This window comes from Heteronotia binoei, chromosome 16, assembly GCF_032191835.1.
Source record: "Heteronotia binoei isolate CCM8104 ecotype False Entrance Well chromosome 16, APGP_CSIRO_Hbin_v1, whole genome shotgun sequence".
NCBI classification, from domain to species: domain Eukaryota; kingdom Metazoa; phylum Chordata; class Lepidosauria; order Squamata; family Gekkonidae; genus Heteronotia; species Heteronotia binoei.
The window spans coordinates 4,911,998-5,056,176 of record NC_083238.1 but is presented as its reverse complement, the minus strand read 5'-3'; the positions used below and the strand labels follow the sequence as shown (position 1 = coordinate 5,056,176).

At 42.4% G+C, this 144,179-nt stretch overlaps 2 protein-coding genes across 2 annotated transcripts in view; both read left to right on the top strand.

The window, feature by feature from the left end:
- LOC132585328 (transcription factor 15-like) overlaps positions 1 to 1,765 on the top strand; it is a 1,905-nt gene extending 140 nt beyond the window's left edge. The window contains exons 1-2 of the mRNA XM_060257142.1: positions 1 to 496; positions 1,384 to 1,765. The exon at positions 1 to 496 is cut by the window's left edge and continues 140 nt beyond it. Of these exons, the coding sequence (XP_060113125.1) occupies positions 29 to 496; positions 1,384 to 1,416 (501 nt within the window). The 5' untranslated portion in view covers positions 1 to 28 and the 3' untranslated portion in view covers positions 1,417 to 1,765. The remainder of the gene's footprint in view (positions 497 to 1,383) is intronic.
- Positions 1,766 to 76,119: 74,354 nt separating this feature from the next.
- On the top strand, positions 76,120 to 139,931 carry NXPH2 (neurexophilin 2). The gene is made up of 2 exons (XM_060257107.1): positions 76,120 to 76,204; positions 139,097 to 139,931. The coding sequence occupies exons 1-2, from the start codon at positions 76,148 to 76,150 to the stop codon at positions 139,838 to 139,840; spliced, it is 801 nt and encodes a 266-aa protein (XP_060113090.1). The 5' UTR covers positions 76,120 to 76,147; the 3' UTR covers positions 139,841 to 139,931.
- The last annotated feature ends 4,248 nt before the right edge of the window (positions 139,932 to 144,179 follow it).

Sequence of the window (144,179 nt, the reverse complement as noted above, 5' to 3'; positions counted from 1 at the left end):
ATGGGGCTGAGGGGCTGCAGGGCTCACCATGAAGTCCCGGGGAGGTGATGCATCCGACCTGGAGGAGCTGGAGAGTGGCAGCAGCGATAGCAGCTCTGGCAAGTCTGTGCCTTCCAGCAGGGCCCAAGGCAAGCGCAAGCGGAAGAGCCCTCATCGGAGTGGCCTGAGCAAGCAGAGGCAAGCTGCCAATGCCCGGGAGAGGGACCGGACCCATAGTGTCAATACAGCCTTCAACACCCTCCGCACACTCATCCCCACGGAGCCTGCTGACCGCAAGCTGTCCAAGATAGAGACCTTGCGCCTGGCTTCAAGCTACATCTCTCACCTAGCCAACATGTTGCTCTTACAGCAACAGCAGCAGTGTGAGGACTTGGGAGCAGAACCGGGGCCAGTGAGGCAACCCTGCTTGCAATACCAGCCTCTCCTGCAGGGCAGAGGCAATGCAGCAGTGCCAAGACCAATCTGCACCTTCTGTCTGAGCAACCAGAGGAAGCAGGTAAGACTGACCCCGTAACCTGCACGAAGGCTTGCAGAGAACAGGACTATCTTCAGCACGGCTCTGGGCAAATCTTCCCTCCTCTCCAGTCTTAGATTTTAAACCCGGTAACTGTATTGCAAACTCAGTGTCTAGCTTAGCTTACTTTGTAAATACAAAAAAAATACCCCTTCAGAAGAGCTGGCATCAATGGGAAATGGAGACGTCTGGGGAAGAAGCAGATCAGCTGTAGTGTTAGCCGTGTGCCTAATACTAACCAATGCGCATACAATAAAGACAGTCCTTTTCAGATAGTTGTAGAGCATCCAGATTTTTAAAAAAAGATCTGAGTACAACTTTTGAAGCATATTGCGCATTATTTAGGCTCACTAACTTCATGTGAGAACTTCTCATATGTATATGATCAGATATACAAAAACAGTGGTTTGCTTTGTTTTGGAGCTGGGAAAAATACATTTCTCCCTGACTTCTAGGATTCACACCGTTAACATCTGCCAAGTGTAATGTACTGTTTTCATTTTCTGTTCCGTATGTAATTTCTTTCTCAAGTGAAAAGGGAGAGGTATTCAAATTTTTTCTTTGAGCTTCACTGGATCTGGTCTATCTCATAGTTTACAGTGAGATGAAAAAGGTGAAAGCTTTGTGTTGGGAAGCTGAACCTGTAAACATCAGACACGTAACATATTATGCTTTCAGGTTTTAAGAACTTTCAGGTAAAACCTCACCAACCCCATAACCTCTGGGTGAAATGTGCATTTGGTTTGGCAGGCAGATTTTGTATGAAATTCTTGTGAAATGGCCATCCACAGCTGAAGTGGAAATAAAGATGAATTTCCATTTTATGTGTGCCCCACTTTTTCTAATGGCTGTCTTTATCCTCTTTGCAGCACAGAGAAAGGGAGAAACACTTATCTCTTTAACAGTTTTATGGACACTGATTCAGATGAGAAGCTTGCAAAAGTGTTGGACTGGTTATTGAACAGTTGTGGGTAATGTATCTGCACTCATGGACTAATGTTTACATTTGAATTGTGCAATTGTAAAACAAGAAAAGGGAAAGGAACCCTTGATTTGCACTTTGTTGTCCATTGCAAGGGGTTTATTCGAGGGGCTTTTTGCAGATGAAACTGAACACGGTGGGGAAAGTTGCACCTGGTGTGGCAGCTATTTTTGTGCGAGAAATGCTAAACCTAAGCAGCCAAGCCCTGATACTGATGCCTCTTAAACCTATGTCACATGATGAAACCTGAGCTTTCAAACACCCAGTGTCTCCTTTTAATGGTGAGCCTCATCATGCGCCAGACCCAGAGCTTTGAGCCACTCATTCGGGTGTGCATTGTCATGCTTCTGCCATTTCCAGCCAAATACTCATCAGCCTCTACTTGCATATTTAAGGGTGAAGGTATGAAGGGTGTATTGAGGATCTCTGCCAAACTTGGAGACATGGAGATGTTACAACCAGTTTAGCTACATGGTGAATAATGTATTATCTACATACTTTTCATGGTACAGAAAAATGCTTGTCCTAATACATGCCTGCTCTTTCATTTCTAGGCAGCCAATATGTTGGAAAGTACAGGGATTTCCTCTTTTTAGTCACTTATTTTTCAGACTCTCCAAAATTATTATTTTTTCTTGGCAAGTGCCAATCCAAACCAATTTGTGCTGTTTGAAAAACTTTTTTCATATGTTAATTTCATATGATCAAAAATACAGCCTGGAGCTGCTCAGCATGGAATTCATCTTCATATATTAAGATAACCATGTGGTAAACAAAAGAATGGTGGGCAATTGTGACTAATCATTATATACAGGTGCCAGTCTTATCTTCATCTATCAGCTGAAGCTAGGCCTACTTACTGTATTTGTCATGGCCCCTCTGTGGCTTATTTCTCATGCTACTACACTCTCTTCCCTACACTGCCATGCTTCTGTTAATTATTTGGAGAGAAAATTAATATGCTGCTTCTCCAGAGACCTGCGGAAGCATATCACAAAGTGAAGCACAAATAATAAAATTGACAATAAAAATATCAACACCTAAACAAATCATTAAAAAAACAAGAGAGCAGCATAGAAATAGCACAAGACAACATTAAAACTAGCCTAAATTATATTAATAAAATGGTCCTCAGATTAAATGCTGACCATAAAAACAGCCAAGAAAGATGCTCAGTTAAAGAAATGCTTTCACCTGATATCTAAACAAGAGTAAGTATTATATACCCTGTGAGCTGCAAGGCAAAGAGCTTTCAAATTATGACTTTCATAATTCTTCTTTCCTCCATTTTATCCTCACAACAACCCTCTAAGGTACGTTAGGTTATGTATGTGTAACTGGCTAAAGGTCACTCAGTGAGCATCCATGGCAGAGTAGAGATTTGAATCCGGTTCTCCCAGATCCTAGTCGGACACGAACCACAACACTATTCTGGCTCTCAAAAAGGGTTAGATGCCATTATCAGAAAAAAAAACAACCACCCTGCCTTTGATTGCCACTTCTCTCACTTTTTAAACCAGGTGCACCCAGAAGGGGACTTGGGAAGAGGATTATAACTTGTGGATTGGATAGTATAGGAAAAGGTGGTTATTCAAGCAGTTCAGGCTATTTGGCTATTCCACAGCAAATTTCTCTGTTTCATATGCAAACACTGACCCAGAAGATCTACGAGATATGTGACTGTTTCACCTATTTCAATAAGGGATAGATGCTCAAGATTCAGAGTGTATCTTCTGCCTCAAAATATGTAAACATGGCTACAAACATCTACAAAACTGGAAAATGCTGTGGGGAAGCAATCATGCAATATGTACCCACTTATAGGAAAAGAAGTGAAGTGCCCCAGTGACAGTTCCAGAACAAATCCATCTTTGGCTATATGAATGAATGCACCCAACCAAAGACATGTACCACAGCTCTCTGTCAATCCAGATCAACCAAATGGCTCTTAGTGAGATGCACCCAACCGAGAGGAGGTTCCTGGCTTAGGCTAGAAACTTGAGATGGGCTGTGTAGTGAGTCAGGCCAACTCTTGAAACAGCGTGGGGTCTTTCTAAATTTGTTCTTTGTTGTTGCAGTATGGAGCAGGAACATTTTCCCAGTGGTCCTCTAAAATTATCTGCCCTGCTTAAGGACTCCAAAGTTGTTTCTGTGTGTTGCAGTGCCATCATATTGCTGCTTGTCAAAGGGCAGGCAGTCTGGGTTTTGAAAAATGCTGTGAAAACATAAAATGCTGTGTCACATCTTCAGCTATGAGCAGAATGACAAAAGGTTAGTTTACAGTAGAAGAGGTCTAAACTTTTCAGATGAGATTTTCATTGAGACTATGCATACATACAGGGTGGGGTGGTTATATAGGTTTATACTGTAAATGGTAACTCTTCGTCTCAGGCCTTGGATTCAGCAGGAGCTCACAGAGCACAGCTCCTGAACCTTTCTGAGAGCTCCACCTCCTCCTTCCCACCTTGTCCATTGAACAGTAGGTGCAGCTGCATAACAATCCCTGGATGAGCTCCACCACCTGTTTTTCTACAAAACGACCTCTGCTTAGTCTTATGTATCATATCCGAAAGCAATTGATAAAGTCAATCAGAAGGAAAAGGGTGAAAGTATAACAAGATTAGGAATCTCCCAGTTCTGGTTTCTCAGCATTCCTTAACTTTAAACTATTTTATGCATATATTGTGCTAATACACACTATAGTGATGTTCTGTGGCAGGTTTCAAATAGTAATTGGATGATTCATTCTTCTGGCTATCAATATTCTTCTCCTACCACTATCCTTCATTTATAGGCTAAGTGGTAGAAGGAACGAACACTTCCATCCTGAACACAGTTATATCCTTCTAAGTCTGTTGACTTCAGTTGATGTAGAAGGGTGCAATTCTGTTCAGGAGTACACTTTTAATATTTTTTCTTCTCTCACTGAAGCAACTTCTACTCCTCTTCTCCAACATACTAATTTCCATAACTGTTCCTGACAGTATGTGGGAAAATAGTTACCAGATCTGCAGATAATCATGTCACATTTTATTTTTAAAAAGCTGGTGTCTGTGCAAATAAAGCAGGATTCTATACAAAGCTCCTTCCACTTAGCCTCAGAGTTTGAGGGTTGGTGCTGCTTTGTGATTCTGCTTCTGATAAACAAATTAGATGATGACCCATCAACCACAATTAACATTGGCTGGCATGAGGGGATCCGCTCTGTGCCCCGATTCATACAACTGCATCTTAAGCATATTATCATTTTCTGTTATGCTATCCTTTATAAAAGGATACATACAAATTTTATAATTCTTAGGTAATTTGGCTTGAATGAAAGTCATCACATTTTAAGAGTCAGGGATTCTATCCCTTTTCAAACTCTCAACATGACAGATGCTTTTGCAAATATTGGCTGGAACCCAGAGTACCATGGGCAGAGCTCTGCTCATGGAATACAACATTCTCCCCACTCTCCACCCCCACTAGGCATGCTGGAGTCTGCTGGAAGAGAGGAAATCAGCAAAATCACAGTCTTCTATTCTGCATTCAGAATTTCTCCTCTGCTGGTGGAAAATGAGTTTTTTGTCCAATTGGTGTTTTTTTTCCAATCACAGTGAGACATAAAGTTGATTATATGGGGTGGAGGGGGGAGTATTTGCACAGACTTGGGCCCATGCCTTGTGTCTGCTTGCTCCCTCTTCATCCATGGCAGAAATGGTCTTCTACTGCAGTGTGTGCTTCTCTGGCACTAGGCACTTTCTGGCTCATTGAAAGGCATTGGCCTTGCAGTTACCAGAAGCACCCAGCCACAGAGGAATGCGCTCTGCACTGGAAGACTGTCTCTGCAAAAGAAAAGGGCACTGCAGAAGCTAAAACAGATCTTAGGATCCAGGTCTTAGTTTTTAACAATAAATATATATTGGACTCAGTTTTTGGTGATGGAGAGTGCTACCAAAGTTACAGCTGACTAGAGACTGGAAAGGGTTTTCCAAGCAAGAGATGAACAAATGGGGTTTGCTACTGCCCACCTCCACACAGCAACTTCCTCAGTGGCTCCCATCCAATTACTGACGTGTGCTGACTCTGCTTCTGAGATCTGGTGTGACCGTGCAAGCCTGGGCCATCCAGATCAGGGCAATTTGGTTTCTACTTGAGAAAATTCATCATCCTTTCAGAAACAGGCCAATGAAATCTACTCCTTAAATAATCCATTCAGAATATAGTTTAGTCATCCAAATTGGAATTCCCATATGCATGCTTATTTTCAGTTGACAAAAGTGTTTAACCTCTAATGCCATGGGAATCACAACAACATGTGAGTTGCACGGAGCCCTTTTCTATTTCCCATGATAAGACCCCTGGAATTATTAACCTAATTCACAAACAGTTGTGCCAATGCAAGCTCAAGCTGCTGAGTCCTAAGCATACTTGGACTCAAAAGCCCTTTCCATAGAATGAGTACAGGGAAGAAAATGCACCCACTGGACCCACTGCCCAGGAGTTCAACCTACCTTCTTTATTTAACAATGTGTATATAGATGATATGTGTGTAGGCACATTTCAAAATTTATGCTGAAAGTACATATTGACTGGATTCAAGGGCACCTCCTGTAAGCGTTCAATGTATTAGTGTATTTGTTAGCACACAATCTGTTAGCACATTTGCTGGTGTGTCCTCTTTCTGTGTTTGTTTTTTTGAAGCGTTTAAAAATTTGTTTGGGTAATAACTGTGATACCATACATTAAAACAAGGTTGCACTTATCTGTAACTGTTGTTCATCAAGTGGTCTTCTGTGCAGGCACACATTTGGGACTGCATAGAAGCCACAAAGATGAACAGTTACTTACAGCAGATATTACAAGTGTTTCCTTGTACAAATCAAGGAAACTCTGTGTGCACATTCTGTAGCTACCTTCATATTTCTTAATTTGCACTTAAGTATGTCACATACCATACTCTACAAAGGTTGCCTTCCTATTGGTACATAAACATCATGTCATAATATAATGTTAATTCATGTAAAGAAAAAAGAGGACCATGGCATTTATCTGCTCCAAGCTAGTTCTCTGTTGTAGAAATGGAGGCTCTGATGCATAGATGGAGCTCCCCACTGCTGAAGGCTTCCCTATTCATTGCAGTGGAGAAGGCATTCCTGTGAGCACACTAAGGGGTTGTCTTTTAGGAACACCTGCTGCTTACACCCCACTGTAATGAATGGGAATTATTAGCAGAAGGGATTCTGGATAAATTGTATCCTAAAACATTTGAGAGCCAGTTTGGTGTAGTGGTTAAGTGTGCGGACTCTTATCTGGGAAAACCGGGTTTGATTCCCCACTCCTCCACTTGCACCTGCTGGAATGGCCTTGGGTTAGCCATAGCTCTCGTAGGACTTGTCCTTGAAAGGGCAGCTGCTGTGAGAGCCCTCTCAGCCCCACCCACCTCACAGAGTGTCTGTTGCGGGGGGAGAAGATATAGGAGATTGTAAGCCATTCTGAGTCTCTGATTCAGGGAGAAGGTGGGGTATAAATCTGCAATTCTTCTTTTTCTTCTTCTTCTTCTTGAAGTTACTTGGGTGCCATCACTTCAATTTATACATTTGCTAATTGTACATTTCAAGCTTCATTCTGTAGAACATCCTCTATGGAACCAAAACTCAAAAGCTTGATTATCTTGTGTATTATAAAGTAACTTTTAATTAATGTGTTAATTTTTAATTTTCAGGCCTATTCATGTTTTATCCTTGCATAGATTTGTTTTATCAGTGTGTTGGCTATGGCCCTGTTCAACCTGTTCTGAATTCATGGAGTGGGGAACAGCAGCATACCTTCCGTTCATAATATGGGCCTAGCTGGTTTTAGGTTCACAGGGAGACCAGAAGCCCACAGGCCACGTGAACTGGTTGAACCAGCAAGGTTCTCTGTTTATCCAGGACTCAAATATAAAAGAAGCCCCACTTCTTCCTGGGCTTCCTCCAGCCAGGCCTTGATTGAGACCTGATCTTGAGAAGCACTGTATATGCTCAGGCAATGATCTGGCCCAGCAACTGGAACATGGGCTGCTAGTCTGACATTTCCTCATTACTAGATTGCCTCCTTGAGATCCTACCCTCTCTGGTGTTCCTGCCAGCGAAAGAGAGAACCTGGGGAACTGGTGGCCTGAGATTTGACCGTAAAAGGCATAGGGCTGGCTACTTGGGGGTCTGGCACATCGGTGACACCATCCACAGCAGAGGCAGGTCAGTCAATGGAGGTCTCATTATCCAGGAGCTCTAGATCCTGAGAGGTGTTGGGTATCCTCTGAGCCTCTTGATTACCCCACCCCACCCCAAGATGGTCCATAGCACATCCTGACTGTCCTCAGATGAAGAGTCTGTTCCTGTGCCTAATATTGGCCCAGGAGTACCAAAGATCTGAACCTAGCCTCTTCTTTGTGATCAGGATTGCTGCAAAAGGCAGAGTCCTCAACCTTCTCTACAGTCCTAATCTGAATGTATACAGGTCAGGGATGGAGACACCAGGAGAGATTCTGCTCCCCCCATACACGTACATTCAGCCTGCAGAATTTGAAAGTACAAACATGGCTTCTCTGCACAGCTGGTATCACTGTAAAGCACACAAGGGCATATTAGAATGGAATACTTACGATGCTGAATTTTATTATGCCACTCTGCACTATCAACAAGAAAACAGATTGTACCATTTGACTAGATTTACTGTCTTTTTAAAAGAAAGCTTTAAAATGTATTACCTATTTCAAATGGCTCAGAATGTCTGTGTAAACTTCTGGTTTCTGTGACAATAATATTTGATTGCTTCTTTCCAAGTTGAAAAGTAGAACAAAAGTTGAAAAGTAGAACAAAATGTGAGTCAAATTTGCTTATAGATATCCATAATTTGTCCTGAAATAAAGTGTATTTTTCTATCACATATCGACATTGAACTCAGTGTAAAGTTATGCTTTGTATGCTTTTGTTGTTGTTGCTGAAAATGTTTCATTTAGATGGACTTACACAGGAACAAGATGTATGTGCCAATGCCACCAGCCAGCCAGAGAGTTGCTGAAGTTCACTTTGATATTAACAGACATTGGGAGGCTTACATTCACAATGATCCACACCAGACAACTAATCGGTACTCTAAAAACAGAAAGATCCATTTATCTGGTACTGCAGAAACCAGAGCGGTGCATGATATCAAAGCCATGCTGGGACCCCAGCAGCTGTACCAGAACTAAGATCTGGAGGTAGGATTGTTCTCTTTGGGTTCGGAAACTGCTGGAGATCTAGGGGTTGTGCATGAGGAGGGTGGAATTTGGGGAGGGAAAGGACCTCATCAGGGATGTGATGCTATAGTCCACCCTCCGAAGCTTCCATTTTCTCCAGGAGAATTTCTATCTGAATTATGGAGATCACATCTAACTCCAGGATAACTTCTGACCCCACCTGGAGTCTATAAGAAGGGTATATTTTCATCCTGAAGTGAGTGACTTGCAATGGGTACTGGAGGCTGAAGTGCAGCATGCAAGAGGTTCTGATGACATCCCAAACCACATCTACGTACTAGTCACATACAATAGAAGTGCAACCACAGCAGGACTGGCCAAATTCAAGCTCGGAAGCACCTTAGAGACCAACAAGATTTTTTGTAAGTATAAGCTTTTGAGTGTCAATGCTCTCTTCGTCAAATACAGTTGGATTGTTTGCCAAAGTGGAATCCACCAAGCAAATCTTCTGTAAGCCCCACTGAAATGAGCAAGGTTTTCTAAACAGGGCAGGCCCTGCCACTAGGCTAACGAGGCAATTGCCTACGGAGCCAGCCTTCTGGGGGTGCCGAATTGCCCCCCCCCCCAAGTGACTAGATGAAGTTAATCAATGTTCCCCCCTCCCCATAAACTGAAAGAAGTAAATTTCCTGTACCAAAATAGTGCTGTGTGAAAGTAATTTTCTCAACATTCTTTGGGTTTTCCCTAAAAAAGATTTTTTTAAAAGATAATGAATAAACAATGGACCAAATTTCTGCATGAACAGAAATAATTTCATTTTGTTCCCTGACCAAGTTAGCCCAAGTTAGCCCAAACTTGTCAGATCTTGGAAGCTAAGCAGGGTTGGCCTTAGCTAGTATTTGGATGGGCAACCTCCAAAGAATACAAGGGGTATGATGGAGAGCTAGACAGTGCTGGATTAAACCCTGTGGAGGCCCCTAGGCAGTCAAAATCTTGGGGAGCCCCTCGCAAATTATCTTCCCCATATGTTCCCCAGAGAGCACTGAGATCTAGCTCTCAAAACCTTCTAACAATCCCTGGGCCAAGAGAGGCTAGATTGAAGGCTACTAGGGAGCAAGCCTTCTCAGTAATGGCCCCTCGATGGTGGAATCATCTTCCAGAGATGGTACGAGCCCTGCGGGACCTGAACCAATTCCGCAGGGCTTGCAAAACATTTCTTTTCCAGCTTGCCTTTGAGACAGAACCTGACTAATTTGACGTGTAGCCATTTAGCCATCTGTGGATATTATGACTTACAGTATTTTAGCACCTATTTTATCTATTTTATCTATTTTAAATAATTTATTATGTAATTGATTATATTTAAAACTGTTTACATTGTTTTACTTGAATCATGGAATTCCATGTCTGTGAGCCGCCCTGAGCCCGCCTTTGGCGGGGGAGGGCGGGATACAAAAATAAATTTATTATTATTATTATTATTATTATTATTATTATTATTATTATTATTATTATTATTATTATTATTATTATTATTATTATTATTATTATCTCAGAGTTGGAGCACCCCCACCACCACCTGTAGCCCCCGCTGCAGCCTGCAGGCCCCTTCTCAAAAGCCCCTTTGACAAAGCTGCTGGGGAGAGGCAGAGAGAGGCAAACTTGGCAACAACGCCAGCAGCAGCCATACTAGGCAAGTTGAGCAAAGAGCGGCTCAATTGCTGGGAGGGCTGCAAGCAGGGGGGGAATGGGGGGGAGCTGTCCTGGGGCTTCTAAAGGTGTGGGGGCCCATGGGCCAGTGCCTACTTGGCCTAATTGTTAATCCGGCCCTGGAGGCAGACAATGGCAAACCACTTCTGAAATGTCTCTTGCCTTAAAAACAAATCCAGCTCGCCATCTAATGGTGCATAAACTCTAAACAAGTAGGCCATACACAGAATTTGATCTTTGCTATGGAGATAGATGCAGGCCTCATTTTGGGCAGGACCTCACAGGAGCGGAGCTCTTGAACCTCTACATTTTATTGTGTTCTTTCTTTCTTAAACTTGCTTCTGGGCTCCATTATTCAAACCCCTATGAGAATTTTGCTGAACTTGAAGATTTGACAAACATTCTAATATTCCCCCCCCACACAAAAAATGGGAAAATAACCAAAACATATCAGGCAGACAGATGGAAATCCTCATCATGCCAGTGTGTCCACACAGGAGAAAGTAATTTAAAAAGTATGATGGAGTAAGGCTTTATTATGACCATTATAATTCAAGAAGCATTTTAAGGCAGATTATGAGCTGATATAATTTAGTACACCTTCTGGTGATGTCAAGGGTGTGTGGCATATGCAAATGAATTATGTAAATAAATTGTGCTAATGAGCTCTAGTACCTCTTTTTCTATGAAATGACCCCTGGATAGATGTGAATCCAGTTGTGATGGTCGGACCACTTTGCCTTGAAGACCCATTTGGGCATCCCAGCCCCTCCCTGCATAGGTAGTGAGTGGATTTATGCTTGCCCGCTGAGACCAATAGACCCAACCGGGTTCCAGAATGCTCTACGGGATCTGATTTCCCCTGGCAGCTCATTGAATGAGCTGATAGATGATTGGCTGACAGCCATCTATCTGAAGCCATTGACAAAATCACCCCTCTGATGCCCTCTTCACCCCTGTGCCAAAATAGCTCCCTGGTATTCCAAGGAGTTACAGAAGATGAAAAGGGAGCCTAGATGGCTAGAATGATAAAGTTTCAAGAGCATCCTATAGAACTTTTGTGAAATCCTATGAGATGGCAGTGAAGGTTGTTAAGAAGGAATTATTTGTGGACTTCATTGCATCCACTTGCTCTTGCCTGGCACAATTATTTAAGATAATTAGGTCACTAACCTCTCTCATAGAGAGACCTCAAAATGTTAGTAATTTGACAATCAGTTGTGAGGCTTTTGCAAACTTTTTTGTGGATAAAGTCTTGTGACTCTTCCAGGACCTGCCTGCCAACATTGACACAATATGGGAGCTGGAGGCCTCTTGGACATCTTGAGGTCTGTTATTGTATCAAGTCAGCTGGCTGTCATGGGTCAACGTTGACAGGATTCTGGATGCTGTGAAGCCTACAACTTGCCCCTTAGATCTATGCCTATCATGGCTGGTAAAAGCTGGTGGTGATGGAATATGGGTCCCCCGGTGGACATTGTAAATCTGTCCCTGAGTTCAGGTATCTTCCCAGGGAGGCTAAAAGAGTGGTGAGACTGCTCCTTTAAAAAACCCCAAAAACCTTTAGATCCCACCAATTCATCCAACCACCATCTGGTGCCGGACTTAGCATTCCTGGGTAAGGCGGTCAAGACAGCAGTAGTGGAACAACTCCAGGCTTTCCTGGATAATACTTCAGCCCTGGACACCTTCCAATCTGGCTTCCGCCATGGCCATGGGATGGAATTGGACTAGTCACTGTCACAAATGACCTTCAAAAACGGCTGGATTGAAGCAGGTCAGTGCTGCTGATATTATTAGATTTGTCAGCAGCATTCAACATGGTTGACCTGTTGATCCACTGCCTTGCCAGTATTGCAATTCAAGGGAAGTGGTTTGTCTCATTTCTTCACGATCAGGAACAGTGGTAGCACTAGGGGAGATGGTTTCAAATACCATTTGATATGTGGTGTCCCCCAATGGGGAACCCTCTCCCCAATATTATGATATCTTTCTGCACCCCCTTGCCCAGCTGATGCAGAACTTTGAGCTTGGTGGTCACCAGTATGCTGATGACACCCAGCTGTACCTGTTGATGAGTGGCCAGCTGAGTGCTGCCCCAGAAAGGGGATTGGAGGTCATGGTTGATTAGCTAAAACAGAGCCATCTGAAACTTAATCCATCAAAGATGGAGATCCTGTGGCTTGGCCAGGGAGATGCAGGTTTAGGATGCCAACAAGCTGCATCCTGTCAAGAGTCTGGGCATGATCCTGGATGGCTCTCTTTACATAGAGGTCCAGGTCACAAACGTAGTTAAACTGGCATTTTACTATCTAACCTTCTGTTTCTAACCTTCCATTTCTGGGCCAGGTAATTGAGAGAGTGGTGGCAGAACAGCTTCAGAAATTCCTGGATGACACATCAGTATTGAACCCATTCCTATCTGGCTTTGACCCCGGTCATAGGATGGAGATGGCATTGGCCACCCTAATGGATGATGTCTGTAGGCAGCTGGATCAAGGCGGGCTGATGCTGATATTGCTCAGTCTAACAGCAGTGTGTAACATAATCAACCACCATCTGTTGACTCACTGCCTCTCCAATACTGGAATATGTGGGGTAGCCCTTCAGTGGCTCTCCTCATTCCTCAGTGGTCAACAACAGAGGGTGGGGGTGGGAGGGACAGTATCTCTGAGGTACCTGCTGGAATGTGGGGTCCCACAGGGGGCACTTCTCTCCCCAATGTTATTTGACATCTACATATGCCCCCTGGCCTAGCTACCCTCAGGATGGAGGGTAATCAATATGCCGATGCCACCCAGCTATTTCTGTTGATAGGAAACTGTTCCCATGAATTTAATCGAGGGTTCGGAGGCCATGGTTGGATGGTTGAAGCAGAGTTGCTGAAACTGAATCCAAGTAAGGTGGAGGTTCTATGGCTGGGTGGCTGGGAGTCATGGCTGGGTTGCCAGCTGTTGGCTCTCAACGGTGTGAACATATGAAGCTGCCTTATACTGAACCAGACCCTCGGTCCATCAAAGTCAGTATTGTCTACTCAGACTGGCAGCAGCTCTCCAAGGTTTCAAGCTGAGGTTTTTCATGCCTATTTGCCTGGACCCCTTTTAGTTGGAGATGCCAGGGACTGAATTTGGGACCTTCTGCTTACCAAGCAGATGTTCTACCACTGAGCCACCATCCCTCTCCAGTGTGCCTTTATCACCAGCTTCAACTGTCAAGAGTCTGGGATCGATCCTGAATGCCACCTTGTCTATGGAGGCCCAAGTTGTAAAGATTGGCAAGCTGGCATTTTTCCAACTGCGACAGGTTAGGCAACTGGCGCCCTACCTGTCTCGCTCTGATCTAGCAATGGTAATCCATGCAATGGTCACCTCCAGAACAGACTACTGTAATTCACTGTACGTGGGCCTACCCTTGTGCCTGACCCAGAAACTCCAACTGATCCAGAACCCAGCTGCACAGGTCTTAATGGGAACCCCTCAGATGGCACACATCCATTACGTGTTGCACAAACTGCACTGTTTTCCAGTGGAGCACTGGATTTGGTTCAAGGTGCTGGTTCTGACCTTTAGTAGCCAGCGACCCACATATCTTCAGGACCATCTCTCTCAATATGCCCCTGAAGGAGTGTTGCACTCTGGGAACAAAAACCTCCTGATGGACCCCAGCCTGAGAGAGTCCCAGCTGTCCTCGATTAGGGCCATGGCCCTTTCAGCTCTGGCCACTACGTGATGGAACTCTCTGCCTGAGAATATTTATACCCTACAGGATTTACTACCTTTCTTCTGGGCTTCCAAGATAGATATGTTCCACCAGGCAATTGGTTGAGGACAGTGATGGTACGTAACTCTCTTACCCCCCCCCCTTCACCCCTCTGCATCCACTTGATCCTAGGGGGCTTGTGGGAGCTGGAATTGGACATTTTACCTGCCATATTGGATACAGCATGGATTTATAGTTGTTGTTATTAAATATTTTAATGGTGCCTTAATTTCTACTACTTATTGTATTCTGTTTTTTTGTTGTATGCTGCCCTAAGCCCTATTTCAGGGAAAAGAAGCTTGGAAATTCAATTTAATAAATAAAAAATAAATATCTGCACCAGTTAGCCCCCTTCCTCTCTTTCCTCCTGAATTAGCCACAGTGATCCATGCTATTGTCACCTCCAGGCTACATTACTGTAACTCACTCTGCATAGGGCTACCCTTGAGACTGACCCGGAAACTGCAACTGGTCCAGAATGCAGCTTTGTGTGTTCTTCTGGAAACTTCTTTTAGAGCCCATATACAACTGGAACTCCACCAGCTGCACTGGCTCCAGGTTGAACACCAGATCAGATTCAAGGTCTTTTTGCTAACCTTCAAAGCCCTAAACATTCTGGGACCGGCATACTTTTGAAACTGCCTCTCCTAGTACATCCCTGATACAGCACTACTCTCAAGTGCCACACTTACTGGTGATCCCTGGGCCAAAGAGTTCCCAGCTGTCTTTGACCAGAGCCAGGGGCTATTTGGACCTGGTTCCAACCTGGTGGAACACTCTTCTAGCTGAGATCCAGGCCCTGTGGGATCTAGTGCAAATCCACAGGGCCTGTAAAACAGAGTTGTTTCACCAGGCTCATGGTTTAGGGCAGCAATGGTTCTCTATCTATGATTGATTCCCCCTCTCTTCTTCCTCCTGCTTTCCTCCCCTTTCTTCAGGCTAGACAGATATTGATATGCAATCCCCTTCCAGGGGTTTTATGCCATCTTTTAATGTTATGGTTGATTGTATTTTTATGTTATTTATTGTATTATTATTTTTAGATTTAATAATTTTAATTGTATAATGTTTTATGTGATGTTGCCTACCCTAAGCTCTGTTCTGCAAGGAAGGACAGTCTATAAGTCTAATGAAAGAAAAGTTAGGATCTCCTGGCTATACTACACAAAATGCCATATGATAACAATAATAACAATAATAGTAACAACAATAACTATCACCCTCATTTTGTAGAAGGGAGGGGGCACTTGATTCCTCCCTTGTCTGCAATTCTGTATGTCTCTTTAAATGTTAACCTGGAAGACCCCTCTCCACCCCCTGGCAGGGTTCAGAGGACGCAGTCAGACAGGAGACTCAGTATCCATCCATAGTTGGAGAGTCTTCTTTCAGTCTAACCCAGGACTCACTAACCTTTTTGAGCTTGTGGACACCTTTGGAATTCTGACACAGGATGGTGAACACAACTACAAAATGTCAGGGAGTGTGGTTATGTAGAATTCTAATATTAACTCTTCAACATGAAACAGAATGCCTTTTAAAATGAAAATATTTTCTTGCCTATACCTAGCTTATCTTCAGTCACACAGTGATAACTCTTTTGCTGCAGTAGAGCTGCTGCCAAAGCAACGTTTTTAAAGATCTGAACGCCCAACCAGATCTCCAACGGCCTGTTAGAAAAAAGCCCATCTGGCCCCACCACTTTATAAAAAATAACTTGGCAGGTGCCAGGAAAGGTACCGCTGTGCCCATGAGCACTATACTGGGGTCTCCTGGTCTATGCCATTGTTGTATATCAATATATGTACCTCAAAGTCTTAGCTCAAAATTAACATGTTTACAACATTATCTTCAAAACTAATTATTGCATTTTTCCTGGAAAACAATTGAGCTTGTTTACAAAAAACCAAGATTGTCAAAAGAGCTTTGGCTGTGGGAAAGACCAGACAGTTGTCTAGCTTAGACAAGATTCAGCAGCTGTGCCCCTGCCTGAATGAGGGCTTAGAAGCTGAGCCTTTCTGGGAGAGAAACAAGATGTCCAGAATGAAAAGCAGCAAACTCTGATGGGCTTTTAGCCAATGACCTGACTAAAGGATCAGCCAGGCACCCCCAAATACATTCAAATGGCAAGCAATGGGGGCAACAAAATGGAGCATATAGCTACTGTTTGGGTCAGACTAGCTGCATGGCTGCCAGCAAAAATGTCAGTTCCATATCTAGCTAATCCCTCTCCCCCCCTAGTTAGTACAAGTAACTTGTCTCCTGACACTGTGATATTCTGTATTTCCTCATTTGTACTGCCACTGATACCAGCAAGTGAAATACAATACTAAAATGCAGCATGCTGCAAAGTCAGGACAAAAGTGGGTTCTAATAGAGCTTATGAAAGAGGAAGAAGAGCTAGACAGATGCCTGCCATTTCTTGTGCTAGTTGAACATTTCATATTATTTCTAGGTAGCTCAAAGGCCACTAGGTGGCACTATTGACACCATTAACTTTATTTTCCCCTTTGGAAAGTTTGCTTGTTTCAGCTCTACAGGGCAGTCCAGCCTTTTGTTAATTCTACCTATTGAAGGCTGAGGTTACCAACAAGGCTTGGCCAGGGGACAGCTCAGTCCAAAGAGCTAGTTTGGCACTTAGAACAGTACAACTCTTTTTAGAATTGCACTGTAGACCGTTCAAACACAGGTTTTAGGATTGTGCATTAGTCTTTAAGTATTCTTTTTTTTTTAACAGAGAAATAAAATTGTATCTATCTGTTCATATTAACTTTACTTTTGTGTTAATGTAGAAATGGCACAATACAGCTAAAGTTACACTTTAATCCTATTGATTTAAATCAGACATTTCAGTTCATATGAAACTCTCCCATTAAAATCAGTTAGATTTAAAAGTGTGTACACATTGGCAGGAATATATAAAATTAACATACATTTCTTTCAAAGTGCAGCTATTTCTGTCTTCCATTATACCATACATTTCATTTAGAATGATGTTACCCAGATCACTCATACGTGCACCCCTGTAGCTAGCAAAGAGAAAACATGTATATTGTGGGGTATTAATTACCAAGATCATAAACCTATGTCTACAACAGCTGAGATACAGGCCAAAACGCAAACAAAATGAAGGGAAATGAGCTTCTTAGACAAGAAAATAAATTTATTAAAGTAACAAAAAGAGAACCAAGTTGTTAGGTAAATAAAAATAGAGGTTCTACAAAAAGGAAATAAATGTACATGTGAAGTACAAACATAGTTTAAACCCTTTCTCTAACAAACTACCTGTTACTAAGAGGAAAATAAAAGGTGAGAATCAAAGACATATAAGGTGGCTTCCTAAAGACAGCTGGGCAGCTCTGGAGAAGCACAGCAGAATGGGGTGTAAAGTAGAGAAGTCAACTTTGGGTAACAGAGTGGGAACCAAAACTTTATAAAAATTGGATGGACTGAGGGATAACTTTTTATACATTTCTGTAAGGAGGAGAAAGGTTGTCAGCATTGGAATGTGGGAGTGATGAAAAGTCCATCTCTCCAGAGATTAGCTAATTTGAAAAGCGGGGCATTGTGTGCATTGTGGAGGGGAGGTTTTTTTCTTTTGCATTAGAGATAAAAGCATCAAGGAGAAGTGTTCCTTCAAGGAGATTGAGAGTTTAGACAAGCAAGTATCAATAGGTGAATATTTCAGATGATGGAGTAGGGAGAGAAATTTTCCTGTCTAGCACTTAAGGAGGAATTGGCTAGGGCTGGCCCGTTTCTCATTGTCTTGATTATTTGGATAATTAAAGCTAGATTTTCATGCAGGGAACCCCTTAGGTCCTTGGGGAAACAACCCCCACCAGATATGACTTTTGCATGATTAATGGAGGAATTGTTTCACATTCCTTGCAGACCCTCAGCATGATTCACTGGCATTTTGATATCAGTTTGATCCAGACTCTATTTTTCATTGTTAGGCCCATGCTAAGATGTACAAGTGTACAGGAATCAAAAACAGAGGTTGCCTGAGAGGAGGAGTCCCGTGGCATCAATACGATAGAATACAATGAGTAAATACAGATGGCAACAAGTATTGCCCTGAGTATCTAGGGCTTTTTCTGAGCAGGAACGTGCAGGAACATAGTTTTGGCTGGCTTGGCATCAGGGGGTGTGGCCTAATATGCAAATGAGTTCCTGCTGAGCTTTTTCTACAACAAAAGCCTTGAGAATATTCATTTAGACTTTTGCTTCTAGGCCCCGTGGCACAGAGTGATAAAGCAGCAGTACTGCAGTACTATGGTTTGAACTCTCTACTCACGACCTGAGTTCGATTCCAGCGGTAGCTGGATTAAGGTAGACGGCCCAAGGTTGACTCAGCCTTCCATCCTTCCGAGGTCGATAAAATGAGTACACAGCTTGCTGGGGGGAAAGTGTAAAAGACTGGGGAAGGCAATGGCAAACCACCCCGTCAAAAGTCTGCTGTGAAAACATTGTGAAAGCAATGTCACCCCAGAGTTGGAAACGACTGGGGCTTGCACAGAGGAAATTAAGCCCAAAATTAACATGTGCATAATTCCTATTCCTCCACAATAAAAAAGAGATGTCTAATCTAGTAATAGGACTATCTGTTAATAAGTATTTAAATACATAATGATTAGTACTTTGATTTTCAGTGTGAGAAAGTTACATGAGAATCTTCTGGATCTATATTAAGAAGTTCTGCTAATCTGCTATCTGCATCTCTTTGCTTCTCAATACTGAGATTATGGGTTTGATCCAAAGTTCAGCTTCTGCTAATATAAGGCCCCAGCTGCAGCCCACTAATTTTTCTGAAATGTCACTCCTGGGAGACGGTCCCTTTTATAAGAGCATGAGGGCCAACTATAGTGGAGGGGGAATTAGTGAACCCCACCCCCCACCCCAGACACACATACACACACATTTCTGTTAACCGAAAATTTAGTCTGGATCCAACCTTATGTGCTTATTTATTTTAAAAGATCAGGCTCTATAGGACTACAACACACACATGCAACCAGGTGTGACTCGGCAAAGGTTAGTGGTCCAACACTTTGGAGATTTAAAAATAGAGGGCAAAATGATAGTTCCACATAAACAGGTGGCATGTGCTAGTCACCTAAGGTCAACAAATGGGCAGGGCTTTTTTTTGTAGAAAAAGCCCAGCAGGAACTCATTTGGATATTAGGTCACATCCCTGGATGTCACCATTGTTTCACAACAACAGGAACTAATTTTCATGTTAGGCCACACCCCCTGACACCAGGCCAGCCAGAACTGCATTCCTGGGCGTTCCTGCTCAAAAAAAGCCCTGCAAATGGGACAAAACAGTGTCAATGCCTGATACATCTGGAATTGGATCAATATATGACTAAAAGGAAATATTTGGACATTAGAGCTTTATAGAAGCTCTTAATAATCATTGCCTTAGGGAAATCCTATATTTGGTTAGTTGTACTGGAATGTGTTTTGATTCAATATTAGTGATGATTAGATGCTCTTATTCATTCTGTTATTGTTCCAAGCATTCTCTCTGTCCCACTTCCAGTTAAAATTCCAGTTTAACTAGGAGAATTTATTCCAGAACTGGAGCCTGTCCAGTGCAACACAGCTTTCATTTCCTGTAATTCATGTACAACTGCAACACTGAAGCACACTGCGACACTGCAAAAAAAAAGTCAGCCTCAATATTTCTGTGCATCTACTCACATCAAAGTTTTTATCTGATGTTTTAGTGATACATAAACAAGCTGGCAAAGTACATCAAGATATTTTCTTTGTGGTGTTTAGTCATTGTAAATGTGCACACTGGTTGACAGAGAAGAAAAAACAGAAACTAAAATTGGTGGCAAATTGTGTATGTACACTGTTCAAAATTCAGAACTACAAAAATGGAACAATTCAAGATTCCTAATACATCAGTTCCATTTAGGAAACCAGTTGGTTCAGAACTCCAAAATCTGTCAATGAAGTCAGAATCATCTGTATGTAACACAGTTGTATTAGACACATTTAAGGAACCCCAATCACCCCATAAGGCAATCACAGAGTTCCTATTCAATAAGCTATTTGGATCACTGTAGCTTATATCTGTTCTCTGGATATCTTTCCACATCCACATATGTGCAGTCAGCACGATCCATTTGTGAAGTCACCACTGTAGCCACCACCACCAGTTGTTCAAAGAAACAATACAAAAGAGACATAGAAATACTTCCATGGGAGTAATATGGGTTTTCCCACCTACTCACTCCTGCATAATTCAAATTTTGGCTGCACAAAAATACTCACTAACAGACAAACTGGACTGGGTTTCTGAATCAACTGATGGCCATATATCAGCTTTCCTACACATTACAGTGAATCTCTGATTTTGATCTATGTGGTTGTGTGTCCTCACTATTGTAGCCCAAGCCTGATTTCCCTCTGAAACAAACTTTACACTTCCCCCCACCCCCAGTAATTGTGATAGGATTGCTGCTTTAGTGTTTTTACCCCTCATCTCTGAAAAAGCCTATCCTGGCAGCAGCAATAACACTTCTGAGAGAGCCAGGCTATTTGTGATTATTTGACTGAGCTGTCATTCTGACACATTGTTTGAGTGAGCAGATTTGTGACTGCCTAGTCTTACCACCATGAGTCCACTCAAGTCACCAACAGTCCACGTAGGTGAGTCGCTATAGTAAGACACCGTCCAACAACACTCTGTGTACTTAAATATATACAGCTTTATTTACATATATATAGACTCTCCATCCAAGTGCTCCACCAGACAGTCATATAGAGTAGTAGGGGTAGTTATGTACAGCATAGCCTTACTTATATACAAAAGCCATTAGTCACTGTACCAATGAGCTTCCAGTGCTGAGTCATTCTGCACTCATCACCTTGTTGCATCATCCACCTGGTTAGAACCAATTCTTACTTGGCAGAGCCTTCCTAGAATACTGATGTCATCTATTATGACAGTAGCTGTCAGATCAGCATGCTTCACTTGCCTTACTGAGCATTTCATATGCTAACACTCCCCCTAAGGCATAGGCAATGAAACCTAGATTGGATCTCAACTTTATATACTGTATTACATATTTACATTGCATTTTCAAGTCAAGCAATAGTTGATACATTCATTCACCTTGTATCACACAGTCAGCATGTTTTGCTTCACAGATTTCAGAATAATAAGTATACAACATATCCTGTTGTGGATCTACCATCTTTTTTACCTTTTGCAGTTTCCCATTCGGTAGTGTTTTGACCTTGCACAGTCACCTGCATCTTATAGCCTTTTCCTCTGTTGGCCTACATGTTACAGAGAACACATTCTTATCAGTTACTGAGTCATACTCCCACTGCATGGACTGCTGCCAAGCAGCTCTTGTCAGAACTGGCAGAACTTCAAGTAAAGCCCAAGACTTAGTTGCAAGTATAGGCATTTATTGAGAACTTCAGAGCAGGAGGTACAGAATAACACTGATAACGAAAGCTAGCATTTGGATACACTTTATGTGATTCTGTTGACAACAATAAAACGATCGTTCACACGGGTGGAGACAACAGTCTGTTTCTCAGGGTTTTTTATCAGGCAGGGAGGAGGATGGAATCCTGCTGGGAAAGTGCTGGCCGGCCTGGCTTCAAAGGCCATCTGCAGATGTTGACCCTGGGCTATCTGTCACACTTCAGTGATCACAGTTTGTTTGAAATGCACAGGCATACACAACATGTAGGCTGGTTAGTTACTTGGGCAAAGCTGCCTGGGTTAGTGTTTGGTTTCAATATGGAGTCGCTTAAGCTAATAGCCTACAGGAAAGTTACAAGTTCTGACATAGTTTTAGCCATAGCTAATACTTCCTGATAGCTTTGCGGCTCCTTAATGAATACATAGTTTAAAGAGTTGTTTACATAACCATATCTTTCAGGTCTTTCACTTTTTGTACTTTGTGCCGACCTCCTAGGTCCATCAGAACTCTGTACACTTTCAGATACCTTAGATGAACTTATTTCCTGTTTTATGGTAGGGCTTTCTCCCTCCACTGTTATGGGTAGTGCCACCTGCTCAGGCAAATCATTAGCGTGTACCTTGTTCCACCCATGGTTTTCACGGAAACTTGCTGATCTACTGAAACTTATGTTTTGGTGCTCATTTGCAAACCGGTAGGCTTTCATGCCCATTTGATACCCCCAAAACAAAAGCTTTTTAGATCTATTGCCCCCCTTTCTCCTCTGGTTTAATGGAATGTTTACCCATGCCTTGGTGCCAAACTCTCTAAGATGATCCAGAGTAGGGTTTTGATTATACAACATCTTGTAGGGGATGTTGTCAATGGGTTTTGTCCAAAGCCTATTTTTTATATAACAAGCAGCCTTCAAGGCTTCTGCCCAGTAACTTATAGGTAACTCTGCATCCTTTAGCATAGCATGCATCATAGTCTGTAACACTCCACCTCTGCTTTCTGCAATTCCATTCTCTTGAGGTGTTGCTACGTTTGCCACTCTATGCTCAATGTCTTGGCTATGGAGCCAGTGTTTAAATGCTGAGGACACAAATTCTCCTCCCATGTCTGTCTGGATGGCACAAAGACTTCCTAATTGTTTTTCTACCCTCTGTACCAATATTTAACAGTACTGCATACTTCAGACTTTTGTTTCAAGATATACACCCAGGAAAACCTTGAGTAATCATCAGTCAGTATTAATGCATATCTGTTACTGGAGTGGCTCTTTGAAAATGGACCTATCAGGTCTGCATGAATTAAGACTAGTAGCCTCTCAGTCACTCTATCACTCCTTTGAGCTACAGGGAATGCCTGTGATTTTGCACATTTACACACTTCACAATCCAAGTATTTACTGCAATCCTTTACATCTTATTTCTCAACAATAGACAGTGTCTTATTAATGGTATAGAAGCTAGCATGCCCCAATCTCCAGTGTATTAAATGAACACAATTATCACGTGGGTTTACATTTAGCACAGTTTTAACTGTCTCAGCAGTGTTTTCAAACACATAAACATTGTCTTGCAGCCTTGCCATTTCCAGCACCTCCTCCCCTCTAATTATTTTACAAGCCTTATCAGTAAACATAACTGTAAATCCGGCCTTGTCAAGAACAGACACACTTAACAGATTGTTCTCTAATGATGGTACACACACCACATCAGATAAAGGATGCTGTAGTACTGGAAAAGTCACACACCCCTGACAAAGTACCTCAGAGCTGCGGCCGACAGCTAAACTGACATGTTGACGATTAGATGGCTGTTTATCATGTAGCAAATGCTCATCTTTGCAAAAAATCAGCTGGAGAACCACATCGAATACAACAAGGTCACGTGTCGCAGGAAGAAGGCGCTGCTCCTCAGCTCCTGTGGAATGGACGTCCTGGTGCTGGCGCAAGGCCTTATGGCACCCATGACCCTCAAGGCGGCCACCTTTGATGAGATCACCATGGCCCTCACAACTCACTTTGCTCTGCAGCCAACAGTCCTGGTGCACCTCCTCACATTCTCGGAACACAGCCAGCGACCCAATGAGTCTGTGGCTGAATTCAGCGCCACCGGTTGTCCATCTGCTGTGAGTTCCCGGACCTGGATGAAGCACTGAGAGACTGGTTCATCTTTGGTCTATGATACAAGAAGCTGTGGAGGAAACTGGTCAGTCAGGACAACACCAATCTGACCAAGGCCATCAAGGAAGCCATGGTCTATGAGAAGACAAGGAAGGAGCGAGCTTCGACTTCAGAGCATCAAGCTGCCACTTCATCGTCCAAATCCAAGGACTCGGGAGAGGACGACACACTCAAGTAAGTAAGTAAGTAAGTAAAATTTTATTTGTATCCCGCCCTCCCCGCCTAGGCAGGCTCAGGGCGGCTAACAACATCTCATTCATATACAATAATAAATATAAAAACTTTAAATTTAACGATAAAACTTAAATTTAACATCATTTAAAAACCAGTTAATGTATTTAAAATTCATAATTTAAATTAATCTGGCAGCAATGGTGGTGTTCTGACACTAGTTTCTGCCAATTTGATTAATTCCGTGTTGACATAGGTCCTTGGACAGGACCATGTTGGCGGATCCTTGATTAACAACAATTCAGCAGTCGATATATGCTTGTTTAAAGAGGGTAGTCTTGCAGGCCCTGCAGAACTGATCAAGGTAGTCTTGCAGGCCCTGCGGAACTGATCAAGCTCCGGCACGTGGCTTCATAGCAACCGCTGAAACGGTCAACGGATAGTGCGCCGGCCCGTGAGTGTGCCAGCTGCGGGGAGGACCACTAGCGCCATTCCTGACAATTTTGAGACACCGTCTGCCACCAGTACGGAAAGACGGGCCACCTAGCAAGGGTCTGCCGCTTCGGGCCAAGACGATCCACCCCGAGAAGCGCCACCCGGTGAAATAGGGGCAGACACCAAGACACCTCCAAGCCAGAAGACCTCCACTCCATCTACTCCTCGGATGAGCAGGTATGCCAACTTCCCCTGCCCTCCCCTGGGAAGTTGCAAGTGATGATATTCATAGAGGGCAAGCCATGTAAAATGGAAGTAGACACAGGGGCTGGACAGACTGTAATTTTGCTCCGGACCTTCCAGAGGTTATGTCCTGGGGGGGAAGCCCATTTGCAGCCATCCCCATTTGTGGTCCAAGACTACCAAAAGCGGGAGATTGCAGTAAAGGGAGTGGGGTTTCCAAGGGTGAAATATGGCGGCTTCTCAGGGAGAAGCTCCTAGACCGCATGCACCCCGATTGGGCCCTGGACATGCAAAAGATACCCGATGTGGTCCTAGCACCCAGGGGTTTTGATACAGGGAACTTTGTGTATGCCAAGAACTTTGGGGGGGGGGGACTGGCTTTGCTTCCAGCCCGAGTCTCAAGGGTACTGAGGTCTGTAATGTACAAAATGACCATGGGGGGTCACCATGTAGCAACACATCGACCAGTTGAGGTAATATGAGGCACCCAAGGATGTGGTTGAGGAAGACGACGGGTCACAGGAATTGCCAGCTGACCTGGCTCCGACAGCCCATGAGCCGGCAGCCACAGCAATTCTGACCCACGCCGTTCCACTGGAACATGTGGCAACCGGAAACCCCGAACCACCGACAGATATTCCAGCATCACCGACCCCTCCACTCGCTGCGCCAGAAGCCGCCGCCGCACCACCACACCTAGGCAATCAACACGGGAGCACCGCAAGCCTGCATACTTAAGGGACTATGTTTGTCAGGGCTTGTGAAGTAGGAGGGGAGGGATGTCATGTATAGGGGCTCAAGTGAGAACTGAATGGGTGTTCCTGCATGGCTCGTGGGAACCAGACGACCAGAGTTTGGGGACTTGGGAACAATAGGCAGCAGGATCCAAACCCCTGCTGCCCTGCTCCAATCATGAGCCCCCTGCTGGTTTGAATGGACCATTGGCTCTTTATTGATTTCAGCATAGTAAGGCTTAAGTATAAGACTGGGGAAAAGAGCCAATGGAGCGGGAACCTTGACATGTATATAACGTTGGCTCCGTTGGCCCTTTTCCCCAGTCTTATACTTAAGCCTTACTATGCTGAAATCAATAAAGAGCTTATGATTCACTACCACCTCGCCTCCTCAATGTATGGAATCCACTATATTATCCAGGCATTAACCCTGAAGAGACACTAGGATAGCAAATGTCACTAGGATAGCACTGGGCACAGTGGTGTGGAGGATAGCTCATTGCTGGGGAGTGAGCAACTACATGGGGCAGCTGTGGTAGTCAGACTGGAGCCACAGACAGAAAGCTTGGACTATTGGTGCAAAAGAAGGACACTTGTTACATGACTGGAAAGAAAACCTCTGAAGGTAACTCAAGGAAAAGAGGAGAATGAAAGCAGTGTGATTTTTATTCCATATTTTCCATACAAAGTAAAGACTATATGACTTGCAAAACACACCATCTGAATTATTTCAGGAAGAAGCAAAGCCTTTCACATTGGGAAGGTACCTGTAAGTGTGTAGAATAGGACATCTGTATACTTGAGGTAGCCCAGTTCTGTCTATTAGCAATCCTACATCCTTCACAAAATATTCTTTGTTAACATAAACCTTAGAAAACAGCATTCCCAGTGAGATAACTGAAGTATAACAAGTTGAGTGGATGGCAGGTATCAATTACACATGACAAAAATATCCATAAGCTCTGTAGCAGTTCATACTTATTAATATCTTGGTGCCAGGCCTGTAACACTTCCAAATCTCATACTTATGGAAAATGTAAATGTATGCAGGTATGGCTTTAAAAGACAAATCTTTAGGTAACACACACATCCCTTTGATCTTTGCAAAGCTTTTAAATTGTAAATGAGAAGCATGTACTTGAATGGTACTCATGTTTTCAAATATTTGCAGGTAATTCTAATTCATTCTCTAAAAAGCAGGACTTTGCATTTGTAAGTGATTTGCAGTTCAAGAGGCTGCCTTTTAGTTTGTTTGCATAATCAGATAAATCTTGACATTTTAAACAGCAAATTTCTATTATTAGAATATTTGAGCTAACAATTCCATCTAAGAGGCATATGTTCTAGCATCCCCTGATCTATGAATGAACTTCAGCATGTGATTATATAGGCTTTATTATATAAGTGAAAAGGTGAACCTATTACAAGACAAAATTATTCATATTACAAAAATGTTATACTAAGCACTGTAAGAGAAGCAGAGAAAATGAATGGGTTTTGTAAACTGGGGAGGATTATGCTTTGTCATTGAAATTGTTGAAGTCTAAATTCAGTATTCGATGTGTTTCTAATACTGTTTCAACCCACCTTGAAGGGTCTTATCAAGAAATACATAACATATATTTAATATAGGAGTGTGTGTGTGTCTACGTATACAAACTCACAGATGCGTAACTTATTTATTTATATAAATATGTATATGCTCACTTTTCTCCTGACAAACTCAAGTCAAATATCATCAATATATAACACAGTATAACTGAATAACAATTACAAAGTTAAAACAATGAAACATAAAATATTTTTAAATATATTAAAAACATCTGTCTAAAATTGTTGTATGCACACAGCTATCACAATAGAAATTCAGACTCTTTATCCATCTGAAGATAGAGATCTTAAAGTAGAGGTAAAGGTAGTCCCCTGTGCAAGCACCAGGTCGTTACTGACCCATGGGGTGACTTTTTACAGGGTGGGTTGCCATTGCCTTCCCCAGTCACCTACATAGATACCTATTCCAAATATTTCTGGAGTTGCTCTGCCACTACCTTCCCCCTAAAAAGTGAAGGTTTTAAACAATTCTGTAATTAGCATGACTAACTGTGGTTTTCTCTCCACAAAAAGTATAAACATGACCAAAGAGTTACATAATGTTCCTGTAATCGATATTTATGTCACCATTAAGGGCTGTTTTACACGTGATATTTTTAAGGTGGGGGGGAATTCAGCAGGAGATTGGGAACTCTACTGGGACAAGCTCCCTGTGATTCTGCAGAAGCCTGAGAGCCCTGATAATGAATGATTCTGTTTTAAGTGGAGCTGTTCTTCCACGAAGGACACTGCCCTCTCTAAAGGGCTCTCCCTGCAGCAATATGTGGGGCGATGTAGTGGGCATATGTTTTCCAGCAGATTACAGAATTAAAAGGGAACTCCCAAAAAAAACTGCAGAGGGGAAAGATCCATAGAAGTATCCACCTGAGAGATCATGGATATTTCACCTTTAAGATTTTAAGCAATCAGATAATTGATTCATCTATAGCAGCACAGGTTAATAAGCTTTTCAAAAAGTTAACCTTAAATAGAACTGAAAATGGAACAAAGTTTGAGTCCAGTGGCACTTTTAACACCAACAAAATTTAATTCTGAGTATAAGTTTTCATGTGCCCCAGTCTCAAACTTTGTTCTATTGCTTCAGATCAACAGAGCTGCCCACCTGAATCTAGGACTGAAAATGTTTGCTAGAATTTCCAAATGGAGTGAAAATACATTACAGGCACAGAAGGTATTTTATACGCAGTAAACCAGAGATAACGGTAGTCTGAGATGCATTTTAAAAAGGAGAGAAAGAGAAGAATGAACTCTGTTTAAGCTGAAGCATTTTATGCTATGATACTTTGTTGATGGTATATATAGCAGCCTCTGTTCTTAATGGAGTGCTTTGAGTGACAGAGACATCAGTGAATATAAGATTCTTCTTTGCCTGCCTGATCTGCGCCGACAAATAGTGCCACAGAGATTCAATGTTTAATTTCATCCCTGTTCTTCATGAACACTGTATGTACAATTCCCATTAACTACCTACCTTTAACTTTCCATCCTGTAAAGCAGGTTCAGCTACCAGCATCTTAAAAATGGGAGGGGGCGTGTTTGTGGGTCAGAGCTAGTTCCAACATAACTAACTTGTGGTTTTCTCCCTACAAAAAAGTATAAACATGAGCAAAGTGTTACATTCCTGTACTGGATATTTATGTCCCTATTATGGGCTGCTTTACACATTACATTATTAAGGGAAAAAATTCAGCAGGGGCGCTATATTAATCTACGGCAGATGAAGCAACAGAGTATCCTGGCATCTTAAAGAATGACAAATTTATTATAAAACAGTTCCATGAGAAAGAGCCCAGATTTTCAGCCGCAGTATTTTTTATACAGGTATGTATAAATATGAGTTCAACCGAGAGTTGCTTGTAAACATGTTAATGATATAGAAATGTACTTGTAAGGAAACAAAGTTAGGCCATGCTTGCCAACTTCTATAGGGAGGAGCTAGAGTTCTCTCAGAGCCAGGCTCCAAGTGCCTCCAAGCGCACACGCTGCCCCACTGTGCCCGCTCAGCCTTCCTAGAGCTGAGGTGGCACAGTGAAAGGCTGCACTGAAAGGCTGAGGTGGCGTGGTGACTGCACTGCCTGCTGCCATCATCCTTGTCCTTGGTGCCATGAGGGCAGTGGGTGGGGACAACCAGGGGCCTAGGGTGCCAGAAAGCCTGGTGCCAGTCTTGCTCAATTCTGTCCTAGGTATCCTTTAAAGAATACTTCAGCAGGGGTTGGAGCGGAGCCTTGGTTTATATACAAGAATGTCAAAAGCATTTAAGTTTGCCCTCAAATGGAGACTGTAAATCAAGAGGAAAGCTTATGCCCTATGAAGACATTTTATCTACCAGAATTTATGGTCTTGCAGGACTAGGGTGAACTACTTCCAAACTGAAATTACTACGATGTTATCAGTGACCATGAAATATCAAATATAAGTAAATCTGGATAAATCCCAAGAATATTCCAAACAAATTAAATTAAAAGTGTGTGTGAGAGAAAAAACTAACTGCAAATATATGTAAGGACATGAAAAGTTGTCACAAGGAAAAGTAATTCATACTTAAGAATTACACAGAAACCAGACATTTTTAATGAGAAGACCAAACTCTGGGCATTTTTACATATTTTAATTGTACAGCTATATTACAATGTCCCTGTTTCTTCCCATACTGTGAAACAATGGGTCTTTTTTTAGAAAAAGAATGTGCATTGTTGCCTGTTCACTCCATACATAAATAGAAATGTGTTTTTAAAGCATTTATACAGAAAATGCCAGTAGATGGCAGTATACGGCTGTCTTGCTGGTGACTGTTACTAATCCATTGTGCCCCCCAAAAATTAATCCACTGAGGAAACAATGTGATAAAAAAAGTATTGCACATTCTAATAACCATCATCTTCCATATCAATTACTGAACATTTTCTACACATAGAGGCAAAATTAATTATGTTGAAAGTCTCCTCTGGATAAGGGAAAAAAATACTATGGAAAAAAAAATACTATGCTGCAGAAAACTGTGGAAATAGAATTCTTATGTATCTAAAGTTGCTGTTTTCTTACCAAGTTTTCAGTGATGTCTGATTTTGGACATTTACAGGGGATGAATATCTGTTGCCAAGAATACCCACAACAGATATAAATTATTCATTTGTAGCCAACTGCAAAAGTACAATAAAATGTTAGAATCCTTATAAACTTTTATCAATAAGAGCTTTGAAATTTCATACCCCCTCTTGCATGGGTTTTGGGAGGAATTACATTTTTGTGAGACCAAAACACCGTATTTTTAGAATTCATCCTTTGATTTTTGTCTCACACAGCTAAAATTAATTTTCTCTCTCAAAAAAATTGCTCCTAAATTGTTTGCTAATATTCTCTGTATGTTTGCCAACTGTATTCCATGAATATTTGATAGGTTTGTTAGCTTCTGACAAATAATGGTACTTAATTTGGTACTTAATTGTGTATTAATGGTGTGCTGAAGCTCAAATACTTTGGCCACCAAATGAGAAGGGAGCACTCACTGGAGAAATTCCTGATGCTGGGAAAGACAGAAGGCAAAAGAAGAAGGGGACAGCGAAAGATGAGATGGCTGGACAGCATTACTGATGTAACAAACACGAATTTGAGCAGACTTTGGAAGATGGTGGAAGACAGGAGGGCCTGGCGTGACTTTGTCCATGGGGTCGCAAAGAGTCGGACTCGACTGTGTGACTGAACAACAACAAAACTTAATTGTGATATTTGATTTCCCTGTTAGACAGTAGGGATGGGCACAGACTCGTCCATGGCCCTAATTTCATCATGGATCGAGGACTGCTCCTTGGCCCATTTGCCCAGTCAGTGCCTTTGCATTTTTGATGGACTGCCCAGGGAATGCAAGGGGGGGTCCCTTTGGTCCATTGGAGTGGTGACCTCAGGAGGCATTTAAATAGCCTTCTGAGTCCACTTCCAGGTCCCTACAGACTTCTTGAATCACAAACTGGTTGTTAAACTAAAAATCCATGGAAGTTCATGGTCTGTGAAATTCACAAACCTTGAACTTCCATGAACCTCCATTTTTTCCAGCCCATGCTCATCTCTATTAGACAATGTTTGATAGGTAGGCACAGTTTTTAAAATTAAAATTGTTTTAAGTAGAAGATGTATACAAAGGACTTAAAATAAATTACATCCTTGGTCATCAGCATCAACTTTTATTTTATTGTTGACATAGTGATATTTAGTGCTTGAAAGTATTTTATATTCTGCCAATTTACCTCCCACTGCAGCCCCCTACACGGCATCCCACCCAAGTTGCCAGCATAAAACTCACTTCCTGAACTGAGCTCTCAGCAGTGATGTAATGAAGTCACCAGTAAGCTCTGGCATTTGCCAAAACTCTTATTTAATGATAGAGTTTAGACTAACTTCTGGTGTCCTGATGACACATTGATGCCTTGTCCTGTTGTGCCAGAAGTGGCATCTGCACATTGGGATTTTATTTTATAATTATATCAATTTATATATTTGATTTATGAATTATTCCCGACAATGAAAGGCTCTAGGCAATATGCAACCATTCAAAACAAAATTAAAAGCAACGAACTAAAAAAGACTGCAACATTATTTCAAATGGCATCAGACATTCCTTTGTTACCCCGCTCTGGACTGTGTCACTGACTCATGGGCAGGTGAGGAGAGGGCTGAAGTAAAAATGGAGGAATAAAGAAAGGAGGAGGGTGCCGGCTATAATAGAACCATCACTTTGCTCAACCAAAAGCCTGGCAGAACATATCTGCCTTATAGGTCCTGCAGAATTGTATAAAGTCCCACAGAGCCCTGGTGGTGTTTGGCAGAGTCCCACCAAGTCAAAGCTGAAAAAGCCCTGGCTCTGACTGAAGACAGCTGGATATCTTTAGGGCTGGGGGACCACCAAAAGATTGTTCTCAGCAGAGCGTATTGCTCTTCTGGGGACATACCAGAGGAGGCAGTCCCAAGGATACATTGGCAGGCCTGGCACTGGGGGTTCTGCCACCCCAGGCAGAGCCCTGCTCCTTGCCCCCAGCTTCCGGGAGGAGGCATGGCAGCAGGCTACTTGAAGCTTGGCTCCAAGCATGTCCGCTGCCATGCCCCTGACCTTGCCGAGGCTTCCTGAGCTGGGCTTTGAGCACGCTTGCTGCCATGCCCCCTGACCTTGCTGATTGTCTGTCAGGTGACCAACACTGTCTCCATCCCATGGCTGAGGCAGAAGCCGGACTAGAATGGATCCAGTGCTGATGTGGCATCCAGAAAATCCTGGAGCTGCTTGGTGACTGCTCTCTCTTCTTCTGTTCCAAGACCTTCTCCCACTGCCATACCTCTTTCTGCCCTTGATCACTAGGATCTCTAGTCCAATACTGGTATCCTGTACAATGTTACCCAATTCCATTCACCTGTTCCCCTCTCCACTTCTGTCCTCTGTAACAGCCCACAGTACAACAGAGATACAAGTCTTCAATGACAGTTACAGGTCCAATGAACAACAAATCCCCACATTCTGGCCTCCCACCCACTCAAACCACCCTTCTTACTTCCCTTCACCCTACTGCTAAGTAAGAATAAAATCTCAATTGCTTACAAAAATTCCTAATGCATGGGGGGGGGGGGGACTCCTCTTAAAAGATCTCAAAGCAACTAAGTTTAGATTAGATGATAATTAGTTAAAGTGCCTGGTATCATTAAAATGCCTGATGTCCTTGGGGAGCAGAGAAAGCCCAGATCTACAAGTCAGTGGACTATCTAAGATCTTTAGGGGCCAAAGAGAGTCTGTTGTTCCCAGGCTCCCTAACACCCTGAATCGCTAGGTGGTAAATCTTTCAGTCTGGATCCAAAGGAAGCCTCCCAGTAACCACCAAATAATGACATATGCAAAAAATGGCAGCATCTGCTAGTCTCCGAGCCCCCACTGGAGGCTGCGTCAGTCTGGATTAGACCTGTAAGATGGAGTTGTTCTTCCAGGCCTTTGGTTGAGGCAGAGGGTGTCCAATGAAGTTAGCAATCCTCGCTGAACCTCTCTATAATGTACTGAGAACCGAGACGGTTTGAAGGCAACATAGTTTATTCAGTAGCACATCACAAGAGAGGGAACACGCAGGCCGGGCCCCACTTATATACAGTACCCGGAACAGCCCCCTCCTCCGACCAGGCCAATCCTGGTCGGTCAAACTTCCCACCACAGATCTTGATGGGCGGGGCGAATGGCGAGCTCCATCTGGGGACCCAGGGGGTCGCCTTTAGTAGTGATCGCCATGCGGCCGGGTAACTTATGTTCAATATATAACACTCTCCATCATTATTCAGCCCAGATAAGATCTCTAGATCCAGTCACTCCAGTTGAAACTGTGTATTGAGGTTATACCGTTATCTGTTTTTAAACTGTATTACTTAACTGTTTAAAACTGTTTTATATATTTTATTAGTGTATCTATTATCTATCTATGATGTGATCCACTCTGAGCTCATTCACAGGGAGGGCAAATTATAAATCTAATATATAAAAGTCAGAGTACATTGGAGCGGCCTGTCCCCTCTTCTGCCCATCTGAGCCAACTGGAGACATTTGCAATAACTCTCTCCAGTCTGTTTGGTGCAGCTGCCACCCCAGGCCTTCTGTCCACTGGTCTGGTCCTGCTGTAACTCTTGCTTACGCTTCAGAGATGTTGAACCAACAGTGGGAGAAGAGGATGCTGCAAGGGAGCTGAGAGGCACTGCGGTGGAGGCAGGAGAAACTGCAGCTGTATTGGAAAACACAGCTGCCTGCAATTCTACAACAGTTCTAGATGATGCCACGAGAGTGCTGGGGTCACTGCAGTGGGAGCAGGAAATGCCACAGCTGTGTTGCAGAATGCCGTGCCTGCAAGCAGAGCAGTCCCACAAGCAGAGCAGGCGCAGTTCTAGGAAGCAGCGCAATGGAGGCAATCGGCACCATGGCAGAGCTGATACATGCTGTGATGGAAAAGCTATGCTGGGACACAGTGTGGCAGGGATATCAGTAGTCAGGCTACCTTGCCAGGCTCTCCCCCACTTTCCTGACAAATCTGCAGTAAAGGCAGTAGAGGCAGGTGCTGTGGTAGTGTTGGGAAAGACTGCAGTGGGGGTAATGAGTGCCACAGCAAAGTTCAAAGATACTGCTGTGAAAGTGCCGGTGTACAGGCCACCTCACAGAAACCCCTTATTTTGCCCCCATGCTTGATCTCTAGCTGGTTCAGTGGCCCAGCAAGGCTCTCACCAGGTTCCCTCAAGTTCTTAGAGGGTACAGCCCTTTCTGCACTCTTTGTTGCTTGTTGGTCCATCATGGTTTTAATTCACAGCCAGGGGCTTCTCTTCAGAGCTCTGTGCTGGTTGCCATCTCTGGATGCTGGTGTCTGCCATCCCATTTCTCCCAGGAAGCGTCCTCTGGAGGCAGAAATTCTCTCCAGTGGGCATACAGCGACAGATGAACACATGAAGCTGCCTTCTACTGAATCAGACCCTCAGTCCATCAAAGTCAGTATTGTCTACTCAGACTGGCAGCGGCTCTCCAAGATCTCAGGCAAAAAAAGGTCTTTCACATCACCTACTGCCAGATTTTTTTAACTGGAGATAGCAGGGACTGAATCAGGGATCTTAGGCATGCCAAGAAGATGCTCTGCCACTGAGCCACAGTGTTCCAGTCCCATGGTAATCCCATAATACTCAAAAGAGTTTGCAGTCCTTCAAAAGAAGAATGTGAGGGGACAGAATTGGCTGCAAAGGAAAAGGAAACAAAGATTCTTTCTGTGACTTCTGCTGTTGTCATGGTTGTCTGCATCAATCTAGTGCCACAGGGCTGCTTTTGAAATTGAAGCAAAACTGTAGCAAACAGACTATTGTTAGGGACTGAATGCAAGGATCCTATCACCTTTGCATTATAAGATCTACACTGGATGCCTGTCTGGTTCTGTGAGCAACTCTAAGAGCCGGCCATTACCTTTTAGGTCCTAAATGGCTTGGGGCACGGTTGCCTGAAGGACCCTCTCTTCCATGACATCCAGCCTGCAAGCTAAGATCACACAAGCCCTGATTTTTGTGTACTTGCCCTCACCTAAAAATAGGTGCCAAGTGGAAATGTTTCTCTTTAACGGGTTGAACTTTTAGCATTGCTTTTAGTCTGCTTCTACTTTGAACTGTTCTGTGAGACTCATCAGCAGAAATAATGCTGTGATTGACTGATTGGATGCATGGCAACCAGACTGTCCCACTCCCACCCCCCCCAACCCACGTCTCCAAATTAGACACAAAACACCCAACTGTACCTTTAGTTGAGCCTTTCTAAGCCTTTCTTGCCCATTTTTAGGTTCTTCTGAATCCTTATATTTCTTGGATCATACTCTCTCCATGGTTCATAATAACTGCTGTTTGACTGAGCATCAGGGAATCTGCCAAAAGAGCAAGCATCGCGAAAGGCTTAGCCGTTGCAGTTCATTTGCTCATTTCGTTTCTATCCATCTGCCAAGAAACAAGAACTGGAACTCACTGTCCAACCATATAGAATGATGGTGAACTGAAACAATAGGTTGCAAGGTATTTTATTGCCTCTGTGCATTTCAACAAGTCTAAAACCCAGGACAAGGTCATAGTATTTGAGTATTAAATGGATAACTGACTAGTATTATAATCTTTCTTTCTTTCTTTCTTTCTTTCTTTCTTTCTTTCTTTCTTTCTTTCTTTCTTTCTTTCTTTCTTTCTTTCTTTCTTTCTTTCTTTCTTTCTTTCTTTCTTTCTTTCTTTCTTTCTTTCTTTCTCTGAGCCAGAGACCTTTTTTAATGCATTGCTACCCCTGGGACATAAATGCAATACACAGTATTCAATGTACTTTTTCGAATACCTTGGCTGTACAAATGAAACGGACTTCTGTTTTGTGATGTGTTAACCAATTCCTTTCAAAAAGTAAAATTAAGATCAACTACAGGTTTTGAAAAATGTGACAGCAGTTAGAGATAAAAGGAGAAGCGAGCTCTATGCATGATGAGGGAATAAGGTTCTATAACATTATTATATCTTTTATCAAAGATGGATGCAGGAATTGTTGCACTCAGTCACAAAATTCCAAAAGTAACAACAGAGAACAGATTCCACAATGTTGGTGACCCTGCTCCAACCCTGCCCTGATGTGATGTGTGACAAGCAATTTCTATCAACTCACAAAGCCTCCTATGATTTTGGGGGAACCAGATTTATTTTAAACTATAAACCTTCCCCTCAAATACCAGGTGTTCTAAAGGTAGCAAGTGTATAGGCTTTGGGTTTGCTGCTGTGAGGTAAGTTTTGTTTTGCACAAGTAGATGATGATGTCCCAATGCATGGATTGTATATTAACTACAAAGAAAATTGATTTATGTACAGATTGGTTTCCAGAAACAGATCAGCAGCACAGGACTCTCAATAGACAAAAGAAAAATTTGGCTGAGGCATGTTAATTTAGAGAGTAGTTTCAATTTTCTTTAATACTTTCAAGCATAAATAGGCTTTTAGCCACATGGTTGGATCCTAACACACATACAGGATTCCACCCATACCAGCCTGCCCTTTCCCAAGAGTCAGACTCAATGGAAGAAGGCCTGCTCATTGCCAGAGACAGGCGGAGGAGGAGGAGGTGGAGGTAGGAGCTTAACTTCATGGCACATGCTGAGCAGGGTGCAAACCTCAGCCTGATGGAGAAAGGCAGTGCCAACACCTGGGTGACGACAAAGCGCCACAGGGTACTTACACATCTATTAATAAGAGTCCTGAGATGGCTGCAATCCATGGCAAGATGCTCAGTCTCGGCCTCCCCCACCACTGCCACCACCTGCTCCTTCTTCTCTGGGCACAGGCTGCAGCCGGGGGGAGGCTTCTTACTATGGTAGGATGGTGGTGGATAAGCTGGCTCAGCTCCTCTTGTGGGCGCCTGAGCAGAAGTCAGCTCCAGGAAGGTGACGGCAGCAGACGCAGGGTGACTCCTTCACCACCAGTCCAACTCACTCCTTGGTTGCTGCTTCTCCACGAGGGAGCTGCCCCTGCCATTCTGCAGGAGCTTGGCAAACTTGCAATTTCCCACAAACACTAGGCTTCTTCCAGGCTGGCACTTCTCTTCCTCCTGAGTCATGAGTCCTCCAGCCAGCAGGAGGAGCCTGTCCCTGCCAGTACCCCTGTGGCAATGTGCCACTCTAGGCAGTGGCCTACATTGCCTACTCACTGACATCAGCCCTAACTCCAAGCAGCTGCTCTACAGAGGTAGCAAAGGCAGCAAAAATCTCTTCTGCAAACTCGCTCCATCTGTAGAAGCTCTGATCCAACTTTATATCTATAAACATCTACTAGAAACATGGGAACTTGATTGTATAAGAATGCTGTCTCCTGATGATTATTCCATTCTTATCTCGATTCCAAAAAAAACTCTTGTCTTTTCTCTTCTTTCCATTCATACTTACTGTTCACTTTCCAGTTCACTATAAAATCCCAGGGATAATTTTTGTTCCTTTAGAGCCACATGGTCTCAAAAGGTACGCACAGCCATAACATTTTCTCCATCTCACTTACCCCTTCCCAGGTCTCGTCTGCAATTCTATGTTTAGTTTGATAACATGCTATCTTTGCCCCTCTTTTTTCCAGGTCTCATTTGCCAAAGGTCAGAATAAAATGGCTGAAATGCTATGCTGAGTGGGAGCTGCAAATGACTCATGAGCCGCATTTCAGCTACCGTGCCCAAATGTCTTGCCCATGCTCGTGCTTTCCTTTCCTAATCCTCCCTTCTCTATATGCTCTTTGCTGTCTTCTGCTGATTATTCCATTCTAATCTCAATTAAAAAAAAAAACATCTTTCCCAAGTTCCCATTTAGCACTGAAGAGGCAAAGGCATGGCAACAGGGAGGAGAATTATTGTGCATTTAAATGCTATTAACAGTCCAAGAGGAAGCATGACAGAATCCACCAGCTGTTACAGAAGGTAGATGCCAGGTTTCTATCACCACATCTTAGCTCAGCTTAACCTTTGCAATAGTGTAGTAAGATCTATCACCATTCCTGGCAATACCTAAGTGAACACAAATCTTGTTCAGAACCTTTGCTAGGATACAGAAATCTGAGAGCTTTTGTTAATTCTGAATGGGAAAGATACCATTCTGCAGGATTACTACAGGTCATGCTGTCGATGTGGTATAGTGATTAGGGTGTTGGAAAAGGAACTGGGAAACCCAAGTTCAAATCCTCAGTCTGCCATGAAAACTTGCTGGGAATCCTTGGGCCAGTCATATAACCTCTCTCATGTACCCAGTCAACAAGTGTCTTTAATAAGTGGGACAGTAAGGAGCACATTTCCCCACTACTTTAATTTCTGCAAAGAATGTATGGGAGAAGACAGTTCTTCAGATGCCCTGATCTTAAGCCATATAGGACTTTAAAGGACAAAAGCAACAGCTTGAATTAGGCTTCAGAGAAGAGAAGTAGCTGGTGTAATTGCTCTTGTATTGGGGACCTATGTTCCCAATAGCTAGCTCCAAACAGCAGTCTAGCCACACTGTTCTGCACTAGCTGCAGCTTCTGAACACTCTTCAAAAGTAGCCCAAAGTACAGTACATTGCAGTAATCCAGTCTAAATGAAACCAAGGCATGGATTGCTGTGGCTAAATTATTGATCCTGGAATGGAGGCAGTTGATACACCAGGCCAAGCTAGGAAAAGCACTCTGAGCCACAATACCCACCTGGTTTTCTGTGGATGTCACAGACTTCCAGCCTAACCCACCAACCAGGGTTATGTGAGAGGAGAATGACATGAGCTGCTTTCTCCTCCCCACGACCCCCCCCCCCCTGTGGAGAAAGACTGTCCTTTTTCTACATAGAGGCTGCAGAGAAGAGTAAGGCGATGATCAGCTGAAGTCAGAGGGGAAGAAAAATGGGAGAAGATAGGGTTGCCAACTTAGGCTAGGAAATTCCTGGGGATTTAAGGGGTGGGGCCTAGAGAGGGTGGGTTTTGAGAAGGGATGGGACCTCAGACAGGTACAATGCCATGTCCTCATGGGAACCATTGTTGCCAAGCTCCAAATGAGGGCTGGAGATCACTCAGCAATACAGTTGCTCTACAGATGGCAGAGATCAGCTCCTCTGTTTTGCAGGGTGGACTTTGTGTCATTATAATCTGCTGAGGCCATTTCCCTCCTGCATTGGTCTCCACTGGAGAATGACTATGGAGAGACTGCAGGGAGGGGGGAGAGTGGATGGAAAACTGAAGTCAGAACAATTCCCCTACAGAAAGCAGCCACCTTGAGGTGCATACTCTTTGATATACCATAACACAACCAAGCCATGCAAAAAATCCCAGACCATGCCACAAGCTCACACTCATGCTAAATGCCACAAGGCTGAATATGATAGGAAAAGGCCACAAAAATTCACTGCAAACAAAAGGAATGCTGAGCTTTAGCATCTGAGTGACTGTCATCATGCCCCCCACACCCCATAATTATTCTTCCTTATCTCCATTCTGGGCCACTTTCAGGGCTTTGAGCCACCACAGACATGGGGACACACACACAAACACACACACATGTGTGGGGAGAGTGGGAAGACAGCAAGGGTACAGGTGACTGAATGCTACAGTGGTGTAGTTGAGAGGAAGAGATGATTGCAGAGTGGGTGGTATTAGTACAAGGAGTGGTGGTAGGAAGTTGAGAGTGGGAGGACACCAAGGGGGGGGGGGGAGTGAATGCCTTGACTTGGTGGGGGGGGGAGACACCAAGGGGGGGCACTTGCCCAGATCCTCTTTCTAGAGGCTGTTGTATTTTCCTTCACAACTGGCCTTATTCCTAGTTCTCAATAAAGGTCATCAACCAAGGCAAGCAAAGCAATCTCTTTTACAGACCGGCTTGAAGCCGGATTGAAAAGCATCCAGAATATCAGTCTCTTTAATCAGTTCTGCAGGGCTTGCAAAACCACCCTCTTTCTGCAAGCTTATAAGGAACCCTGAAAGCGATATCTAGCCACCGGAATACATCTATTGAAAATAGCACCTTAATTTATTGTAGTTTTAAATTTTTATGTAACTGTTTTTAAATGTATTTATTAACTGTAATTTAAAATTGTTTTATACAAATCATGGTGTAGACCATGTCCTGTTAGCCACCCTGAGCCTGCTTTGGTGGGGAGGGCGGGATACAAATAAAATTTATTATTATTATTCTTTCAAGAACCCATGGAGCTGAGTGACAACAAGTTGTTCTACCACCTTGCCAAGGAATGGGAGATAGGCTAGAAACTTTCCAACATAGTAGGGCTCAGGGATTTCCCCCCTCCCCCCCAGAACAGGTCTAATCACAGTGTCCTTGAGCATGGGAAGCACAATTCCCACTATCAAGAAATCAGTCCCCTTACTAACTCAATCAGTCTCCCTCTGCAGCCAGGAAGTGCAAGAGTCGTGAACACAGGTGGTAGGTCACACCCAATGTTCCCTCTAATTTTTACCCCCTACGGAGCAGAGCAGTTCACATCCTGAGCAGAATAGAACTGCTGTAATCTTAAAATAGGCAATGGGCAGTGCAAGACCCTGCGTGGCCACAGACTGCTGCTGAGCAGGGCTTCCTGTGTTAATGAGTGGCCACTCATGAACACAGCTTGGAGGGAACACTGGTTCTCCAAAGATATTGTCTATATCCTTGGGATCCATGAGCTGAAAAGTATCCATAGAAATCAGACAAGCAGGTGCTATAGCTACATAATCTGGACATGGTTCTGAGTGGTTTTGTCAACAAATTAAGTGGCAAATTGATCACAGCAGGCCATCATGTGGTCAGAGTCCAAATCATTGGAACCATGACGTAAAAGTCCCTGAAGCACACAAAACATCCCAGCCTTTTTTTTTTTTTTGCCATCATCACTGCCACAGAATAGGTTCTAATTTGGGCTCTATGCTATGTTCAGATTTTTTCCAATCCACATAGCTGAAAATTGTGGACAATAAACTACAATTAATTGGCATGACCCCCAAAAAATACTGACTTAAGGAAAATATGATTCCCTTATTTTGATTAGGAAATGTGTCTTAGAGATTGACCTTCACAGTACTTTAGTGAGAGACCACTCTGTTTCTTCTTTGCTTGGTGTAGTGATTAAGTGCATGGACTCTTATCTGGGAGAACCAGGTTTGATTCTGCACTCCTTCACTTTCAGCTGCTGGAATAGCCTTGTGTCAGCCATAGCTCTCTTAGGAGTTGTCCTTGAAAGGGCAGCTGCTGTAAGAGCTCTCTCAGCAGCACCTACCTCACAGGGTGTCTGTTGTGTGTGTGTGGGGGGGGAGGTAAAGGAGATTGTGACCACTCTGACACTCTGAGATTCAGATTATAGGGCAGGATATAAATCCAATTTCTTCTTCTTCTCTCCCCCTCTTAGGTATTACCTTCTTATTTTTATTATTTTTCAGTCCCATGGTAAGGCATTTTTGTTTGCTAGGCTAAATATCATTCTTTCCATGCTTTTACAGGACATGTTTGCTGGCCAGATATATTCTGACTGAGGTCTTCAAATGATCAATACACCTTTCCATATTTTACTTGAGTGTCCTCTATTTATGACTCTCAGGAATTACTATTTTATGCCCATATTCACTTTATCCCCTACTCTCCAGAAACTGTTTTCTTCTTACTCAGAGATAATGATCTGAAGATTATATTGAGTGTGGCTAAATATGCATCACTTCTTTTAACCCTTGGTTCCAGACAGGATATCTAGAAATTTTCTATCTGATCAAGGTCATATTTCTATGAGCTTCTAGGGTTGAAAAGGAAAGAATATGCAGTGTTCAATCAGTGTCACTCTGAATTTTTCACCAGTTGATCTGAATCTGAACCTTGGTATACACAGGCTAATAATCCCAAGAATATGGGTGCCCAAGATACTTGTGTTAGTTCTATGTGAGCAGAGGAATGCCTTTGCATATTACTGCCATGATATGTGTATACTGGTTTGGGTAACAGCAGGATAACACCTGCAAAAGGCCCTGCTCAGATAAGCAAAAACAGGGGTTGCTTTGTAGAAAAACAGGTGGTGGAGCTCATCCAGGGATTGTTATGCAGCTGCACCTACTATTCAATGGACAAGGTGGGAAGGAGGAGGTGGAACTCTCAGAAAGGTTCAGGAGCTGTGCTCCTGTGAGCTCTCACTGAATCTGGGAAAAGGAAAGGTCCCCTGTGCAAGCACTAGTCGTTTCCGGCTCTGGGGTGACATTGCAATCTGAGGCCTGAGCAAAACCATAATGGCAGCGCATAGGAAGAGCGGCAGTCCCACAAATACGAGGATCTTTTTTTTTTTTTTTTGCTGAAAATTTTAAAGTTTTATTGGAAAAAAGAAAAATACACAAGATACACAAGAAAAAAGACAAATCACATAAAACAAAACAAAACCCAACTAACAACATCTATGAGGATCTAAGGCCACAAAGGACTTTGTATGTTATAGCCAATACCGTGAACTGCACCTGGGCTCCCCATGGAGTGGCTGCATTTTATTTCACTGCCTTGATGAGCAGGCTCCATGTGCATGCAGGGCAAAGGAAGACTGTGTCTGGGCTTGGAAGAGAAGGGGTCACTGCATGTTTGATCAAGGTTAATTGAGACAAAAAGACCCAAGTTCCAGAACATCGTAGTCACCCGTTTGGTTGCCAGGGTGCCTGGAGACTCAACTCACACACATCTGCTAGGAGAACGTGGGTTTTGTCTACCAGAATGAAGGGACTTATGTGTGAGTACTAACAGCCACAACATTGTAGCAACACTCTGTGTCTCTGGAGGAGTGCTAACCAGGAGAACAGATGGCTTGAGACCCTGGAGAGCCGCTGCCAGTCTGAGAAGACAATACTGACTTTGATGGACCAGGGGTCTGATTCGGTATAAGGCAGCTTCATATGTTCATATATGTTCATGGGTTTCCAGTCGCTCCGTGTAATCACCATCTCGGCCGTTGCAGCAGCAGAAGGTGCGCCGTGAGGAACTGTCCAGACAAGCGGTTTCTAGCCTTGACCATAGAATCCATATGGGATGGCTAACATCACCAGCAGCTATCTTCCTGCAGTGCCAGACTCCATTACAGAAAAGCGAGAGGCTCAGATATCACCTATGCATAAAGCCATCAAGCTTATCTTAGGTGTGGATCCTGCCAGACTGCCTAAGCCTTTGTCTAACGGAACCCAAGACAAAGACTGGTGCCAGTAGAGGGATGAAGAAGAGAAAGAACATCTTCACCTAGAGCCAAGTGTCTTTGTATAGACCGGGTGTTACCTTAGTTAGCAATTTGGCCATCTATTGTCACCTTTTTAGATAAGTTTGATCTAAAAAAAAAAAGAAATTGTGTTGGTCTGTTACTGCTATCTCAATCACTTTGCCTAGAAACAGCAGGTTAGAAACTGGATGATAGCTGGCCACATCGTTTTTGTGTTGGGGTTGTTTTTAAAGTAGTGGATAAATAACTGACTCTTTGAGTGGTCAAGGGAAAATGCCCTGAGGTAGTGATCTGTAATTTAAAAGTTAAAATGCAGGAAATCAGATATTTCCTCCCCTCCGCTCCCCCTGCACTTGTTCCCCAGGAGTCCTGAAAATTTGATGCTGTGATGGGTCAAAGAAACATTGTGAAAAATTTTTATGAGGCATAGAGGGAGGCTGACTGCAGTAAGGAGAAGGAACTGCCCACCTCATACCTGTCTAAAAGGAAATTTTCTGTGTTAGTAGATTTGGGAAAATAGTTCAGTTCTAGCAGAGTTGCATTTTATGATTTGCAAAGCAGATTACCTAAATGTAGGCCTTCCAACTGCAGATAAACATTCAAGGTCTAGGAGGCCAAAGGGAAGAAGCAGGGGGGAAACAAGAGAAACATTTGTTGGGCTCTTAACAGTTGAGACTACAGATCCTCCTAGAGTTCATATGGACGAAACATGCCATGGATCAATGTCTACATTAATAAAATTATTCACACGCTGTCACCTCTGTAGCAATATGGGAAAATTGATTCTGCTGTGGTTCCAAAGAGGAGCCAGGAACTAGGCAACTGTAATACCCACTTTCTGCTTCCTCAGTTGGGGCCTGGACAGAATGAGAAAACACCAAGACTGAGAGAGCTCTGTAAATCGGTTATTAGCATTAAGTTAACAGTTAGACTGAGAGTACTTTAATAAAGATAGAAATAATTCACTTTGAAACATCTCCAACATTCTATTCATGCAGGGCAGAGAAAGCAATTTTGCCTGATCCCCCCCTCCATACTAAAGCCCCCCCCATGCTTTATACAGTTTTATCCACAAGGCTTCCTCCCCATTGTCTGTTGCAAGTTCTTAGGGAGCTGACAAAGAAAGGCAAAGGTGGGGAAAGATTGAATCACAGTTTGAAGGATCCAACCCAATATTTTAAAAGCTTAGTTGGATTTCAATTTTTAAATGTTATATAAAAGAAAAGAAAGGACATACGTATCATATCAAAGCTGAATGAAAAAGTCAACTTGTGAATTTCTCTGTAGATCAAAACCTAGAATGGGTGGTGGGGAAAATAAAAGATTTCTTGAATGCATTTGCTTTAAGATGCATATGCCATTTTTCTTCCAAAGCCAGTGATATCCACTGTGAATAGGACTTTAGGCAAAGTCAAACATCTGGCATAATCCAAGCTGAAATTCAGCAATATATACTAACTGTAAATTTATAAATGGCTAGGATTTATTTAAATTGTTGAGAAAGACAAGGTGAGAGAAAAATAGGCTCTTTTAGCTAGCAGTTAGCAGATGGAGCAGAATCTGCTCCTAAGAGAATGTACAGCCATAACGAATCTTAGCACTGATTTATAGCCATGTATGTACTTGACTATGCAGTTTCTCATGTTTTGACTTCACCCCCTTCAATCTCTCAAAAATAAAATACCATATTTTACCTGATCTGAGATTTATATATTAGCAAAACATACGTTATAATACATGGGGGGTAGCCATGGATTACAGGAACAAAAAGATGAGAAAAGCAGTGAATCTGCAAAACACTATGCTATGATTTGTGACTACTGAATCACCTAGTAACTACTACTTCTTTTAAGTTGCTGGAATTTATACTAATGTGACTAACTTCAGGGAGTTAAATTCTATTTCAAATACAGTGCAATATATTGCCACAATTATTGCTTCAAAATATTTGCACATTAACATGTATAATCTCAGCCATTTATTTATTCCTTCATATTGGTACAGCACCAGTTGATGTAACTGAATAAGAAAATTATCCTGTCTACACTGGCTAGTTTTACTGGACCATAAAAGGAACAATGTTATTGAGGTCTGTAATTTTTGCTTGACAATGCACGTATCCCTGTCTGAAATGCTCAAGTGCCTGTTGTTTCAGTGCCATAAATGTTAACAGTGCTATCGTATTTCCAACAAATATAGACAGTTGGTCAAATCAAAATGTAAAAACATGAAACATTTTATTACTAGAAGGAAAATTCAGTTTCACTGAGGCCAATGAAACTGACTTTTCCTTCTAATTTTATTTATTTAGAATAGATACTTATATCCTACTTTTCTCTCCAATGGGGACCCAAAACAACCTACAACTTTGTTCTCCCTGCCTCTGTTTAGTCTTACAACCATCACCATGTGAAGTGCGTTACGCTGAAAGAGAGAATGATTAGCCGAGGCATCCAGAGAGTTTTCTTTGCAATTCAAACCTGAGTCTCCTATAACCAAGTTTAAGTCCATCCACGACACCGTAATCTTATTCTGCACTTTTCAGAAAGGTCCACAGAAGCCAAATCTGGAATAAGAGTTCTGTGGAGTGTGCTGGAGAAGCTAGATCCTGTGTGTGTCAACTTGGAAACTAGTTTGAGTTCTGAATGGATTACCAGAAACCTACTGTAACTTTTTAAGGAGTTTAGCATGAACAACTGGAAGGTCCCTTTTCTTTGCATCCACCAAGCCTGCATGGCCTTGCAGAATTAGAGCTCTACTCTTCTGGAGCAATTAGTGGTGACTTCTGTCGAATTTGAGAGGCTCTATGCTTGGCTGGCTTGGCACGTGTCCCCAGTGTTCATGCTGCTTCCTGCTGTTCTCCTTTCTGTCCCGTCATCTTGCAGCTCTCTATTCCTTCTATTTATACACAACTAGCTATTGCTTATTTCCTTACATTCCAAAAATGACTGGGGCTTCTGCCACCTGGCTGATGGTGGGAAAGGGTGAGACAACTTCCTGGTATTCTGCAAAGATGCACTTTTTCAAACAAAATTAAAAATTGCTACTTCTGTGCCACAGCCAGTCTTCTCTCAACAATATTACTACTGCTACTGCTTATGCTGCTGCCACTCATCCTGCTTCAGATTAAAGACTTGTAATTGTCTGTGCATTGCCACAAATAGTTAAGATCAGGGCTTTTTTGTAGAAAAAGCCCAGCAGGACCTCATTTGCATACCAGGCCACACCCCCTGACACTAAGCCAGCCAGAACCGTGTTCCTGTGAGTTCCTGCTCAAAAAAAACCCTGGTTAAGATTCCATGTTTACTGGAATTCAGCTGTTTGGTAACTGACAGATTTGGGTTAGGGAGGGCACCCTAGCTTTACATGTTTTTGTAGGTCTTTCACCTACATGCATATTTTCCAGGAGTGGTGAAACACTTAAAATTTTAGGGTAGGAGAGTTATATGATACCAACTAATAATGGCCCATTGTGGAGAGAAATACAACAGGCACTAGAAATTTGCTATGGGTGAATTTCATGGCCTTGGGGGGAGCTGGAGGGGGGGAAGGGAAAGATAGAGGGAGACAAGGTATGTCAAGAAGGCAGCAGCTGGGAAGGGAAATGGAGAAAGTGGGGAAATGTGGGGTAGATTACCAGAGAAGGGGGGATCTTGAGAAAGAAGGGATGGGGGCAAAGACATCATAGCTACAGACCAAATTGATGCCACTGATGAGGTTAAACTTGAGAGTTATCAAGTCACAAACCACTTTCAACTCCTGGTCCCATTGTGAAAAGTATCTGTATGTGCATAGTGATTTTAAAAATAAACCATAAAAGAGAGAAAAGAATAACCAAAAACTAGATATCCTCATCCTGGTAGGATGACTACAAGAAAAAAGCCTGGCTTCTGCATATATATCCTGAGCCAAACTGGGCATCACATGTGCATCTGGCCTCCCTCTTTCCTTCAAACTGGCTGCAGTGTGGAGATTTATTTTGGAATTAAAATCAGTACAGGGAGAGGAGAGACTGTATGCAACTGAGAAGTTTTTAGCTTTCTTTAAAGAGGGCTCCCAATGTGCTCCCCCAGTGCTCTGCTGGTATGGAGCAAGCCAATAGAAAATAAAATAACAATTTGTTTTGTTTCATTGCACATTCTACATAGAATTCAAAATCAAATGGACAGATATAATAAAGATATCTAAACAGAAGTGAAAAATCTAGAGTATATATGAATTCTATATATTATCCAATTGATAATCATATGATATAGATGATGGTAGCTTATGTTTTGTGTATGATCTAGATTATTGCAGATGATTGTAATGGTAGATTTGTCTATATTCTATGTATGATTTAGACTATGTAGACAATTGTAATCTATGTTTTATGTTTTTGTACTTGTAAACGGAAATAAAATTAAAAACAATGAACAAAAGTATTCTGTATGGAAGAAATAAAAGTAAATGAGCTCATCTAAGGTGTTATTAGTGCAATTAATTAATGAATTTAAAATGTCTCATTCTTAACTTTTAAGGTCTCCTTAAATGGAACATTCACATTCAACATTACAACTAAATGACTAAATGTTGTTCTATCGAGTGAAATAAATCAATTGTACAAGTCTGCATTAGTGAGGCAGTGACTAGCTAGAAGCCTTAATAGCCTCCAACTACTGTAACAAATTTAGCATTTGCAAGCCTGCATTATTGTCTATAATTCTTTCATCTTATATCTGTGGCACTGAATATAGAAAATCACTGGAACTTATTGCACCAGCTATCACAATCAAGTTTCTCCACCCTCATCACTGAAAGTGAGGAGGCCAATCCCCATCCTTCCAAAATACTTAAGCAAATGAACCATCCTAATATACTGAAGATGTTCATTTGGAAACATCAGGTAGAAAAAAAAACTTAATTGCATCTCCCAACACTGGATCAAAGGAGCCATAAATTAACTAATAGAAGACAATATAATTTATTTTTAATACTGAGATGTGCATCACTCAGGTTTTTAAACAGAGTTACATTTTTGATACAGCTAATTTAATCCTCCAACAAACATCAGAATCCAAATCTTTAATTGTTGGTTTTATACATATATATGTACTGTTTATATATATATATATATTTACCATTGACTGCTTTGATGGCCCTAATTGGGTAAAAGATGGCCAAGTATATTTTTGCCTGCATATTCCCATAAAGATCAAGATGTGTGCCATGAGAAAGCACCTGTAATTCATTGACTAGTCTGGGCAACTGCAACAAAACTGACTTGACAGAATCTACGCCAACACGTAGCACTTCAAGATGTCTGTCTTTCAGGATCAGTTTTGGCAAATGCTGTGGACATATGGACATATGAAGCTGCCTTATACTAAATCAGACCCTTGGTCCATCAAAGTGAGTATTGTCTACTCAGACAGGCAGCAGCTCTCCAGGGTCTCAAGCTGAGGTTTTTCACACCTATTTGCCTGGACCTTTTTTTTTTTTTTTTTTTTTGAGATGCCAGGGATTGAACCTAGGACCTTCTGCTTACCAAGCAGATGCTCTACCACTGAGCCACCGTCCCTCCCAGCATTTTGAAGAAAGAAAGAAAGAAAGAAAGAAAGAAAGAAAGAAAGAAAGAAAGAAAGAAAGAAAGAAAGAAAGAAAGAAAGAAAGAAAGAAAGAAAGAAAATATAATATTACAAAAAAATCATCCTTTGCCTGGCCAGAAGAGTTTAGCATGCCTCAACATAAGATTCCAGTTGTGGGGAGAACAAGGCACAAAGAATGCCTGGAGATTCTGAGAACAATGGCTTGCACTCCTTTGGCACCATTATTGCAATATTGGCTACAAATATTAGACACCAACAATCTAAAATTTTCTATCACACTCCCTAACACAGTGCTTGCAAGACTTTTTTCTAGAGTTGTCAGCTCTGGTTTGGGAAATAACTAGAGATTTTAGGAGTGCAGCCTGAGTAGGGAGGGGTTTGAGGAGAGGAGAGACCTCTGAAGGACACAGTGCCACAGTGTCCACGTTCCAAGGTGACCATTTTCTCCAGGGAAATTGATCTTGGTCACCTGGAGATCAATTGTCAGCCCTACATTTTTCCTGTTATATCTGTGACATGCAGAAATTTCAAAAAATTATCCTTGATGTTTAATATTTTGCTGTTGAAAAAAAGACAGGGAGTGGGTGTCATTAGAGTGGGCAATTTGTCCCTTAGCATCTTGGTGAGAGGTCAGAATCCACTGCCATAAATATATATTTTTAAAAATCAGTGGGGGCCATTGAGGTTCCACTGCCGTTGCCCACCCCCACTTCCTCAAAAGGAAGCACGAAGGGTGGGATGAGCCTATTTAGGCTCAGCACCGGAGATTTAACCAATCAGGGGGTGGCTGGCTGGCCAGGTAAGGTGGAAGCCACCATTCCCTGATCAGTCGCTGCTGGCACGAGCTCCCCACCCGCCCACCCTCTTGTTAACACCATGTGAGATTAGCTAGTTGCCTGTGCTGGGGCTGAGCAGGAGTTTTTTGGGCCTCACTCAGATTGGCCAGAGAGGGGACCTTTTTTTGCCTGCTCCACATGGTCAGAGGGGGTGAGGCATAAATAGGCCTGGTGTCACTGGTTAGGCCCTAACTGGGAAGACGGGAAAAGCACAGGTTAAAAGGATTTTGAACTGGCAAGCACCCCAAGATAACAACAATGGGGGAGTCCTCAATTGGGCTACCTAGAGGCTTGGCAGCCCGGGTGGCTTGGTTGGGGGCCTCTTCGGGGTTGGAGGAGCATATGACCAGCCTTAAGGCTTCACAGTCATGGGCCAGGGGAATGCACTCCCATCCCCTCTACGCACTGACATGAGGGCCATGACGGGTAGGGTCTGGAAACTTCCGGACCTGACCCTAAGCCAGGGTGGGTTTGCCCTGTTAGGATGCAACCTCAATGCAACCCGTGCTTTATGAGGTATGTAATGGTGCAGATCAGCATTTATGTAAATAAAGTCCCAGTTTAACCCACAACATGTGTCGTGTTTCATTTGAGGGGTGGGTGGGCAACAAGTGTCCTGGCTGACTTATCAACACCCAGCCCGAATATCTGGACCTAGAAACCCAAAATTTGGGGACTGCATTCCTTCTGTGACATAAGCACCCACTAAGAAGAGATTTTTAGAAACTCCACCCCTAAGTAAGAGCTCCGTGGCACAGAGTGGTAAAGCTGCAGTACTGTAGTCCTAAGCTCTGCTCCCGACCTGAGTTCAATCCTGGCAGAAGCTGGGTTCGGGTAGCCGGCTCGAGGTTGACTCAGCCTTCCATCCTTCCGAGGTCAGTAAAATGAGTACCCAGTTTGCTGGGGGGGGGGGAGTGCAGATGACTGGGGAAGGCAATGACAAACCACCCCGTAAAAAAGTCTGCCGTGAAAACATTGTGAAAGCAATGTCACCCCACAGTTGGAAATGACTGGTGCTTGCACAGGGGACTACCTTTACCTTTTACTTTAAGAGAGTGAAAAGGGGTAAAATGTGGTTTTGCATAGGGATAAAGCTGTGCTGTGTGGCTGGCAGGCTGCTGCCTGCTTATACACACACCTCTCTCTGATTGGTCAGCTGTGGAGCTCTGTGTTCTGAGGTAAAAATCAGTTAATGGAGTCTGCAGACAGTTGGACAGATGTCCTGACTGACTCATCAATAACGAGCCCAAATCCCTGGACCTGTGTGATGACATTGTTCCTGCTGAAAATTATGCTGGGAAGAACATTGGGTTGCCAACTCCACACTGGAAAATTCCTGGAGATTTGAGGGGTAGAGCAAGGAAAGGGATGGGACCTCAGACAGATACAATGCCATAGACTCCACTTTCCAAACCAGCCACTTCCTCCTGGGGAACCATTGTTGCCACTCCCCAGGTGAGGACTTGAGATTTCTGAGAATAGGCATTTTTCATAACAGTTCGTATGGCAATTGAATTTATAAATCTTCCAAAAACACACGCACACACAAAAAGGTAGTTAAATGCCATAATGAGGCACAGGTTTCAGGCTAGTAAAGTAATAAAGATGCCATTTTCCATTTTATTGTGGTGTGAAGTTTGCAAAGTGAAGAGAAAAAAGTTATTTCAGTGGCTGTCATTATTTTGCACCTGTGGCTCTCATTGGTCAGCAAATGATCAACTAAGTTTAGTTTCGATGCCAGGTCTGCTAGTGGTATATGGGCTGGCCTGGTTTAAAGAAACAAAAAAACAAAACCCAACTCTGCCTTTGCCCACAGACGTGTTTGCCCACAGTGGTAAGTTAAAAACAACAACCACCAGCAAGACAGAGACAGACTTAGCTGGCACCCTGCCATCCCCAGACTGCCTGGCAAGGACAGTAAAGAGCTGGGCAGGAAGAAGCTGGGGCAGTCTGAGGATGGTGTGAGTCAGAGAGCATTACCCTATTTGCACTAATGGACCAGTTATCATGGTCAGGACATCCATTCACAGAACTCCAAAGGGATATTCAGTTTGTCTCTGTATCTCTGGTGACAGAAGAGCAAGGTCAGTAGTAATAAGTCGGAATAGAGTCAGAGCTGGAAATCAGAATGCACTTCAGGCAGTGTTTCATCTCTGGGATATTCCTATGAATGATCTTTCTAAATAAATTATAGCCTAAAAGCTGTAAGGGTTTGTGTGTGTGTGTGTGTTTAAAGTTCTCCGCATAAACATCTATTGAATGATATTTTTGCTTTAATTGAAACTGTTATGGCAAAAAGTCTGGGGAAGTTTTTTCTTAAATTTTCAGAAAAATGTGAAGATTACTTCCCTGTGATCTACATACTTAGTGCTGCAGATACATCAGTAGTGCTGTGGGTTATCAACATGATACCAGGGTAGAGCTTTCAAATACTTTAATTTTGTCAGTCTGCATGTTACCTTTTGTATTAATTATTTTCTGCATATGATAATATCAAAAAGGCTAACAGTCTGGATGAATGATGTGGAAAGGGAAATGTGTAAACCCAGCGGGAACCAGTAACAAGCATGCCAGATGAGGATATCTTCTTGATTTCTGTAGTCAAGCTAAACTGGTAATTTGTTGCTTCCCTGCTGATAAACTACATCTTACAACTTTGTATGTTCCTGGAGTTACTGAAAACTTAATTTGCTCCAGTATTACAGCAGGAGTGGGCTGAAGGCTTCGTCTCTTCTGGTGAGAGAACCACAAGTTATTTTTCCATGTTAAAAAGGACATGCAGATTTACTTGAGCCTTTGAGTGAGAGAAATGAAAAAAAATATCTTCTACGTGAGTTGAGAGTTAGTTCTCTCAGAAGTTGTCATAGAACTGTCCTTTGGATATATAGAACACAATATGTAGATAAAGGAATACAATGTAGCACAGAGATTTTTGTGGCGATGGTGCGATTTCCTGCACATAAATGGTGGCAAAACCTATATAAACAGGCAGAACCATTGTCCAGTGGTGCATGCTGTGCATACATAGGGACCCTGGTTAAATCCTCTATAGTGCCCGTTAAAAATTCAGATAAAATGGATGGGAAAGACCTCAGCCTTAGATCTTGGTTTAGATCTTGGTCTGATTTCTGCTGCTGCTCGCCAGAGCTGGTCGTCTTGGGCGAAATGTCTGACCACTCACTCAGCTTCAGATGTCTATCTAAGTAGGGATGAGCATGAACTGCATTTTTGCAGTTTAGTTTGTGTTTTGCAGCAGAACTACAAACCTATAAGAACTGGGAGGTTCATATGACCCCTGCTGCAGAGAGCAGAAAGCAGTGGTTTAAATGACCAGGAGCCATTTAAACCCAACAGCTGACTGGTGGAACTGTTTGGTTTAAATGGCTCCGAGCTGAACCCAAGAAAGCAAACTGCTCCATGTGGTTCAACTGTTTCAAGTTGTTTTCCATTAGAAGTAACTGATTAATTAGTCCAGTATTCCTTCTCAATTTAGCAGAGTGCACATTGGCTACACACATTCTTCTCAATGTGCTGGCAGAATTACAAAGAGTGATTCCTCATCAGCATTTGACCCTGCCCCACTCTTCTCCCTGAAACAGCTCAAACAAAGGATTCCTCACTAGTTGATCTGTGGGCACCTCTTACGTCACGACTTCTTCCTATTACTGTCGCAACAGCAGGATGCTGGTTTTCTGGAGTTCTAGTTGCTGCAATGGGAATTGGAAGTAGCCCCAAAACAAGAGGCACTGCAGAGCAACTGGTGGGGAATCGATGGCTTTTGCCAATGCAAGAAGCATGGGGGTGGAGCAAATGCCAGTGAGGAATCACTCTGTGTTACACAGAGCCACTTCTTTGTTTCAAGACAATACTCCTTTTATTTAGGAACTACATTCTAGATAGTAAAGCTTTAGAGACAGAGAGAGAACTAATATAAACTATCTTGGATGGATGGAGATCCAGAAGGGGAACCTGAATCCATTGTGCCAAAGATGAGAGCAGCATGCTCCTTCTTTGATGGGTCAGCAAGGGAAAGTGAATGTGAGAGAGGGCAAAATTAAAGGAAGGAAGTTATTTCCCTGTGATCTGTCATTCTACATCAAAGGGACAGTGACAGAGGAAAAATCTACAGTTTGCCTATCTATCTCACTGATTCACTTGCAACCACCCCCCTGGAGGCTAAGACTATGAGACAGTCTTCTTCCAACACTTTCTTCAGTAGCAAGCCCCAGGAACTAGCTGCCCAAGAAGACCCCTTTAAGCAACTGGGCACAGGAACAGTTTGCTTCATGTTGTTCAGTTATTTAAAGGAGCTTTCTTGGGCAGTGAGTCCCAGGGGCTGGCTGCACAAGAAAGCCTCTTTAAACAGCTGAGCCATGGGAGCAGCTGTTTAGAGCCTGAAACAGCTGAGCTGTGGGAGCCAGCTGCCCCTGTGGCTCAGCTGATTCAGGCACTCCCCACAACCATGTAGACCTACACAAACTACCTTAAAAATTGGTTCATTGGTGAACCACGAAGCAGCCAAAATTTGTTACAAAGTTTCATGAGCTGGTTTGTGCCCATCCCTACCTACATATTGGGGGTTGGACTAGATGACCCTGGAGGTCCCTTCCATCTCTATGATTCTATAGGTTATGTCCTGGGCTTAGGGCCAAGGAGGGTGAGGATCAAACAAAGCAATGCATTTAGCAAACAGAGATATTAATCTCACTTAGAGATAGAAGTTGTTAATGCATGGGGATGGCTTTCACAAACAGGTTTTTTGGCTGAGGTGGTGGGCATCCAATAAAACACCTGGCCTCCCCTGCTGAAATCGAAGTTACCATCTTACAAAGCCCAAATTAGACAATCCTATAGGCCTATGTGGTACCAACTGAAAACCATGTGTATGGATATTTTGATTTTTTTTACTGTTTTGACTATTGTAAATTATCTTGATGTTTTAAATTCTGCTGTAATTCTCTATCCCCTGTGCAAGCACCAGTTGTTTTCAACTCTGGGGTGACATTGCTTTCACATTTTCACGGCAGACTTTTTACAGGGTGGCTTGCCATTGCCTTCCCCAGTCATCTACACTCCCCCCCCCCCCAGCAGGCTGGGTATCATTTTACCGACCTCGGAAGAATGGAAGGCTGAGTCAACCTTGAGCTGGCTACCTGAAACAGCTTCCGCTGGGATTGAACTCAGGTCGTGAGCAGAGGGCTCCGACTGCAGTACTGCAGCTTTACCACTCTGTGCCACGGGGCTACCTGGTAGTAAAATGGGACAGGCTGTTTTAGCTTAGGAAGCTACAGATCTGTACAAAGTTACCCTTACTTTCCAGCTTGCTCCAAGCCCCTAAGGCAAGCATATGTTGAATAATGGCCACCTTCTCTGAGAAAACCTCTCTGTCTTCTCAGAATGCAGCATCCCAAAGAAGAAGGAGTACTTCTTGTGGCAAGGAGTACTTCTTATGGCAAGGAGTTTTTATCACCTCTGTTTTCCCCTCCCATTTTACCCAGTCAGGCCAGGTCAGAGAAGTGTACCCTTGGCTCCCACTTTCATCTAGACCCACTATTGAGCTAGGTGATAAGGTGATAGGACTTTGGGGGTGGAGACAGATTTTTCTGCAAACATGGGGTTTTCTCTGGTTTGCAGAAAGATCTGTCTTGTCTGTCCATGAACCCAATCTCTGGATTTAAGTATTCAGAGTTAGGGTCATTTTGAGAACTAGATATATTGATGTGATGTGCTACTTTTAGTATTATGTGACATCAAAAATAGAACCATAGGGTTACATTCCGGTGGGTAGCCATGCTGGTCTGAAGCAATAGAATAAAGTTAGAGTCCAGTAACATCTTTAAGACCAACAAAGTTTTATTCAAGTATAATATAGTGGGTTCAATGCATAGAAGAGGCAAGGTTGCAGTGATCATAGTGTTCTTTATTCAGTACAGCATAGTAATGGCTGAATTCTGACTGGTGAACTGGGCCAGCAGGGCCAACTAAATATATATACATTCAAGTCCCTGTGCTAGCATGCCATTGGATCATTCAAACCAGCAGGGGGCCTGTGATTGGAGCAGGGCAGCAGGGATTTGGATCCTATTGCCCATTGTTACTGAGTCCCCAAGCTCAGTCCTAAAGGCTCCAATGAGTCAGGCAGGAACACCATTAATAATATACAACATTAGTCCACATACACAACATCAAGGTAAGACTTTTCTGAAGTGTGTGTGCACATGAAAGCTCATACCTTGAATAAAACGTTGTTGATCTGAAAGGTATCACTGGACTCTAACTTTATTTCAAAGGGCTACAACTTATACACGCAGTGTTGGCTAATCTAAAGTACCTCAGTTTACCACAGTAATGCTGAATGTTCCATATCTGACATCTTTAAAACATTAGCCCCAAATCATCCAAAACATACAATGCAATCATATGACGAGTTACTCCAATCTAATCCCATTTAAATCAGTGTGCATACAGTGGAGCAATTCTGCACAGGATTGCATTGATAGGGTAACCAGAAGCAATGTCTGAAACAAGACCCATGCTTGTAGTACACATAAACCCATTTCAGTTGGTAAGACCTTTCCTAAACTGAATTTTATGCTAATTAAATCAAATCCAACTTTGGACTTTTTCCGACCACCGTTCAGCAGTTGCCTTGTATGGGGTTGCCGGCCACTTGGAGAAAAAATGCCCTTCCCCTTTAGCAGAGGCTTAGTGGGATGTTATTTACCTCTGTGCCATAAAAAGCTTCAACTATCCATTTCCACATATTAAGTCTCTGTAGAAAAGGCAAAGTATTTTTTTTCTCAAAATTGTTGGCAAGTCTAGCTCTGAAAAATATGAAAATGTTACCAAGCTGCATGTATGTAAGATCAGACCTTTTGAATTAGCATTAAATGAGAGTGTCAAGTTCTACTGACACTTTCTGTTCCTTTGAAACCAAGTCTGTATGTTCGTCATCAGCAGCTCCTAAAATACTTTTAGATCAATCGATTCCTTTATTATTTGCTCAAGTAGTTTCCCTAATACTAAGCTTCAGCTGACTGTTCATTACCTTTGCTATACCTCCCTTTTTAGTCTCCTTTCATGTTCATAGAAAGGTTTTGAATGCATTGATTACCATTATTGCATCCATTCCACTTTTAATTAGGAATGTATTCTAACCACTCTTTCTAAAGCTGGGTCAGCACATGTGATAAGAAGCCTGTGTTTTGAAAGGGTTTAATTGCTAATAAAGTTTGTTCCATATTGCATATTTGATTAGTTTCTAGACTTCAAATCACTTGATATTACCATTGCCCTCAAAATAAGCTCAGAAATATTTTAGGACTATAAGATTGTATTAACTTGTTCATTCTAGACTAGATCCAAGGGTGATCTAGCATGAGAAAAAGACACACATTCAACTGAATCACACATTTTCCCCAAGGATCACAGAAACATAGAAATAGAGCAAGAAGGGACTCCAAGGGTCATCCTGTCCAAACCCCTGTACAATGCAGAAAATTCATAGCCACCTCCCTCCTCCACTCCCCTAGTGACCCCTGCTCTATACACAGAGGAAGACAACATCCTCCAGGATCCCTGAGCCAGTCTAACCTGGAGGAAAATTCCTTCTTGATCCCAGCATGTTGATAGATAGATAGATAAATTTATTGTCATTGTTCTCAACAAAAAGAGAGCAATGAAATGAGGTGCTCTTCCACAAAACACACCAACATTACCTTGGGCATATGACCATGAGAGCCAAGCACTGGCTCCTCCCTTCTTGTGTCCCCTCTCACAATCTGCCTAAATTCATAGAATCACAAGTGCTGTCAGATGACCATCTAGCACCAGCTTTAAAAATCTCCAAAGAGAGCCCGCAAGCCTGTTTCACTGGGCAACTGCTCTGTCAGGAAGTTTATCCAAAAACTCTTTTGATTTAATTCTAACCCATAGGTTCTGATCTCATGTTCCGGGGCAACAAAAAACAACTCCACTCACAGCCCTTCACATACTTGAAGATGGCTATCATACCACCTCTTAGTCATCTCCTCTCCAGGCTAAACATAGCCAACTCCTTCATCTTTCTTTATAGGCTGCTCACCATCTTTGTTGTCCTCCTCTGGATATGTTCCAGCTTGTCAACACCCTTCTTAAACTGTGGTGCCCAAAACTGAACACAGTATTCAAAGTGAGGTCTAACCAGAGCAGAGTGAAATTATGGTATCGCATTATGTGATGTGGACACTACACTTCTGTTGATGCAGCCAAAACTCACATTTACCTTTTTAGCTATCACATCATACTGCTATTGTTACTGTATACTACTATGTTATTGTCAGTGCCAGTCCATAAGTTTTCCCTGGATCATTGAGATATTCTCTCCCAAGTTCTTCATCCATTTGATCATACAGTCCTTTATTTGTTCTGTTTCTGTTTTATATTGCAGTAGCATCCTATGTATATATGTATAAAAGTCCTTTGTGGTGGCAAAATGCAGCACCCTGATTGGTTGGGACTGTACTGCTTCAACATTTGGCCCATCAAACCATCAATCAAGGTCTGTTGGATTCCACTGGCTGAAGGAGGTATCAAGCATGGAAAATTCTAATAACCAGACATTGCTGCAAAGTTCTAGTTTATTGATAATCCAGTGTTGCTCTTTCAATGGACAGTGAAAGTGATACAGGACAATGAAAGGCATACAATATTAAAAGATACTTCAAAGAAGCAAAGAGCGATAAGGGAGGAATGTCACACCAGTGTGTGAACTGCTACAGCTTATGCATTCAACTATCTATTGCAGTTACAATCTCCTGTCTTCCCATGCCTTAGCTTAGGAACAGGTTTGGCGCCTTCTACCTTCAAAGCATTCCTACATTTGTTACATTAAAGGAGACTGAGCGAAATGCACAGAAAGGAAACAGGGAGGGGGTGCATGTCCTAATATTCAATGACTTCTAATACATTCAGAAAACATTATAGAAAAAAAAACAAGATTAATACTCATATGCTTGACATACTGCCCCCCTTAAGACCCACTTCGGGGTTTGTCTGAATGCAGTAGGTAAAATTGCTTTATTAACCTTGGAGCTCTCACATTAGAGGATTCGACCCACTCGTCGTAACTGGGGGGAAAGTGTTTCCATCTTATTAAAAAATATAACACCCCTCGTCTTAATTTGGCATCTAATATTTCCTGCACTTCATGGTGACTCTGGCCCTCAATCAGAATAGCTTATGGCACCAGGGGGCAAGGCTGCCAATTCATAGCTCCAGGATCTCGGTGGAGAAGGCTGCAATGAAAGACAGGATGAATTTTACTAAACATTTTGGGTAGCTCCAGTTCCACTGTCACTTTATTTATCACCCTCTTTATTTTGTAAGATCCCAAAAAATTGTGCGCCAGTTTTCTAGAAGTTTGTGGTAGCGGTAAGTTTTTGGTGGGCAAAAACAGTCTCTCCTACTTTAAAGTCCCACACTGGAGTGTGCTTCTTGTCATACTGCTTTTTGTAATTGTCTTTCGCCGCCTCTAGATTTTCTTGAATTACCTTCCACTCCTTTCCCAGTGCTCCCCACCACTGCTTGAACGAGGAGGGTGGTTCTGTTATGTCCCCCCCTGGGAGGAGGGGGAAAGGCTTTCCTTCATACCCGTTTACTATTTTAAACGGGGAAGTTTTCGTGGAGCTGTGGAGGCTGTTATTATATCCATACTCTGCAAACGGTAGTAACTTGACCCAATTGGATTGTTGGTAATTCACATAACACCATAAGTATTGTTCCAGAAGCGCATTAATCCATTCCGTCTGACCGTCGATTTGGGGATGGTAGGCAGAACTCAGCCCTTGTTCCATCGTGGTCAGTTTGCAAAACTCTCGCCAGAAGTTGGCAACGAACTGCGGGCCCCTGTCACTAATGACTTTAACAGGGAATGAGTGTAATTTGACCACATTCTGGAAAAACAAATAAGCCGACTTCTTTGCATTTGGTAATTTGGCACAAGGAACAAAATGGGCCTGTTTCAAAAAAGTGTCCACTATTATCAGAATTACAGTTTTCCCTTGCGAGATGGGTAATTCTACAGTAAAGTCCATAGACACTACTGGCCACGGTTGAGTGGCCATTTCTATTGGTTGCAACAGTCCAGGAGGTTTTCCCCCTCTCTTTTTTGCCATGATACAAACTGGGCAAGTGGACACGTACTCCGATATGTCCTTTTTCATTTGCGGCCACCAAAATTCCCTGTTGACTAAGTGTAGGGTTTTTACATACCCGAAATGTCCCGATAGTTTATTGTTATGGCAACATTGCAATACCTCTTTCCTTAAGGGTTCTGGCACATATAACTTCCCATCCCTGTAACCAAAACCTTCCTTCCCCTTTCTTCACTCATTCTGGCTTGGTCTCTCCCTCAGCCTCTATGGCTTTTCTCAGTCATTCTCCCCCCCATGTCTCGCCGGTCTGGTTATTTTTATATCGGGTAGTCACCATCCCAATTACATGTTCTGGAGAGATAATTGAGTCTATCACTTCCTCCTTTTGGCTGTTATGCTGGGGGAGTCTTGATAGTGCGTCTGCTAGAAAGTTTTTAGATTCCGGAATGTGCTTCAGTGTAAAGTCAAATTTGGCAAAGAACCCCGCCCAGCAAATTTGCTTTTCAGTTAATTTCCTACAACCAGTAAGAGCTTCTAGGTTCTTGTGATCAGTCCAAATCTCAAAGGGTATTCTCGCCCCCTCCAACCAGGATCTCCAAGTTTTCAAAGCAAAACTTACTGCAAATGCTTCCTTGTCCCACACGGACCAATTCCGTTGTTCCTGTGGAAACTCTTTGGAAATGTATGCACAGGGGCGTAACCTATCTTCCTCATCAATTTGCATTAATATGGCTCCTACGGCCACGTCGGACGCGTCACACTGGACAATAAAGGGTCTAAGTTCGTCCGGGTGGGTTAGGATCGGTTCACTGGTAAAGAGTCTTTTTAATTTATTGAATGCCTCTTGGCACTCAGCCATCCATGCTAGTCTTGCGCCCGGTCATTTGGCCTCTGGACCTTTCCTTTTAGTCTTTAAGAGGTCCATGGGGGGCAGTAAGGTCTGGGCAAACCCTTGAATGAAGTCCAATATGCCCATGTTCAGACCCCTGGTGAAGTGCTTGATCTTCATCAACTCTCTCCACCCCCTCACCTTCGCAGCGTTGCACTCACGGATCAACTTGGACCCTTGCTGAATGTCCCTCAGAGTGGCCAGCGTGCGGGTCTCTTGCGGAGGGTCTTCATACTGGGTCAGCAGCGCCTGGAAGAAAGTGGCCACATCGTCCAATTCCGGGCTCATCGTCTCATATAAGCTCACATACCAGCGCTTAGCCGCTCCCTTCAGCTTCGATCCGAGGTAGTCGACCCAGCTGAATTCATCGGGGAAGGTGTTTCCACAGTAGTGCATGTAGCTGTTAGCTTGAATGGTGAAGTATTCCACCTCCTCTGGGTCCCCATCAAAGGTGGCGTCCAGCTCTCTTCCTCAGGGCCCCTCTTGAGAAAGGGGCGCCCTCGCTGGTTGCGCCCTGGGTGTGATTGCTGAGGGTCTAGCCATGGGTGGCTGCGGGATTCCCCTTGGGTCTGCAGGCCTCAGGATGCGATCAACCTGCTTCTTGAATTCTCTGGCCATGAGAGAGGCCGTTGTTTGCATCTCATCCCGCAGCCCCTTGGCGACCTCTTCGACCTCCTTTCTCACCATTAGGTGAAACTCCGGGCCCCTTCGTCTTCCTCTTCATTGGTGCCCGATGGCTCTTGGGATCCTTCTCCCTCCATCTCTAACAGGGGTGCTTTCCCCTCCGCTAGGGTGGTAGCGGCGGCCCCACATTCCTCCCCTGGCTCGCACTCCTCATCTGCTCCCATCGCCATTCTCACCTTTCACATATGCCTGGTCAGAATAGCCTCTCGGTGCGGTTGCGCCTCATCCATTGTGGTTGTGCACGTACGCGGCTGCCACTGACGAGAGGTGACCAAGAGTTGTTGGATGTGGAGGGGGGAGCCTCTCCCCACGACTCTCCGGGCGTCTAGCACGTGCTATGGTGGTGTCAGTGCTCTCACCCCTTCTTCAGGTTCTAGAAGTTCACTGCTCTCTGGAATCTTTTCAGCCATCCGGTTACAAAGTTGCCAGGGCCGTTAAACTTCTTCTAGGATCACTCTCAAAATGTCAAACATGCGATTTTCAAAAGAACGAGTCAAGTGGATACAAAACTATGTTTATTGCTACATTGAGATGCTCTCCTGGTACAGGACCTTGAGAGTGATGCCAACAATACATTGATTCACTTCTTTTAAGACATACAACAAAGGGTTCTCACAGGAAGGGGTGAGGAATGCCAGCCGGCGCATAAACTATCATAAAAGTCTACATTCTCACTACGTTATCAGTATCTCATCCTTGCTTTCCCAGATGGTCTACACTCCCATGCAGGAATGTATGGGAAGGTATCACTCCTTCTCTACTAGTTTCCTTTCCTAATTCACTACAAAAGCCATAAAGCAGGAAGGGGCGGGGGGGAAGAATAACAGAGCCATGTTACCTCGGCCCTCCATGATGTTTTACAGACCAGCTTTATGGAGGGCCCTAAAACCATAGATCAACATTACATTTTACCATGCTTGACAGCTGGTTGAAATATAAGTTTCCCCAGTGAGATCACAAAAGTGTGTGCTTGCAAACTGTGTTTATTTGGCTGCTTTGTGTGTGTGAGAGAGAGAATGTGTGTGTTCACTTTAATTAAGTGGAAGTGCAGTCAGCTGCTAGGAGCCAAGAAATGAAGACTGTATTCAGGGGAACGGCAATGTTGTATTTTTTGGGGGGGAGGGGATGGGAAAGCCTCTTGACTCCATCCCCAGGTATTTTCTGAGTTGGACCTGGCAACCCTACAACCATGGTTAGTTCTGTCAGTAAAAGGCAGGGGGAGAAGGCCCTTTCCAGGCCTATTTTGATGTCATGTGACAAATGACTTAACTTAATGATGATTTTATGACTTACTATGATTTCAGACAGATCGTAAGAGGGAGGGCAAGAAGGGATGTAGGAATGGATCTAGAGAGGGTAGGAGGGGGTGCTTGCCCTGGGTGCTGCTGGAGGGGGGGGGGTGTCAAATTGGGTATGGGATCCATTCTATTTTATGGGCTCATAGGATAGAATGGGCCTGCAAGGGGCATCATTTTAAAATTCACTCTCCCCCCCCCCCCAAAAAAAAAAATGTAGATCCGGTCCTGAAGGGATGAGTCAGTGTTCAGCTCTTGTGGCGCTTTCTTGCATGCCTAGGGTAATGCTAATCACCATGTTGGAGTCAGGAAATAATTTTCTTTCAGTTAGACTGGCCCAGGGTCCTGGAGGGTTTTTTGCATTCCACTTGGTATAAGGCAAAGGTCACTGAGGGGGTAGCTGTGAATTTCCTGTGCTGAGCAGGGTATTGAACTAGTTTACTCTCAAGGTCCCTTCCAGCTCTGTTTCTATGTATTGTTCATTGGATGTCCCATCCTATTGATTGTACTTGATTTACACTACATAATCCGTCTTGAGTCTCAGCAAGAAAGATGAACTATTTTTATTTATTTTATTTATATACTTAATTTATATCCCTCCTTTCTGCCCCATAAGAAGCCAAAGCAGCTTACCTCATTCTCCTCTCCTCCATTTTATCCTCACAACAACCTTGTGAAGTAGGTTAAGTTGATAGTATGTGACTGGCCCAAAGTTGCCCAATGAGTTTTCATGGCAGAGTGGGGATCTGAACCTGAATCTCCTAGATCCTCGACCGACACATTGGCTTACTATAAATAACCAAATAACAGCAGCAGCAGCAGCAAAACATAATCATCACCCAATGTTATTTTGAATTAAGGCCTAAACAGCATGGATATTTGAAACAAATGTTTGAAATGTGGAGAGAGAAAAGTGTCCTAATTCTACCATCACTGAACAGAGACTGACAGATCAGCGTTGTTTTATCATATAAAATAACCTTTTTTCACGGTGATAGAGCTAAATGAAATAAGAAACAACGGTCACTCAAACGAAGAACATGAAGAACAGAAAATAATATCAAATGAGGAATTTTCCAAGGATTTTCCATTATCACCACTGCTCTTTGCCATTGCCCTAATACCACTCACAATCATTCTCAATAGCAGAGGCCTAGGATAGCAGCTTCCAAAGACAGGCCCAAAGTGTTCACACTTATTGTGTATGGATGACTTGAAAATATATGGAAAGTCATAATCAAAGATGGATTGTTTACTAAATACAGTTTGAATATTCAGCAAAGACATAGCAATGGTATTTAACCTTGACAAATGTGTAGAATTAGCTTGAACAGACTTTTGGGCCAGCCCTCCATTTAGCCAGTTTATTTTGGCAGGAGATTTTAATGCTACAATGAGGCCTAATGATAATATGTTGATGCAGAAACTAATTGCCCCTTACAAAGAAGAGCTTCTCAATTCTTATTGTTTTGACAGAGTTTCTAAGGATAGTTCATTTGAACAGCCTAGATCTAGCGAATCCTTGTATTCAGAAAAATCTAATTACAATTAATTACAATTAAGTGTCAAGTAGATCTCAATTCCAAGGGAGGAACTGACAAATGAGGAACCTCCTGCTCATTCTCTGATCCACTAGCATATTTTACTTGGTTTTATCTGGTATTAGACAGTTTTATTTCGTCTTTTAGTGGTTTCAGTGGTTTCAATTGTTAATTCTGTGGATTTGATCAGTTGATCAGACGGCTGATTTTTTTTTAATCAGCCGCAGCTGGGCAGCATTCCAGCCAGGCTCAGCTACTTGGCTGTTCTTTTGGAAATTGCCTAACACCTTAGCTTGGTCTTACCAGTTTCCTATTTCACTTTTCTTTTTTTAAAAATTCTGTCAATTTGATCCTCAACCTGGTTATAATTTTTACCAGTTGGATGACGGTGTTGCCACTTAGCAGCTTTGTTTTGAGGAGATTATCTCAAATCTTAATTAGGCTAATTTAGTTGTGTTCTAATTTGAGCTTTGTTAGCCCATCGTATTTTTTTATTTCTCCCAGTTTTTCTGATTTATTTATTTTACTGGTTTAAGGTTGGTTTTGGCTAATTTAGATAGCTCAGTTTACCTTTTAATCTGTTGCTTTGTGGCTAATTTCTATAAATGAAAAAGAGACTCAGCATAGAAGTTTTAACCTTAAAAAAAATTATACAGAATTACCCATTAGGGTTTAAGGTTTTTTTTATATTTGTCTATTAGGTTTTAAATTAGATTTCAAATCTCATTAGTTTTGTTTCTTGATCCATAAGAGTCATAGTTAATATTTGTCTAATAAGTTTATTAGCGTACAAGCAAATCTAGCTGGACATAAGTGGATTGTTTAGAATAATTAGATTAATCAGATAATCAACTAGAACAACTGTGAGAAAGAATATGGTAGTTTTATTTGAGGGATGCATGCCTGTCTCTAAACAGAGAAGAATGTAACACATATATTCCTCCAAGCACATATAAATCAGCACTGAAATACATGGGGCAGATGGAATACCTGTACACAGAAAACTGGAGATATGTATCCATCAGGCACGCTTATGCTGGTCGGTGATCTTTATGCTCAGATTGGTGCAATGTATGAAGAACTTTTCCTTAAAAGCTTTAAAGGCCAGTCAATGAATAACTTTTGTTTGAAGCCAAGACAATCTAAAGACATTAAGATCAACAGTGTGGAGAAAAGGCTAGCTCCTCTAATTACTAACAATGGGCTTCTAATTGTTAAGGTTGAGCAGGGGAGACTTTACATGTACTAACTGGTGTGGAGCCAGTGTCATTGATTATTTTATCATATCACATAACATGTTCAATATGATTGAATCACTGGAGACAACAGAATGCATAGGTGGCAATCATCTCTCTCTGCAGTTAAAATTAAACAATCTATAATGCATTTTTTTCAATCTGCCATTCCTCTTCAATTGAGCCAAAATCATAATAAACTTAGCCAGTGTGATGGAATAACAATATTATGAAGGAAGTCTAAAAAACTGTCCTAAAGCCTGTCAACTCAAGGCTAAAATCTCCATTAATTCTTCCCTGAAGACAAATCTAGGTATAATGAGCAAATTGATTTTTTTTTTTAAATTCCAACCATTATATACATCCTATGGACTGACCAGGGACTTTGGTCAGGGCAGGTAGGACAATTGGTTTGATACTGATTGTACAGCGCTTAAACAGGCAATTCGCTACATGCATCAACAGTTTAAACTGTGCAATGCCAGCGGCATACTTAAATGGATTTTGTTTTGTTGTAACATGAATTCAGAGTGCTCATTAAAAGCAAAAATGCAGCTTTAATTCACCCCCATAGTCAGAATAACGAGACAGACACATTTATTGGATCACACTACGGGGCAGATTTATTTAAATTCAACTTAAACTGTTAACCATTAAGTGGCAAGGGCCAAACTGTAGAAGGCAAGGCAAGAGAATCCCTCCAGGTCCCTTCCTGCCCTGAACCAGGCAAGACCCAGGCCTCAGGCATAGGCCAAAATATGCATGGCTTCTGCCAGGTGGCCCAGCAGGTGAGTTACCCCACGGCAGCCCATCCTCGAACAACAAAAGGATCTAATAAAACGGTCTCACAAGCTGCTAGTATTTCCCACTGAAGTCTCCCCCACAAAGCAGTTCCTGTAAGGTGGCCCACTCCCATTCAAGGGGGGGAGGGGTTCTGCAACATGGTGCTCACTGAAACTTAACAATTCCTACTTCCTTCTTGCCACAGCTAAGGATCGAGCCTCTGCTTAGGCCCCCGAAATGGCAGATAACATCTCAGAGCCCTTGCCATAGGTCATCTAGAAAAATCTTGTTTGCCCATTCAGAGAGGTGGATTCCATTCTTCCTGTAGAGCTGATCCAAGTCTGTTAGAATATCAGGGTGGGGCAAGTAAACCCCCAAACCCCACTCTGTGGTCCTCCACGGCTGTCCATTGTCCTTCTTACGGGCCCTCTCAATACCATGGAGGTCCCAGGCTCCCCTCCGGAAACATCTTGGGAGAATGGCAGACTACACCCAAGCAACCTCCCACCCACCTTACTCAGGTGGGCTGCAGAATAAGTGTCTTGCCCTTCATCATTCCTAGGTCGTTCCATCCCAAGTGGATGACCACAATGTCTGGAAGAAGGCTGCTCCTCTCTCTAAAGAGCAAAGGCAGCAAGCCAGACCAATGAAGGCCTTGATGGCCTTGCCACTCCACTGTGGCCTGAGAACTGAGGCTGAGCTGGGACCCAATGTCCATCCATCTAGCCTGGTGGGCCATCCAGAAGACCATGCTGTGGCCCAAAATCAAAATCTTAAGTCTCTCCTGGAGAACTTCAGGACCTAGGACCAAATAAACAACAAACAAATAGCAAACCAGAAACAACGATGTTATAAACTTACAAGGAAACCAGTGGGAGAATGTAACTCCACTGACCTCCATCTCCCTACTCTTTGGATAGCAGGGTCAGAGTAACCCATGGCTGCCACTGTGGAAGCTACCCCGATCTGAAAGGAACGGGTTCCAAACCAAACCCCTGACAACCCCAAGATTATCAAAGCCAATGTAGTGACTGTTCAAAACTGAAACATGAAGGGGCATCATCTGTGTGACAGATGATGCCTCACCACAGAACTCCATGTATTGCTGTAGGGCCTCCACTGGACAAAGCTCTCTATCCCTAACTTGATCTCAACTCTCCCTCTATGGTGGTCAGTTTTGGATTGCCTAATTCTGCTGGCCACCTGTTCAGGCTCAAATTTGATATCCCTGGCCTGAAGGGCTTGAGCAGACTGGTCGCCTTGTGACTGAGCCACAGGCTCACTAACCCTTAGGACTCTAAAAAAGGCAGTCAAAACTCCTGCATGGAATAGGGCAGTTTTGTACCTGGTGTGACAGATGTCTCTCCACACTGTATGCAATATTACTGTATGCAATCCCAGTAATATCCCAGGGGAGATGGGCTGTCTGCTATCCCTCCATTTGTCAGCCTCCCAAAACCAACCCTCAAGCATCTTGCACAGGCAAAAATCACCCATATAATCTGTCAGGCCCCGGATTCTACTGTAAAAGTCTAAAGACGCTAGCTGACTCCCAGTGCCACCACCCCCCACCACCACTGCTGCCGCCTCCCGCCCTCCCTCCACAGCACACCCCCTTCCTCCCTCCCTCCCTCAGAAAAGGGCAACAAGGCTGGGCCCTACTGGCTTTGAGGCAGCAAAGAGATAACTGGAGGAGGCTTCTCCCTCCTCCTTTCCAGAACTGGAAACTACTAGGATGAACGATACCAGCTGCGGAAGTAGTAGGAACGGTAGTTGAGTGAAACTATTGGACTGGTGTTCCGGTTAAGAAGTAATAATTCTCTTTTGGAAAATTGTTTTCTGGATATTGGTGAAAAAAGCTGCCTGCAAATGGAAAAGCTGCAGGAAAGCCCTTAGCTGACGAAGGTGTGTAACTCCAAAACCAGTCCCGACAGACTACGGGCTTGCCGTATGGCTTCTTGTGGGGAAAAGAAACAGTCGGAAGACTATGTTCTGGACACCAGTTATAAAAACTTGAAGAGACTTTTTGCCATGAGCATTTATGAAATACTTTTTTGATATGTTTATTCTTTGAATGTATTATTTTCTAGACACTGTAATTAGAATTTTGCACTGTGCGACATGGTTTCCTAAACACAGCATGGTTGTCACACCAGAAGTGAACAGTATTATTGGCTCTGATTATGTAGGCAATGGCTTATTGTCAAGTCGGTGGATTCAATAACGAGGCTTTGTTGATAACAAAGTAGCTAGTTTATTGATATCATAGTTCTCGACTACAAGGAGATTGAAAGACTAAAGATCATACAGTAGAATGCAAATCATATAAGGTACACTTCAAAGGGATTCTTGAGGGAGGGGTACTATGCAGGGCACATTCACACATTGATGTTACAATTTCGTTCTCAGACCTGCTTTGGCCTTGAGCATCTCCGTGGCTCCAACTTCCCCCAATGCCCGGCCTGAGAAGGCTCTATAATCTCTTTCACATATTCCCATTTCAAAGCACAACTACATAACAAAGGAAAGGAGGGGGGTGAGGAAAGCTCAAGCTAGCAGCATTGGCATACAGTATGGCTTTACCCAGGATGCTTCTCTCCTGAACCAAAGATTGAGTGCAGGCCTGACCAGAATTAAAGCAGACTTGACACTTACATTCTTCCTTTGGAGCTTCAAGAGCCACCACCACCAGCTCTGGGGCCGTTCACATGCTCTGCTCATTCTCTGCCACCTGACTCACCTCCTCGTGGCTCACTGCCACAGCTTGGGTCCCTTTGTGAAGAGAAGAACCAGACCTGCCCTCTAAAGCAGAAAGACGGGTCAGAACACTGAAATTGAACTGCATGGCATGGAATCGCTGGATCACCTGTGGCACTTCCACCTGACCCCTTGCCAATGTGACTCGCCATGTAACTTCTAGTTTGGCAAGCTTTTGGAGTATCATGTACCTCTCTTGCACCCCATCCTCCAATGAGGACTGAGCCACCAAAGCCCACTTGGAAGGAGGTTTGGCAGCTGGCTGTTTGCTCATAGAGGGCCCCTTCCCTTTTCCCAATGCCATAACTAAAGTAGGCCAAAGTTGCCCAGCTCCTAAGATGGCCACCAAATTGATTACAAATTGGCCATTCAGGCCAAATTTGATCACAAAATTCCACCATGCACCAAGATGCCCTTATCCTTTGAGATCAAATCCATAGCCAATGGCGGGAACCCCCCATGCCCATGTGAGGGGGTGCACTTCATCCCAAAGCCCCGTTAGCTATAAAAAGATAAAGAGAGAAGGGGAGGGGGGGCAAAGCACCCTTGAAGCCTTGCTGGAGAAGCAGAAAGGAATTCTGAAAATGGGACCCTGAAGATCAGGACTGAGTCAATTGCTGCTCAGCTTCCATGCATGACTCGGCACGTTTGTCTTTGTGTAAAATGAGTCCAATGAGCATGCAAGCCTGAGGAAGCCTTTGTGGGAAATGGGATTTTGGTTAGTCGCTTTTCATTGAGACTGTGTGCCTGGACCCATTGAGAATTTGGCAACACCAGAAGCATTTCCACAAGAAATCCGAAGTGAGGAACGGAAGTTCCATTCTAAGAGAATGAATTTGTGTATGGACCATACATGCTTTCTAATCGAATCTGCATTGTTTTTGGAATTTGTATAAAGGTGGGATTGTTCCCTTATAGAAATTGAGAAACTTCCTTGTTAATTTCGTTTATTATTTACTGTGCAGCCTGTTTTCCCGTGAGCTCCGCGCTCTCCTTTTGGTCTTTCATACACAGTTTCCTTCTCTTTTGTTTTTGCCTAGCTGAGGCCAGACAGACCTCTTTTGGGCCAGAGACTGCCAGCTGACGTTCATCAGCTAATCTTCAAGCCCTTTGTGAGACATATGGGAAGAGCTGGTCGCACTGGTATGATGGTCCATGGCTGTTTAGGGCCTTGAAGGTTAACACCAGAACCTTGAACCTGATTCAGAACTCTATTGGCAGCCAGCGTAGTCCGCAGAGGACTGGCTGGATGTGCACTCATAAAAGCATCACAGCAGATGCACTGCTGCATTCTGCACCTGCTGTAAAATCCGAGTCAGGCATAAGAGTAGGCCCACGTAGAGTGAATTACAATAGTCTAGCCTGGAAGTGACTATTGCATGGATCACTGCAGCCATGTGGTGGGAAGAGAGATAGAGAGCTAGTTGCTGAACCTGCCAAAAATGAAAAAAGGTGGATCTTGCAGCCGCTGTCACCCAGGCCTCCATAGATAGAGTCATCCAGGGCCACACGTAAATGCAGGTATTAATGAAATCCCATCCTGAGTAGGAAGTCAGATTTCCCCAAGTAAATATAATGTGCAACCATGGCCAGCATGTTTTAAATAACAGATTTTATACCTTTAGCAATGCAATCACAAATTTAATTTAATACATTACAATATATGTTCAATTAGTATAACCACTAGACAACATTTGTATGGAACCCAAACTGAATTTGAATCATGGTGCTGGAGCCTGGAAGTGGCATTATCCCTTCCCCAGCACCATTTTCCTGAAGTAAATCCCCAAATTCGCAATTTGCCTAAATCGAAAAACATATAACTACATAGATGCTAGTATGTTTTCCTTATCAGAGTCAGAATGGGAGGAAAGGATATTCCCCATCTATTTTGCTCCCCCTCTGTACAGGAATGTTCAGTGATGAGAGATCCAAATATGGATTTCCAACACATTGTCCAGCTGTGCCCTTACAATGCCACCCTAACCAGAGTTATAGCCTTCTAAGTTCATGAAAGTCACCGGGGGGGGGGGGAGACAAACACCCTCTCACCTTCCAAAACAGTGCCTTCCTTGCACAAGGTCTTCTGTCCTCACACATACACACATTCCTTCCCTTACCACCTGCATCACAATTCTCCTCCGTTAAATAAAACGGAAACATTTTGCCACAGTTCACTGGAACCAGATGCTTCTAACCAAATGTCATCATTAGCATGACTTTGTTTTTGTAAGCACTTAGATTATATTCTGCTTTCAGGCTTGAAGAAATCATTATATGAAGCAATATAAATTGCTACTTATTATGGAACAATAGTGGCAATCAAGGCTGTTCACTGAACAAACACTTTCTCCTGAGGTATGAGAGCTTCTTTGATCAGAGCCATCTTCCAATGTACAATAACAATAATATGCTGTTAATAGGTAAACTGGTGCATAATTACATAAAAGCTTGTAGTAACGGATGAGAAGAAGTCAGTTGCTACTAAGTCTGAATGCCTGATCAGTCCTAGGGCCTCAAAGGACATGAATACTATAGCTCCTGGTCATTCTGGGGAGTGGGGTGGTGGGTGGGGCAAAGCACACATGTATTATAACAGAGGTGGGGAAGAGGTATTGGAGGTCATGGCTAAGGGTGCCACCTGGCCCTTTCCCCCCGCGCAGTGTGTGTGCTCCTGGAGCCTGCCTTCCCCAAAGGAAAGCAGGCTCCATGGAGCGCAGATGCTGCCTGGCCACTTTTGCGTTCCCTGGGTCTGTTACAGACCCAGGAAACGCAAAAGCAGACAGCACCTGTGCAGGGATAAATTAACCAATTGTAAAAGCTGAAGAAGAGCCAATTACAATTTTTAAAAATTGGCTCCTGTTGAAGTTGTCTGCTGCCACTCCTCCTTCCTCCTCTACTTTAATGGAGCCCTGGGGTGGGAGCCAGAGCTCAGTGGTAGATCATCTTTCTCGCATGCGCAAGGTCTTGTCCCTGGCACCTCCAACTGAAAGGATCAAGTAGAAATGGCCATGTGAAGGTGTCGTCCCTGGCATCTCCAGCTAAAAGGATCACGTAGTATTCTCACCATTTTTATTGCTTAATCTCATTTTAATGGCTTAATCTTATTTTTTTTTTAAATTAAATTTAAAATAAAAAAACTGTAAATCAAAAATGTAAATAGTTTCAAGTTTCTTCATTTCTCCTACAATTCCCTGTTTATTAAATTTCGGGGGTGGGGGGGTGGGCACTAGTGGACCTATTGCCTAGGGCACCAGGAAGCCTAGCACTGGCCTTTTGGGGGTAGCATAGAGTCAAGGCCCTTCTTACCACAGTGATCTTCTGCCACTGGCTTGGCCTAGGTATGTGCGGGGAGGGGGGGGCAGAGAACCACCAACCCAACAGGGGACACCCTAGTGCCCATAACGGCCAATCCACCTGTTGGAAGAAAGCCATCCATTGTTAGCCAATATGTATTTGTCAGACACATTTCATATTCCTGTGACCTCTTTTTGAACTTTTTTAGCATAGAAACAATTTACATCAATGGTTGTTAAAATAATTTACATGTTATCTTACCATCCTCTGAATTCTCTCCTCATGCTCACTCCTTTCTCTATGTCTTTATTTCGCCTTTATTTTTTTCTGCATATTGACATTGTATCTTCAATTGACTGGCAGTAGTCTGAGGACAAACTAAAATAAAGTACATCTTCAAATATTGTATAAGCAACATGTCATTTGCTGCTATGGAAACTGAGGCTAGCCATTGGCCCCTAGCATGTGGGTTGTTGTTTTTTAAAAAAAGAGTCAGAAGGGTCTGACAATGGTTAATAGTCTCAATAATTTAATGGAACCTTCTTGTTTAGAATAATACACCTTAATTAGTAAAATGGTGGAAACAAGTATTGATAGTATTCTATGTACTAAGGCCAGACTCATCTCTATTCTTTGGCAATAATTCCATATCTCTGATCTGGTGAAATATGTCTGCACTGCACAATGCCAACTTTACAGATAATTTTTACCCTTCTACATTGTGCTCAGGCTTTTTTACATTAAACAATATACTTTATTAAAGGTATCTGCACATAACCTCTTAAGGCATAACTGAATCTAGTCTCATATTAATTCCTATCCACTAATAATGAAGAAGCTAGCAGTCTTTAGGTTTTTGATCCACATTACTTACTTGGAAGCAGGTCTATTGCCTCTTAGTAACATGTATGAACTTCTCTGCATCAGGAGCATGTCCTAACCTAGATCTAAATGCTGGACTCAAACTATGAAGCATATGATGAGATACTGTTCAATTTGGTTGTCCTCCACAGCTGTGCCTTATAAGATCCCTCTGGAGGAAGAGACATGGAAAAGGTTACATTCTAATTGAAAATCTGCATGGATAGCAAGGTAAGACAGGAGCTAGCAAGTATCTAGTATGCTCCTCATATATCTTCAAAAAATACTCATAAATGGATTCTTACATTAACCTTCTCTGTGGGGTATAACTCGAAAAGCATTAACCTTGTCAAAATCCTGTTGCCCTTTTATTTCAAAAGGCGGTCCCTTATTTCAAACTCCAGCTTTGCAGAAAGGAATGCATTACAATAGATGTTTATACCACAGCCACTGCAGTAACCCTATCATATCTTTCAAGAAATGTAAGGAGCAGAGCCGCCCCTGCCGCTAGGCAAACTAGGAGGTTGCCTAGGGCGCCAGGAAGCAGGGGGTGATACCCCAACCAAGCACTCCGTTTGCCTTCCTCCCCCCCCCAACCTAATGCCGCCGCAGCCACTATCCCCCTCCAGCCAGCCGTGGCCACTCTGGCCCACTGCCATCGCCCCCTGCGCCCTCCAGCCAGTCGCCAAGCTCTACTCGCTCTCCCTCCCTCCTCCACCGCTCACCAAACTAAGGCCTGTCGGCTACTCACAGCCTGTGCCTGCGCATTTTGTTGAGTCAAAATGCACAGGCGTGGGCTGTGAGTAGCCGATAGGCCTTAGTTTGGCGAGTGGTGTGGGAGGGAGGGAGAGCAAGTAGGGCTCGGTGACCAGTCGGAGGGCACAGGGGGTGGCGGCAGGCCAGAGGGGGATAGTGGCTGTGGTGGCAGCCACGGCAGCGGTGGCAGCGTGGGGGGGGGGGAAAGAAAGGCAAACTAAATGCTTGCCTGGGGTGCTGGGGGGCAAATGGGAAAGGAAGGGGGGAGGGAGGAGGCGGGGGTGCTGTGCCACAGGGGGGGCAGCAGCGGGGCACCTGCCTAGGGTGCCAGGGACCCACGGGCCGGCCCTAGTAAGGAGGCAGATACAGCCTGGATGAATAGGAAGCTAACTAGGGTCCTTACTCGAATGGGAGACCACGGAGGAAGGCAATGGCAAACCACTTCTACTCAATCACTTGCCTCAAAAGCCCTATGAAGTCTCCATACATTGCCTGTGACTTCATGGCACTTCACACACACACAAATTCCCCATTCTAGCGCCCAGAGGGAACTTTTCCGCACTATTGCTCCCCTTAATGGCTGCTGTGTTGTCAACCTACCCACTTCAAATCTGCACATCACAATTCTTAGCGTCTAAAAAAGGTACACACTCCTCAACATGTTTATTCAAGAAGCAATTCTCAGAGTTTAATAAGAACATAAGAAAAGCCATGTTGGATCAGGCCAATGGCCCATCCAGTCCAACACTCTGTGTCACACAGTGGCTATACACACACACATATATACTGTGTGGCTAATAGCCACTGATGGGACCTCTGCTCCATATTTTTATCTAACCTCCTCTTTCAGCTGTCTATTCTTGTAGCTGCCACCACCTAACATGTGAATTCCACATGTTAATCACCCTTTGTGTGAAGAAGGACTTCCTTTTATCTGTTTTAACCTGACTGCTCAGCAATTTCATCAAATGCCCACGAGTTCTTGTATTGTGAGAAAGGGAGAAAAGTACTTCTTTCTCTACTTTCTCCATCCCATGCATAATCTTGTAAAGCTCTATCATGTCACCCCACAGTCAATGTTTCTTCAAGCTAAAGAGTCCCAAGCGTTTCAACCTTTCTTCATAGGGAAAGTGTTCCAACCCTTTAATCATTCTAGTTGCCCTTTTCTGGACTTTCTCCAATGCTATAATATCCTTTTTGAGGTGTGGTGACCAGAAATGCACACAGTATTCCAAATGAGACTGCACCATCGATTTATACAGGAGCATTATGATACTGGCTGATTTGTTATCAATTCCCTTCCTAATAATTCCCAGCATGGCGTTGGCCTTTTTTATTGCAATCGCAACCTGTCTTGACTATCTCTTGACAGTGAGTTCTCTACCATGACCCCAAGATCTCTCTCTTGGTCAGTCTCTGCCAGTTCACACCCCATCAACTTGTATTTGTATCTGGGATTTTTGGCCCCAATGTGCATTACTTTGCACTTGGCCACATTGAACCTCATCTGCCACGTTGACGCCCACTCACCCAGCCTCAACAGATCCCTTGGGAGTTCCTCACAATCCACCCTGAACAATGTAGTGTCATCCGCAAACTTGGCCGCTTCACTGCTCACTCCCAACTCCAAATCATTTATGAACAAGTCAAAGAGCATGGGACCCAGCACCGAGCCCTGCGGCACCCCACTGCTCGCCGTCCTCCACTGCGAAGGCTGCCCATTTATACCCACTCTCGGCTTGCTATTAATTAGCCAGAGGACCTGTCCTTTTACTCCATGACTCTCGAGCTTTCGGGACTTTGAGTTCAATATAAAAACCATAGTAGGTTGCTGCAATAAAAGTATTGCTTCATTGCCCTCAGCGAAGCCCATCCCTCAGCCGCCGCGCTTCCCGCAAAGCTCGAGACTCCCAGTTTGCTCACTCACGGCCAGGAGGCTGCCGAGTTCCACCGCGCCAGGCGGCACGTGGTGCAGTCGAGGGGAGAGGAGCCGCCCCCCAGCGCCGCCTCCCGGCCCCAGCGCTCCCGCGGGGCGCCCCCCCTCCCCTCCCCGCCCCTCCCGGCGGCGCTGCCGCTCTCTGCCCGGCTGGCCGCGTCTCCCCGCTGCAGCGCAGTTGCGAGGTGCCGTCTGGGCTCGGCAGCCGCGAGCGGCGCGAAGTGGAGTGGAGGGGAGTGGAGGCTGCGGGGCGCCTGGAGCCCGGGGGATGTCCTGCCGCCGCCGCCGCGTGGCGCCCCCCGACGTGGAGATGCGCGGCAGCCGCGGCCGGGGAAGCGCCTCGTAGACGCCGAGCCAGGATGGGGCCGCTGCGGCGGGCGCTGCCTCTCGTGGTGGCGCAGGGCTTCCTCCAGCTCGTAAGTCCGCGCGGCGGGGGGGGGGGGCGGCGGGGGTCCGAGCGCTTCCCGGGCAGCCCTCGAAAGACCGCGCAAGTTTGCAGCGCTTCGGCGGGAGCTGCGCGTGAAGGAGGGGGCTCCCTCGCCCCTTTGCAGCCGCCAAGCAGCCCTTGCGAGCGAGGGGGGGTCGGGGGCAGCCCGGGGGGCTTCGGGGTCGCGAAGGGGGGGGCTGCTGGGGGGCGGGGGGGGACTTGGGAAGAAAGCGGCAAGTTCGTGGCCGCCGGGAACATCGGGGGGGGGGGGGGGCTTGGGACAGCTGGTGTCAGTTGGACTGGGAGCCCAAACGCGACGACGACACCTTTGCTTCCTTCAAGGGACCCCGGTCGGGATGCTCAGGTGCCTTCAAAGCGAGCGGCCAAGGGCAGCAGCCCAAGAAATCAAAGCCAGCATTCACCAACCCCCCCCCGCCCCCCCGTTTAAAAAAGGAATCTGGAAAGGTCTTTGCTCAACATGTCCGATGCTCTGAGCAGTAGACTTTACCCTACAGGAGGGTCCGTTTGTGAATATGTGTTAGTGTGTAACCAAGCTACTAAATTATTTGGAAGACTTAGATTCCAAGCACCGACTGTTCTCATTATCTCTCTAGGAAGAGAAGTTAATTACACTCGGGCTTGTTATATTCCCAGAACATTCCATTAAAAAAAATAGTGTATCTGTTAAGCAGATCTAAATGATTCGTAACACAGAAAGGTGCAGTCTCTGCTTCCGCAGCTGGAGGCTTCTTGAACGATTTTTTTTAAAAAAAGAAAATCTAGCATGCTTGGGGAGGCTGTGAACTGCAACAGTTTTATGTAATTTAATCTTCGTTAAGAACTTCGGGTGTGTTTTTGGTTGACTTTTGTATGGATTGTATGTGGGTCCAGCACTGTGTCTCCCTCAATCCAGCAATAAATGTACTGATCTGTTCTACTCCATTGGTGATTGTGCTGTCCGATTTTGTGCATGTTTCTGCTGAAGTAAATTTCACTGAGTTCAATGGGACTTATTCCAAAGTAATTGTTTGTAATTGTGCCTGAATTTGTTTTTGCTTTGTCAAGTTTCACCTCTCCATATATGATGCAGATTTAGTTTTGAATACCCTTATGTTTATCACACTATACATAGTTTTAGATAGTAGTACAAAACACATTTAAAGGCCACAATTGGCTGAAAAACCTACTGGATTGGATGGGCCCTACTTATCTTGGAGGTATACTTAGTACTGCAGTCTCCAGCAAACAACAGAATCTGGTTCAGGGGAAATGTGTAGAACTTCAAATGAGACTGCCAGGACAGGGGTGTACATAATGCAATTGTAGCAATTTTCAGTAAATAAGGAAATAAATGTCTTTGAAGCTCTTGGGGCTTGCTTAATGCAACATTATGGGAGGAAGGGAAGGAAAAAGTAGTAATCCTTTCTCAGTTTTGCCAAAAAAGCAAAGTATTAAAAACCATATTGCAATTGTATTTCAGCGTTCTCCTTTTCAAGGAAATGTAGCTAGTTTTGTGTTCACACTGGCTTTCCTTCTAGCGGAAAGTTTTTTTTCCCTTCTGTGTGTGTGAGAGAGAGAGATTGCAGTCATTAAGGGAATGTGTAATAAACCTTTAAGGGATTATACAGCCTCCTTAAGAGCAGGATTCTAATATTACAGCATGAGTTGATTGATTAGTTTTTGAGGAAGCTTATGTCAAATTCTAATCCATTTTTGGATTGTGTTTGTCTTGTAATGTTGAGGGAGGGAGGGTTAGCTCCAATACTTTATCATAGCAATGAAGTGCCATACTGCATCCCTGCGATAAGGCACACATTTTCTTTCACACTGCTTTCCTTTTGGACAAGAAAAGGCTGTTTACATTTTTAGAGTGGAGTTTCTAGCTAAACACCACACAGGAGTTAAGGGATATGAATGAAAAGCTGTAAATGGATTACAGAGTTGCTGAGCAGGGAAGAGCTTAATTGAAATACCTCTGTTCCCCTTTTAATTTTAGCCGGATATCAGAGGGACTGATTAAACCTTGTGACAGATATTGGTTTTGTTCCACATTTTATTGGATAATATTGTGAACTTCTTTACAACAATTGCTTAGTGCAAGTACTTTGAAGGATGAAACTGTTTCCTTTGGGGGAAACTCACAAGGCACTACCTGTTCCCACATGATACAGTATGTAACAATTCACAGGGGAATAATTTTATTTGATGTACTGCAACTGTTTGAATTTAAATATATCAGTCTGAAATACTTGCTGTCCTTTAATTCCTAATAGGGAAGGGAATGTAAGGTGTTCTATTTTCTTTAAAAGCTGATGACTTAAATGAACATAGTTAAGTAACATACAACATGACAAAATGTGCTTAAAACTGTGCTGCTGCATTTTGTATATTAATTTAACAATAGTTACTGTATAGAAGACTTGGCGTATAATTAATGTGTGAATAAATGTAGATACTGATCAGATGCCTGTATAGCGATATAGTGGACAATACTGGCAGTATTCCAAAGTCTCAAGCAAACAAGTATGAATATGGAAAATATTATTACTTTTGCATCACACACCATGTTAACTTATTAGGGTGGGCTTAAATTGAACCAGGAATTTATATATAAAGAGGTTACAATTGTTGTAAGGAGGTGTGTGTGTGTATATAAAATGAATTTTACTGTAGCAGAGTGTAAAATAAAATATGCACAAATTGGGGCTTTTGGTCTTATGACCACAATAGTAAAGTGATGTCAACAGATGCAGTTGCATTCAAAAGTGCTATTTTTAAAAATTCAGTGTATTTGTACTCCTTTTATGGGTGCTGTTTTCAGCAGAGGGAAGTTTTACAAAATTGTTATTTTGTTAGTGATATAAGGAGTTTTTCCATTGTAAATAATCTCATTCTTTAAAAAAAAAAAACCACTGTAATACAACATAGAAAGTGCCTTCTGCTTGCCATTTTATGATGGAGCTTATACACTGTTCTTTTTTTACTGATCCATTTTTGTTCAGATTTTATATGCTGTGTCCAATACTCCATCTAAGCTGTGGAGTCTTGTGAACAAAAATACTACTTTGTGAGCTACTGGCATTAAAGGTGTGAGCTACTGCAGAAATTAGTTTGCTCTGGGGCCATTTTTTCCTGAGCTAAAACAAAAATGTGTGAGCTGGAGGCTAAAAAATTGTGAGCTAGCTCATACTAATTCAGCTTAGAGGGAACTGGCTGTGTCTATATACATACTTGTGTAGATGGTGAAAGGTACCCACTGTGTTATAAATAAAATTGCATACCAGGCATTCATAGAAGGCCAAAGAGAAATACATTCACTATAATTCACCCTTTGCTCAATATTTTCAGATCAATATATCTGAAAACAATGATGTTATTATACCTGTCAATAAATATCTGAGTAGATATTGGCTTAAAAGGAAAAAGGGGGAAAAAATGCTTGGTCCAGCATCATGACCAGTGACTGCTGTTCCTTTAAATTTACTGTTAGTGGTCACTCAGGCATTCTGTTGTTGCAAATTATTCAGTGTCTTGTTAATGATTAGGCTACAGTAGCAATGGACTTAAAGACATTGGCAAGGTGTAAGTGCCTCATAAAATTGATTCTGTGACCAAATTCCTTAAGACGCTTAATTCCAACGACATATTATATCAAATCTACATTTAAAGTTTTCTTGTAAACAAATTATTGATATTTGATATTGAGAACCATTTGCTTAGTTTTGCTGTTTACAAATAAATTGAAGCCAAATGTGATAAAAATGTATATTTCATAATGTACAAATTAAATTCAAAATATCAGGAAAGTTAATATGAATTGTTTAATACTTCAGTTAAAATCCCGGTGCAATGCCTTGATTTTTTAAAATCACATTTTCTCTCTCTGTAAGAGAAAGCTGCTAGTCTTATATTGATAGGGAAATTATCAAATTATAATCTTGTTTGCAAAGACTACTTTTAGCCTCTCATAAAGATATGCATAAATTCTCAAGAGAACATGATGGGGTCTGTGGTTAAGTGAAGAAGTGTCGTAGATACGTCTTTAAGACATACTTTTAATTTAACCAAATGCATTATCTGCATTATAAGGGAATACTTTTTGTTATGTTAAAATAAAAATCCCATATGAATGAGATTGTTTTTAGTTCAAATAGTTTCAGAACATAAATGTAAAGTTTTCAACGTTAGCTATGCAGTATATTGCAGCCTTCATTAGTTTACATTCAGTTTGATATTCTGCGGCAAAACAGAATTGTCACGACTTTAGTAGCATTTTCTGCTAAGGTACATATCTCAGTTTTTAAAAGAACAGTCTTTTTTCCCAGTGGAAGTGAAAGATAAATTTCTAACAAGCACTTCACATACCGTACACTGTGAGTGTAATACAAATCAGTTATTTTAAAAGAAACTTCAATATCTTATGTACACAGGATTGTCTGTAAATAAGCTGTTTTTGTCCGAGAATTGATCAAAGGAGATTTAAGAGATGTTGTTAAATATATGTAAATATTCTAATGTTAAGCACTCAAGATATGTAAGATTTAGGCAAAGTTTTTGGAGACATAGGAAGTGACTGTATTTTAAATGAGATTTAGCCAGACCTATATACATAACATTTCAGAGTATGGCTGTCTGTCCCCATTATACTCACATTGGCCCTTCTCCATTTCTTTTCATCTATGTTCTACCATTACACACAGCTCCTCCCCCATGCTACTCTTGACTTCCATGACTCTCTCCTCCATCCAGCCTCCAGATGATAGGAAGGACACATGAGGGAAAGTAGTCAGTGGCTCCCAATATATAATCAAAAATTGCATGCTTTTTCCACAATACGTGAATAACAGTTTGTACCTAGAGATGAAATCTGATGTCATTAATACATCTGTGACTGTGAATACATCTGTAGCGCATCAGAAACTGAAACAAAGGCAGTGCATAGTTTGGGCTTGCAGTGATTGGAGCATATTTCCTCCTCTGTTGTTCTCGGTCTGCTGCCTCTCATGCATAAGTAGTTGTTTTTTTGTTTTTGCATCCAAGGGGGTTGTGTGATTGTGGTTTCGGCATCTGCACACACTACATAGTAAATTCTTTGGAGATTTATTTGAGTTATATAGTCTCTGAAAATGGAAGTTCCCATCGCCAGTGGACAAAGATAAATCTACACTCTGTGACATTTTATAATTTCACAAATCCATGTAGATGACTGAATGTTATCACAACTTACGGCAAGCATTTCATAAGTTAATCATGCATCATGTGTTGCACCGCTTCCATGAACATTCTCATAATCCATTTCACTAAGTTCTGGGGTTTTAACACAAACAACGTCAGGTGGGTGGCCCTGTTGGTGTGCAGTAGAGGAGCAAGATTCAAGTCCAGCGACGCCGACCAAGATTCCCAAGGTGTTGCTGGCCTTCAAGAATCAAACCTCCTGGAAATCTTGTTGTTTGTAAAGGTGCTGCTGGACTCAAATCTTGCTCCTGAAAAAGGCAGACATGCTTTTGTTTGTTCACACTCTCATAATTTGGAATCACAAGCTTTTATTCTTTTCCTTTTTTAAAATAAAAAGAAGAGTTGGATTTATACCTTGCCTTTCACTTGCAGCCCAATCCTGAGAACCGCTGTGTAGCTGTGCTTGAGTGTACAACTAACGTAGGCAGCCACAGTTGGCTCCCAAAGGGAGATGTTATGCCAGGCGGGGAGGGGGAGTGCGGGCGGACAAGCGAGAGAGAAGCCGTCACCATGGTGATTCCGCCCATGCCATTGGCCCGCTGCCCAGGCGGGGGTGGGGGGGAGGGACAGGGTCGCTCTGGACTACAGGATTGGCCAGCCCATTGCATGTAACCAGGAGAGGGGGTGGAAAGCATGCGTCTGAGAGACCATCAATCCCCTCACACTTCCCGCTGTCAGAGACTCTGCCAATGACAGGCAGAGGCATGCACAGACATACAGGATGCACAAAGTGCAGAAGTTCACTTCCATAGACAGCGTCTGGAATGTGTGTCTGGGAGTGAGCAGACTACCAAGTCCAATAGACCGCCCCCCCAGAGACCCCCTGTGTCGCCCTGACGCCCCCTGTCATGTGTACAGAACACCTCCCGAAGGGGCCGCAGAACTCAGAGCATGAGCCACTGGACATGCATCCACTTCATCAGCCCCCCCCCCCCTTTGTGCCCTGTGCACAAAAGCCCTATGGGGTTGGATAGGCTGTCAGCCCGGCCAGGCTGAGGGGTGGCAACCCCCCCTCCCCTGTCCAGCCACACAGGGACAGCGTGGTGGATCATAGCTCTCTTCCCACCCACCCCCAAGAACCAAGTGTGCCCACCCTCCCAGGCATTCCCTCACAGAGGCCACTGACAGAGTGGCGGGGGGGGGGAGGCACCCAGGAAACATGCAGCAGATGCCAAGCAGGAGAGACAACAAAGGCCACAGCTCAGACTTTATTTTTCCAGAACAGAGTGCAACGGTTTCCCCGGTGTATGTTGGGCAGTCTCGCCGGGGGCGAAGCTCCATTCAGAACAGCAGGCAGGAACAGCTGAGGGAGTGAGGGTGGGTGGGGCGCCACACATGGAAGCTTCTGTCCTGGATTCCCACCTGCAAAACAGAGACAGAGATCAAGAACACCTGCAGGGACAGCACCTGGAGGAGCAGGCTGTGTATCAGCCAGACGTTCTCTTAAAGGGACAGTCTCCAACCCACCTCCTCGCATCGGGGCAGTTGCCCCCCCCCCATGTCCTGCCAGGGGTGGGAACGTGGCAGAGGACAGACCAAGGAAAGGGAGCAGGCAGCAGCACAGGGGAGTGGGGCCAGCAAATGTCCCCTGCCTGAGCCCGCTGCCTGTTAAAGTGCTGGAGACTTGAACAAGGGGAAGGGGAGGACAGTGAGGGTGCACAGTTGCACTTACCCAGCCATGGGCGACAGTCCTCACCCGCTGAGCCTCCGGGAGCTGGAGACCTGTGGAAACCTGGAAACAAGAGCAATTAGCCCTAGAGGAGAGACATCGCTCTCCCCCTCACAAGTCAAAGCTACTGTCAAAACAATCGCGCAGTGAAGAGTCCGTCACCAACGTGCCTGTCCCTTGCTCTAAGTCCACATGGCAGGGAGCTCCCCAGCAGATCCCCTCGCCGCATGCGGCTGTCCCTAACAACTTAGTTGTGCAAGGCCAGAGCAGAAGTATTTCTAGGAGGGAGGGAGCGGCAATTGGCTGCTGGGAAGGGGGCTCGTCAGCCCAGGACGCGAGGGGATTGGTGAGGCAATCACACTGCTCCCTAAGGGGTTTGCAAGCTCCCGCAGCAGCAGGGGCAACCTTTGTTTTCAGTTTCAATGAGTGCCTATTGGATACACCGCCGTTTTTGCAGACGTAACTTTATGCCTCAGGGAGGGGGTGTCATGTCCCAAACTCTTTAAACATGGCTGCGCCCCCTCTTGCGCTGGCATGGCTCGCTCCGCCGGATGTATGGCTCCGCTCAGGTGCAGCCCTACGGCGGCACCGCTCTCATGTGGAGCAGTACTCTGGCAGCCCCACACCCACGTAAGTCCCCTCTGGTGCGGCAGGACTGGACTTACGCAGGCACAAATGCAATTTCCTCCAACATGGGAGATGGTTTGCTCCCAAAGCACTTCCCCCCCCCATAGGATTGTGCTCTTGGAGTCTCAGAATGGTTTACAATCTCCTTTCCTTCCTCTCCTGTGAGGTAGGTGGGGTTGAGAGAGCTCTGAGATAACTGCTCTTAAGAGAACAGCTCTCAGAAAACTGTGACTGACTCAAGGTCACCGAGCAGCTGCATATGGAGGAGTGTGTCACTCTTAACTACTACACCAAACTGGCTCTCATCTCTTTAGCTTTTCTTTAGCATCTCTGTAACTTTCTTTTGTAAACAAGAGAAGTGCCAACCCTCTGATCAACACATTTGCCCTCTGCTGTAAATTCTTCAACTCTAGGATATTTTTCCTGAGATGAAATGGCCAAAACTGCACACAGTATTCCTAATCTGCCCTACACCAACCTTAGGACTGGACTATGTAGGACACTGTATGTGGAGCTGCCCCTGCAGGACAACTTGAAAGCTAAAATGGATGCAGAATGCAGCAGCTAGACTGACAGGAGTTAGTATTTTGAACATATCATCCCAATGTTAAGATCATTAAACTAGTTATCAACGTGCTGCCATGTTCAGTTCAATCTTCTGCTATTAACCTTTATAGTCCTTCAAGACTTGGGACCCTTGTATCTGTGAGACCACCTCCAACCATAGATGTCCGCAAGGCAACTCCTGTCATCAAACCAGGGAGTACTGGCAGTTCCGCAGCCTTTAAGCCAGTGAGAACTGCTGCTGCTCAGGCTGGTACCTGCTTTGTGGTTGTTCCTGTACCTGACCCTGTGCAGGTCATGGAAGTTCTATAAGGTGGAATTTTTTTGCTGTACCTTGGATAAAGCCCCTTTGAGCCCTGTCATCAGGGGGGAAAGCAGGACACAAAAATCATCATCATCAAAAGCCCAACTGTGGTGGCAATTCTGAGATTTTCATTCATTGGAGGTGACCTGCACAGGATTGGTTTGCACTGTCTCTGCCATGTCATTGGCTGATTCTGCTCTCCCCCACCCAGCACCAGCACGGGGCTTACTGATCAGTACTCCCTCTCCTCAGGGCCTGTTGTAGGAAGTCTAGGACAGTCCATCTGAGAGCAAGCAAGGAGACACGAGAGTGAGCAAGGTGGCACCATGGTGTGAGAGCGGGCAAGGTGGCACCATGGCACAAGAGTAGGTAAGGTGGTGCCGCGAGAGCAGGCAGACTGGCAGGAGAGCAGCCAAGGTGGTGCGAGAGCAGGCACGGAGGTACCGCAGCGTGAGTGGGCAGGGTGGTATCACAGCGCGAGAGTGAGCAGGGTGGTGTGAGGGTGGGCAGGGAGGGCAAAGCAATGGCACAGCATGAGAGTGGGCAAAGCGGCAGCACTGTGTGAGCGCTGGCAAGGCATTTCCTTAGCACAGAAGCGGGCAGGGTGGCACAAGAGCGGGCAGGGGGGTTAATGCCTTCACTTGGGTGGGAATACAGCAAGGGTGGTGGGCACTTGCCCAGAGTCTCCTTCTAGAGCCTGCTGTATTTTTCTTCACAAAAGGCCTTATTCCTAGTATTGTAAATAAATATTAACAACCACTGTACTTATATAATGGTATTTTGATATTTGCCACTTTAGTTACAGTTCTTTTAAATCTTAAAGTCAAAGCCACCACTTTCATTACCACAACACACTAGGCTACGAATGTTAGTTTGGTTTCCCTCGCACAGCACTGTGGTAAAGCAGGAAAAACATCGCTTCCCAACATCAAATCCAATACAAATTAACCTTGTGAAAACAGCCTAACAGGAAACCAGAAGAGATGGAATCAGGGATAGCTGTTAAAGTTACATGCTACCTTAGGACACACATGAATAGTAGCCTTCTGCACTTGTAGTTGCAGTATTGTTTACCAGCTAGAACTTGGCAACTGATATTATCAACTGCAGAAGTGGAGTTTGTTTTTAGATTGTTATATTGCTTTTAGATTGTATATTGTTTTATAATATGTATTTGATTTTAATCTTGTATCATTGATTGTTGTCACCTGCCCAGAGCCCATTTGGGAAAGGGCGGGCTATAAATTAAAAACAATAATAAATAAAATAACTCGAAGAAGTATCTTTTGGCTATCCCATTATCCAATGTCAAGGGACAGTGGCTCAGTGGTAGAGCATCTGCTTGGGAAGCCGAAGGTCCCATGTTCAATCCCTGGCATCTCCAAAAAAGGGTCCAGGCAAATAGGTGTGAAAAACCTCAGCTTGAGACCCTGGAGAGCCGCTGCCAGTCTGAGAAGACAATACTGACTTTGATGGACCAAAGGTCTGATTCAGTATAAGGCAGCTTCATATGTTCATATCATAGAGCAGATGAAAGTACATTGTGAAAATTATATCCATTTGCTTGCATTGTTCATCTTTCTCTTTTTGGGGCTATATCATGAGCACTGGACCTGGTAAAAGCACAGTCTGTTATCAGCATATAATATTTGTGGCACTTAACTGAAGTGGCATCTGTCCTTCCTATAAAAAGTTAATGTTGGTAATTAGGAATGGGGCACAAATCACATTTTTGCTGTTTGGTTTGTGACTGAACCATCAACCAAACTACAAACTTATGTGAACTGGGAGTCTGGTTTGTGAACAGCTGAATTAGTTCATGAGTCATTTAAAGTTTAAACCCTTACTTTCTGCTCCTTGTGGCTTTTTGAAGGGAGCAGAAAGCAGGGATTTAAATGCCTCTCAGCTCTTTTCATGAAGAGCAATTTCTACTCTTCATGAACTGCATCAAAATTCATGAAAGTTCGTGGAGATTCTTCAGTTCACAAACATTGCTTCATCAACCACGAACGGGCTTTCATAATGAATTTAATCAGCTGATTAATGTCCATCGTTGTTAATATCACTTATACAATCACTGATGCGTTGTGATACAGGTTGTATTTTTCATGTGTGTTAGCTTCCTGACTTTAAACTTGCAACAGGCTCCTGATTGGCCATTGGAGATTTGATTGGCTTTTAAAAATGTTGCTTTGGTAGAAGTTGCCACCATAGCACAGGGCTCTTTACTGTGTAAGCTGTGGCAGCCTTTTTGTGGCTGTGTTCAGCAGGTTATGTCAGAATTCTAAGTGTTTCTGCCACTGAATGAGATGAATTTTAAAAGAAGGATTCACTGTCATACACTTTCCTCTTACATATACTTATTTGGCTTTGCAATATTGAAAGAAGAATCTCAGGTTCTTAGTTTTTTCATAGAATGTTTATAAGCAATCAGTATGTTCTGATAAATACCTTACGTAATTCTAAATTGGGGGCGGGGGGGGGGGGCTTCAACACAATGTCCTGATGGTGTATAGCAAGATGAATATTCTGTATGGTACAACGTTGGTGCCGTAGTGTAAATATAATGGATTGTTGTCTTCTCCAGTTCAGCAGAGGGACTAGATTTTTAATTGGAGTTAATAATGCTGATAAATGTGAGAGGAAACCTTTGTTTTGATGTGTTCCATGCATTTTAATGCGTGTTGTAACCAGCACAAATCATATTTTTTTTATAGAAACATGATCATGAATCTGCTGTGTATGTTCTTAAGTGACCCCAGATAACAGACTTAAGCTTTGTGGTAGTATTCCATGAGCCGTAAAAGGAGGTCACATGTAAGTAATGCTTATGTTTGGGATCAAGTTCAGCTGAGCTCGGAGAGGTACAAATAGCAAGTTTTTAATGTTACCCAAAATTTCTATAGAAAAAAATATTTTGTGTCTCATAAAATACCAAAAAAATCTGTAAAATTTTAGTAAGCCCTTTGTAGTGTCTTGGATTTTTTAGTTAGGAACTTTACTGAAAATATTTTTCAGAAACATTCAAGGGTCATGTCCATGGAAAAATAGTCAACAATTGTGTGCACAAAAAAGATGCAGTACCTAGAACTAAATCAGAGTATCTTAATGCTTTCACCTAGAAAGGAGCCATAGGTTTAAAGGGCCATAACTCAATTAATTTATTGACTTACAAAAAAATGAAAAGCGATCAAGCTTTCTAAATCATGGAGTGGGGTTGTGGCTTAGTGGTAGAGCATCTGCTTTGCTTACAGGTCATAGGATCAGCCCTGGGCATCTCCAGTTAAAACAGTCATGCAGTAGATAATACTGTAAGAAAAAGCCCCCAACTTTTCATGCACATGGACATCATGATCACCAGTATGATTGCCAGGGTGCCCGGAGTTTTGACTTGCACACATCTGCTCTAAGAAGTGGACTTTGCCAATGGTTTCTAAGGCTTATGTGGATACTATAAGCCTCAGCTTTGCAGCAGCATTCTACATCTCTGGATGGGTGTTAGCCAGAACTACAGATGAGCTTCCAGCTGCTCGTGTGCCCACTCTTGGCCACCGCAGTGGAAGAAGCCACGCCGCCATGAACTGTACAGGCAACCAGTGTCCAGCCTGTTTCCGTGAACCAAAGGCTAACACCACCAGAATCCATCTTGTTTTCCTGAATCAATTACAGCAAAGCAAGAGACTCACGTATCCAACAGCTGCTTCAACTTCTGTATAAGGCAATCAAGCTTATCTTAGGCGTGGATCCTGCCAGACCGCCTAAGCCTTTGTCTAATGGAACTCAAGACAAAGACTGGTGCCAAGAGAAGACTGAAGAAGAGGAAGACCATCTTCAGCCGGAGCCAAGTTCCTTTGTGTAAAATGGGTGTTACCTTAGGTAGCAATTTGGCCATCTATTGTCACCTTTTTAGATAAGTTTAATAGTCTTAAGCACACCTCCACCCAGTAATTCTGGTGACGTCACTTCCGGTGACGTCATGCCACAGCCGGAAACAGGAAGTGACATCACTTCCTGTGACATCATTTCCCCCGCGCCACCTGCCAGAAGCAGGAAGTGACATCACTTCCTGTGACATCATTTCCCCCAAATGACATCATTTCCCTCCGCCGGCTGTTTCTGATAGCCCTGCGCCCCCTCTTTCATTTGATATGTGTCCCGTGCGGGTGCCACCCTCCCGCCGGGAGATGCCGCAAAATGAGCCCCCTTGAGGCTTGTGGCGGCAGGGCTCGGGGGAAGCGAGCTAGACTGCTGTTCTTTTGAGGGGTTATAGAGTGTTTCGAGCCAGTCCCTGTGGCTTCTGTCCCATCGTTGTGGGACCCAGGGGGCCGGCACAGCGGCCCGCTGAAGCAGCCTGTCGGTCACTTCCGGGTTCCTGTCCTGCATCTCGACCTGTGTTATTAGTGACAGGCTGCTTCGGAAGGAGGGAGGAAGGAAGAAAGGAAGGAGGGAGGGAAGGGAGGAAGGAAGGAAGGAAGGAAGGAAGGAAGGAAGGAAGGAAGGAGGGAGGAAGGAAGGAAGGAGGGAGGAAGGAAGAAAGGAAGGAGGGAGGGAAGGAAGGAGGAAGGAAGGAGGGAGGGAGGGAAGGAAGGAAGGAGGGAGGGAAGGAGGGAAGGGAGGGAGGAAGGAAGGAAGGAAGGAGGGAAGGAAGAAAGGAAGGAGGGAGGGAAGGAAGGAAGGAGGGAGGAAGGAAGAAAGGAAGGAAGGCCGGCCGCCCCCTCCTGCCAGCCGCCCCCCCGCTTTCGGCCCCCTCCCTCCCTGCCTGCCTGCCTGGGGGGGGCTTACCTTCTCGCAGGGCATGGGTGGCCTCCCCTCCGGGCGGGTGGGCTGGCTGGCCAGGAGGCGCAGCGGTGGCTGGTGGCGGCGCTGCTGGCGGGGCTGGCGGCGGCTGAGGAGGAGGCGGCTGAGCCCACCGACCCGGGGCCTCCTGCCACGCTGCCGCCGGCCCGCCTCCCGTTCCGTCCGCCGCCTCCGCCGCCTCCCCCTCTGCCACCGCCGGGGCCCTACGCCAGCGAGAGGAGTCGGCGGGCCGTGTGCGTGGTCGGGGAAGGCGGCGAGTGAGGGACCGAGCGTCCCTGCACGTGCGCACGGCGGTGTGGCGGGCCCTACGCCGCCCACTCTCCTGGCCCCACGCATGCGCAGAGCCCACCACACCGCTGTGCGCACGCGCAGGGACGCTCGGTCCCTCACTCGCCGCCTTCCCCAACCGCGCGCGCGGCCCGCCGGCTCCCCGCTGGCTAAACCGGGATCTCTAATGGTCCCGGTATAGCCAGCCCGGGAGGCGGGAGTAGGGGGCCAGAATCGGGACTTTCCCGGGTGACCGGGACGATCTGGCCACCCTAGTGGGTGGGAAGACAGCAAGGGTGGAGGCTGCTTACCCAGAGCCTCTTTCTAGGGCCTGTTGTATTTTTCTTCACAACAGTCCTTTTTCCTAGTAACCTGTAGGTTGTTTACTGATGATACATTATTATACAGTTTATTTTTTCAGTGTTATAAAGTTTAACTTGATATCCATACATGCTAGTAACCCTATATATTGTGACTATATGATAATGTTTTGTCCAAATAATACACTTTCTTTTGTTGAATGCAGAACTTGTTTTCTGTATTCAACTTTTATTTTTTTTCTGCCTTTCCGATGGAAACAATTAAAACACAATATAAGGTAACAGAGCACAACAATTTTTATGTCTCTCACATGTTAGATATATGTGCATATTTATTTACATTATCAATATTCCACCTTTTTCATTTGAACTGAAAGTGGATTACAGAGAATGAATCAATATAATCAACAAGACTGGCAATTCAATAAACTTTATTTCTTATGCAAAACCGTACTTTCCAGTTTTGTAAATTTGCTCAGTTGTAAAATTCTATATGCTAACTAAACATACATAATACATTTTAAGTTATCAAACCAGTAACATGAGTTTAGGTTTGATAGGAAAGTAACTATTGTGTATATTTTAATTCTCCCCATTTCTTTACAACTGTCCCCCCCCCATTTTTTTCTTTCCCCATGGCTTCAGAATGTCTGGAAAGTTTACATCTCTAGAAAATGTTTCCATCTCTTTTATCTCCCCCCCTCCCTCCAGTGCCTTATTCCTTTTAAAAATATTCCTTGAAAAATATTAGCCTCAAGGGGACCTTAGTCTACAGTGATTGACTGCTTGAAAGAGAGACAGGAGTGAACAAAATGAAGCTCTTGCTTTAATAGGTGCAAAGACAAATATGATATTTTTAAAGGAACAGAAAATAAGTCAGTGCAAGTTAACCATGTGTTTGGATTCAACTGTTATATAATTATTTATGAAGGTCAGGCCTCAGATTCAGCAGGAGCTCACAGGAGTGCAGCTCCTGAAACTTTCTGACAGTTCCACCTCCTTCTTCCTACCTTGTCCATTGAATAGTAGGTGCAGCTGCATAACAATCCCTGGATGAGCTCCGCCACCTATTTTTCTACAAAATGACCCCTGATGGAGGCACATTTGGATCTGAGGATATCTTTGGTTGTGTAGCTACCTCCTGTAGGGCTGATGTGTACTTCTCACAGATAGAGCCGGCCTCGGTGGGGAGGGCGGGATATAAATGGAATAAAATAAATAAATAAGACAAGGTCATAACACTCTGGCCACTGAGGGGAACACTTTATAAGAATGACGAAAGCAATATACACGGAACAATATGCAAAACTGTGTGTACATGCAGATCTTACAAAAGAAATGAAGGTGAGCAAAGGTACAAGACAAGGATGCCCGCTTTCACCATTGTTGTTTATAATGACTCTTGAAATTTTATTACAACAAGTACAAAATGATAAAGAAATAGAAGGATTAAAAATTAGAGGATTTTCTTATAAATATAAAGCATTTGCAGATGATATTGTGTTTATAATTGAGAATCCTATCCAAGTGACTCCTTTGTTGTTAGCCAAGAAAAAAGAATATGGAGAAATAGCAGGATTATATATAAACAAAGAGAAGTAGAAATTTTTATGTAAAAATATGCAACCAAATAGACAGAAAGAATTGCAGACTTTGACGGGATGTGAAGTTACCTCTAAAGTTAAATATCTGGGCTTAGAAATAACTATGAAGAATATTGACCTGTTCAAAAATAATTATGAAAAGCTATGGTGCAAGATGGACAAAGACTTGATGAAATGGAACAGACTTAACTTGTCCTTGCTGGGCAGGATTGCTGCAATTAAGATGAATATTTTGCCAAGAATAATGTATTTGTTCCAAACTATTCCGATTGTGAAAGATAGCAAACAATTTAATAAATGGCAAAGGAAGATTTCGGATTTTGTATGGGCCGGGAAGAAACCAAGGATTAAGATGAAAATTTTAACAGATGCTAAGGAGAGAGGAGGTTTTCAACTTCCGGATTTAAGACTGTATCATGATGCAGTTTGCTTGACATGGATTAAAGATTGGATAATGCTGTTAGATTAAAAAAAACCTTCATGGTTAGAAGCTCACGGGAATAAATTCAGCTGGCACGCTTATTTGTATTATGGGGAAAATAAGATGGATGGTCTTTTTTCTCACCACAATATTAGAAATAGCTTACTAAACACTTGGATAAAATATAAGAAATATGGTGATGAGAAAAAGCCGCTTTGAATAGTGCCAGCGGAAGTAATAAAAATAACAGCTGAATCTGATGAAGAAAGAGTGATGACATATAATCAACTGCTAAAGATTCAAGGTAATAAAGTTGAATTAAAGTCTTCAGAAGAGTTAAACAACAAGTATGACTGGTTTCAAATGCAACAAATAAAAAGCTTGATGGGAAATGATATTAAATCTGATGGAATTAGACATGAGCAAACAGAATTGGAAAGGGTTCTGCTTGGAGATAACAAAAAATTAATATCGAAAGTTTACAAATTACTATTGAAATGGTCTACAGAAGAAGAAGTAGTAAAATCTCAAATGATTAAATGGGCAATTAATGTGAATAGAGAAATACAAATGGATACATGGGAGTCTCTTTGGAAGAACTCGATGAAGATATCAACATGTCAGAATATTAAAGAGAACTGTTTTAATATGATGTATAGGTGGTATATAACTCCGAAAAAACTGGCAAAGATGAGTAAAAAGATGTCGGATAGGTGTTGGAAATGTAAAAATCATGAGGGTTCTTTTTTTCATATGTGGTGGACTTGTGAAAAAGCAAAAAAGTTTTGGCAGATGATACAACAAGAAATTTCTAAAATTTTGGGATACGACTTTAAGAAAGTTGCAGAGACTTTTCTGCTAGGATTACAAATGGAAAAATTTCCAAAAGAAGATAGGACTTTAATTTGGTATTTGCTTTCAGCTGCTAGGACATTGTATGCGCAGTTGTGGAAGCAAGAAAAAATACCAGAAAAATGGGACTGGATCGTGAAAGTTTTATCATGGAGTGAGATGGATAAATTAACAAGAACTTTAAGAGACTATGATTTGGACGTGTTTAAAAAGGAGTGGAAGAAATTTAGAGGATATATAGAGCAAGAGTGGAATGTAAAAAGACATTGGACAATTTTTTAATACGAATGTGAGAAAAGAAAGACATTGAACTTTGATTGGTTAAGGGTACCTTTATAATTGAATTTAAGTATATAACCTCGGCGGGAGTCTAGTAACGGAGGGAGGGGGGATTGAAAATATCATATGGGTTAGAGATACCAAGAATATAATTAGATACTGTAACCATATGTTATCAATAAATTGTTTAAAACAGATAACACTCTGGCCACCAGAACTGTTGTTTAAAGCCAAATGTTTTGATGACCAAAACTTTTATTACTTACATGTATTTTATTTAGTTATTTATGTGCTTTATTTATACTCCACCTTTCTCTCCAGGGTTTACGATATTTTCCTCTTCTCCAATTTATCCTCACAGCAATCTTTTGAGTTAGGCTGAGAATGCATGATTGGTCCAAGGTCTCAGTCATTTGTTAACTCTTGAAGCCAAGAGATTGTAAAGCATACAAAAAGATTATATTAATATACATGTATATTATATATCTATATATAGATAAATTGAATATCTATATATTGTATATTCTCTATATTACAATAGATTGTATATCTATTCTCTATATTATAATAGATATACAATATAGAAAATACAGATAAAAACTTTACATTAGGAAATGATACCATTAAGTGCCATATAGGCCAAAATTTTGCAATTGCCAGAGACAAAATTGGATCAACATCTGCTAATCTAACTACAATTTCTTGTTTTGTAGCAGAACTCAGTTTTTGGATATAGACTGTAATTGTTTATCATGAGACAAATTATACTTGTTACAATCAAGAAAAGCGTGCCAAATAGTGTCCAAGTCACCATATTTACAGTAACCTAGCATCAAAATCTGGAGAGAATGTGCTGTAGCAATCTTGAGTATGCTTTCAGCTGTTGTTTGGGTTTGTATCCGTAAGCTGCAGACTTGCTTTTGATTTACTGACATTCATTACAGAAATCTCATGGTCAATACTTTTAGCCTAAGACCCAGTGGAAAATATGAAATGGCTGGGTATTGTGAGCTTTTGTACATAACAAAAAGTAAAGCTGTGATGCAGAAGGAAGCAAGAGAGGGAGAAGGAAGCAGACAACAGTGAGTTGCTTGTGGGCTTGATGGGAGTCCTCTGGGGGCCTGATCTGGCCCACGGGCTGCATGCTTGACACCCCATAGAAGATAAAAGGTAGGGAGCCAAGAAGACACCTGTTGGACACCTCTGTTTGTTATAATCTCCTTTGTCAAGTGACCATTATTTTCACATATTGGCCCAAGGTCACCCAGCAAGTTTCCATGGCAGAATGGGGATTTGAAGTGGGGTCTCCCACATCCTAGCCTGACATTCTAACCACTGGCTGTATTTATGAAGAACGGCGAGACCATTTATTCTGAAAATGTAGATGAAGAAAAGAAATGGCACTTCTTTGGAGTAAGAAATCCAGGACTCAAAAGTGTAAGCTAATTTAGTTTATGGATTTGTTTGCAACTTATATCTTACCCATGGCATGTTGTAACTGTATCTGTGCCCTGTCCCATTCTGAAGAACAATATGATTTGCTTATTAAACTGCACTTGGAAATCATGATCCTGAACTTTCAAGTTTTTTTCCTCATTCTGAAAGCCCCAAAAACATGTATTTCAGAGGCCAGGAAATTGAGTATGTGTATAAACCTATAAGATGCCATTTTGACACTGCATGCACATCTGTAACAGTTAATAACTACTTAAGCATGTAGTTTGGTTTTCCCAGCTACTTAGTGATTTCTCATTCATTTCAAGCGCTCGTTTCTTGACATATGGAAGCCTTTCCCAGCCTTCACATTGCCATGCTTAGGCAGAGGAGTCGCAGCTGACAGAATACTGCCTCCCTACAAAGCAAAGTGCAATTACAGTGTGTTTTGTGATATTCCAAGTTTAGCAATTATGAGCTTGGGATATTCCATGTTCAATACCGTTATTCATTTTATTGTTTCGGTAATTTTTGCTACACATTTTCGTTTTTGAACTGAATTGTTGCATAGCAAGCAGCTTAACCCCCACTCCCCGTTTCTCGGTCCTTCTCTATTCCCAGACCAGGGGGCTGGTATTCCCTGGCCCAAGAGACGTCCGCTTAGCCTCAACCAGGGCCAGTGCCTGGCCTGATGAAACATCCTCCCACTTGAGATCAGGGCCCTGTGGTGAGCTATTACAGTTCTGCAGGCCTGTAAAAGAGAGCTGTTCTGCCAGGCCTTTGAGTAAAGCGGCGTGCATTAAAGTATCATGGCTTCCCCTGCTTTCTGGTACCTGTCCAGTGCCCAGATGCTGCTTCCTACTTATGGGGCACTTCTGTTCAACAGGGTCCATCGCCCTCTGACAAAAATGCTATTATGATCCAGGCTCTGATCTCAAGTGGGAGGATCAGAAACGCATTGGAAACGCATAGATTGAAACAGAAATTGAGACTCATACCTTGGTATGAGTGTTTCTGGGTCTTATGGGATCTACATCAAAGTGATATCTAAACAAAGACATTATTCTCAAAACAAAAGGGAGAGAAGGTGCAAACTTTCACACGCGAGTTCCTGCTTATCTTTTGGCCTCTGGGAAGATGCTAGCCAGCGGCAGTATCTAATAACGGCCACATTCCTTTGCTCCCTCTGCCACCTAAACATAGTTAACACTTCAAATGTTCCCTTTGATATGCATGTGGAATACAGCATTACAAAGACTAGGTGTTAGTATAGAAAAGTCCATTTGGTTAGTATTTTATAATTTCAGCATGAGAGAGTTACAGAGCCTGACAGAGTGCTCTGATTAAGTGACATTGAACTCCAAAATAATAAAGCACTGTTCCCTGCAAATAATTCCAGATTAAAATCATGGCCAGATTATACATCAACCCCTTATCTGTCAAATATAACCTATGCGAGACACAGATGGGCTTTCTCTGTTAGAAACAATTTTATTTGGTAACATATGGTAACAAATTATATTTCTTGCATCATTAATAACTTCTTTTATCTATCCCATATATTACTTTCTACCCATCCCTCCCCCCGTTACTTGACCCCCGCCGGTGTTCTTTGCTTAAAATACTAATGTTTAAAGGTATCCTTAACTAATAAAAACAAAAATTAATATTCTCCTTTTTTCTAAGACTTAATCATTATCAAAAATTGTACAATGTCCTTTTATTTTCCACTCTTTTTCTTCATATCTTCTGAACTTTTTCCACTCCATCTTAAAAACTTCTAAACCATAGTCTCTTAAAATTCTTCTTAATTTGTCCATTTCACTCCACATCATAACTTTTACAATCCAATCCCATTTCTCTGGTATTTTTTCTTGCTTCCACAACTGTGCATATAATGTCCTAGCAGCTGAAATCAAGTACCAAATTATAGTTCTGTCTTCTTTTGGAAATTTTTCAATTTATAATCCCAACAGAAAAGTCTCTGCAACTTTCTTAAATTCATATCCCAAGATGTTAGAGATTTCTTGTTGAATCATCTGCCAATACTTTTTTGCTCTTTCACAAGTCCACCACATATGGCAGAAAGAACCTTCATGTTTTTTACATTTCCAACATCTATCTGGCATCTTGTTGTTCATCTTTGCCAATTTTTTAGGAGTCATATACCATCTATACATCATTTTAAAACAGTTCTGTTTAATACTATGACACATCGAAAGCTTCATAGAATTCTTCCACAAATATTCCCAAGTTTCCATCTGTATTTCTTTATTTACATTAATTGCCCATTTAAGCATTTGAGATTTCACTACTTCATCCTCCGTAGACCATTTTAAAAGTAATTTATATATTTTAATTTTTCATTGTCCCCAAGCAGAACTTTTTCCATTTCTGCTTGTTCTTTTCTTATTCCTTCAGTTTTGATATCATTATCCACCAAACTCTTTATTTGTTGCATTTGAAACCAATCATATTTATTATTCTGCTCTTCAGCAGTTTTCAATTCTATTTTGCCGCTTTGTATTTTTAATAATTGATTATATGACAACCACTTTTCTTCACCTATCTCAGCCATTATTTTTATTACTTCAGCTGGCTCTATCCATAGTAGTCCTTCTCTCATCTCCATATTTCTTATATTTCATCCATGTATTTAACAAATTATTTCTTATATAATGGTGAGAGAAAAATGTCCATCTTTTTCTCCATAATACAAATATGCGTGCCAGCCAAATTTATTTCCGTGACTTTCCAGCGCTAAGAGTTTTTTATTTAACAGCATTATCTATTCCTTTATCTACACTAAACAAACTGCTTCTTGATATAATTTTAAATTCGGTAATTGAAATCTACCTCTCTCTTTTGCATCTGTCAAAATTTTCATTTTGATTGAATGAAAATGGTTTCTTCCCAGCCCACACAAATTCTGAATTTTTTCTTCACCATTTATCAAATTGTTTACTATCTTTCACAATAGGAATAGTTTGAAACAAATACATTATCTTGGTTGAATATTCATTTTAATTGCAGCTATTCTATCCAGCAATGACAAATTAAGTTTATTCCATTTTAACATATCTTCATCCATTTTACGCCATAGCTTCTCATAGTTATTTTTGAACAAATCAATATTCTTCATTGTTATCTCCACACCCAAATATTTTACCTTAGAGGTAACTTCACAGCCCGTCAGTCTCTGCAAGGCCTGTTGCTTGTTTGTTTGCATATTTTTACATAAAAAAATTATTTTTCTTTGTTAATACAAAGTCCCGCTAACTCCCCATATTCTTGTATTTTAGTTAACAACCAAGGTGCAACTTGTATGGGATTTTCATTTATAAACATTATATCATCTGCAAATGCTCTGTATTTGTAAGTAAATCCTTTTATTTTTAATCCTTCTATTTCTTTATCTTCTTGAATCTGCATCAATAATATTTCAAGAGTCATTATAAACAACAATGGGGAAAGCGGACAGCCTTGTCTTGTACCTTTGCTAATTATCATATCTTCTGTAAGATCTGCGTTTATACATAGCCTTGCACGTTGTTCAGTATATATTGCTTTTATCATTCTTATAAAGCTTTCTCCCAACTCCATTTTCTCCATTACTGCAAACATAAAGTCCCAGTTTAAATTGTCAAATGCTTTCTCTGCATCCGCAAAGAATAATGCTACTTCCTTTTCTGGATGTCTTTCATAATATTCTACAATATTTACAACAGTTCTAATATTGTCTCTTATTTGCCTTTTGGGAAGAAACCCCGCTTGATCTTTTTTTATAAAATTTATCAAATGTTGTTTAAGCCGTTCTCCCAAGATTCTTGTATATATTTTATAGTAATTATTTAATAGTGAAAGTGGTCTGTAATTTTTTACATTCGTGACATCTCTATCTTCCTTTGGAATCAATGAAGTAACAGGTTCCTTCCATGTATTTGGTATTTTCCCTTTTATTCTTATTATGTTCGTCAACTTCTGCAATTTCGGTATTAACTCCTTTTTAAAGGTTTTAAAGTATTTAGCTGTATATCAATCTGGTCCAGGTGCCTTTCCATTTTTCATTACGTTAATTGCTGCTTCAATTTCTATTTTTTTCAGTTGGATCATTCAAAACGTTTCACATATTTTCTGTTAAGGGTTCTATTTTTATCATTTGTAAATACTCATTCATCTTTTCTTTCTTTATTTTATCACCTTTAAACAACTTGGCACAATACTTAAAAAATTCTCTTTTTATTCCCTCTTGGCTAACCGCCTCTTTTCCATCTACCACAATTTTATTAATAATTTTATTTTCTCTCTTTTTCTTCAGTTGCCAAGCCAAATATTTTCCAGGTTTGTTTGCACCCTCAAAAGATTTCTGCTGCAATCTTTTCAGATTCCATTCCAATTCTTTATTTAACAAATGTCTCATTTGCGTTTGTAGTATTGTAATTTCCCTTATAATTTTCTTTTTCCCTGGCCTTTTTCTCAACTCCCCTTCTTTTTTCTTTATTTCATTTTGAACGTCCAACAACTGTTTTTCTTTTGCTCTCTTATCTTTATTATTCAAAGTAATCAATATTCCTCTCATTACTGCTTTATAGGCATCCCAGACCGTCTGAAATTCTATATCCTCTTTGTCATTCATTTGAAAGAAAGCTTTAGTTTCATTTTCTAGAGATGTCACTATTTCTTTATTCTGTAGTAAATCTTCATTCAATCTCCATCTTCTCAACTTCTTAGACAATTTTGTAATCCACATTATTGGGTTATGGTCAGCCCCAATTTTAGGTAAAATATCTATTTTCCTTGTTATAAGACCTAAATCTTTAGTGCCCCACAACATGTCAATTCTGGAATAAGTTTTATGTCTTGCTGAAAAAAAGGTGTAGTCCCGCACTTCAGGATTAAATTTCCTCCATATATCCTCCAAATTTTCCTGTTTGACCAATTCAAAAAAAGACTTTGGGAATTTTCCTTCTTTATTATTATTTTTTCCCCCAGACCTATCCAGTGTATTCTTAATTGTTCCATTAAAGTCCCCCATTATCAAAACTTGGTCATAAGTCAGTTCATCAAAATGTTGTATAATGTCTTTTTTAAAAGCATCCTTTACACCATTAGGCGCATACAGTCCCAATAACAACGGGTTTTTTGCATTTAATATTATTTCTACTGCTACAAATCTTCCATTTTCATCTTTAAACATTAATTTCGGCTCCAATTCTTGTTTAATATAAAAAATCACTTCCCTTTTCTTCTGTTCAGCCAGTGAATAAAATTCTAGTCCCAATTGTTTATTCCATAAAAAATTTGTAATTCTTTTGTTTAATATGCACTTCTTGTAAACAAACTATATTACAATTTTGCTTTTTAATCCAATGAAACGTTGCCCTTCTTTGTGGTGAATTTAGTCCATTTACATTCCAAGACAATAATTTGTAATCCATCATGGTGCAAATTCTTTATGTTCTTCATAAAATCTATGCAGTTCCTGTGCGTTTGTAATTGTGGTTCTTTTTCCCTAAAATTCAAAGCTCAAACCTTCAGATATTATCCATCTATACTTCATTTTATTGACCCGTAATTTTTCTGTCAGTTTTTTATATTTTCTTCTATCATTTATCACTTGCCTTGGCAACTCCTTCATAATTCTTACTCTGCTGCTTCCCCCTATCAATGTCTTTTCAAAGTTTTTGTTCATGATCTTTCCCACCATTTCTTTTGTCATATATCTTATGACAACATCTCTTGGTAAATTATTTTTTTTTTGGCATAGAGTGAGTTCAATCTATACATATAATCATACATATTTTTAGTCTCTTCAGGATCTTCCTCTAAAAATTCTGCAATTATTTTTATTATATATTCTTTCAAGTCAACATCTTCCATTTCAGGTACTCTTCTCAGACGTATCTGAGTCTCCATCAATTTACAGTCATGGATTGCCACTTTTGTATTTTCAACAAGGTGGAGTCGTGTACTTCCATTCTCCCTTCTACCTCCTGCACTTTCTTAGATGTTTTCTCTGTCTCACTTCTGAGATCTTCAATATCTTTTTTAATCTCTTCTATAATTTCTTTTTTAGATGCAGTTATTATCTCTTTCATGCCTCTCATCATTCTGGCCTCCATTGCCTCTAATTGATCCTGCATTTTTTCCAATGTGGTAGCCCTTGCATGGGTTTGCTTGTGTTCTGACATTTAAAAACACCAAAAATTTTGATCTCACCAATTTCAAATTTGACTATCAAGTTGAAAAGATTAGAGCTTGCTTTTTACAACAAGCCTAATTTCACCGTCCTCAGAGCTTCCCAGACCGAGATATTAATTTTTAAAGTTTTTAAATCCTTCAAAAAGGCGGTCGCGACTTTTTGCTTCTCTCTAAAAAAAATTTCTTTTTTCTTTTAAAGGCTTCTAAAGTCCATTATAAACAATATGTCCAATAGTATTTATCTTCTTATCATCACCTCAATTATTTCCAACAATTTTTAATGTCCTGAACACTTTAAAAATATTATTTTAATTTTAACCTCCTTTCATCTGCTACTTCCTGCTTTACTTGCCACCAAATCTTGTTTTCACTTGTAAAGAGACCTCATGATACTTGACGTACTTCCTGTGTTGATTGTATATGCTGCAGATCTGTGACGATGGTGCTCTTTTTTCAAAACCGCAAGTAGACCAAACAATAAATTCCTTCCCACTTTTTAGCACTGTCCTTTAAATTTACAAAGTCCAAATTTCACCTCTTCCTCCCTTCTTCTTCCAAGCTTTCTAGATTTCCAGTTCCCACCTTCTGAATTTATTCTGTTTAACTGTAAATAGTCCTGGAATGAAAGATAGTAATCTGTACCTTTTCTGCCAATTATCCAGATCCACACCGGCCTTGTGTAGCTTTAGATATTTAGCAATGTCCAAGAAGGTTAGGATTCTGTCGAGCTTATGTCAAATAAATGACTGAGAACTTCTGCAGATGATGAAAATGCAACTCTTCTCTGGAGACCCCTCAAAGCCTCAAAGGAGCCCCCCACCCCGGGGCTCCCTTTTAGCCAAGGCAAATCTCCTCAAAGTTTTCTGCGCATATCTTGGACTAATCTCCAACTGAGAAAAGTAGACAGTAGGCATTAATTTGCCTTCCACTACCCCGAACAGAAGTTCCAGCCTGCTCCCATTATGAGAAGCAGCTCAGCTCGGCATTTTCCTCCCCCGGAAGTCATAGATGGGCTTTCTTAAGGGCTTGCCTAGACGTTTTTTCATCTGCAATATTAGCTGGTAGGTTCTCCCATCTACCAATGCAGAAACAATGTTGTCTTTGCTCAGAAAAAGTAGTTGAAATGGTCTTGCATATCGTCCTGAACTGTGAACTTTATCAAGAGGAAGGATTCCAACTAGTTACCCCACCTTTATCTAAAATCAAACCCTTGGAGTTTTATATAAATTTTAGAACTGAGGTACTTCAGAAATTTTACACAGAGCTCAGTAACTCAGGCAGTAGCAAAATTTTGTTACATTATAATTTGTAAGAGGAGATATTTGGGAGAGCCTTGATTTCATCGACTGTACATTTATGAGTTTATTGCTGTACTGGTCTTTGACCGTAATAAATATTGATTGATTGATTTTAGATGGGTATATATTTCTCCTGAGTATATATTTGTGAAATATAAAAGTGTAACTATCCTAATTTTCTCAAATAAGAATTACAAATCTACCTTGTGTACACACAGATAAAGCTAGTGTGGAAAATGGAAATAAAATAGCAGTTAAAAATAGACACATAAAGCTAATGTGGAAAATGGAAATAAAATAGCAGTTAAAAAAGACAATACCAATGTTGTTCAAAAAAAAAACATGAAGGATTTAATGTAATGCTTAGAAAGAGTAGCCTAGATCCAAACACTTGCAGTTAAATTTTGGAAGTGTGTTCTGCTAGGCGGTAAACCTCTTGTGAAACTGAAGGAAAAAATTATAGAGTTGCATCAGTTAGGGTATATTTGTTAAACAAAATTCTATTATGCTTGAAAATTCTGTTCATGAAATCCAGGCAATTTGTCTTATCTGGTATAGAGAATCTACTTGGAAAGCAAAGTTACCAGCCAGATTTGAGAAACATTGACTATTTCCACAAACATTTAAATGCCCAGATCAGTGTTCTTAATCGAAATATGCAAAACTTTCTGCAATGCATTTGGCCTCACCAGGAGTGGATCCAAACTTTATGCCCTCTCGCCCCACAGATTCCAAATCCACTGTTTCCATGGTTTTTTTCATGTTCCGGATCTGTAATTACTGTTTTCCAGTGAGGAACTCTGGAAAATTTGAATATGTTTCCTTGCCATGTTGCTATTTTATCAGTGTCACATCTTAACCTCCATCTACCACCCTGTGGTGCCCCCCCCCCCCAATTTTTCCTGGAGACATTCACCATTTTTAAATGTCAACTTTTTAAAAAGCCCATAATATTGATCGCATTATAATTCAGTGACAAACAGGCAGTACGGACATGACTGCTTGTACTTCAAAGTACGTGTTCCCCATGGTCAGTGCTGTGCACAGATAATCCTTGCCTCTGTGAAAACAAGCTGTGGTAGCCACATGGGTCTAAATCAAAACTCCTAAATAAAATTGCTTGATAACTTTTTTAGAAGTAGATATTTAAAAGCTAACTGAGGGTGGGGACACTTCAGTCTTGGTGCCTTGTTTACACAGGAAAGTTACAAACTTCATGCATTGAAGCCTACTTAGCACAGTAGGCAACATGTCAGCCTCATAATCAAGTCTTTCATTCAGATCTCAGAGGGGACAGAGTGTTTTCCTTTAAACAGGCATTTTTTTAAAAAAGCAACAACTGAACAACCCTTTTTTTCTGAAGAAGTGAGTAGCAATTCATAAAAGCTCATACCCTACCACATATTTCGTTAGTCTCTAAGGTGCTACAGGATTCTTACTCTTTTCTACTGCTTGTTTTTTTTCCTAATGGTCACTTTAAGTACTCCACCAAATACTGCAGCTGCTCCTTTGTGGAGGCAACAAACAATCCCAGGCTCTCTGACCTTGCCAGCTTGCATGCAAGCCCCTCCCCCCAATTTAATTTTTTTTAAAAATAATAATAATAATATTGTGTTACAACACAATAGAGCAATGTGGACTTTTTTAATGTCGTTTTTTTTTTTTTACAATGCATGCCCCAACCACACCTTCCCACAGCAGCGCCTCCAAGTCAACTACCTCATAGCAGCCGAGGGCACTTGGCGTGGCTCTCACGGCAGAGGCTGCAGCTGGTGGCAGGGCCGTAGGCAGGATTTTTAGTTTGGTGGGGCACATAGCCAGGATTTATGCTCAATGGGGCATGTAGCTTCTCTGTCCCTACAACTGTGACTTTCCTGCAACACTTCCTTCTCCTTCCTTTCCAGTGTCTAAGATAGAAGGCTTTTGCAGTCTTCCCCACCAAAATGGTCTGTGTTTATGTATCACGCACAGAAAATGTAACCGTTCTCATCTGTTACACCACTGAAGGTGGAGGGAAGAGTTAAAATAGAAAATTTTTAAGCCTGGAGCAAACTGAAAGGTTTCCTCTCCTCCTTCTTCTCTCCACCCTGCCAAGCGTGTTGCAAAGCTCTTCCAACCTCTGATTTCCACCCTCTTCTCTTCCCCCCTTGGTGTTGCAAAGTAGACAGGCAGCAGCCACCTCTGCCAAGACTCCCACCAGGGTGGTTGTGAAGGTACAGCAAGCTTCAGTCTCAAATAATGAGTCCCACAAATGCCACACTTGCCAGTCCCTTTGCAGCACTCGCTGCTCTCGCCCACCCCAGGCACTGCCTCCCTCCTGGCTGCGCCACCCCTGCTTCCTCACCGGCTCTCCCCCTGATAGGCACCCTACTGGTAAGTGATGGGGCCAGGGACCCTAGCAATGGTGCTAAAGTGGGGCCCCATATTAACGATAGGCTTTGCTGGTGGGCAGCCAGCTCGAGCCCTGGGGGAAAGACATTTAAAGCCTTACACAGCTTGGGACCGACATACTTGCAGGACTGCCTCTCCCCATACAAGCCCTGAAGATTGCTGCAATCGACCAATCAGCGCCTCCCGGCCCAAGGGACATCCAGCTTGCCTCAGCCAGAGCCAGGGCTTTTTCAGCCCTGGCCCCAGCCTGGTGGAATCAGCTCCCTGTGGCGATCCAGGCCCTACCGGATTTGCTTCCATTCTGTGGGGCCTGCAAGACAGAGCTGTTTTGCCGGGCCTTTGGTTGAGGCAAACGGACATCCTCTCATTCCACTGTTTGTACCATCTGTTGCCCTTCCCCACAATGGGCTAAAAAGCTACAATGAGCCAAAAAATATGTTTTCATCTGAAATATGTGCCTGCCTGTGTATATTTTTCTGAGTTATGGTTTATTCATACATTATTAACTTATTGTTGTATTTTAACTGTTTTACCATGACTGTGATCCGCCCTGAGCCCGTATGGGAAAGGGTGGAATATAAATCAACCAAATAAATAAATAAAGCAAAAGGCAGACTCCATCCTCTTGGCTGCGGTGCCCAAGACTCTAGTTGCTCTCCTCTACCTGCCTCTTGCTGATTCCTCATTTTAAAATGAACCCTCTTGAGAGCCTTCAATCTTGTTTACACAGGAAAGTTAATTCAGACAGCAACACTTTCAACAGTTATAAACTCTCTCCCCACCCCCCCACCCCCCCAGCATTCCATGGTATTTTCATTCTTCCCCTCTGATAAAAATTTCAATGTAATTGACATGGCTTGCAAAAGGCATTTAAAGGGACAGTCCATTTAAATGCCTTTTGCAACTTAACTGCACTGCAAATGAACTCCAAAGTTGTGAGTTGACTCAGAAGGTGTTTAAATGGAAGACAGTATTTTAAAACACCTTCTCCAAGTGGCTAAGTCACAAAAGGCATGTAAAGGGACCATCCCTGCCCTCTTTTAAAGGGACCATCTTTTGCAACCTGTGCTGTGAGTGAACTCCAAAGGGACAAGTTCACCTGGAAGATGTTTAATCCTTTAAAACACCTTGAGAAGGTATTTAAAAGTATTGCCTTTCCTTTAACCACCTTCCAGGTGAACTCACCACTTTGGCATTCCCTCTCAGCTAAGTTGCAAAAGACGTTTAAAGGGACCATCCCTTTAAATACCTTTTGCAAGTTGCACCTTGAGTGAACTCCAAAGTGGCAAGTTCACCGGAAGGTGTGAAGGCAGCCTTTTTAAACACCGTCTTATTCCCATGTGGCCCAGATAAAACAAACTTCAGAGTCCAGTGGCACGAGCTTTGGAGACTGTATGCCTAATAACTGGTGCAATTGTGCAATTTGTTTTTAAATGTCTTTGTTTTAATGTGTTTTAATTATCAATATGTGTACAGTTGTGAAGTGGAATGGCTTAACTTTTTCTCTGTAATCTGCCCTAAACCCGCTTGCAGGAAGGGTGGAATATAAATCTGAAAAATAAAATAAAGAATAACATAAAAATGAAATGCTCTCCCCTCCATAATAGAGGATGGGGCATCTGTCAAGTCGACGGATTCAAGAATGAGTCAAAGTTGATACTAAGACTACATTTATTGATAACCGGTACTCTGGCGCAAGCCTCTAGTTTGCTAAGAATGAAACCAATACATTGATACATGGGTTTTAAGATACACTTCAAAAACATTCCTATGGGGGGGGGGGGTTTCAGGAGGAAACATTCACACACAACTACTAGATACTGTCTCAGGCGATAGCTGTCCTCCTGTCCTGGCATTATCATGCAAGGATTCCTCCCACCTCAGGCCTTGAGAAGGCACCGACAATTTCTTTCACACAGTTGCAAATCAAAATAAGAAAGGGGGGAAGGGAAGTAACTCAGGGTGGAACATTAGCAGCAGTGGATCCATTATGATTTTAACCAGGCCTAATACTTAGGCCAAGATCCCTCTGTCTTTAGTCATAAACAGTCGATCTTGACAGCACCTTCTTTTGGGGCTCATAGTATTGGACCCCTTGATCCAAGCTTTTTGAAATTTGAGGAGTTTTTTGAGGAGCTGTACCAGCAAATATGCTGCAAATCTGATGCCCCCTATCTTAAAAACAGTCTCCCAAAGCCCCAAATATCCTTGGATCAATTGTTGACTATAATGGTCCCCATAGAATATAATTGGGGGGGGGGGGAGATTTCCTGAATCCAAATATCATACTGATATTATGATTCAGGAATATTTGGAAATACCAATAGTTTTCAGTTCAATATATCCAAACCTGAAAAATAGCATTTTTAAAAAATAAAGAGTTTAAAAGCAGTGGCCAGAAATTAGAATCTACCTACAGAAAGTCAGATAATGCTATCTCAAATAATGATTCACATGTATATTACAAAGACAGATGAAAAAGCAGCAACAGCTTCTGTGTCAAATGTATGTACTTGTTTTAAGCATTTCTGTGCTGCCTTTCCACCCAGTTCAGGGTCTCCAAGGTAGCAGACATGAAAACATTTTAGATGCTAAAGCATTTAAAATACAAACATATATAAAATATTTTAGTTAAAATATAAAAAAGGTAAAAGTCGTCCCCTGTGCAAGCACCAGTCATTTTCAATTCTGGGGTGACGTCGCTTTCACAACATTTTCACGGTAGACTTTTTACGGGGTGGTTTGCCATTGCCTTCCCCAGTCATCTACGCTTCCCCCCCAGCAAGCTGGGTACTCATTTTACCGACCTCAAAAGGATTCAAGGCTGAGTCGACCTGGAGCCGGGTTCCTGAACCAGCTTTCACTGAGATCGAACTCAGGTCATGAGCAGAGGGCTCCGACTGCAATACTGCAGCTTTCCCACTGTGCCACGGGGCTCTAATTAAAATATATAAATACATAAATGGGTATTTGTATGTTTGGTGTACCCTCACTAATTCCTATTAGCCCTCCCCATTTGTGTATTTATATAGCTTAACTACATCAATAGGAATTAGTGAGGGTACACCAAAGAAAACAAAAATGGCTTCTCCTGCTATCAGAAGACCGTGGCAGAGAAACAGATGCGTTTCTCTAGTGAGAAGAATATGCTGCTGAGTTGCAACTGACTCAAGGCAACTCCAGCCATGAGGTTTTCAAGGCAAGAGATGATTTGACTGTCTTGCTTCACTTGGCAACCTCTGTCTTCCTTGGTGGCATCTCATCCAAGTACTGATTATGGTCGACCCTGCTGAGCTCCCAAGCCCTGACAGACAGAGTTCCATCGTTTCAGTGCCATGACCAAAAAGGCCTTTTCTCAGGTTGCCACCTGAAACAGGTCCTCTGAAGATGACCCAAGTGGTCTGGTAGGTTCATATGGGTTTATTCTAACTTTCCCTACAAAGTCAGATGCTGGAAAATGGAAAAAAATTGGGGGGGGGGGTAGGAATTAAAACCTCTTGTGAAATATTTTGTATCCGAATAATCAATAGGTACACTAAATAATGCATCTTGCAATGGAATTTTTACTTTGTAAGAATAGTAAAAATCCAGTTGCAAAACACAATGGGCGTTTTCGCACTCACCTTAATCAGCAGCGACCCCCTCTTCACCGCGCAGGATCTGCGCGGATTTCGCACTAATTGCCGCGGAGCACCCGGAAGAGCCGGAAAGTCCCGGCGCTTTTGCGGCACAAATGGAAACCGCCAAAAACCAGTTTCCGTTTGCGCCGCAAAAGCGCCGGGACTTTCCAGCTCTTCCGGGTGCTTCGCGGCAATTACTGCGAAATCCGCACAGATCCTGCGCGGTGAAGAGGGGCGTCGCTGCTGATTAAGGTGAGTGCAAAAACGCCCATTATTTAGCATCGTGTGAATGCACCCAATGACATTACATTTCAGTATAGGGTTGTATGTATCTGTCATTTATTTTTGCTGTTTCTAAGCCCAAATAATCTTTTAAAAAAATTTTTTAATAGGTTTCTATATTTTATACACCAGCTGCAAAATAATATGTTTAAGGTTCAACAGCAGCATTGGGCATAGTCTCAACTGTTGCTTGGATACAAACTTAAGAATGTATACCTTTTGTTTTCTAAATATATACCAAACAATATTATTCTATGTGCAACAGCAATTCCATTTTCTTAAAGTTTGAAATAAAGTTTAGTATATTTCCAATTTTCTCAGTTTCAAAGATTTTGGATGTTTGAAAAAAAGAATATCTATTATTGCTTTATTAGTTCCAGAAATGCTTGAGTAGGTTAGCCATGTTAGTCTGCTGTGGTCAGAATAGATTTTTGGTATCTTGCCGTGCTATCCTAAGCAGAGTCACACCCCTTTAAGCCCATTGCCTGGCACGCCTTCACATAGTATAATATACAAGGTCATAAATATTTTAACAACCACTTAATTAGGAAATCTCTCCTAACAATATGGAATAAAGTAAAAGAAAAGACATAAGATACCACGTTGGGTTTCCCCAATAGAGGCATTCACACAACTGCAGTTACTTAAGGGAAATAAAATAATCAGATACCAGGATCTGTTGATGGCAGACAGTACTTTGAAGGATGAGGTAGAATTAAAAAAACAAGATCTGATATTAGATTGGTAGCCTACAATTCAATTAACATCGAGATACAAAAAAGATAAAACAGTTGGTTTTTGTCATCAAAAGTGTCTATTTGAAAAATTACTATTGGAATCAGAGGAAAAGTTGATCAAAAATGTATGGTTACTTACTACAGATAAAATTAGAAGATGAAACTGATAAGCGACCATGATTAAGTAGTCACAAAATTTGGGTGTAAAAATAAACATAGATTAATGGGTTCAAATGTGGAGAATAAGCTATAAAATTACAAAATTGGTAACACTCAAGGAAAACCTACTAAAGATGTTTCACCGGTAGTACTTAACACCTTGTAGACTGTCAAAAATTTATCCTAAAACTTCAAATCTATGTTGGGAATGTCAAGAGAAACTGGGTACATTTTTTCATGCATTGTGGCTATGTAAAAGGGTGAGTAAATATTGGGAGAAGATACAGGAATGGATTCAAAAATTGTTGAAAAAAACCATACCTTTAACTCTGCAGATCTTTATACTTTGCATGGTGCAACAGGGAATTGAAAAATAGGATAGGCATATTGTAATACATATAACTGCAGCCAGAATTCTTTATGCAGCTTAAGGAAACACATTAGGGTACCCAAGATAGAAGAGTTGACTGGTAAAATTTTAGAGATTGCAGAAGTAGATATGTTAACAGATATGGTAAATGGTAAATCTAAGGAAGAGGCGTTTCTGAAATGGAAGAAACTTTATGATTGGTTTTAATAGAACATATAAATATAAGGCGTGTAATGGAAAAAATGGATATAATTACCAGCTGACAATGTCATAGAATCTCTAAAAATTGGTTTTCCTTCTGTATAATTTGGTTTTTAACACTGGAGATTGAATTGCTACTTTCTAATGCAAGTTAAAAAACAAATAATGAGAAATTTGCTCATTCCCTAATTCCACACGTAAATATATATACTTGTATAAAGTGACCTGTTTTGATTTGGGAAAACTGATAATTTTGCTTTTGGTCACTTTTTCTTTTTGATGTTGTTTCGAATATGAAGAAACTTATATATTTTTTTTAACAAAGCCCATTGCCTTAGGTGGATTTAGGATGGCCTTGATAAAGACAGAACACATTTTTATTCCTTCATGAGTTTCATGCTAGAGCCCATTTCCTCAGATAAAACAAGTGGATTCCACTTCTTATGCCTCTGAGGAAGTAGTCCCTCGTCCACAAAAGCTTGCACTGGAATTAAAAGTTGTTAGTCTTTGAAGTGCCATGAGACCCCAGAAGTGTCCCCTCTCTAATCATTACTGATACACAATTTGTAAACATGAGTGACTTCACTCTTTCGGCAGGGAGGCCCAAGTATGGACACCTGCAGTCTGGAGCAAGCCTGCTAATATTCATGTTAACCTTTGAGAAGATAAAAAAAGGTAAAGGTAGTCCCCTGAGCAAGCACCAGCCATTTCCAATTTTGGGGTGAGGTCACATCACAATATTTTCACGGCAGACTTTATAATGGGGTGGCTTTCCATTGCCTTCCCCAATCATCTAAACTTCCCCCCAGCAAGCTGGGTACTCATTTCACCGACCTCGGAAGGATGGAAGGCTGAGTCAACCTTGAGCCGGCTACCTGAACCCAGCTTATATCAGGATGCTTTGGAAGTATAACTATTTTCTACTAGCCAATTTGCAAATATTCCCAGTATTTGTAAACAGCTGCACCCTGTGCTACTATGTAGCGCATAATTTTTGCCTTGTGAGAGGTAGGAAAAAACATAAAACGTATAATTCAGAAACAAATTGTGTGATAAGCTAAACAAAGTATATTATTTGGACAGAAAAAGCTCATAGGCTGGATCCAGACCGGCAGTTTGAGGTGACACCGGGAAGGCCCCTAGACAGATTTAAAAAATCAAGTCCAGATGTGAACATCTGGAGACTGTCCCGCTCCCGTACTCACCCTGTCCTCCAGCATCATAGAAATGCCTGAAAAAGCTGCCACTTCCTAAGTGGTAGCAAATTGCCAGGGTACTTCCCTACCACCTTTCCTGGCCAACTGTACAGCCAAGAAGCACCTGGGAAGCGCCGCTTGAGTGGTCTGACCACTCCTCTGGGGTGCACACAGCCCATCCCTGTCCCGGCAGCAAGCCATACACAGTGTGACCACTCCCAGGGTGCTTCTCTGTCTGCCGGCTTACTTCAGGACTTGAGGCTGCCGCCCCAAGCTGCCGGTCTGGACCCAGCCATAGAGTTACAGCAGAACTACCAGCATATTGGGATATCATCTCAAACTTTATAACCATTGAGCCATCCCCATATTGATCAAGCAGCTAAACATCATATTTATGTTTTACTTTAGTCGTCATTCCTGTGTTGTTCAGTGGGAGAGGGGCTGTGGCTCAGTATAGAGCATGCATTTGGCATGCAAGAAGGTTCCAGGTTCAATCCCCAGTATCTCCAGCATAGTTCCCTTTAAGCTGCACTGAAGATTGTGGTGCACAAAATTTTAATGGGCAGCTCAGGGATTTCTGCTTCAATTTACAATTTCCACTGGAAACAATGAAGGATGGGGGCACCTCCTTCTGGGGCCCATAGAACTGGACCCCTTGGGCCAATCTTTTTGAAACTCCAAGAGGTTTTGGGACAGGCACCAGCAGCTATGCTACAAATTTGGTGCCTATGCCTGAAAAATTAGCCCCCCCACAAGATCAATTATCCACTGTAGTCTATGAGTCCATTGATTATAATGGTCCATGAAGTATGTAAATTTATGTAATCTATGTAAATTTACCATGCTATACTTTTTATTTCTATGCCAGTAAAGGTATTTGGATCTGGATTATAATGGTCCCCATAGGCTGCAATGGAACTGGAAAAAGAAAAAAATGCACACCCCTTATTATGCTTTTCAGTATGAATCATAAGCTGACTTGAATAAATAAGTCGTTTGGACTAGTTGATGACATTTAAGCAACTTTCTGTTTGTTAGGTTAGGAAGGATTCTGAGAGTTATACCTGACCTGTAGTGCTGGTTGTCATATTTCACCCACACACTTCATATTTCACCACACACAAAATGCACACTTCAAAGCAGATTGCAAGAATCGTCCTCCTCCCAAGTTCTGGTATGTTTTCTAAGGCTCAGTACAAGGCAATGGTCTGATGCCAGGTCTACCTGTATAGTGAACTGGGGTGGAAAAGCATGGGGGGGGGAGTAAACCTGTTCTCCAGAGGCTATTAATATATTAATATAGCACAGGGGTGGCCAAACTTGCTTGTGTAAGAACAACAGAATAAACATCAGATTTTGAGAGCCACAAGACATGAATGTCTGATGTTTGAAAGCTAGGGTTGCCAGCCTCCAGGTTGGACTAGCAGCCCTAGAGTTCCACAGAAAATAGCTGAATATAGCAAACTACCAAGAAATATAACCGTGGAATATTAACGAACAAACATCCAATGTGTGACTTAATTACAATTGATATAATTCATTAATTTTCTGTATAAAAACAGCTTAAAGACTGCATGCACAACATACAGTAATCTTCCAACATAAATAATACACCATTCATACTCAAAATACAAAGTTTATAGAGTTTTCTTGTTCCTTCAAGTGTGTAGAAAACCATTTCCAGACGTGCTACTGTAGATTCCATTAGTAAAAGTTCATTTTTTCTTTTCTGGGTATTTGTTATCTTTCCAAGTCGTTATTTATAACTTCACATGTCTCCAAAATACAAAATTCAGCTGCAGAAAACTCTATGAACTTAGTATTTTGAGTATGAATGGAGTGCTATTTATATTGGAAGATTACTGTATGTTGTGAATGTTTATGAAATGCAATCTTTAAGCTGTTTCTATATAGAAAATTAATGAATTATATCTACTGAAATTAGTTGTTATTCTGCTAGCAAGGAAATTTGAGGAGAGACTCAGCAAGAACATGCTGAATTAGAATTCATCACTAGGTTAACGGTATTAGCCAGGGATGACAATGATCTCAGTATCTGTTAAACTGCTTAATATACTTCAAGTAGGGTTGCCAAGTCCAATTAAAGAAAAATCTGGGGACTTTGGGGGCGGAGCCAGGAGACTTTGGGGGTGGAGCCAGGGGACATTGGGGGTGGAGCCAGGAGACATTGGGGGTGGAGCCAGGAGCAAGGGTGTGACAAGCATAATTGAACTCCAAGGGAGTTCTGGCCATCACATTTAAAGGGACAGCACACCTTTTTAAATGCCTTTCTTCCATAGGAAATAATTAAGGATAGGGGCACCATCTTTTGGGGCACATAGAATTGGACCCTCTGGTCCAATCGTTTTGAAGCTTGGGGGAGAGGCACTAGATGCTATACTAAAAATTTGGTGCCTCTACATAAAAAATAGCCCCCTCCAGAGCCCCCAATACTCACGGATCAATTCCCTATTATTCCCTATGAGAATCATTCTCCATAGGGAATAATAGAGTGCCCAGTAGACATTTCCCTCCCCCCATGCTTTCTAAAGGGGGGGAGGGCCTCCAAACCAGGGAATCCCCTGCCCCCTCCCTCTCTCACTCACCCAAATACTTACTGGGTCTTCTTCCTGCAGAACTCTACTTGCTGTGAAAACGAAAGCAAAAGAAAGGGAGGGGCCGTTCTTCGTGGAAACTATTACTGACCATTTCCAATGAAGCCCTTCCTGTTTCCTGCGCAGCCTTAAAGGCACACATTTTACAAACGGGTCAGTTTGCAGGTTTCTAAACCTGAAGGAGCTCTACAACTACATGATGCCTACACACATGTTCTCCCTCCCCCCCCCCGCTTCCAGATTTTTGGAGAGCGGGGGAGGAGGCTGCAAATTCGGGGGTCCCCCGCCAGGGTGGGGGGGAGAAGCCTAATTTCAAGTAGTCTGTGTTATCATCAGCTGCAGCTGTTCTGAATAATCATGGTTTGTCTGTTTTTTAATAGACATGCTACATATTAGGCCTTTTTACTCATTGTTCACAATTATTTTCTCTGTCCTGTCTTTGTTTCTTAAATCTGATAGGTCAAACCTGTGAATGCTTATGCTACAATAATTAATAAATGTGTTAGTCTTTAAATTGCTTGAAGAGAAGATCAGTGCATGCTTACTGAGCTGTTTGTGTTGCAAAATGCTTTCCTAACAGAAAAAATGATGAAGGCATGGACTTCCTTGACTGTTCACCTAAAACATAAATAAAAGCTTAAAGGCCAAAACCTGAATTATAAGCAGAGTTACATTGCAAAAGTTACCATCATGCTGTTTAAGTGTGCAGAGAATGAGAGCAATGACATAAGGAGACTGATGACTAAGAGTGGCAGTAATTTCTTCAGTACTGTACTCTTTTTTTCCCCCAAGTCAAGAAACTCCATGCCTGTTTGTTTTTTTTCAAAGCCTGCTTTTTCAGAAACTACCTCAGCAGAGAGCAAACCAGCCTGCACCAAGTAGCAGCAAGACTATGCGTTACTAATTTTCGGGATGTCACACCAGATGATGTGGCACAGCACTGAGATTGTGAAGGGTGCCAGCATTACGATGCCAGAGATCACAGCCACCATTGATGAGTTCAGAATCTTGTCTGGCTGGTTCCACTTCTTCATTCTAGGTCTTAACTTTACCCCCAAAATTGGCCAAAGTGGCAGTTTTCTCTCATGGAAAGTAGAAAGAATAGGCTAGATCCATCCAAGGTTTTCATCAGTCCTCACTATAGTCGTTAGGGTGATCAAAGGGTAACCCCCCCTGCTCCCTTCTTTACCAGTAGAAAAGCTGGCAGGATCCAACACAATGAACAAGCCGCCCTGAGTCCGCTTGCGGAGAGCGCGGGATATAAATCAAATGTAATAAAATAAATAAATAAATAAATAACATAAGAACATAAGAGAAGCCATGTTGGATCAGGCCAATGGCCCATCCAGTCCAACACTCTGTGTCACACAGTGGCAAAAAATATATACACACACACACACACACTGTGGCTAATAGCCACTGATGGACCTCTGCTCCATATTTTTATCTAAACCCTTCTTGAAGGTGGCCATGCTTGTGGTTGCCACCACCTCCTGTGGCAGTGAATTCCACATGTTAATCACCCTTTGGGTGAAGAAGTACTTCCTTTTATCCGTTTTAACTTGTCTGCTCGGCAATTTCATCGAATGAACATCTTCAGCAGTTTGTTATGAGATTTGACCTTTAACAATGCAGAGAGCAGAGGGGCGGTTGTAGCAGGAACTCCTTTGCATAATAGGCCACACATGCCTGATGTAGCCAGTTCTCAAAGAGTTTATAGTAGGCTCTGTACAAAAAGCCCTGTAAGCTCTTGGAGGATTGGCTACATCAGGGAGGTGTGGCCTAAAATGCAAAGGAGCTCCTGCTGCAAAGAAGCCCTGGCAGAGAGGAATCACGTATATTGTATTTGAACAATATGATTTGTTGCATATTAAAATGCAGCTTAACCCAGGCCTAATTAACACACATGAGTGAGATGAAGTACATTTGTATCATGTAAGCAAAAACAAAAAGCAACCCTGGTACAGGATGGGTACATGCTTAGTTTATGATTAGTTTATGGCATTCTCAAAGCTACTATCAAAAATAAAAGTACCCCGCTCTTTCAAAATACAGTCAAACTAGATTTGAGCATTCTCAAATTTGGCTCAGGTACTTTCATTATTAGCTCCCCACCCCCTTCCCTAGCAATTTATGCTTTGTAATTTAGTTTCAGTGCTGGTTTGCATTCTAAAAGAATTCAGGAGCCCAGAAGGACTCCATTACAGCACCTTTGTCTTTTAGAGGTCTTTTGGGACTTGTTATTTTAATCCTGGTGCAGACTGATTTATCACTTTAAACATCTGTCAGCTGTACTTTGTCTGGAAATTGATAGTGATAGTGTCTCTGATTTTTTTTCAGCAACAGCTGTTGGAGGTTCATTAGTTACACTCTCAAAGGGTGCAGATAACTGTAATATTTTCTTTGTTAATTATCTCTTATGTGTTACAATAATAGAGGCTCTGGAATTCACTCAGCTTCCTGTCTACTGAAGTTATTAGGTATACCTTTAGTTTTAATTAAATAACTCTAACCTCTTATTCCCAACTTTAAAAGTCATGGAAAACAAAAAGCATTAGGTTTTGGCTGTTGGAACTGATGTAGGGAATAGATTGTGGTAAATCTGTGGGAGAGACTATACATGTACACACACCTGTGTGTTTTCAGTTATTTGAGATAACCAAGTATGATAAATAATACCATAATGTTTTATGTTAATAGTCATTGATTCTGGGAGCACTCGGTGAATAAGAAACATTTAAACCCCTTTCCAAGAGAAAAATAACAGTTTTGTGGGAAGGTGTGGCAGTACATGATGATGCATGGTTTCCTTTGGCTGCTGTATGTTTATTTATTTATATCCCACTTTTCTCCCAATGTGGACCTATGATAGCTTACATCATTCTTCTCTTCTCCATTTTATCTTCACAACAACCCTGTGAGGCAGGTTAGTCTGTGAGAGTGTGACTGTTCCAAGGTCACCCAGTGAGCTTCCATGACACACTAATATGGCAAGGTATTATACTGACACATAGGGAAACTTAAAAAAACCAAAAACAAAATCCAGCCTACATATTGTTTGCATTTCAATGTATAAACTAGCCAGTTCTATAGAACATTTTTCAATGGACCCTCCCCACACAATGCTCTCTTTCAAATGGAGATTTGATGGACTACCAAGAGGGGAAGCAGCGTAATATGTTTGTTTTGTGGCCTTTTATAAAATGGGGTTTATACTTGAGATTCTTGTGGTTCTCAAAATGTTCTCTTTCCATTAACATCTATGAACTGTAGATTTCTTCAGGAAGAAAGAAAAGAACAAGCAATATTTTTTTGTTAAGAGTTATGGGTAGACATAAGAGCCCCGTGGCACAGAGTGATAAAGCTGCAGTACTGCAGTCCTAAGCTCTGCTCACGACCTGAGTTCCATCCCAGCAGAAGCTGGGTTCAGATAGCCGGCTCCAGGTCAACTCAGCATTCCAGTGTAGATGGCTGGGGAAGGCAGCAGCAAACCACCCTGTAAAAAAGTCTGCCGTGAAAACGTTGTGAAAGCAACGTCACCCCAGAGCTGGAAACAACTGGTGCTTGCACAGGGGACTACCTTTATTTTTACGGGTAGACATGTTCTTCTTACATGGATACAGGTCTGGCAGAGGGGGGAAACACAGAACCTTGTTTAGCAACTACAAACCTTCCCCCCCCCCCAACTTATTTCCTAAGCCTTTGAAAGTTTGAATTTCTCAGAACAGATGGATTCACATACACTATTTGGAAACTAGAAATCTGTTTCGCTGTCTCTGGTAACTCATTGATGGCCAAAATGCTAAAGTTGTTGATGATAATTTGTTTGATGGGTACTGTTTCCTGTCATTTAACTATACAGTGATAATTTATGAAGATTTCAGCGTCCTAAAGAGGAACTACGAAAGAAAGCTTGCTCTGATTTAGAGAATTTTTAAACTTCAACTCTCCTTGATGAGAATAAGACTGTATTCCTCCCTTCTGCTCCCCCCTCCCAATTGCTCCTACTGTACTTATTTGAAAAATGCTTCTCTCTTGAACTACATTTCCTAAATCTCTTTCAAGAACATCTCTGTTTAAGCAGAGGGAAGACTCCTGGGGACTAGAACATCTGTGAACTTCCCTGCAGTTAGGAGGATATCAGCACTAGCTTGTTCAACCAGCAGAGCTAACCAACAGATAATTACAGTTTGAAATTAGTATTTTAATGAACTGATTTTAGGAAAGGTAAAATGTAATCTCCCAGGCATTAAAGGAATACACAGGAGGGGGGATTCATTAACTGTAAAGTTCAGCAGACGGGTGGTCAGCAGGTGCTGGTGGGAAACAAGTGCTAGCTGTGCCTATTTCAATCAGCATCCAACAAAAACTAATTTGGGTGCCTTCCAGAGAGGTGTTGAAGTGTCTGCATGTGCATTGTTATTTCAGAGAGAGATGAGCCTCCTTGATGATTCTTGGGGAACAAGTGTTTAAATGGAAAATTGAAAATGTTCCCTAACTGAGGGACAGTGCACACATTACTCCACTAATGAGGAAACAAGTTTTTAATCAAGCCCCTATTACCTGTATTAGCCTCTAGAAGAAGACACCAGCCCCTGTTTCTGTCAGCAGCAGGAAAGACCCTGTCTGGCATTTCTTTATTTATTTACTTGACACCTTCTATCTATGTAACTTGAAAGAACAGCACAGGGATTTGGAACAGCATATGGTCTTGTTCTTCAGGCAGTCATTTCAAAGACTGGAGGGATTCACAGTTTTACCATATACCACGGGTGGCCAAACTATGGCTCGGAAGTCACAGCTACACGGAAATCAAGATGGCAACTAGATGGAGCAACTGAGTGAGCTCCCTCAGGGATTTAATTACAATTCCTAGTTTTTAAGGTAGTTTGGTCCAGCTTACCTAATACAGTTACTGGAAGGTGCCCAGGAGATCAGAGAAGACTGGCAGACACATAACTTTGGAGGCTGAGGGTGTCGGTGGACATGGAGGCTAAGAGAGAGTGGGGGAGTGTGACAAGAAGCTTTGGTATCCCAGGAGTGGCTTGAATGTTGATTCTGCACTTGGCATTGCAGCTGGCATTGTTTCCAACCCTGGGCCCTGGCAATTAAGAGAGAAAACAAGAAATATTTTTGTTAAGAGTTATGGGTAGACATAGAGCCTGGTGGCACAGAGTGGTAAAGCTACAGTATTGCAGTCTGAGCTCCCTGCTCACGACCTGAGTTTGATCCCGGTGGAATCTGGGTTCAGCCTTCCATCCTTCTGAGGTCGGTAAAATGAGTACCCAGCTTGCTGGGGGGAAAGTGTAGATGACTGGGAAAGGAAATGGCAAACCACCCCATAAAAAGTCTGCCGTGAAAACATGAAAGCAACGTCACCCCAGAGTCGGAAATGACTAGTGCTTGCACAGGGGACTAACTTTACCTTTTTATGGGTAGACATGTTATGCTTACACTGATATAGGCTAATAGTGCAGAGGCATTTATGAGCTTTTTTGCAGATAACGTCATGTTGCTCTGTTGCGACCTACCTGCCAGTGTTGATACAGTAAGTGAACTGGAGTCCCCCTGGCCATCTTTGGGTTCAGTTTGTGATTCTTTCAACATACTCTCTTCTTCCAATGTTGACATGGTCCTAAACCACATGTTTACTTGACCTATGTCCCTCTTGGCTAGTCAAACTGGTGATGAGAGGATATGAGGCCCTATGAAGGAGATTATCAACCTGTCCTTGGAAATGGGAATTTCAGAGAGCCTCAAGGAAATAGTGGTCATACTGCTCTTGAAAAAGCCATCTCTGGATCCTTTAGATCCCTCCAATTACCGCCAAGTCTCAAATTTACTGTTTCTGGTAAGGGAATTGAGAGAGTGGTAGCTGAACAGCTCCAGGATTCCCCGGAGGATGCATGGGTGCTAGATCAGTTCCAGTCAGGCTTCTACCCAGGCCGTGGGATGGAGACTGTACTGGTCGTCCTGACAGATGATCTTTGCAAACAGCTGGATCGAGGTGGGTCGGCGCTGCTGTTGCTGTTGGATCTCACAGCAGTGTTTGACACAGTCGACTATGATCTGTTGGTTAACTACCTCGCTGACGTGGGAATACATGGGGTAGCCCTTCAGTGACTTCCTTTCTCCACAGTCAGGGACAGAGGGTAGCGCAGACTGAGGTGTCCACTAGGTTCCCCCCAGTATGTGAGATTCCTCAAGTGGCACTCCTTGTTTATATGTTAAAATTACAGCATTCAGTGGTGGTGTAGTAATTCTTTCTATACTAGTAATTGCTCTATACTAGCTCCAATATTTATGGTGCTTTTAAAACAATAATGGAATAATCAAATATAGAGGTTAGGCTAGGTTTAAGCGTTAGCTTTTTGTTGTAGCAATGACAACTAGGGCTATACCGATATTCATTTATATATAAAACTTCTGGTATAGCTTTAACAGAAGAAACTATGAAGAGATGGGATAAGGTTTTTTGGTAGCAATAGTTCAAAAAGTGTTAATTAATATATGAAACTCTGAAGACTGAAAAACAAGTCTGGCTCCTAAATTTTTGGGCTAGGTCCTAGAGCCAAAGAAAATTTGCCAAGGCCTGGCACATAGAATCCCAGCATGTGAACACAAGGTACTACAGTAATAATTTTTTAAAACATGGAATAAATTTGGAAGTATCCCAAGATCATTCAGACAGCTTTGGTTACAAGGGAAACCACTACCATCTTTGTGGAGGATATTACATTTATGACAATATAAAATTATCCAGTTAGGATTCAAAAATTGTGCCTATCCAGCTGTGTACTGCTTACACACAGTGTGTATGAGGAAGGTGCAGGACTCTACCTCACTATCAATCAGGCCTCAGATTCAGCAGGAGCTCCTGAACCTTTCTGGATTAGGAGAGTAGGCAGCCAGCCAGGGACCAGGGGGGTTTGCCACACCCCCAGCAGCCCTCGTTAACCCCTGGAGAAACCTGTGTCACCCTTTCTCCACTTCTTATGTGAATTGGGGCAGCAGGTAGCTTCCTAGCCTTGTTAGCCAGCCCAAGCGGGCCTTGCTTGCCCGGGGCTCTTCTTTCTTGCATTGGGTTGCTTTTGGCTGGGGAGGCATATGCTAATGAGTTATGTTAATTCACTCCACCACCTGTTTTTCTACAGAATGACACCTGCTATCAATCAACATTAATTAATTATTGTATGGCAGATTGTGTAATAGTATAATAGACAGGAGAACCTAAGATTTTCTGGCAGCCAGAAGTTCTAACTCTTTTAGTGTTATGGACCACTATACTTGTTTTAAAGGCAAGAGACATTTCAGAGGTCGTTTGCCATTGGCTGCCTCTGTGTTATGCCCCTTTCCTTGAAGGTTGCCCATCCAAATACTAGCCAGCGGCCTGCCACACTTCACTTTCCACATCTGATGAGATACAGCTTACCTGGAACACATTTGAGCAGGGATTTTTGTTTGTCAATAATTCAAGGTGTTCCAAGAAACTGATATAAGAAAAGGTTTTCAGATAAGAAATGAAAAATAATATTTTAATTTCTGAGAGTATTCCCAACAAAGAGGGTTTAATTTTGTCCATTATTTTAAATCTGTTGTGATAATCTTCTGTAATGGAATTATTAATATTAAAATCTTCTAAATTTGAAGCAAGCTTTATGCTAAGATATTTAACTGGATTTTTGGAAAAACTAAAACCATATTATTTGAGTCCTAAATTCTTTTCCATAGGCGTCAGCACCCCTCATCACCTCTTTAAAAGATATACAACATTTATTAATTGCACCATCACTTCATTGGCATGCTGGAGAATTCCTATATTCTTCCTATATATAATAATCATGCTGCCTAGTCTTAATACCAGAAATATTAGCATTAGTTCTAAATATATATGCAAGAAATTCTATGCCAAAGGCAAAAATAGTCTTGCACTTTACAGTGCATGGGCTGTGTGCCTTTGGAGCTTTGGATAATGTCTCTACATACTTGTAGTGTTATTCTGGAGTTTTGTTGTTCCTTATTTCAAGGGATTTGTTTGCATTTCATCTTCCAAAGTGTTTATTTCTCCAACTTTGAGTCGCTAAGCTTCATCTACATAGCATTTTCCTTTCAGAATTTTTATGGACAGTGATGAAACATCTTTTTACTGTGCTTACAGAAACGGTGTAATTAGTTTCACAAGTAACTGGCAGATAGAGAAAGAAGTAAAACACGAAATATGCCCTTACCACATTCTGCAAGGCCTACAAAGCCTTTTGTATGATTTCCATTTATATTTTCTGTTTTAGTTATTCTGTCAATCTGCCACATTTTAAGTAGGGTTGCCAACCCCCAGGTGGGGGCAGGGGATCCCCTGGTTTGGAGGCCCTCCCCCCCACTTCAGGGTCATCAAAAAGCAGGGAGAGGGGAGGGAAGTGTCTGCTGGGAACATAGGAAATAATGGATAATTGATCCGCGGGTATCTGGGGTTCTTGAAGGGATGTTTTTGAGGTAGAAGCACCAAATCTTCAGTATAGCATCCAGTGCCTCTCCCCAAAATACCCCCCAAGTTTCAAACAGGGGGTCCTACGAGCCCCCAAAGAAGGCTCCCCTATCCTTAATTATTTCCTATGGAAGGAAGGCATATAAAAAGGTGTGCAGCCCCTTTAAATGTGATGGCCAGAACTCCCTTCAGAGTTCAATCATGATTGTCACACCCTTGCTCTTGGCTCCACCCCCCAGTGTCTCCTGGCTCCACCCCCAATGTCCCCAGATATTTCTTGAATTGGACTTGGCAACTCTAATTTTAAGTGGTGTCTCAAAAAAGAAAAAAAAATTTTATAAAGTGTTGGACATGCAGAGCAAAGTATGCAATTATCTTCCTTCCTTCCTTGATTTCTTTCCACGCTTCTATTAGTATTTATCAGCACTACCAGCTTTTTAGACAATGATATATTACAGCAGAAAATATTTATACCCACAATTAGTATACTGATATATAGTTCACTTATGTCATTCCTCATCCACTTTCTGTCATTTTCCTATTATGCCGCTCTGACAATTCACTAAAGATCCAGAAGAGATACGGCTTTTGGGGAAGTCATACCACAAATCATTAATAGCCATGTTTTGCATAGAAGGATCTGCTTTCAGTTTTGTCATCAGACATGTTGCTGTGACTCTACCTTTACAGGCAGGCTAGCTCTTTATAAGATTTATTACACACAAAAATTTAATGGGCTGCAAGATTCAATCATGAGAGGGCTTTCTTTTCTTTTTTTCATGCTGAAGCAGCTTGTCATTTTAGTTAACTATAGGAGACAGGACAGAATTGTTAAAGCAATCCAATTATATAAGCTATTGAACAAGGGATTTCTGGCCAGTTTTCATTAGTGCAGTAAAACTGTAATAACGGACGGCGCTTTATGAATTATCACGTGGGAAAAAATTGGCACATTCCAGATGCAATACATGGACTACTCCCTCCCCAACAAATCCTAGAATTGTTCATAAAGAACTCTTCCTTCTCAACTCTGGGATGTGACATTACAGGAAAACAAAGCATTATTTCAGACACAATGGCTTTCTTTGAAAAAATATCCTTATTGAAGCTATCATCCCTACAACAATGGATGATTATTAAAATATCTGAAAACCATAAACACAACATTCATTGTAAAATTATAACTTATGGGAAAGCAAAAACATAGGCATAATTACAGATTGGAGAATAACTGCTGAAGAAGATCTAGGGAAAATGGTGAATTCCATACTGAATATGTCCAGCATGTACATTCAAAAATCTCTCTCCTCCAAACACAGTAGTTTCCATATATTAGCTAAGCATCGTGTATTTGAAACAGGAGGCATAGGGCTCTGTGCCCATTTGCAAACACTGATTATGTTTATCCCCAGTGTATGACTCATTAGTCCAGTGCTGCTCTCCCCTTGCCAATACTTCAATTCCTGACACTCTGCACATGAACATTCACAACATTCGCTCCCACAATTCAAACCTGAAACAATTGCAACTTCAGCCTTCTTCCCTAAAAATAAACACCTTTTTCTGTGCTCTCCGTAACTCCAGGTCTTGCGCAGCCCCCACCATTGAACTTCCAGTCACTCATTTGGTTCATTTAGCCCTATCCTGTCTCTTCCATAGTATAGCCATACAGACTTCAGTTGTCCAATACTTCAACTGTATTCAGAAAGACCGGACTTTTTCAACCCACAGTCAGTCTGGGTAGCAAAACAGGAAGCAGCAGCAGTTGTCCATTTGTGTTTCAGCAAATCAAATGCACATAGCAGTAATCTACGGCAGCCCATCCCCCACCTGCTAGTGTCAAGCATGTTATTTCTATGCCTTATTGAATTCTGATTTCTTCCTTTCCCTCTGACAACTGTCCCTTCTCATGGCTGCATATCAAAGCTAAAATCCCCCTATAGTTTCTCACCTTCTTTCCTCCTCCCCCCCCCCCCCAGGTAGCAAATATAGGAATGATGTAACTTTGATGCTAGAGAGAAAGGAGGCGCCTCCCCCAAATGGTTCTCACTCCTTTCTTATCAACTATAAGAAGAATGTGCAAGACCCAGGGAAGTTTCAACCGCAAGATAGTGCTTTGCATAGTTGTAACAGTTCACACTTAGTTGTTATGTCTTGAAGCTATCTTTATTTTGTTCTTTGATGTAATCCTTAAAACACTATGCCATGAGCAACTCTGTATCACTTTCAAGGTGCTGCACCTCGAGCAACAATGGATTATCAATAAACTGAGACTTTGTATTCACCAATTGCTTGGTTATTTGAGTTACCCATGCTTGACAGCTAGGACTGCAGTGTATAGTTCTACCCTGACATCAGTCTTAACTAATCTATGGACTGTGGCTCTTTCTGCATTTGCAGCTTACTGCCAGTTTTCACTAAAGTTGAGTTGGTAGGATTTTCCTTCAAATGCTGTGCCTGCACTCTGCACCCTTTTCCCCCTTCAATTTTTCTATTGCAAACTGAGAGGAATATATCTTGCATAAAATGAGAAAACCAAGATAATGTCACTAAACCAAAATTTCCTTTTTGCGTGTGTGTGCACACTTTGTGGTTGCTCTCTCCTTATTGGTCAATTTCGCACTGGGCATATTTTTTTAAATAGATTCTTAAAGCTCTATTTACTCTCCAGTTGCCATCTCGGCAGAACATAAATAGATCTCTTCTCCCCCCTTTCATCGATATACAAACTGCACTATTGCTTTAGTGTGCATCTTTTGAAGTTTTTTTTTAATGTGGGTTCAGTCTAGCATTATGATCTCTTTTTTTGGCTAATTTTGGAGAAGTGGTGGCAAGCGCACCAAGGAACAATGAAAGGGAGTGAGCAAGCAGCCATGTGTACCCTCCTTCTCACCCGGCATGTGGACAACACCAGTGAGGCAGGGATTTTTTTTACTACACTTGATCTTTGCCAAAAGGCCAAGCAGCGATGTGAGGTGGGGATTTTACCCTTTTCGCCATCTGGGTTTCTGATCTGCTGCCCCTCACCCATGCACAACCTTCCTGCATTAGTCACATTACAGATGGGCTGTCCATCTCATTCAGCCACTTGTGCTGTATTCTTCCTGAGCAGATCAGAGCTGAGAGATAAGAATCAGTACAAATAGAAACCACAGAGAAACCAATACAGTGCCTTATACTGGATTACTACTCTCTTATGGATGGCATGGAATCTTTTGAGAACTGTAGCTCCAAATGTAGACAACAAGGAGGGTGGCAAAATTAGAACTGCCAAGTTTCATTTTTTAAAAAAGTCTGAAGGTACCTTGGATCACTACTAGATGACTACTATCTTATTAGTAACATGGGATCTTTTGAGAAATGTAGTTCCAAATGAAGACAGCAAGGGTGAGGGTAAAATAAGATCTGCAACGCTATAAAGTCTGAAAGTACTATTGAACAACCTTAATTGATCTTTTCCCTTTTGTATTGGCAAAATGGACAGTTAGCTCAGTTAGGTAAGCATTGCACTAATCATGCTAAGCTTGTTGGTTAAACCCCATGATGGGCAGTTGCTTTTTGAAAAAAGAAAAAAAAAGTCTGAAGGTACTATTGAATAGCTTTAATAGGGCTTTTCACTTCCCCATTGACAATGCTCTTTTCCCGCTAGACGTTTTGTTCCACATTGGCCACCAAAGCCTTCACAAAATCTGGCTGGTGGGGAATCTGCCCAGTAGGCAGGGGCTTCAGTGTGTAAGTGGCAGCCGGAAGAATGGTCACCAGCAGGCCTCAAATTCAGCCGGAGCTCACAGGAGCACAGCTCCTGAACCTTTCTGATGTTTCCCCCTCTTCCTCCCTACATACCTTGTCCATTGAATAGTAGGTACAGCTGCATAACAATCCCTGGATAAGGAGAGTGGGCAGCCAGCCAGCCACCAGGGGCTTTGCCACGCCCCCAGCAGCCCTCATAAACCCCTGGAGAAGCCCACATCACCTTTTCTCCAGTTCTTATGTGATTTTGGGCAACAGGTAGCTTGCTGGCCTTTTGACTGGAGGGGTGTGTGACCCAGGAGAGCCCCAGGCAAGTGAGACCTGCATGGGCTGGCTGGATCTCTAGCCAGCCCTAGCAGGACTCACTTGCCTGGGGCTCTCCTTTCTTGCATTGGGTTGCTTTTGGCTGGAGGGGGGCATATGCTAATGAGCTCCACCACTTATTTTTCTAGAAAACAACCCCTGGTCACCAGCCTGGAACTTGGCAAGAGGAAACAGCTGAGTGTGAAGGAGGTGGGGGAGAATACAAAACTCTACAATGAACAGTCTGGGGAGGGGTCTGGAAATCCCCCATACACAGGCACCCCAGCTACTTCCAAGCCCTTTGCCGTCCGTTTTGTGGAGTGTGGTGAACCTGAACCATAAAGCCAGCCCTTTTCCTGTTTTCTTTCCTCCCTTCCTCCCTCTCCTCCCCGCTTTGCAAACAGTTTGTTATACTGAGGTTTTGTCAATTGAACAGCTTTAATTAGCATTATAGCTTTCCCATTGGCCATTTTGTCAATGGAGAAGCTAAAAGACCAATTAAAGTTGTTCAATAGTACCTTCAGACTGCCCACCGTGAGGCTCAAACCAACAACTGTAGCATGATTAGCACAACACTCAACTAACTGAGCTTACTAGCTATTCTGCCAATATGAAAATGAAAAAGGCCAATTAAAGTTTTTCAATAGTACCTTCAGACTTTTTATATATATATATATATATATATATATATATATATATATATATATATATATATTTGCAGTTCTTATTTTGCCATCCCCTTGCTATCTACATTTGGAGCTACACTTCTCAAAAGATTCCATATCAATAAGATAGTAGTGATCCAGTTAGTGACCCAAGGCACTGCACTGGAATGCTCTCCATGGTTTCTGTTTGTACTGGTTCTTATCTCTTTGCTCTGATCTGGCAAGGAAGAATACAGCACAAGTGGTTGAATGAGCTGGAGAGCCTGTCTGAATTGTGGTTTATACAGGAAGGTCATGCATGAGCAAAGGGCAGCAGATCAGAAACTCAGATGGAGAAGAGGGTAAAATCCCTGCCTTGCTGGTGTCATTCACATGCTGTCAGGTTGAGCCTGCCATGATTTCTTTCTTCTGTATTATATTTTGTTTCTTTAGCGCTTGCCTGTAACTATTCCTTGTCAAGTGGGTGCAGGAGGAGGAAGGAGGACAGAGACCTTGTTATGCATGTATCATTGATTTAACAAGCTTGCTTATCTAATTGTTATAGTAACAGGCCAGTTTGGCCTAGGAATGGAACTGGAGGTGAGAAGCCTTGGGAGATTACTTGTGCCTTGCAGTATCAACTTCTATGAGAGCCAGCGGACCCAGTGGGTGGGGGTACTGTTAGCCCCTTTTTTTAATATGTATAATTGTAACCCCTTTGCCTGTCAAGTCATTCATGGCAATGACCGTCTAGCAGAAGGTTATCTCTTGTATCTGACTTTAATAAATCCTAACCATATCTATATGAGCATGAATTTGTGGAGTCAATAAGTGGCCAGAACCTTAAACATGTCGGGGCACAGGGAGCATGCCTGGCTGCTGACTTACTGCCTTCCATCATTTCTTGGTGTCCTCACCACTTCCTTTCCAAAATTAGGGGGGAAATCATAACACTAGACTGAATCCACTTGTTTAAAAAAACCTTCAAAAGATGGAAACCTAAGCAATAGTGCAGTTTGTATATGGATGAAAAGAGGAAGAAGAGATCCTGTAATGTTCTGCTAAGATGGTAACCAGAGAGTAAATACAGATTTAAGAATTTCCTATTTCAAAAAATATGCCCAGCACAAAATTGACCAATGAGGAGTGGGAGGAAGAACTTCCAAGTGGGCAGAAAAGTGGCCTCCAAGAGGCCAGATATGGGCAGGGGGGAACATGTCTGCTTTTGAATTCCCTTCAACTTGGAAATGAATTAAAGGCAAAAGACTACAGCAAAAGAACTCTCAGAAAAGCCGGGGAGATAGTGAATGGAAAGCAAACTGAACACTGAAGGGACTAAAATCAATGCAGAATGGGGGTGGTGAGGACACCCCTAATGGAGCTGAAAGAAAAAGAATTGTCTCAGAGCCCTTCCAGAATACTCTTATGAGAATATTAGAGATAAAATTGTGGAAGCACTAGATGACTTTTTAGAGATCGGTAAGGATGAAATGGATATTGAACTGCAAGGTGCCACATTAGATAGAGTTCCGAAAGGCATCAGTTCATTTTGTGAGGAAAACAACAGATTAAATTTTACATTTTCTCTTTAAAAGAAAGAGAAAGGGTTATGCATTTTTTACTCAGAAATTTAAACAGAAGAAAATTATATTTCATTAGGACAATCTGGAAGGAGTAATTTTTAAGTTCCAACAATGAAGATGCAAGTTATATTGGTACAAAAAGGTAAGAGATTTTCTGGAGGGATTTAAAGCACAGTGGGAGGAAATAGAATCAGCAGAAGAAATTCCACAAGATCCATAGCAGCTCAGTGTACAAGGGAGAAAGGTGATCTGGATCCAGAGGATACCAAAATGAACTCTTCTACATCTGAAATGTAGAAATTCTTAACTTGAAACACAAATGGGGCTAATGCTCCTCAGGAAAAAAAAATTGAAGTTAAAACAAGATATTTGCCTGAAAGAAACTCTTTATCAGGAAAAAAAAAAAAAAAGACAGTAAGTACTTGACATTTGGGAGATTTTGGCAAGTATTAGAAAAGAAAAGTGTGTTGTTTTAAATATTAAGCCTCGTTTAAAACCAGAGTTGGTATTCACAGATGATTGTGGTAGATATGCAGGGGATGAAGTTACTTTATCTGGAGTTAAGACTTTGTTACTGGGAATGTAGTCCCCTAACCAAGGATAAAGGGTCATTTTATAAACAACAGATGGACAAATTTCTAACTTATGACAGTTGGTGTATGATGAGTGACTGGAATGGAGTGATTTCCCCACAGTTAGACAAAATGTCTCAAATTAGAGTACTCATTTAAGAATGGTTTAGGATGCAAGTAAAGTGCAAAATGAGTTACCTATAGTAATACGTCTCTTATTGCCTTAGGAATTTCCTGCCAATCTGGAAAGGTACCACTAAAGGCCCTATCAATGGCCCACATAGACAGCCTTCCAGCACACACAGCCTCCAAAGGCCGCTGCAATAGCTAGGGAACGTGGCACCACCTCAGAGGGCATGGCTGTCCCACCTTTGCTTAGGCTTCCCAATCCCCAGGGCCCAGCGGGGGATCCCCCGGTTTTACAGGCTTCCCCCCTCCCCCAGCCAGCTGGCCGGCGGGGGAAGCCCCACCCCCAAAGCCATTATGCACCTCCATGAACGAGTCCCATAGGGAATGATGGGGAATTGATCTGCGGGTATTGGGGGCTCTGGGGGGGCTGCTTTTTGAGATAGAGGCACCAAATTTTCAGTATAGCATCTAGTACCTCTCCCCAAAACACCTCCCAAGTTTCAAAAGGATTGGGTCAGGGGGTCCAATTCTATGAGCCCCAAAAGAAGGTGCCCCTATCCTTCATTATTTTCTATGGAAGGAAGGCATTTTAAAAGATGTGCTGTTCCTTTAAATGTGATGGCCAGAACTCTCTTGGAGTTCAATGATGCTTGTCACACCCTTGCTCCTGGCTCTGCCCCCATGTCTCCTGGCCCCACCCCCAAAGTCTCCTGGCTCCACCCCCAAAGTCCCCAGATATTTCTTGAATTGGACTTGGCAACCCTACCTTTGCTGTCTTTCACTCCCTCTCTCCCTCTTCCCTTCAGCATTGCCCCAGGATGGTTGCCTGAGAAGGAGATAGGGAAGCCTCACACGGTTGTTGTTCAGATCAAACGGGAGAGAGGAATGCAGAGAATGAGTTGCTTTGGTTCCCCCTCCCCCACACTGTGAAGAAAGACTGTCCCTTTCCTATCTAGAGGCTGCAGGGTTGCCAACTCCAGGTTAGCAAGTTCCAGATGGCAGAGATCAGCTCCCCTTGATATGGGGGGGGAGTGAATGGCTTCACTTTTATGTTGTGAGCCGCCCTGAGCCCGCTTCGGTGGGGTAGGGCGGGATATAAATTGAATGAAATAAATAAATAAACTTGAGTGAGTAGGAAGACAGCAAGGCAGGAGGGGGGCACTCACCCAGAAGCCTTTAGTGGTACCTTTCCAGATTGGCAGGAAATTCCTAAGATATCACTACAGGCCTTTCCTCCTGGAGAATTGCTGTTGCCAATCTCCAGGTGAGGGCTGGGGATATCTCAGAATTACAACTGCTATCCAGATAGATGGCAGAGATCAGCTCCCCTTGAGGTACGGGGGAGTGAATGGCTTCACTTGGGTGGGAAGACAGCAAGGCTGGGGGTGGGGCACTCACCCATAGGCCTTTAATGATACCTTTCTAGGTTGGTGGGAAATTCCTTGAGATTCTGTGGTGGAGTTTGAGAAGAACATATGAGTTAGGGTTTCAGAGTGGGATCTGCCAGACCCAGGTTCTTGCTGTGGAAGCTGATTGGGTAATTTTGGACCAATCACAGACTTCCAGCCTAACCTACCTCACAGGGTTGTTGTTCAGATCACACGGAAGAAGAGGAGAACAATGTAAACTGCTTTGCCCCACCACACACACACACACACACTGTGAAGAAAGACAGTCATTTCCCTATGTAGAAGTTGCAGGGAGGGGGGAGGCAATGCAAAGTTGAAATGAAAGGGTCAGATAAAGGAAAGGACATAGGGTTGCCAATTCCAAGGTGGGAAATTCCTGGAGATTTAAGGGGTGGGGCCTGGTCAACATCTTCTTCATAAACTGATGCAAAACTCACCTACTTTACATCAGCTGAACACATCTGTAAACAAATTTCCAGTTACTGCGCTTAGAGTTAAAATCAGGACTGTCTCCTGTCAAGTTAGCTTTTGCCCCAAACAAATATATTAGCAAAGAAAATAAGCTTATTTGAAGCTGTTAAATATGTAAGGTTTGGGATTTAACCAGACAATTGATAAAGTTATTCCATCTAAGCCTACCTCCACCACTGAGGAGATAAAATGCACTCTTGAAGACGGGTAGCTATTATCTATCTTCCCTTTTTTATTACTCTTCCCCTTTTCTCTTACCACACTCGATGATCCCTGGGTCTTCCTCTACTTTGCTCCCAGTTCCTGCCATGGAACCTCTCGTTGCCTGTCTCAGCGCCCCTCCTCAGGTCCCAATGTTCTCTGGCTCCTGCCAGAGCCCTCCAATATCATTTGTCCTTGTCTCCAGCACAAGTCTCTCTCTCTGATCTATAAGTGTCCTTCTTGCATTATCTTTCATTCTCTTCTTTTCTTTCATCCGGTCTTTCTTCACTGTGCTTTTCAGAGACATGCACACACCCACACAGCTCTCTTATGGCCTAGACGTGACATAACTGGGCATTTTACATAAAGATTTTAGTAATTAGTAAAAGGACTTGTTAAAGTAGAAAATTTATTTTTATTTTACTTGTCAGGTATTTTGATTGTCACCTTTCCAACTGGCCTTCAAGCCACAGCTCAGCCCTGTAAGTCCAGCTGGTGAGCTGAGCTCCAGCAAGATACCACTGCCACAGTGCGGCTCAGCCTTCCAAGCCAGGCTCCAACAAGACACCACCACTACAGCGTGGCTCCACCCCACGAGCCCAGATGGCGAGTCAAGCTCCAGCAAGCTGCCCCAGCGTGGCTTAGTTTGTGAGCCAGGCCCCAGCAAGCTGCAACGTGCATTGGCTCATGAGCCCAGCTGGTCTGGGAGCGTATGCATGGCTGGCTGCAACACTCGCCAGGCCAGCCGGAACGTTTTCCCAGCACATTTCAGCTAAAAAAAAGCCCTACCTTGCACCTTCACAGAGACATTTATCAGTGCGGCTTACTTTTGGATCAGTTCACATTGCCTTGTGCAACAGCCTTCCTCTCAGTTTCCCCTACTGCCAGTGCAAACACTGATAGCAGCTGGAGGTTATAAGAGTATTCAGAGCACAATGACACTATGGGATCAGTAGCACAAGCAGGCACATCATTTTAAACAATTCTAGAAAACGTGAAGATAGACTCTGATATGGATGTTCCGTATAGTGCAATTAAAGGGAGCTGTTATTTAACTCCTGAACTCCTCACAATCCTGATGGCGGTCACATCTGCTACTATAAAACCAATTGCAACTGCAACCTTTGCCTTTGGGGAAAAACACATTTAATTATCAGTAAAGTTCAAGCTCTACTTGTTATGATGAGTTATTAGAAGCTGGCATAATTTTCTTACAAAAATCATAATGGAAAATAACATTATAGGGTTATTGGGCTTTTTCCAGTGTAATTGACGAAGGTCAAAGATTTTATTATTTTTGCTGGTCCTGAGGGTGAGATCCTGAAAATGCTAATGCGGTATAGCATCACACTTATGTGTGCCTGTACTTCAGCACAATTGATCAGATCTGTCAAGTTATAAGGTATTTTTAATAAATGTGGTAGAATATTGCATTTTTGAGGAGATAATATCAACACAATAATAACACAAGTTTCCAGAACAAAGAATAACACAATAATCACTAAAATGCCATAAAAAGAAAACAATAAGTGGGATGGGGAGAGAAATTACTGTGTTGTTTCTCTCCCCACCCCAATTATTTTTTTCTTTTTAAATTTGTTCTGGCACTTTAGTGATTATTGTGTTATTATTTGTTCTGGAACTTTGTGTTATTATTGTAATACATGGGGAAGGAAATCCATGTTTTATATATATGGTTTTGTGAAGTGATTGCTTTGACAGAACAGGCAGCCATGAACTGGCTGTTTGAAGATTAAAAACAAAAACAGAACTACCAAGCAGTTATCGCTTCTCTTATCTGATAGTCTATTAACTACGTAATTGAATTGTAACTGAATTGTATTTTAAAATTGTTTGTTTTATATTGTATTTTATTTACATCATGGTGTTCCATGTCTGTGAGCCGCCCTGAGCCCGCCTTTGGCGGGGGAGGGCGGGATATAAAAATAAATTTATCTTATCTTAAGCATTGCTGCGACTGTTTGAGCAAAGGTCTGATCCAGCCCACATTTTTTGTTGGTGTTATTTAGTTGTTTTTAGGGCAAGAGAGAATTGATATTACTGGGGAAAAGGTAGAGCTATTTGGCAGTGATTTTCTGAAAGCATCTTTGCCATAAAGCACCTTGACAAAGTGGAGTCTATAAACTAGGTAGGACAAGCAGATGAATATATAAACCTGCCTTATTCCTAAAACTGACCATTGGTTTAGGTCACCCAACACTATTCATGCCAACTAGCAGCAATTCTCCAAGAACTCATCCAGTTCTTCATTCTGCCACCAAATACAGCTTTATTTGTAGAACTGAACTCAGCCCTGGGGGCATGCAAAGTGTATGGTGTACAACTAGAAGAAGAAGAAGAAAATATTGGATTTATATCCCGCCCTCCACTTCGAAGAGTCTCAGAGCGGCTCACAATCTCCTTTACCTTCCTCCCCCACAACAGACACCCTGTGAGGTGGGTGGGGCTGGAGAGGGCTCTCATAGCAGCTGCCCTTTCAAGGACAACCTCTGCCAGAGCTATGGCTGACCCAAGGCCATTCCAGCAGGTGCAAGTGGAGGAGTGGGGAATCAAACTCGGTTCTCCCAGATAAGAGTCCGCACACTTAACCACTACACCAAACTGTCTCCTAGGGTTGCCAGCCCCCAAGTCTCAGCAGGGTTTCCTCCGGGGGGGGGGGAGGCTATAATCTGCTGCCAGTCAACTGGTTGGTGGGGAAACTGTGTGATGTCCTTGATGTCATGATGTCACTTCCAGGTGATATCATCACATAAGGGTGTCATGCAGGGACTTTGGTATTTTGGCAAACTCTATGGTTTTGAGGGCAAAAAACCCATAGGGCTTCACCCAAATTCCAGAGTGTCTCCAAAGCAATCACATCACTTCCAGGTGATGTCATTGTATTGGGAACATTGCACAATATCTCTGCCCACCCCTGGAATGCCCTTCAAATCCCCCTGCCAGATGGGCAAGGGGACTTGGCAACTCTATGTACTTTAGCCCTTCAAAACCAAATCTTTTTAGAACCGCTAAGTACCAGGCTATGGTTGATTAATGATGCCCAAAACCTGGCAGAAGCTAAGCCTGTCCAGATCTGGGAGTGACTGTCAAGTCGGCTGGATTCAATAACGAGTCTTTGGTTGAAACAAAGTTGCTAGTTTATTGAAAGCAGAACTGAAGACCATGATAGAGATTGAAGGACTGGGGTACATAGACATTAACCAAGCATTTAAGGTATAGATCAAAGGATTCCTATGGGCGGGGCACTCTATGCAGTATATTTTCACACTAGGATGTTACTCCCTCATTCCCAAGCCAAGGCCTTGGCGTTTCACACTCCCACAGACACCCGGCCTGAGAAGGCTCCACAATCTTGTTCACATATCAGCATTTCACAGCAGGCTACATAACAAAGGCATAGCTATGAGGAGGAGGGGGGGAGGAGAGGTAGCTAGCAGCATTCGGTGTTCAGTATGAACTGCCCAGAATCCCTTGCTTCTGAACCAGAGTTAGAAAACAGGTTACTCAACAATACAGCAGACTTGACATACTGCCCCCCCTAAGCCCCCCCCACGGCACGGGCTCGAGGTTGCTCCCGATTATGGCTCAGTGTTTCAGGGCCCGGGAGGCTCTGGCACTCCCGTTTGACAGGGAGGGATGATTCTTGCTGGTGCCAACCAGACGATACCGGGCTTCGACGGAGCAGGCTGCAATGAAACACAGGGTGGATTTTACCAAGGGCCGGAGGCAAGTCTAATTCCACAGTCACTGGGTTAATTACTCGTTTGATCTTAAAGGGGCCCACGAATTTAAAAGCCAGTTTCCTGGACGGTTGGGAGAGGGGCAGATTTTTTGTTGACAGGTATACTGAATCCCCAACTTTCAGCTCCCAGACCGGTACATGAGACTTGTCATATTGCTTCTTGTAAGCCTCCTTTGCTGCTTTTAAATTCTCCTGGATGGATGGCCAGCACTGGCTGGGTCCCTGCCACCATTGCTCGAAGGCAGAGCCTGTGCCTGGGTCTCCCCCCACCGGCAGCATCGGGATCGGTTTTCCCTCATACCCAAACACTGTGAAAAAGGGGGAAGCTTTGGTGGAACTGTGGGTACTGTTGTTATAGGCATACTCTGCAAAAGGGAGGAAATCTACCCAGTCGGACTGGCGTTGACTCACAAAGCACCACAAATACTGTTCCAGCACCCCATTCACTCTCTCTGTCTGTCCGTCCGTCTGGGGGTGGTATGCTGAGCTTAGTCCCTGCTCCATTCCTAACAATTTGCAGAACTCCCACCAAAAGGTGGCAACGAACTGAGGCCCCCAGTCACTAATGACTTTGTCTGGGATGGAGTGGTGTTTGGCCACGTGATCAAAAAATAGTGTGGCCAGTCGAATCCAGCCGAATGTCAAGTTGGCTGGATTCAATAACGAGTCTTTGGTTGAAACACTTTGGTTGGCACTAACTGGGAAAAGGAAACTGTGAGAAGCAAATCAGGTGGGCCGGATTCTTTTCCAAGTTCGACTTCACCCTTAAGCACATCCCAGGGACCCGGAACTTCTTAGCCGATGCCCTGTCCAGGCTCCCACAACACGAGAGCCAGAGGGAAGAGGTGGTTGACTCGTTAATATCCCCCACACAAGTGGCGGCCATGGTCACTACCCGCTCACAGAAAAAGAGAGAGCTGGATGGGCTCAGCCGCGAGCGCATCGCCTTGGAGACCGAAAGGGAGGGAGGTGGGCAGCCCGAGGGGGTGCAGAAGGGAAAAGACGGGCTGTGGTACACAGGGGAGAAACGATACGTCCCAGTGACTCTGTCAAGTCGGCTGGATTCAATAACGAGTCTTTGGTTGAAACAAAGTTGCTAGTTTATTGAAAGCAGAACTGAAGACCATGATAGAGATTGGAGGACTGGGGTACATAGACATTAACCAAGCATTTAAGGTATAGATCAAAGGATTCCTATGGGCGGGGCACTCTATGCAGTATATTTTCACACTAGGATGTTACTCCCTCATTCCCAAGCCAAGGCCTTGGCGTTTCACACTCCCACAGACACCCGGCCTGAGAAGGCTCCACAATCTTGTTCACATATCAGCATTTCACAGCAGGCTACATAACAAAGGCATAGGAGGGGGGGGGGGGGAGGAGAGGTAGCTAGCAGCATTCGGTGTTCAGTATGAACTGCCCAGAATCCCTTGCTTCTGAACCAGAGTTAGAATACAGGTTACTCAACAATACAGCAGACTTGACAGTGACCTCCCAAAAACCCTACATAAACTACCCAGAATTTAATTATGCAATAAAATAAATATTTAAAGGACCATTCACTCCTATGTAAGTGGTTTAGATAACTTCCAAGTTCACCATTTCAATCTTAATGAATAGCTACTCTGACTCTTTTGTATTTATTTTCCAAGAAAAAGAGAAGAATCCAAACAAGAATATATTCATCTTGCCCCTTTCCCATCAAGTAGCTGTTAAGCAGTGGTAGAAACTGATGATAGAACAACAAAACAAGGAACCATTGCATTTTACAGTTTGCTTTTCTTTCAGTATATTTAGGTTCCTTTGTGGGGGGTTTTAAAAAAACAATGCACCTTGTGAAGAAATGCATTTTTTTCCTTCGGAAATTCAAAATGAGCAAAACTTTCACTCTGAGTTTTAAAAGTCCCCTCCTCCCCAAGCAGACAACAGGCAGGAAGAGCTGTTGTCTGGAGAAGGCAGCTATAGAACTATGTGCTGTCCTGGTGAGCTAGAGGAAGCTTCAAGATAATGACACTGTAGAGATTTACAGCATCCTAAGCTAAGGACTTGTTCTATAATTTTAAAATCTGATAGGACATGTGTAGAGAGAGACAAAGGAATTGTGTTTTACCCAATTCTTTTGAATTCCTTGCTTAATCTTGTGCTTTGCTAACAGTATGCTTGTGAACATTTTTTTTAATCAATACTTTATAACTTTTGATGCTGGCAGTGGTTCTCTGTACTACATAGACTACATAGACCTCCACTGTCTCAGACACACTACTTTAAAAGGAGCACGGGTGAAAGAAAAAAAATGGACGCTGCAAAAATCTGAATGATTGACCATGGAGTGAGCATGTGGTGAAGCCGGTTCAGAATGGGATGTCTAACCAAAACTTCCCACAACTATTTAAACCACCACAAATCAAGGTGCAACCAGATCATGTCAAGCCTTCAGTGTGACCACAGCCTTGGTGTTGGGAAAATCTTGGTGGGCAGGATGGAACATGGCCTTCCGGCTGGAGCAGGCCTGTTCTGCCACACACTTTAAACTAGAGTTTTGGTGGTTGGGAATATTTAGAACAACTATAAATCAAGGAGAAATTAATTCCAAAAATAGCAGCCAGACTAGGATAGTACTGCAATACAGCTTCCTTACTATCTGAAGAATTAGTTCATAAGAATTTACAATACAAAGCAGAAAATGGCATGTCCAGCAAAATAAACATCTTACTAAAATAAAATCAACTTAAACACATCGCTCTCACTGAATACTAAATTATACACACACTCGCACACACTATTAAGGTAACAGTTGCTGTCCAGTGGAAAGCATTAAAGAAAAATATCAACTTTCTAGTTTAAATAACATTTATTGTATATTTTCCTTTACCAGTTTTCTAGTCACAATACTTTAACATTTTGTCCTCCCACATACAAGATGAGGTACAGGAGCATTTTCATTCAAATTATAGTAACATCTCTATGCCAATTGACCTCTCTCCCCATCCACACTGCCCTGTGATATCACTTGGTAGCACATCTTAGACTTTAGGTGTGGAAAAGCTGGCTAAACTGGTCCATCCTTATATGCTGCTGGAGCTATTTGATTATTACTGTATTGGAATTCCTAATCTCTAAACAGAAGAAGAAATTGAAGAAATCAGGGCTGAAGGCTTCAGATTCCCTTGTTCCTAGTGTATATATATATCTTTTGCTAACCCAACAGTGACAGAAATGCGATTAACCTGTTTCAGACACTTTGATCTATTTCTGTCTGCAAATGTTACAGAGCAGAGCCCTGGCAGTGCTATGTTGTATACACCCTTGTGTTCGATTACCAGTCCCCCTTAGGCAACAGTGGGGGATAGGCGGGTAGTGTTGTCTGATACAGGCTGGGAAACTCTTGGAGATTTGGGGATGGAGTCTGAGGAAAACAAGAACCTCAGTGGGGTACAATATCATAGAGTCTATCTTCCAAAACATCTGTTTTCTCCAAGGGAACTGATCTCTAGTCCGGAGATGAGCTGTAATTCTGGGGAATCCCCAGGTCCCATCTGGAAGCTGACAGGCCTGCCCTTGTGCCATATTGCGTGCTTCCCCATTGTGAAATACATCCACAGTGTATTCATACCTCTCTAGAGGAGAGCAGGTTCACCTTGGAGAATGTACTGTGACTGTAATTCTTGTATCCAATGGCATTCACATTTGCAGAGAAGATAATCTGTGCTTCTAGACAGGCAGCGTCGAAGTTGGGGTTCATTGGGATCATAGGTAGCATTTTTCTTGTTTAACTAATTGAGTGCCTACAAAGGATTGAACATCTTGTACCTATTAATATATGGAATAAGTATTCCGGCGAAGTCCAATTATGAGCTCTCCCCCATTCAGTTAAACTTATTATTCAGAAGGTAGATGCAGTAAAAATATGAGTGGAGAACTGTAATGTATTTTGTACATAAAACTGCAGCGTTTAACAATGACGCACATTTTTAATATTCAGTTAAACATTTGCAAGTGTTACCATTTACCCGTTAACTATTTGTGATTTAACAAGAATCCAGCAGAATTTATCCATTAATGCAAAATTTATATGGTATCTAGAGTTTCAATTTTTAGTATTTATATTCTTTTCTTTCTCTCTTGGAACAGATATTTTGCAATGCTAAGCAAATCACACATGCTGCAGACATACTGGACTGGGAAGACAAAGATGCTGCAGATGCACTGGTTGATAATGTTGTCCACTCAAGGATTATCAACCCTCTACGCCTCTTTGTTAAGCCATCCTCAGCACTCAAACATGGGCAGATGTCACATTCAGACAGCATAGACAACTTTTGGGATTGGCTCACCAACATCACCGAGGTTCAGGAATCTCTTGCACGAACTAAACGCAGACCAATTGTAAAAACTGGAAAATTCAAGAAAATGTTTGGCTGGGGAGACTTCCATTCCAACATCAAAACTGTGAAGCTGAATCTTCTTATTACAGGGAAAATTGTTGACCATGGCAATGGGACTTTCAGTGTTTATTTCCGGCATAATTCAACAGGCCTTGGAAATGTTTCTGTGAGTTTGGTGCCACCTTCCAAAGTGGTAGAATTTGAGTCTTCACCACAGTCAACACTAGAGACCAAGGAGTCAAAGTCTTTCAACTGTCGAACTGAATATGAGAAAACAGACAGGGCTAAGAAAACTGCATTGTGCAACTTTGATCCTTCAAAGATCTGCTACCAAGAGCAGACACAAAGCCATGTATCCTGGTTGTGCTCTAAACCATTTAAAGTGATTTGTATTTACATTGCTTTTTACAGTGTTGATTACAAACTGGTACAGAAAGTCTGCCCTGATTACAACTACCACAGCGAAACACCATATTTATCATCTGGATGATAGATACTGTGCTTTGTGCAATGACTGATAATTTGTCTAAAATTCCACTTTAAACTTCTTTTGGGTGGACAGTGTTTTCCAGCAGGTTCAAGCAAAAACAAAATTATTTCCCCTAAATGAAAAAGCAAATCTGTATCTGTGGGTCAGCTCACCCATGCATGTTCTTTGCTTGATGACTACAATTTCAAGTGCAAAGTGTCATCACAGATTGAACCACATGAACACTCCTTTCATAAGAACTCAGACTCTTTCATAGAGACAGTTCACACCTGTGAGTCAACAAGCAGCAAGCAATGTACATGGATGTGTGAATTAGCCCTACATCTGCACAGTTCTCATAAATATTTTAGCGGTCAGGCACCAACATGTCTTTTCTTTAAAAATATATTTAATTTCTGACTCTTGCAGTTGCCATTAATTTAAGGATACATCAGACACTAGCAATATGTGGACGTGAAGAAGAAAAAAGCCATGTGGGCAACATATATTAATTTCCTGCACTCTCACTTTTGATAGATAACTATTTAGCATATGTTGCAACATGAACCATCCTTATAGGGCTGTTATAGCATCTTTGCAGGCAGTCATGTCTAGGAAACAGTTCAGTTCATATTGCCAAAATGAACATCTGTAGGTATTCTGAAGGAAGTTTAAATGTTTCTGTAAGATTCAGGGTGGTGGTGGGGAACTGCAAAGAGTAAGTTATATATTTCTAGAACCTAAAGTCAGGTAAAACCTTTGTAGAAACAGTAAAGTTAAAAGAGGTTAAATGAAATTCACTCACTCTCACAGCGGGGTTGAAGTGGTATGCACATCACTAGAGTGAGACTGAAATCTACAGAAGCACGAGCAGAAGGAGCTCATGGAGATTCATTACTTTCCCCTTCACCCAGCAGCACTCACATGCTCCAAAACTGCTTTGCTGAGACTCTTGTCACCAAACCATTCCATCCTAAGTAGAGATGCCCTTCTGAGCCCATTGACTGCAGTAGACTTAGAAGAGTCCAGCTCTGCACAGGATGGCATTGAAGGAGTACTATGACATGCAGTTGGATCTACAGCGGGAAGAGAGAAGGAGGGAATCGCATGCCCCTTACTCTTGCAGTGGCAGAAACAGCTAGCTGCTGGCAAAGGGGGAGATGCGAGAATCACTCCCAGGAGCTCCTGGTTCCATGTGGTCCAATCCTTAGTGCAGCAGTCATTTAAGCAGATTTACTAGATGGATGAACAGTAGTTGGGACTAATCAGCAAGTGGTGAGACTAGTAAGGGTTTATTGCTGGACTGCAGGGAGTGGTTTTTCATTGGTGAAGTACAGGATATAGAAGTGCAGGTCAAAAACTTACGTAAGACCTAAACAAAGACAAAGATCAAAATTGATAGACCATCCAGTATAAAATTGGAGAAACAGACACTGTGGTTAATCAGGGTAATCCATAAAGGCTATTGTTAACACAATGTGGCACAAATCCCAATAGAGACCTCTGGTGGTTTTATAGTACTATAATAAACACAAAATATATTGATCCCCAGGTTGCAGCATCTCTAATTGTAATAAATTGTACAGCTGATTTTAGTGAAGAAGCTAAGCAAAGATTGCTGGGGGGGAGGGTATGTCCCTTCTATGCAATAGAAATGGTATTGCAAAACAAATGGAAGGGTTTTCATTTTTAGTGACATAACACTTGTCAGTCGTGAAAAGGTTCTTGCATCAGAAATATGATATAACACCCCCGTCAGGCTTCTGCAGTCTTCAGTTTAGCTGTCCAGATGTCAAGCCTGGTGCATATTTGTTCCTGATACTTGCTTTCATTGTGGGGCAGAGGGAGAGCAGGCTATGCCTGACTTGAATAAATGTGCTCAGTGTTTCTTGATCTGTGAGAAAATTTGCCTCACTTCAGGGAAAGTAGTTGTCTTGTTTTGCTGTTGGCACCTCAAAGAATGACTGTCCTAGGAATATTTAATTATTTATTAAAACATTTATACCCCATCTTTCCTTGTGGTTCAAGTCATCTAGTGAGTAATGTATATTACTCTATGAGCAGAGCAGACAAAAAAGCTGAGATACTGAAGCATTTAACCATTACTGAAAACCTCAAAGATCAAAGAAGCCAATAAAAGAAACCTCTCTAAAGAAAATTTTGCAAGCATAGAAACTGACAACTGTGTTTATTCTGGTATTTTAATCAACACTTTTCAGTCTGCTTGTGGAGAAAGGTAAGGGAAAGCACCATAGATTAATAGTATTCTGAAAATACAAGCCATAGAAGCTATATATTGTATCATTTATTGCAGAAAGAGTCAGTAACAGGTTGTAGTTGCACGGTGGCAACAAGTGGTATTGGATGGTTTCCCCCTGGTTCTGTGTTGTACAACAATGAGGTGCAACTGAGATTCAGAGGCTTATATGCATAAGAGCTTTATACCTTTTCCTTTTGAGAAGCCACATTTCCCTCATCTTCCCCTCACATTTATGGATCACATTTGCATAATGTATACACAGACAAGGCTAGTCTCGTAATAAGATCCTTAGTGGCATTTTACCACTAGTAATTTAACGGACAAGATTAGAGACTCCTACATGTACAAGAATCAATGAACAAAAATTGCATTAGCAGAACTAGATCATTGTATCCATTCTTTTAAAGTGCAGTGTGGGGAGGGAAAAGGCTGAAGACCCTAAGCCTAAAGACTTAAAGAAGCAAGGACTGGAAGGAAAAAAAAAACCCAAACGTTTTCATTATTCTGAACTCACAAGATAGATACCAAATCATTGAAAATGTGTTTTTTTATCATAGCCACTTCCTCAAAGGCATCCCTTGAAATACCTTTGGTATGTAGAAAGAAGTGAAAATCCCTGTTACCCAGCACAGGTGACTGTGGTAGGTATTTCTCCGTTTGCAACATCAGGCATTTGCACAGTCCACAATTTGAGCTGCGGGCTGCTGTAAAGAGAAGACCCTTGCTTTTCATTCACTCAGTGGAGGAGTTCCAGGTGTGATTAAGCTTTGGGTTGTGATCCTGAACCACCAGGCATACGTATGTCCTAGGATCATTCAGTCATCTCTATGTCTATTCTAGCTGTAGCTTTAAAACATACTGTTCATTGTATTAGTTCCCGTTTTTCAAACTGAAAATTCTTTTGTTAAAGAAAAAAAAAACTATTGAAGTTACCAGTTTAGAAATGTTTTCTTACTTTGATTAGTTATATCCCTGATTATAATTTCTCTACCTAACTTTCCTTTAAGTTCTTTCTTTTAAGGTGAAATCCACAACAAAATTCTAGTATATGTTTGTGTCATGCAGTTTAGCTGTATATAAGCTACTAATTATTGCTAAAATCTATGAGTTTAATATTTGGTGCTTTTGTAATTTAGTCGTAAACTATTATTTTTGGACATGTATTTTTACCCAACACTATAAGCAATTTAAAGCAAAACTAAGTTATTTATTGTAGAGTATGTGGAAATTATTAATGTATATATACTTAGAAATGTATACAAACACAGAATATATGTGTACACTTATTTCTATGTAAATAAAGAAAGTTTGTTAAATCTGTAATTTGCTTAGGTCAGATTTTATTTTGCAAATATTTTCCCTATGAATTATTTTGAAGAACTTTATCTGGAATAGGTTCAGGTAGCTATCTGAAGAAGTTGCATGCACAGGGATGTTATACCCGGAATAAAACGTTGTTGATCTTAAAGGTGCCGCTGGACCAACTTTCATCGGAAGTGCTGTGTGTTGCGATGGGTTCATTTGGAATCTAGAGTGGGGCTGTCAACCATTGCCGTTTTAGTTTTTAGACTGCTAACTTTCCCCACTTGTAAGCAGTGAGCTTCTTCACCCACTAATGGATTCTGCCCCCCTCCCCAGGGACTGGATAAACTCTAAAAACAATTGACTTTAAAGTGATGCCAAGGAAGGATATGTTAAAAATGGAAGTGGAAAAGCATCATAATTCTTGAGTTGGACAGAAAGTCAAATAGATACAGGAAGGGAAGGATAGCAATACTATTTCCATGTTACCAAGTCCATAAATAGAACACACTTTAGTGCAGAACTGTATGAACATGGCAATCCTATATGCAACTTCTCAATTAATGTACATCCAGAATGTGGCCAATCATATAGGAGTTGCAAAGGTTTTCTCTTTAGGAGGCAGAGGACATCTTGGTGGATGATTCTCACCCTCCAATCAGGGAGGCAGGTACAAATTCTTCTGCTTCCTGTCTCCTTGGTGGAAGTCACCCATGCTCTGGTTCTTTTCCTGCCTTCACAAGGAGAGCAGCCTAGAATAGGAGCTATTTCACCTACTCTGTTACCTCTACCTTTCTT

What these genes read in the sequence shown, in the direction of transcription:
- NXPH2 (XM_060257107.1), top strand. Translation starts at nt 76,148, where the DNA reads ATGGGGCCGCTGCGGCGGGCGCTGCCTCTCGTGGTGGCGCAGGGCTTC. An exon ending in CGCAGGGCTTCCTCCAGCTC is followed by an intron (nt 76,205 to 139,096) that starts GTAAGTCCGCGC and finishes CTCTTGGAACAG; the next exon opens with ATATTTTGCAATGCTAAGCA.